This window comes from Eschscholzia californica, unplaced genomic scaffold, assembly GCF_041429995.1.
Source record: "Eschscholzia californica isolate CP2 unplaced genomic scaffold, dmEscCali1.0.p SCAF_5, whole genome shotgun sequence".
In the NCBI taxonomy this organism is placed as follows: domain Eukaryota; kingdom Viridiplantae; phylum Streptophyta; class Magnoliopsida; order Ranunculales; family Papaveraceae; genus Eschscholzia; species Eschscholzia californica.
This window is the reverse complement of record NW_028238472.1, coordinates 48594006-48697697: the sequence shown is the minus strand read 5'-3', so window position 1 is coordinate 48697697 and position 103692 is coordinate 48594006. Positions and strand designations below refer to the sequence as shown.

Here is a 103692-nt window from a genome sequence, read left to right as displayed (position 1 = left end):
TGTATTTCGGAGATTAACATTTAGGATTTAAGATTGGGTCTGTATTTTCTTTTTGTTTGCTGTTGTAAGAGGCAGTTTCCAAAACTCTTGAAGAGGCGGTTTATTGGGCACCATATAGGTGGTTTCTAAATTTTGGCACCAAAGTAATTTAGAAACCAAAGTTTCTTTTTATGGGGCTTGATATCCTATATAAATAGGGGTCTTGAGTCTTTGTAAAACATCAACACAAGCAAGAACAACTCTTCTTTAGAGAGAGCAAGTAAGAGAGTTTTTTGTTCATAGTTTTTGAGCGGTGTTTAATTTCTCGGTTGTCGAAGATCTAGTATAGAAGGTTAAATTCTATACGGTACCATCTTGGGACGAACTTGCGGGTTGTGTTAGTCGTCTTCATCTATCCTTCAATAAAGATTTCTTGTTCGCCCGGGGATGTAGGCTTTAAGCCAAACCTCGTTAAATTTTGTTCGCATATTTGATTTTGGCTTAGCTTTTCGATTAATCTTCATAATCGGATCAATTTCTAGGATAAGTTCGATAGCTTCCGCGACTTTTAGTTTTAACAATTGGTACCAGAGCCTTGTTGAGATTGAACGAAGAGAAGATGGGATCGAGAAGTGGTACGGTCAAAGCAGGGAAATATGAGATAGAGAAGTTCAATGGGAAAAACGATTTTTCTTATTGGCGGATGCAGATGAAGAATCTGTTAATCTCGCAGAAATTACACAAGACGTTGACGGGAAAGAAACCAGGAGATATGTCAGATGAGGATTGGGAAGAGTTAGATCTCGAAGCACGGGCTACCATTATGTTGTGTCTTGAGAGGGACGTGGCGTTCCTAGTAGACGAAGAAACAACGACGGCGGGTGTGCGGTTAAAACTAGAAAGCAGTTTCATGACGAAAACTTTAACGAATCGGGTCTACTTAAAATCCAAATTATTCACATGTAGAATGGAAGAGGGTTCTTCTATTCAGGAATATGTGAATAGGTTTGACAGGATTATCTCATATTTGAAGGATATTGATGTTAAGGTTGAAGATGAGGACCAAGCCCTCATATTGTTACTTTCATTGCCTAAATCCTATGAGAACCTTGTTCAAACTTTGATGCTTGTTGGTGATAGTCTAAGCATGGAAGAGACGAGAAATTCGCTATTAGCGGATGACCTTCGTAAGGTTGCTACTAGCAGTATGGCGTCGGGTGGAGTAGACAAAGAACAAGCACAAGGGTTGTTTGTAACGAGGGAGAGGAGTAATGAAAGGGGAAAGGGAAAGGGCGGGAAATTTAGATCCAAATCTAGAGGCTCTTTCAAGAAAACGTGTTTTAGTTGTGGTGAGCTTGGCCACTTTAAAGCGGCTTGTCCAAAGAGAAAGTTGAAGCAAAAGAACGAAGGATACAAGGAGAAACAAGAGATGCAAGAGGCGGGATATGTGTCAGAAGAGGCGGACGAATGTTTCTCGGTGACAGAGGTGTCTGAGAAGATCTTCGATAAGTGGATGCTTGATTCAGGGGCGTCACACCATATGTGTCCAAATAGGGAGTGGTTTACTACCTATAGGAGTATAGATGGTGGTACAGTTATACTGGGTGATGATAGTATATGTAAAACTGTGGGACTCGGAACAATACGGATCAAGATGCACGATGGAGTTGTGAGAACATTGACGGACGTAAGACACATACCCGATTTGCGGAAAAATCTAATTTCCCTTGGTGTGTTGGAGCGGAACGGCTGTAAGATAATTATAGAGAATGGCTCCATAAAAGTCGTTAAGGGTTCTTTGGTGGTAATGAGAGGTACTCGTTACGGTAATTTATACAAACTGTTGGGGACAACAATTACTGGAGATGTAGCAGTAGGAATCAGTGGAAGGGATCCAACGGCTAGTACGAGGCTTTGGCATATGCGCCTTGGGCATATGTCAGAAAAGGGTCTATCTCTGATGTGCGGGAAAGGCTTGTTGAAGGACATGAAGAAGCCTTGCATGGAGTTTTGTGAGCATTGTGTGTTCGGGAAGGCACACAGGGTGACGTTCTCTACAAGCAAACACAGGAGCAAAGAGGTATTAGACTACGTACATACCGATGTCTGGGGACCGACAAAGTTACCTTCCAAGGGTGGTTCCAGGTATTTTGTTACGTTCGTTGATGATCATTCGAGATTTGTCTGGCTTTATTTTCTGAAGCATAAGAATGAGGTATTCAACACGTTCCTGGTGTGGAAAGCAATGGTTGAGAACAAAACTGGTCGAAAGCTGAAGACGTTAAGGTCGGATAATGGGACCGAGTACACGGATGGGGCATTCAAGGAGTTTTGTAATCAAGAAGGCATTGTGAGGCACTGGACAGTAGTAAACACACCTCAGCAGAATGGAGTCGCAGAGAGATTGAACCGTACACTACTTGAGAAGGCTAGATGTATGCGCTCCAATTCGGGACTAGGCGTAGAATGGTGGGCAGAATCTGTTGCTACAACTTGTTATATTGTGAACAGGTCTCCACATTCTTCTTTAGATGGCGGCATACCTTACGAGGTGTGGTCAGGTGAACATGCAGATTACGGGAGACTTAAGGTTTTCGGTTGTATGGCCTATTACCATGTTAAAGGTAACAAACTTGACAATAGAGCAAAGAAGGCAATTTTCTTAGGATATGCTACAGGAGTCAAGGGTTATCGGCTATGGTGTACGGAAGACAAGAAGTTTGTAATCAGCAGAGATGTGGTGTTTGATGAGTCATCTATTGTAGCTATGGCGAAAGCTACGGTGCCTAGTTGTGGTGATGTTGGGTCTACTAAAGCTCAAGTAGTGGAAGTAGAAGCCGAAGACCAACGGGTTTCTAGGAATCATGATCAGGTGGAGCATCAGGATAATACTCAGGATGAGGAAATTGATGAACCCGATCATGAGGAGGTTCAAGGGGAAGGTACACAAGTTTTACAACAACAACAGCAGGATGTTTCGGTACACACTAGGCCGAAACGGTTATATAAGCCGGTACAGAGGTTAGGGTCAGACAAACCTCTTAGGCATTACGGGCAGGCAAATGTGGTTGAATATGCACTCTCGGTGGAAGACGACGAGCCGGTCACCTTCAAACAAGCTATTACCACAGAGGAAAGAGAGAGTTGGTTGGTTGCTATGCAAGAAGAGATGGAGTCTCTTCACAAGAACCAGACATGGGAGGTTGTCCCATTGCCCGAAAGTAAGTCTGTTATTGGTTGTAAATGAGTGTACAAGAAGAAAGAGGATTCTTCCGAGATCAAGGGTACAAGGTATAAGGCAAGACTAGTGGCCAAGGGTTATGCACAGAAAGAAGGGGTCGACTACAATGAGATTTTCTCACCGGTCGTGAAACATACTTCTATTCGGGTGCTATTGAGTATTGTTGCTCACAGTGATCTTGAGCTGGAACAACTCGATGTTAAAACCGCCTTCTTGCACGGGGATTTGGAAGAAGAAATTTATATGGCTCAACCTGAGGGATACAAGGTTGAAGGTAAAGAAAATCAAGTATGTCGTTTGAGGAAGTCTCTTTACGGATTGAAGCAATCCCCTCGCCAATGGTACAAACGATTTGATTTTTTCATGCTAAAGCATGGTTTTCGCAGAAGTGACTATGATTGTTGTGTATACATCAAGAAGCTTCGCGAAGGTGACTTTATTTATCTCCTTTTGTATGTGGATGACATGCTTATTGCATCTCGAAGCATGATGGAGATAGATAAGTTGAAATCTCAACTCAGTCAAGAGTTTGAGATGAAAGACATGGGCGCTGCAAAGAAGATACTGGGAATGGAGATTAAGAGAGAGCAGTCAAGTAAGAAACTGTACTTGAATCAGAAAGGTTACATCGAACGAGTAGTTTCTCGGTTCGGGATGCAGAATGCGAAGGCGGTGTCAACACCTTTGGCACCACACTTCAGGCTCTCGGGAAAACAATCTCCCACTACTACAGTGGAGAAGGATCATATGGATCGTGTACCGTATGCTAGTGCAGTTGGCAGTTTGATGTACGCTATGGTGTGTACTCGTCCGGATATTTCACAAGCGGTCAGTGTGGTTAGTAGGTTTATGGCAAACCCAGGGAAGACACATTGGGAAGCTGTGAAATGGGTCTTGAGGTACTTGAAGGGTACCGTTGATACGGGTTTGTGCTTTGGTGGAGACACATGTCAGGTAAGCGGTTATGTTGACTCGGATTATGCTGGCGATCTAGATAGAAGACGATCTACTACTGGTTATGTATTTAAGGTACATGGTGCTCCAGTTAGTTGGCGATCGATGTTACAATATACAGTTGCGTTATCTACTACGGAGGCCGAGTATATGGCTATGGCCGAGGGTGTGAAGGAAGCATTGTGGTTGTGGGGTCTTCTGAATGATCTAGGGATTAAGCAGGAGTGCGTGGATGTATGGTGTGATAGTCAAAGTGCAATCCACTTGGCGAAGAATCAGGTTCATCATGCTCGTACTAAGCATATCGATGTTAGGTATCACTTTGTGCGAGATGTCATAGAGGAAGGTGATGTTTCTCTCATGAAGGTACACACAGATGAGAATCCCGCGGACATGTTGACTAAAGTGGTGACATGTAGCAAGTTTCAGCATTGCCTGGAATTGCTACAAATCGGCTCGTGTTAAGTCGCCCGAAAGGGCGTAATGACGACAAGATAATCTTTATGTGAAGGGTTGGTAGAACTACGATAGGCTTGATCCTGTAAAAGGGTACGTAGGCAACCATGGTCATATGATGCAGTCGGATGAAGTTACAAGAAGCAGATATATCTTACAAGGAGTATCCCGGTGTTCGTCCAAAATTTGAAGTATATCAAATTGTGTACGAGGTGGAGAATTGTAAGAGGCAGTTTCCAAAACTCTTGAAGAGGCGGTTTATTGGGCACCATATAGGTGGTTTCTAAATTTTGGCACCAAAGTAATTTAGAAACCAAAGTTTCTTTTTATGGGGCTTGATATCCTATATAAATAGGGGTCTTGAGTCTTTGTAAAACATCAACACAAGCAAGAACAACTCTTCTTTAGAGAGAGCTAAAGAGAGAGAGCAAGTAAGAGAGTTTTTTGTTCATAGTTTTTGAGCGGTGTTTAATTTCTCGGTTGTCGAAGATCTAGTTAGAAGGTTAAATTCTATACGGTACCATCTTGGGACGAACTTGCGGGTTGTGTTAGTCGTCTTCATCTATCCTTCAATAAAGATTTCTTGTTCGCCCGAGGACGTAGGCTTTAAGCCGAACCTCGTTAAATTCTGTTCGCATATTTGATTTTGGCTTAGCTTTTCGATTAATCTTCATAATCGGATCAATTTCTAGGATAGGTTCGATAGCTTCCGCGACTTTTAGTTATAACAGCTGTGTTCATATCATAATGATCATTTTAATTTGATATCTTTAGCTATACAAATCTTATAAAGTATTATAGTTCTTAATGTGATAGACCTTTTGACATATAAAATTACATACAAAAGGATAGAGTTTTATTAGGGATCATTTTTGGAATAAAATCTACTTCAACTTTTTATTTGTAATAAAATCAATTAAAAGTTATTAAACTAATCAAATGTTATTTAGTGACTTTCTACACCTAATAACTTTGAGGTGGGTATTTGTTTTTTTTTTTTTGAGGTGGGTATTTGAAATCATTATTACGTTGTAAATTTGGAGGAGTACACAACTATTATGATACTCATTTTTCATATACAAAACCATTCCAATATTAGGTCAATAATGGTTCTTATTCTTCTGCACTCTTGCCCTTAAATAACCAATCACAAATGGACATTCTATCAAGAATTTAGTTTTAAGGATAGAGTGTATAACAAAAAAAAAGTTTGAAGGATAGAGCTATAGATGAATGATAGTTACACGACCAAGAAGTACAACAATATCAACATGCCACCATTGATTATTTTGGTCAATAAATTTGTGGTTGCTGAAATGATCAGATCAAAATGTATGATCTATCAATGTCTAGCAATTAATGGAACTATATCTCTTTGATGAGTCAAAATTGTGGGGCCTTGTCACTTTTTTTTGGTTGAAACTGGGGCCTTGTCACTTAAAACTTATGAATTGAACCACCTTAGAGACCACACATTTTTTTTGATGAGATTTAGAGATCACACATTAGAATCAAAATGGACCGGCTCAAATTTATGATAGACGGAGACTGCATCACTAAATTATTACGCTCGTTCCGCTAAAACAAGATAAATAGAGAAATCTGGTCGAACCGTTATACCTAACCCTATATTTCTTGAGGAAAAGAAATGGATGGGAGTGGAAAATTCTAGCCATTGACGATACTCTAATTTTGTATATAGTACATTTCGACATTAATATTTCTTGTAGGAAATATATATGTTGCCCCTCGGGTAAACTTTATATAACAATTTTTTATTATTTATGTATTTATAACATTAATAGATCTTTATTGTTTTAGTTGCTATATTAGTGTTAACTTTAGTTAAGTGAAGGCCAACATTAACTATTAATTATTAACTACAATCCATTTTGGGAAAATATTACCTTTCTTGGTTTATCTTGGTTTATTTGATTAGACTTACAAGGTACAAACTTAGGGGCGTGGGTTATATGTTATATATGACTTGGGCTTAGTAGTGGCGGAAAAAAAATCTGGAAGACCGCTACCCGAGCCATTCGGCCGAGACAAAAAGTGTATGCTCCTAATGATCAGTGTCCGACCGTCCCGAAAGAATTGGATGACGGTCACGATCAAAATTTTGCGGCGAAGGACCGTCCGCTAACCGCCCGATACGAGTGACCGAATAACCCATCCTTGTTTTTAGAGGTTATATGTGATGGACGTGGAGCTAACTTTGAATCAACAACATATTGTTCAAGGTTGTACTTTGTCTTGACCTTTATAGTATTAGATAATATATGTTATCGAAAATATGAGGGTAGATTCAATGAATAATGCATGTCTTAATTATATCTTGATAAGCAATGATCAATTTTTTTTTATAATTACTTTTGTTTTCTTAGTTAAACATTTTCATTTGTAATTTGTAATTTTGTTTGTGGTAATAAAAAAAAATTATAAGTTTATGTAAATTTTATTGGAAAGTCCACCCGAGACCGTCCGGTGTCTACTAGCTCGATAAAATAAACAGTCTTGGACGGTCAATAGACATACAAATTTTGAAAGTGACCGCCTGATTAAGTAGGTGGTCACCAACAGTTTATGTCCGAGTCGACCGATCCAATGAAGTTAGAGATCGGTATCGACCGACCCGGACCGATTCCTGACCCTAGGCCTTTGCTACATATTATATCTTTATCTGAGTATAGTTTGTCTAGTAATGTTGATATTGTAGGATAATTCCAATAAACATAAATTTTAGTTTATGTTGATGTAAATTTTAATCAGATAAAAATTTTGTTACTATATACAAAAATTTTTTTTTTTTGATCAACATGTCTCATGGTTCAAAGCAAAACTATTTAGCGAGCAGATGGGCCCAAAAAAATTAAGGGTAACGGAGTAAGGTCAAACTTAATTAAAAAATAAATAAATAACAAGCTCAAGTTTTTAAATCTCAGATTTTTCTTAATGCAAATTCAAAAATATATCAGTAATGTTTTTATTGTTTAGAGCAACGCTAAGGTGCGTGAACTGAAGCTTCCAAATATGAATTTGGGAGCCCCAACCCAATCGTATGGAGCTTCAACCAGGGAGCCTGGACTGGGGTGGGGGATTTTCCCAAACAAGAGTCGTTTTCCGACAATTTTTTTTTGCCTGAAAACATCTAGATAGTAAGAGAGGGAAAAGAAAGTGAGAAGGAAGAACATGAGAGAGGGAGGAGAGACAGAAAAAGAGAGAAAAACACTTCGCTCAAAACAGTTTCCTTCCAACAATTGAAAAAACTAAGTCAACTAAAAGTGACTAATTTTTGAGAAAATCTTTGTGCTAGATATTCAAAAAAAAGAAAATGTTTGTTACCTATTTTTGTTAACTTTAGACAATTGACTAATTTTAAGGGCCATTGATCTTAGACAAAAATTTGGTAAAACCCAATAAAAGGAATTTGTAGTCATAGAAAATTATAAACCAGTGTGCATCTTCTACAAAATGACTATTAGCCATTAATAGTACTCATACAGTCATACTCATACTTTCTATTGTTGAGGTGACTAAACATTGTCATTTCCATTGAAAATTAAAAATATTCTAACTACAAACAAATTAAGAGAAAGACAAAAATAAATTTCTAAGAAATATTAACCACTAATATTACTTGTATACATAAAAGAATAAAAATTAACAAATATTAAGATTCCTCAACTTATTTTATCATTATCTATAATTTAATAAGAATAATAATTATAACAAATATAAATACAACAACAAAAAAATATTCCCATCCTTGGGTATTCAGTTACTTCCTCTTCCTAACTGCTCTTTTTCAACATAACTGTCTTCCCCATATTTACATATCTACCCATGAAGAATTAAACAAATACCCAGGATGTCCTTGTTCTTTTTTTTTTTGGGTCACTCCACAACTACTGTGACTTTACTTGGTAACAAATCTCCATTACTTCTCCTCTCTGATGATCCCCTCACTGAATCAAGCTTCACAGTAACATTTTCATCGGAACAACCTAATTTCGATTTCAGTTGTTGAAAGCTTGGAACCAAAATTTTCTCTACCCAATCTTCGAAACTAGTCTGACCAAACCAAACACCACTTACAATTTGTTCTAAGGCTTCTTCGTCGACTTTTATCGACAAACCATCTCCTAAAGTTGATGAGAATCTTGAAGTAATGGTACTCGCAACTTTGGTTCGGATGGGTGTGAAATCTACAGGCTTGAATATGATCTCCTCGTCTACTGAATTGAATAGATCGACCGTTGATGTGGTTAATACTTGAATATGATTGTTTTTTACTAAGTTCTGTTCTTGTTCATGTTCAACTGTGACACCACTTGAGTTTCGGGATCCTTCTGCTAAATCATCTTCAGTTTCAGCAGCTTCATTAAGATCGAAAGATAATGCAGAACCCGCATCGGTTCTTGGTTTTGTTGTCCTATTTTCATCTGAAAACCAATTAAGACGCCGTTTACCTGTCTTTCCGCTTACTGATAGTTGTAGTACCCATTCATTTCGGGCGAGAGATGATAGCTTATGTTCATATAGCGAAATTGAATCGGATAAGTTCTTGACATTTTCTGGTACCCAATCTGCTGTCAAGATGAAAATGACATTACCCAAGCTAACTTCTCGTCCATGAGAGTCTGGTAAACGACCTCTGTCGATTGCTCGTTTAATGCTTCCATGAACTAGCATATCTGCTCGATCAATGTCTTCGAGAACAATAACAGAGAATGGGTTCCTTCTCACTGCTTCTGCTATTTGATCCAGTGTGGTTTTCCCACGAAATCTCATTCCCGATTCCTCGTCATCGTCCTCATTAGAACGTGAACCAAGGCGAATGGTAATCGGTCTTGCTCTGCCTACTAATTCGGACAACGCTGATGCCATTTTCTTCTTTCCCACCTTATCTGGACCTGCAAATAACATCCATGAATCTCCCATCGACCCAACTCCTCTTCGTTTACCATTTCCCGATTTACATGCTATTACAGATGAAGCTACTGCAGATACTGCATCCGGTTGCCACCATACTTTTTCTAACAGTCCTTTGAAGAGGCTCTTGAAGGAATCAGGATCAAATTTGCTCACGAGCTTCTGTCGGTTCACCTCAAAGGATTGCCCTTCTGAAGGTATATACCCTGCGAAGTCCTGGACACGCTCAATGTGGGCTTTCTCAAGGGTATTTTCGGGAATCTTTGGTCGGCCAAGAGCAAGTTCCGTTCTAACCGGGATTCCTGGTGGTGAGGTCCGACGTTCAAGTCGATTCAGTGAGAGACTCGGGTTCATTTCTAAGGTTCCTCCGAGGTTCTTACTTATTTGTATGTTGGGTTGGAGAAGTTTGTGATTAAGTGGATTTGATTTATACAAATTTGTCATCGGCGGCATATGAATGGGCCTGTTTCTTCCAGAGGTCGTATCGGAACGGAGGTAGCAAGGGTGTAAACGAGAGCACGTATCGCTCCATTTCTTCTGAATCTCTTTTCTTTTTTGTTCTAAGCCCGTATCTTGATCCTGCATCTATAAAACAAATATCAAGGGTCAATAATCAAGCCAAAATGAGTTCAGATTTCCACAAAACTATACAGAAAGTTGATTGAGTTCAAAATGCATACATGATCGGTAATCTTGAGATTATCCACTTTTGGCTTTGCATTCTGCAACCAAGGCGGCAGAATTTGACGAACAGATTCTTGTTTAGAATCAGAAGAAGATTTATCTGCTTCTGTTTTTTCCAATTTTGCGATTTCTTGTTCATATTTTTCTGTACATTGAGGACAACAACCCGTTTTTCGACTAAGATCCATATTCTCAAATGGACGTTGGGATAACGCAGGTCCGGCAATTGGGAAGGCTTTCAATGGACTGAGAGATTTCACTGAACTACTCAAGATCCCATTTCCCCCAAATCTGAAATTATCACCATAATAGAATAAGAGTTTGATCAATTATCGACTTATAGTTGAAATAAGACAAGAACCAAGACTCACTAGTTCCTCAAATATCAAAATTCATATCCGATTTTCATCTCGCCCATAAGCTATTCACCACCAATTCCGAATACTCCTACTTGATATTATCCTTATTCTATCTAGTTATCATAGTATTTATGCTTTCTCCTATTACTATGAGTCTATGACAAGTAATAGTGTGTTCTAAGTGTTCATATATTACTCAAAGAAATCCAACTTCGAACAAATATGAATTTCAACAAGTTGAAACAATGATTTTGATATTAAATTTCAAAACTTAAGTGATGAAAAGAAGGGAAAGAAAATGAACCTCGAAAACAACCCGGGAGGAGGATTTTTCGCAGCAATTGGGATAGCCTGCAAATCCCAATCATTCTCCATTGAAGGATGATAAACTTGACATCTCAAATAGGTCTCACAAGTTGCCGTTCCGACCAACCATAACTTTCCATTACTCTCTCCAAACCTTCCTAACAATTTTCCTATCTCTACCACCACCATTCTCCCCATTTCTGAAACCATTTGTTGTTGTTGGATAAGATTCGAACCCGAACCTCCAATTCCAATATTTTGCTCAACCAACCATTTCAAGTCACCCAAATTGAGAATCACTCCACCACCACCATTGTTTCGACTTTCGATTAAATCACCCAAATCCTTGACCTTCTCCGAGATCTTCGTTCTATCGCTTGTGAACTCCTTATCCAAGGGCACCACTTGAACATTTGAAAGTGAACTTTCACCCAATTCCTTCTTCTCAATCTTCTGCAAAAGCTCTTTGATAACTCGTTCGGGTTCCAAATCACCAACCAAAACTGGGTTTCTTTTCTTAGTCTTTAAAAGAACATCTAAAACCTTCTTAACTTCCTCTTTTCTTTGACACCCAGACTGATCATAATTCCCCTGATTCTGCAACTTAGGATTCATATACAAATTCCTATTAGCCATGGGTGCCGGCCGAAACCCTAATCCAGAACCAATACTAGAACTTTTAATAACAGAACTCGACGAATGTGAAGAGTTCAACGATTGTTCGATCGAAGCTTTAACAGCTGGACTCGAAAAACTAGCTTCTCTCATAACTCTACTAACACTTGGATCATCAAGAATTGATACTATTAGTTGTTCTAATTCAACTTTAACAGCTAACAATGGTTGTTGTTGTTGTTCAGGACAACCACGACGTTGATGAGCTTGAGCTCTTTTTAGGGCAGCCATTAAAGCATTAGAAATTGGTGGTTCAAAACCAGGTGATGATGAATTATTTTGAGTTTGAGAAGAAGGAAGACGATCAAGAGCAACACTAAAACAGAGTTCTAAAGCACGACATTGAAGTGGGTGAGAGGAATTTGGGTGAGATCGAATACAAGCTTGTCTGAGATAACCAGAAGGTGGTGAAAGAAGAGTAGCAGCGACGTGAAGAGGGGTTGTTTGGCCATGATTCCGGCGAGTTGCTTCAGCAATGGATTGGTTTAAAACTGTTGCTGCTTCTGGTGTTAGGGTTTGCTGGATAGTACTTAATCCAGCTCTCATGGTGGAATTCAAACAGATTCTATATCTTCTTCTTCAGTGATTCAAATCCAATTGGAACAAAAGGGTAGATAAAGAATTGAATTTCAAATCTTTCAAATCAAGTAAGAGCTTCAAAGACATCTCATATCATATCATTCATTCAATCAAAAGAAAACCCTAAAAATATCAACTTTATCCCTCAGAAGAACCAGGAAAAAATCAAAAGTCTGAAATTCTCTCTTATCAAAGAATAAAAAAGAAGAAATGGGTATTCTATAATTGAACTAGATCGAGAAGAAAATTTCTTAAAAGAAGAAGCTTTTCTTCAAGTGGACAAATTGACACTTTCAAGGAAAATTCATCCCCCCTTTTTTTGACAACAAAATCCTAAAATCCGACCGACAAACTTCAAAGATTACTTCTTTTACTTTCTCTCTCTAAAAAGAAAAACAGAGATGGGATTGAATAAGGAATGAAATTCAAACAGAAAAAATGAAAGAAGATAATCAATCAAGATCTTCTCATACTAATAAACTTCTTCTTTCTCTCAAAGTGTTTATTTATGACTCAAAATCAGAAGATAAAAGAAAAGCACCGTCCTTTCTTATTGAATGAAACAACACATCCCCGAAAAGAAACAAATTTCAATTTAATGCAAACAAGATCAGTAGAAACAACTTTTTGGATTTTTTTTTTACAGAGAGACAAAGATTAGAGAGAGAGAGAGAGAGAATGGAACAAACCCCACTTTACAGTTTTACTGAACAGATGAAATTTTGAATTCTTTCAATTTTAGTTTTTGATGTTGAGAAATTGATTTACCTACCCATGGGTGAAATTTGATTGAATTTAACAGAGAAGTTAGAGAGAGAAAGAGATAAAAGGTAGAGAGAGGAAGTAACATTTTATAAGTACTATTCAAGGCGCGCCCTATTTGGATTTAGTTGTTGCTTGTTTTTTATGATTTTTTTTTCTAATATTGAGTAAAATAGTCTTTACAAACACATTCATACATAGATATGATGTAATAAGAACAATAATTGCGGAATTACTGTTGATTAAAATCTATTGCGGAGTAGATACACTTACCAATTAGACTATCAGTTCTTGACATCAGTTACTTGTTCTTCATATGTTTTTTTATGCGATTTTAGAGGTAAAATGGAAATTAACGATTGGTTGTTATAAAGTTATATCAATCGAAATGATTATAACAGTAAAAACAATAAAGAATAATTTTATATGCACTCAACTTTGTGAATGGTTGTTTAATGATAAATATGGAGTATATGTGGAAAATAAATAGTACAATAGAGTAATTTTTATGACCATGATGGATAAACATTAAAACTACTAATCTATACCTGTCTTCCGACTTCTAATCTCATGTTTTTTCCCATGACATCACTGACGTTTGTTTGTCACTAAAATAATAGTTATATTTGTTTAAAGAAAAAATAGTACGATTGAGTAATAGTACGATTGAGTAATGTTTTATGACCATTATGGATAGTAGTTGGATCCTACCTTAATAGATTATCGAAAGGGGAAAAATATCATGTAATGGGAAAATTATCATGTAATGGGAAAATTAAGAAGAAACTATGTAACAAAAGGCCAAGATTTGGGCCCAAATACGAAAAAAAAAACTCATTCGAGAATAGTAATGTAAAAAAAAACCCAATTTTTAAACTGTTGACAACACTTTTAAAACTGTTGATAACACTTCTGAAACTGTGACAACATATATAATTATGTTCTTTTTTTTTTTTTTTTTGCATTATTATTCCAGATTGGACTTCATTTTATATTTTGACCCGAATTTTGGGCTTTATAATTTTCCTCTTAATAAGAAGTCAAAACAACAAAAACAATTACAGAAGAAAAATCTTCCAAAAAAAAAATAGTCAAATAAAGTAACAAAAATAATGTAAAATGTTATTGAGTTAGAACAATTTTTTTTGTTAAGATTGATTACAACAAATTGGGTGGGCTGGAAGGTCAAATTTCTTAAAGAAAAAGAAAGAAAATGTATCTAAACAGAATTAAACATATCTCGACTTTGTACACGTAGAAACTCTCCAAAAGATATAAAGAAAAACCGTCCGAACGAATTTCACCTTTCTATATTTCGACTATAGTGCCTTGTTTGTTTCTCTCTCCTACTTTAAACTCGTTTTTTTAGTCTTTCTCTTTTATTATTGCTCATGTTTAGAGAGTTAAGATCTTTTTAAAATAATGTAAAATGGGTTTGCTTTTTTGTACACACTTTTTGCACTACTTTTCAAGTAAAAAGTCTTTTGAGTAAAGAAGTCGATCATCATATTCTCTCTTCATTCCGCACGCTCTCTCCTACCTTTTACATCTCTCTCTCTCTCTCTCTCTCTCTCTCTCTCTAAAAGTGTGCTCAACATTCTAAGGACAAGTGAGGTCCATGTTTATAAAACATACTTGGTTTTATTAATCGAAGAATATAGGTTTATTTTCCAAATGCCCTCAACTTTGTGATCAGCTTTCTGCCTGGTCCCCTACTTTAGCAATAATTCTCGTATAACTTTTTTTTTCCGTTATCTTTAACTTTTCGTTACTCTCTCTCTCTCTCTTCCATCTCAGTTTCTTTCTCTGTCAAGTCACCTATCACGCCACATCATCATCTTCTCCAGCAGGAGTCGTCGGCCGGCCAAATTTTCAGCCGACGACCTTCAAATATTAAATTTTTTTTAAAAAAATTTTTCTCTCCTCTCTCTCTCTCTAGAATTTTATTTTTATTCCTCACCTCTCTCTCTAAAAACTCCGGTGAAGGAGTTTCCCTTCACCGGAACTAGGTCTGTTCGACGAACAGACTTTCAAAGTTGGGGGCCATTTAGGAAATAACCCAAGAATATAATATTTTTTGAGGTCTTAAAATTATTCATTATATAGAGGGTCACTTTTTTGTTATTAACTACTCTTACTAAGTCCTTAACAAAAAGGGTGAAGACAAATGCTAAACGAAGCTTCATAATTGCTTCGTAAAGCTATTTGCTAGACACAACCATTTATTTTTTTATTAAATTGCTAAACAACACCGAAGATCGATTTAATGGTTTTATCTAGCAAATAATTTTTTTAATCTTAGATTGCTAAATACAACTATGTTTTAACTTCCCAAAATTATTTACTAGAAACAATTTTTTCTTTTACTAAACAAAAATAAAATTGGTTGTATTAGTGTTATCTAATATTTAAAAAAAAAATACTTACACGTGTTATAGGTTTTAAAAAAATATACATTATTTTTATGTAGTATGATTTTACGAAATATACATTATTAAGGTTTAAACTAAGCTTAAAAATATGCATAGTGATTTTATGTAGTATGATTTTATGAATATCCCATGAGATTTTTTTTTTGTTCAAAATATATCCGTTGGATTTTTTTTTGTTGAACAATATCCGTTGGACTTGATAAACCAAAATTCTAATCTATAAATACCCGTTGGACTTGATAAACCAAAATTCTAATCCATAAACACGGTTTGATTTAATGAAATATACGCTATTGAGGTTTAAACTAAGCTTGACTAAGTCATAGTAGTAAAGGTTATTTGCGGGCATCATAACCATATGATACCGGAGTCATTGATAGGGCATTCTTACCCAGGTCGACTGAAAGATAATGAGAAAGAATTGGTATATCGAATAAATTTGATTAACTTTTTAGTTTAATGTTCGAATAAATTTTACTGTTAATATTTGGTTAACTTTTTAGTTTAATGTTCGAATAGATTTTATTTATGAATAATTAATTATGGTAATAGAAATTTGAATTTTGAGAAAAAATTTGTTCGATTATATTTGATTTATTTTTTTTTTCTTTTAGTGTTGGGTTGAGCAACTTAAGACAAAATTCAATTAATTCTATTTAGTTATTTTGTGTAATAATTTTCCTAGAGTTGTATATAGAATGGAGGAAAGATTCGGTTATACTTGATTTTTGGTGTTGGTGTTGGTTAGCAATTTAGGACACAACTTTTATTAGTTTTATTTAGTTATTTTTATCTAATAGTTGTCTTTAGCAAAACTGAAGTTGCATATAGTAGCATCCAAAAAGAAACTACTCTTACTAAGTATGATCTCTTCCAAAAATTATTATCATCATTTTTGTCTTAATATATTGAGTTAATTCCTATATGGCCCCCTACTTTGTGACCAGCTTCCTTTATGGCCCCCTTTTTTTCGTAAATTCAAATATGGCCCCCTTTTTTGAGGTAAATGTCCTGATTACCCTTCTTATTAATATTTTTTCAACATAAAAAAAAAAAATTTGAATTCCACCTCACTTCCTACTCCCCCACACATATCTCTCCATCTCACCTCTCTCTCTCTCTCCATCTCACCTCTCTCTCCAACTCACCTCTCTCTCTCTCTCTCCAACTCATTTCTCTCTCTAACTCACCTCTCTCTCTCTCTCTCTCCAAGTCACTCCTTCTTCTCCGACCAAGGTCGCCGGCCGGAAAATTTCCGGCCGGCGACCTTAAAAAAAAAAAAACTTTTTTTTACCTCTTCTCTCTCTCTCTCTCTCTAGAAACTCCGGCGAAGGGGTTTCCCCTTCGCCGGAGTTTCTAGAGAGAGAGAGATGAGGGTAAATTTTTTTTTTTTTTTTTAAGGTCGCCGGCCGGAAAATTTTCCGGCCGGCGACCTTCGTCGGAGAAGAAGGAGTGATTTGGAGAGAGAGAGAGAGGTGAGTTAGAGAGAGAGATGAGTTGGAGAGAGAGAGAGGTGAGTTAGAGAGAGAGATGAGTTGGAGAGAGAGAGAGGTGAGTTAGAGAGAGAGATGAGTTGGAGAGAGAGAGAGAGGTGAGTTAGAGAGAGAGATGAGTTGGAGAGAGAGAGAGAGGTGAGTTAGAGAGAGAGATGAGTTGGAGAGAGAGAGAGAGGTGAGTTGGAGAGAGAGGTGACGTGGAGAGAGATGAGTGGTGGAGAAGGAAGTGAGGTGGAATTTAGGTTTTGTTTTTTATTTTATTTTGAAAATACATTAATCAGAGGGGTAGTAATGACATTTGTCTGAAAATAGGAGGCCATATTTGAATTTACGAAAAAATGGGGCCATAAAGGAAGCTGGTCACAAAGTAGGGGGCCATATAGGAATTAACTCTAATATATTTGAGGGTATGGTTACAAACGGAACTACTAAAATTCTTATTATGTTTGAAATTTTTCGCAAGAGAATTAAAAGATGGACCACCTAGTAATCTCCATCAACATTTAAATCGGTGGTACATTAGAAACAACTTTTTCATAATTTTGTTTGACCTTATTTGACATTAGTTGTTTCGCTATTCACCATCAATGTAGCAATGTTTTTGGTCTTTGAATTCTAGAAGGAGTTAATGATGTTAGTATATTTTACATATTTTCTTATCTTTTATTTTCCAGAGGTTAAATATAATTTCTTTTTCATATTTTGATGTCAATGATTTTAATTTGGAGGAAGAGATAATAAGCCACATCACTGACTAAACTTAACATGTAATGGCATTTTTAACCAAAAAATGTGTCTTTGCAGCAAAAATAAAAAACCAAAAAATGTGTCAATCACAAGGTTTCTGATTTATACACTTCAACTTGAATCACTAAAGTCAACATTTGCCCAAGTGGTTAACGACGTTGACATAAACTCTAAAATCGTAGAGATCCCAGATTCAACTTCCAAACGAAGTAAAATTCATTGGGTTATTGAAATTGAGTTACTAAAGCTACAAATTAAAAAGTTTAGTTGTGTTTAGGCCGTAATCTAGTTGGGTTTCAGGCCCAATCTTTTTAAATAGTCAATTTCCAGAAGAAAAAATAACTTCAACCACTGAACATATATTGTTTGTTCTTGAAGTCTGAACAATGACAAATTTTCTTTGCATATAAATCATTTAACTAAATTATGATCACATTCTATACAATTAACTCTCAACATTCTAGTTTACAAATATCTTACCAAAAATTACCACAAGAACAAACTCCATCTTCAAAATGGTGAAATCGATTCGTGTCCCTAACAACGATCTTCCGACCAGTGATCTTCGAAATGAATTTCATTGCTGTATGACAATCACCGCATATCCGAAGGTTCTTAAAAATTCGAATTACAGAAGTTTTCGGCAAACTAATGAGTCCTAAACCCATTGCCAATCTCTCACTATGTTGAAGCAAGTATTCTTCTTCTTCATCATCATCTTTAATATTCTGAAGAACAAATTTAGAGTCTGGAATATATCCTAAACCTTTCATTCGCGATGATAAACCCCGTAGAGTTTCATAAATCTCCTTCGTTTTTGGATGAGATTGATCTCCAGCATGAAAAGTTTGAATCTCATTTTCGATCTCAATCCAACTAACTCCGGGCTCCTTTTTAACTCCTCTTGATCTCATCAAACTCCTTACTTCTTCAACTTCCTTCCATTTTCCTGCAACTGCATAGATATTCGAAAGTAAAACATAATGTCCAGGATTATGTGGGTCTATCTCGAATAGATTTTTGGCAGCGAGTTCTCCTAATTCGATATTTTGATGAAGTTTACAAGCTCCTAATAATGCTCCCCATGTCGAGACTTCTGGGTTAACTGGCATTTTCTCGATAACTTCCTTAGCTTCATGTAAAAACCCCAGACGACCAAGAAGATCAACCATACAATTATAATGTTCTGCTTTTGCTTCGATCCTGAAGTCCTCTAACATGGAAATAAAGATTTGAATTCCTTCTTCGATCTTCCCTGTATGACTACAAGCAGAAAGCACAGAGAGGAAAGTAACATCGTTTGGGTAGATCCCTTCCTTCTGCATTAATTTATAGAGATTAAGGACTTCGTTAGTATTCCCGTGTTTTGCGTAACCATTGATCATCGCATTCCATGAAATGACATTTCTATCCTTCATTTTATCGAAGATATTTCTTGCTCGTTCAATCGATCCGCTTTTTGAGTACATATCGACTAGAGTGCTGTCCATAATTACTGAATTTAAGAAAAATTCGTATTTTACTGCAAGAGTGTGAAGTTGTTCTCCCTGTGAAAGAGCTGGTAGGCTAGCACAGAAGTTGAATAGAGTTACTAATGTTAGGGAGTCGAATTCTACATTTTCTTCTAGCATTCTTCGAAAAAGTTCGAAGGTTTCATCTTTCAATTCATTTTTTACAAACCCCACAAGCATAGAATTCCAAGAGATTGTGTTTCTATCTTCCATTTGATTAAATATCTGTTTTGCCTCATCCAATCTACCACAGCTTATCGATGACGAGAGCATTACATTTTCGATGTTCACATCTTTCTCTTTGGTTTTGTTGTAAATCTTGTCCGCATAATCCATGAATCCACACTTAGCATACATATCGACTAGTACACATCGAAGAATTCCTTGTTCCTCAAGGTCATTCCTTACTACAAACCCATGAAGCTCCTTTCCCTTTTCGATGTTGGAAATCTTTCTGGATGCAGAAATTGAGCTAGTTAGAGAAAAACAATCAGGTTTTATTCCCTTATCTTGCATTTGCCGAAACACTTCTAACGCCTTTTCGGCTTGATCATGTTGTTCATACCCCTCGATCAGTGAGTTCCACGAGTAAGAATTCCTTTCTTCCATTCGATTAAATATTTCTTGAGAATATTTCAAGTTACCACATTTCGCGTACATGTGAACCAACTCAGTTTCTACAATTAGATTATCTGTACCAACTGTTCTTATAACATGGGCATGAATCTGCTTTCCTTGATCTAGACTCCCTTGAATAGCACAAAGATTTAAAAGGGTAGTAAATGTGAACCGATCTGGTTCAGCATTTTTCTTTAATTTCATTTCGTGGAAAAGTTCGAATGCTTCCTCCATTTTCCCTTCTTGAACAAACCCAGATATCAGAGAATTCCAAGACACTTCGTTTCTGTCTGATAACCTCTCAAAAGCTAGGAGAGCTTTCTCCATAACTCTGCATTTCGAGTACATATCTACTAAAGCACTTCCAAAAATAATGTCAGAATCGAAATTGTTTCTAACCAAGTATGCATGAATCTCTCTACCTGTTTTAAGATCTGGTAAACCAGCACAAGCACCAAGAATGCTTGTTAAGTTGAATCGATCGATCTTAAAACCCAATCTTTGCATTTCGGAAAACAGCTTTAGTGCCTCATAGAAGCTCCCAACCTGAACTTCCCCTGATATCATAGAGTTCCAAGTAACTTGATCTCTTTCATTCATCTGATCAAATACTTGAAAACAACTTTCCGAGTCCCTACATTTTGCATACATATCTATCAAAGAATTACACACAAAAATGTCACTTTCAAACCCGCATATAACCAATTTGGAATGAATTTGTTTTCCTCTATCCAAACACCTCAAAGAACCACATACCCTAATTGCCGTTGCAAAGCTGAAATCATCAGGACCCTCATCAAGAGCTACCATTCTATAGAAGATTTCCCATGCCTTTTCCCACCTCTTCACCCTTACATATCCACGAATTACCGCATTCCAACTAACAACATTTTTCTCCTCAATCTCATCAAATACAACAAATGCATCATCTAATGATCCAAAGCTAATATACCCATCAACAAGTGACCCACCCACGACCAAATTATGATCTAGTCCGCACTTAATAATCAAACCATGGATTAGTTTAAGACCTTCCCAATCTTCTAATCCCACATAGGCCTTAACTACACTAGGGAATGTGAACTTATCAGGCATAGTTCCTGTCTCTTGCATTCTGTAAAACAATTTTAAAACTTCCTTATGATCATCAATACGTGAATAACCAAGAATCATAGTATTCCAAGAAGTCGAGTTTCTTAACTGCATTTCGTTGAACATATCTCGTGCAATATACAGATCTGACAATTCACCACTCCTGGCATAAAGCATGAGGATTTTAGTCTGAAGAAAGGTGTCGGGCATAAACCCATTTTCCAAAATTTTAGCATGGATTGACTTACCGCGCTCGAAAGAATTCGATGAGATGCATTCCTGGATAAGAGAAGAATAATAAGATTGGGATTTATCATAAGGTACATGAGGTTCGTGTCCTTCATGAACGTTTTTGTGTCTAGTTAGGGTAAGATTAATATTTCTATTGTTGTTGTGGTTTGCAGCAAAAGCCTTGAGTTTTCGCTTTGGCAGGGGAGACAAGCAGTAATGGCTGTGCTGACTGATAATAAAGTTCAGAGGATGGTGTGAAGGCAGTGTTTGGGAAAGGAATAGGATGGATTGGGTCATTTCCGCCTTTTCCTTCACCCTTCAATTTACTCTTTCAAAAACATTAATTTCATCTTTGCTTTTGTAACCCCAAAATCTCGACTCTCAAGCGTAGCGCCTTAAAATCCAAGATTAGGAACCTTCCAACTCGAATTAACAACATCGCCTGTCACAAGGACATCGTTTTGAATTAGGTAGATCTCCTTCCTGCTGCACCACATCTTGAAAAAGAATAGCTAGGTTATAACCACATAACATTATATTTCCACAAGCCTACGACCCCAGCAAGCAAGTTCAATCTCATAACCAACAAGATAACAAAGACGTTACAAACTTTTTGTAATCACAGAGAGCAAAGAAAATAATGTCAAACAATTGAGAAGGGGACATTTTTTAACAAATGGGCTTTCCAGGTTTCAAGAACCCTTTCTACTCTCCTCGTGCATGGTACACATACTACAATACTCATTTGGTAGCAATGTGTAACTCCAACAGTTTCCTTTCCATTCTATAAGTACCATCTTTTCCATCAAGTTAACCTCTATTGGATATAATTACGACCCCTTGATTATCTAAGAGTACAATAGGAGGTTAAGCCAACCACAAAGCACACCGTTCCAGAACTCAACATGAATTTCATTTAAAAAAAATTCATTAAACAACAAGATTGGGACTCTACTTTCTGCAGTGGAGTGACACACGTATTACTACCGTTGCCTATGACATCAAAATTAACAAGCACGGCCCAATCAGCAAGTCGAACATTCTTAAATTTAATGTGCTGAATAGAAACTATCACCTAACACAAATCAAACTCCACTGGACTACAAAATCATGGCAACCTATCGGAAAAAGTTATTCGAAATCATCTATTAACATTCTCGATCATTAGCAATTCGTAGGTTCATGTATGGATGGTCCAACATTGATTTCTTTACTAGAATTTGTGCAGAATGGTTACAACAACAGACAAACACATCGGGCAAACTAACATCAATGCATTGAGAGATAGGTGTATATTTAACCAGCTTCTACTTAGTACTGCTACCAATTAGTATTGAATTCAATTCAATTGAGGTCACCAATTAGATAAACATCCAATACCCATTATGAATTTCTTAGAAACAAAAACCCCCAAGAAATAAATCACACCCAATACAATATATCAAGGCATTAATTGGGAAAGCCTAAAAAAGGTTAGAGAAGTAGAAATCTACCTGAAGGTTCAGTATTGAGTTACCCAAGTTGATAAATGTTTTTTCCTTCTCTTCTTATTATCAGCAATAGAAAGGCAGATTGTAGGAAGCCTTAATAGACCCTCTCTTCACTTGGAATAGTAACCCTTTTCTGTAAAACCCTTTGGCATTTGTAAGTTTATGTTCATCTCCTGTAGATTTATCTCTCCCACTCAAGAAGCTCTTCCACTCTCAGTCTCTCTCTCTCTCTCTCTCTCTCTCTCTCTCTCTAGCTTCTGGCCTCTTAGGTTACTGATAAGTTTTTGGATACACCCCCAACGTTAGATTTTAGACCTGAGAAACGTTTCGGGCTGGTCGGGCTGATTTTTAGCCGGATCGACTACGCCGGGCAAAATCTATCTTATAGTGAGCTGGTCTATCGGGGCCCGCTATTAGAGCATCTCTAATGCAAGACTCAATCTTAAAATCTTAAATGCCACCTAGGAGTTTAGAGATTTTTTGAGAAAAACCCTCTCCAATGCAAAACTCAATTGAGATCTTAAGATGATGTGGAAGCATTAAGTTTTAAGATGTCTCAACTAGAAACTCTATTTTTGAGATCTCTTTTGAGAGTCTCAAGTGTCCTAGTCATCAAATTTAATTTTTGGACCAATAGAAAGTCGTTCTTTCTCAACCACTTTTTTCTATTAAATGTATGTGTGACATGTGTATCTATTAGAGTTTTTTAGAGTGTTGCATTGGAGAAGGATTTGAATTAGACACACTCAAGTTAGCCACATAGGAAAAAGAATCTCAATTGAGACTCAACACATAAGCCAAATAGAATTTTTTTTAAGTTTTGCATTGGAGATGCTCTTACCCGTCAAATCATTCGGGTCGACTAGATCGCGGAAGGAATTAAGGGGGTAGTGGCTCATGACATTGGGGGACATGCAATGTCCGTGTTATTGGTTGGGGATATTTCAAATATTTCCAAATGTCCGTGTTAATAGTCGGGGACATTTTAAATGTCTCCAAATGTCTGTGCTATTGGTCGGGGATATTTCAAATATCTCAAAATGTCTGTGTTATTGGTCGGGGGCATTGAATGTCCAAATGTTCGTGTTATTCGTTTGTGACATTTCAAACGTCCCCCACTAGATTCAACTACACAGTATCTAGGTTATTTCATTTTGGCCCCATAAAGATGACCAACTCGCCAAAATGGCTCCTAAAGATGACCAGCTTCTATGACTGTTTTTCAATTTTCTGTTAGTCAACTTTAACTGATTTTTTTCCCTTTTGACTGTTGTTTTCAAGATTAATTTCCTTCATATCTCAATTCTCTTTCGAAGAATTAGCTACAACCGAACGACTGCAATGTCAACGACCATTCATCAGGAAAAAAAAGAGAGAATTTTTTATCTTCTTCTTTTCTTTTCCTTCCACGTACCATCACCATTACAGACCGGCCACAATCTCCTCTTTTCCTTTCTCTCTCATACTTCCTTCTCCAAATCTGATAAACCCTTATGTTCTTTTCTTCACTCGTTAATATCTGTGTTTCCCATCTTGTAAGTAAAGAACGTAATATTGCACTTCTTCATCTATAAAGAGATGGAACAAACGACCAACTTTTCTCATGTGTCTTTTGAATTTGAAAAGTTAAATCTATTCTTAGAGATCCATAAATGATTTTACTGTCACACACCAACCATAAAGCAAAAGAAGGGCATTGATCCAACACCATGCTACCACTCAAAACCCAAATTACCAAAATCAGACGCCAATCGTTGGCAACGCCTCCTCCACCGGTTACAGGTACTTTTACTGTACTCAATATTGGTTTAGTTTTCTTTGTTTATTACACAAATTATTGAAGATCTTAAAGAGTTCATTATTTTGCTAAGAATCAATCTCAAGACACCCCGTGTCAAAAGACTTAATTAATATCATATGTTAATCTAGTGTTTGTTTATTTGGTAATATACTTGAAGTTTTGAATGTTTGGAATCCCCTTCAACAAAAACTAAACTGTTACTTTCAACAAAAAAAAAAAAAACTAAACTGTTAAAGTTGTCTAATGCAAAATTAAAAAAAGGGGGTCATTGTTTTAGTGGGTAGTCTTTAGGGCGCCATTTGCGTAAATTAATCATCTTTAGGGGGCTAAAATGAGATTAATTCCAATTTTGTAGATATTTTGATAACAAATTAAAGAAGGGAGATTTTAAAAGGCCACCCCGTTTTTGTTAAAAGGCCTCCCCATGGTTTTGTTGACTTAGTAAAAAACCTTTGACTTAGCTTGGTTAAAGGGCCCCCTCTTTGAATGGGTGAAAAAAACCCCCTTAATAGGTGTATTTCACCCACATCATTTGACCACGCCACATCATCATCTTCTCCGGCAGGGTCGCCGGCCGGCCAAACTTCCGGCCGGCGACCTTCAAAATTTTTTTTTTTTTTTATTCTCTCTCTCTCTAAAAACAAACTTTTTTTTTTTTTTTCCTCTCTCTAGATCTGGTTCATATCTAGAGAGACCTTCTTGAAGGTCTTCAACAGACCTTCAAGAAGGTCCGAACAGACCTGCTTGAAGGTCAGCAGGTCCGAACAGACCTGCTTGAAGGTCCGAACAGACCTTCAAGCAGGTCCGAACAGACCTTCAAGCAGGTCCGAACAGACCTTCAAGCAGGTCCGAACAGACCTTCAAGCAGGTCCGAACAGACCTTCAAGCAGGTCCGAACAGACCTTCAAGCAGGTCCGAACAGACCTTCAAGCAGGTCCGAACAGACCTTCAAGCAGGTCCGAACAGACCTTCAAGCAGGTCCGAACAGACCCTCAAGCAGGTCGAACAGACCTGCTTGAAGGTCTTTTACAGACCCTCAAGCAGGTCTGTTCGGACCTTCTTGAAGGTCTGTTGACCTTCAAGAAGGTCTCTAGATCTGGTTCATATGAACCAGATCTAGAGAGAGAAATTTTTTTTTTTATTTATTTTTTAGAGAGAGAGAGGATAAAAAAAAAAAAAAAAAAATTTAAAGGTCGCCGGCCGGCCGGCCGGCGACCCTGCCGGAGAAGATGATGATGTGGCGTGGTCAACATCACCGGTCTTGGGTTAAGTTTGACCTAACGGCGTTAACTTTGCCGTTAGGTCAAATATTGATGAAGGAGGTGCTCTTTTGTAGAGGGGGCCCTATAACCAAATGGGTTATAATGAGGGGCGCTTTTAGCGGGGAGGCCTTTTAACAAAAACGGGGGGGCCTTTTAAAATTTCCCATTAAAGAATACCTAATGTTTTCATGTCAAAAGAAAATTTAATGTATTAATCTTTTTTTTTTTGTTGAAAGTCTCAAAATAATTGGCTAACTTGGAGAGATTTATTTTTATGAAACTAGACAGTGGTCTATCTTATTAACTTTGAATCTCTACGTTTAAGCGAGTTTTATCAATAGCTACTTGACTCATAATACATATAGGAGTTTCGATCAGTTTCTCATTAGATACTAAACTCAAATCAAAGACTGACTGCGCTAATAGGTACCCTACTTCATTCACTTCTCTAACACAATATGAAAAGGTACAATGGTGAAGTTTTGAGGCTTCAATCTTTACCTGCATTAGAATAACTCGAATCTTCCATGGTATTTATTCATTTCAATGGGCAGAGGTTGACAGGTCCAGCCAACCCATGAATATGAAAGCGCATACACATCCAAAGTTTGGACTTTCAAGACCCACTTGTCCTACCCTTAAAAGGTAAGGTAGGTTATTGCAACCAAAATAAGAACTACTTACAAAAGCCCCCTTTTTTCTTTTTCTTTTTCTTTTTAGCATAAGATGACTTGGGCAAGAAAAACATTAATCAAGCAAAGCATCACTAACACTTAATAACCCAAATACCATGTCTAGAATTTATTTACCAATATAGTTTTGGTTAGTTGGCTCATGAGCAAGTGGTGGTGGGTGATAAGTAAATGGTTGAATGTCATGTAATTTTGGGTTGGGGTCCCATTTTTTACATTCTTGTTTTAATACAAATCACAATTTGCGTCATTCTGCAAAGTTGGTTTTGAAAAATTAGTCAAACCAACTCTCACACGACCTCTCGACGATTCATTCATCTAACCATAGACTAGAGCTACTTTGGATGAAGTACAATAACATGTAACCATTTTTGTGTCAGCTAAGGAAACTTAGCAGCTATCCCATCTTCATATTTTTCTACGTGTAGTCTACAAATACATTTTTGCGGATGTATTTTAATCAATTCCTCTTCATCAAAAAAAAAAATCAATTCCATATAATGATATGTCAATGGAATTACGTAATGCTAATTTTTGTTCATATATAATTTATGAAACCGTGATTGTACATAATGATATAGTAAATAAATGGAATCTAGACCTTAATATATTGTATTAATAAAAAAAATTATTGGTGTAGATCAACAAAGATTTTATAATTTGTATAGAATCTGTACATTGTTGACTTATTATTGAGACAGTTAAGTCTTTAACAACTTGTAAAAGAAAAATAAAGCACTTCCATTTTTAAAAATTAAAGAACATGGGGTTTCCAAGTTGTACTTTTTTTTTCAAAAAAAGAAAAAGTATCTTGTGGACAAAATGTTTTGTGTGTAACAAGAGACAAACTTGTGTTTTTGTTTAATCCTCTCTCCAATATTGACTACATTGGTCGTTACAAAACTATTGATACATCGATACGAGGTGATAAACACGATAACTGTCGAATTATTGCTGATCTAAAGTCCGACGAATTTATGGTCTAAAACCTAAATAAACTATTTAGTTATATTCAATTTAGTATTCCTAGATTTGCACTTATATGGGATCGAACCTGGAAAGGTATCGTGCTTGTTTGCCAAATTTGCAGTCAATATGTTTACTCATTTTCTTTATCATTATATCATCTTCGAGAATTATTTCTGAAATTAGTGGTTAGAATCAACAATTGGAGGTTTCATACCAAAATGAAACTTATTTACGAAATTTATTTATTTTAACTAAAGCTAGGCAATAAAGAAATGATATTATTGTTATTATTATTATTATTACTATTATTATTATTATTATTATTATTATTATTATTATTATTATTATTATTATTGTTGTTATTGTGGGTTAGAGTTTGACTATCATCTTTCATAGTGGTCCAGAAGAAAAAAAAAAAAATTAAAAGCTTAACACCTAAATGAATAACATTAGATTATCGAACCTTTCTATTTATTAAAAGGTTTTATATGTTTAGTTATCATGTACACAAGTTGTTATATAACTTTTTTCAAGTGGTTACATACATGACAAGACTGCACTTTTCGAAAATGTGACTTTATACTTTTTATAAGTAGAATGATACATCACTTATTTATACTTCTTACAAAATATTTTTGGCTCACATCAAATTATTCCACGTTCTGCACGCAATTAAATAAGTCGAACATAACGCGACAAAAAATTCAATTTGTTCAAAGTTGCTTACGTTGTTTTATTAGAATATAGTTTGCTTTCTCGGTAAGGAAAATGTATTAAGAAAGGAAATGAGAAATTGGGAGTGGCAAAATTGTTTTCCCCTCCTTTTACATAGAAGAAAAGTCGTTACCTTCACCATATGGCATGGATATATAATGGGACTAATTGTATTATTCTTCCAGTAATTGAATTATTCTTCAACTAATCGAATTTACTCCTTTTAGTAGTAGGTAATAGAGTTTACCTCTTTGAATTAAGATTTTCTTTGTTAAAAATACAAAGGACATGTTTGGCATGTAATAGTAAAATTATAAATTAAATAATATGCGAACAAAATCAATCTTTACTAATTATATTTCTGATCAAATCAAATAATAAAGTGAAGTGAAATAACTACTAGAAATCTTATTGATAAATTATTGTTTCTGGTATTCACAATTATTTTACATACGCCAAACACAATCTTTGTGTTTTTGTCAAAAATAGTAAATTTAAAGGGGTAAACTCAATTGGGAAATGCTAAATGTACAAAGAATCTTTGACAAGATTCTTGACAAAATGCCATTTGAACGGTCCCGATCAAAGTCAAACTTTGAAAAGCATTGATCAATTTTTGTTTTTTAGTGAAAAAGAGTCATTAAGTCACAAATTTTGTCAAGAATCTTGTACATGTAGCACTCCCGAACTCAATTACCCATCATCGAGGGAGTAAACTCAATTACCACGAGATGGTAAGCTATAAAAACCCTATATAACTTGTGATTGAATCACTTATGGATAAAATATGATTTCGCTTGGTTTAAAAAAAAACCTATATAATATTATTAAAATAGTAAGTGCCACAAGCTACAACTGAGACTATCAAAGGCTTCTTGGTTCCTAGAAGTCATAAAAGGACCTTTAAGGCTAACATATGGAAACTGAAAGTCCATTCATCCAACAACCATGATACTATACTCAACCACTACTCCAACCAAATTTTAGTCACAGTTTGTGTTCGGACAAGATTTAGAGAAGGAAACTGTTTAACTTTATGTTTCTAAATACTGTCAAGTCACATACTGCAAAGTCGGAACTAGATTCGGTTGGAATGGTAGTCGAGAATTGAGTCATTTTCCCATCTTTATGTTATTTATACTTTTTAACAAAAAATCAAAAAATGGTGACTCTTCATCGAGTATCGAATTTGTAACCTCAGACCTTTTGGAGCAGACGCACAACTCGACAAACACTGGTTTGCAATTGTTTTCCCCATAAGGGGTTGGCCTTCCTTTACGTAGTTTGTGGAAAGCATATGGGTGATGTATATAATTAGATCGGTAGCTCTAACATCAAAGCTTGAAGCAAAGCAGACTCTGTACATATATAGAGCTAAGACATCTGATGGATGACACTCCACTAAAAATAGTTTTTTTAAAATGTACCTATCTTGTACAATGAAGTAACGATTCATATACTATCGTAATGTTTGCTTTTTCTAAGTCGGGCCTCTATTCTGTCAATATCTGAATCGACTCGAGTTAGTCTTCAGTTCTTCACATAGTTTGTTTTTATCTGGGTGCTCGTCTGCATGGCTGATTTGGGTTTATTTGAGTCAAAAGATTCAGATTGCAGACAATGAGTTCTGCTAACAATCATAAGTTTTACATAAAAGAGAAGAACTCTATGTTACTCTTAATTAACACAATCAAAACAAAACTGTACATCAACATCTCTGAACCACAAAAAATGACTAAAAAAAAATTCTCCATCAACAATGACAGTCAATCTGCAATTGTTCTTTTGGGGTGTTTCTAAAAATAGTCTAAATCTGTACATCAATTTAAACAGTAACAACGAAAGAATTGTACCTAGGAGAGACGGAATTGAGATTAGATTTCATGAGCTTCTTAAGCATGCTGTGTTCCAGTACTTCACTATCGCCTATCGGATTTGTAACGGGGATCTACACTGAGGGCAATTTGATCCCTTAGAGACTGAGTACCATTTAGAGAGGCAATCCAAGTGAAATGTTTGTTTACAAGTATGGCAAGTAACCGACGGTCGGCTGGTTTTGGAAGTGTGTATAATGCTTAAACAGATTAAGCATTCTTTGACATTTTCTACTTCTTTGTTCGAAATTTTCTTTGTGGGCTGGATTCCTCCATTTGAGTTTTCATTCTGCTATAAAACAATGAAAAATTGAATAAGTTAATATACAAGCCAAGATATAGAAACAATCAATTAGGCCTTAAGTTGGATAAATATGTAACGATTTATGATGTTTTATCCTCCATTCTTTATTCCCGAAAGAATAATATATACTTCTAATAAATGCTTTCATCCGTTAAAAGATACGGGCAACTTGTATTTTGAACTTACGATATTGTACGAATAAGCGCCTAGAGGACTCCTGAGCAAAGTAAGATACCGAAAAGGACCATAATGTGTTTACTTGGGAGTAAATTTAAAATGATGTGACGAATTCAACATCCATCTTTGAAGACTTGCACACATCACGTATACGGGTATGTAAAGAGTATTGTCAAAATGAAAATAGAAGGTAAAAGCATAAGAGAACGGAAGTTCCAAAGCTGAGGACGGGTTGGGACTAGACTAATTTCTCACATTCATGGTCTATGATTATGCAGTGTATATACGATCGTCTTTGTTCTTCCATTACCTTCTTTCTGTGACAGTAACAAGGTAATTAACCAAAATAAACAAATGGGTAGCAACGAAGTTCGAAAGATTCATAGATCTAGAGACTATAAGTTATATTGTCAACTGACACCAAGATAAGTTAGTCTAATAATTAAATGTGTTCAAAAGTGTCGAATAAAGTTCGTATGAGTTATCCATCTCCCTATTTGGCTTGACATGGACAAAATGAATTCAAAACCATGGTCTGACCTTGTTTGTGTGTTCATGTACTGTGTCTGGAGGTCTTCTTCCGCTACTAGAACTTGGCCAAACGCCGACTGACTTGAATTCGTTACATTCTATTCGATGACCTGATCTCCAGTGCTTTATTTGACAAGTTTCGGAGCTGAGAGTGAGGGATATAATAAAACAGTTAAAATCTGAAAAAAAGTAAATCAGAAAATGATGCAAGACACAATAATGTCTAACTCTTTTTAGCTCCTGGGGTGTGTTTAATATCCTTGAACTAGTCGAACTGTCCAAGTCCCATACGTAAAGTTAATGCATTTAACCCGAATGATCTCAAATTCGATATGGGTGATATTTCACCAAACTAAGCAACAATAATGGAGCTCAACCTCGATATAACAGGATGTTGCTCCTATGTACCTCAATTCATAATATCAAGGACATCAAAATCTGAAAGCACCTAACTACAAAGTTCATGCCGGAAATATCATAAATATTGTCATGGAAGGGAAGAAAAGACATGGAAGGAGTTGGATATGAAGTTGTATGTGGTTTTTCGCTGTGATATAACAACTATATCAGTAGGAGAGTAAGTTTCTTATCTTCTCTATAATGCTTGGGAATAGGGATTACCTTTTGTGATTCTTAGGCAATCGAAAATCCTTCATATCTAGGATCAACTTGTACTATACTAGATCGAAACTAATCACAACTTCTATTAAAGGGCCTAATTATCAATCAAAATAATGTACATAGATAATTCGTAATAGCTTAATTTGTTACCTGTAGTCCTATAGATATTTGTTCAAAAGAACAAAATAACAACATCGATGTATTTCAAACTTTCAGATATCAATTATGTTCATTTCAATTACCGAAAAAAAAATGCTACTTGACCCAAATTCAAGTATTTAATCATCCTTTCAACTTACATGTCCCATCTCAACTCTCAACCATCACATTCAAAACCAAAGTTTTTAATGTTTCCAATTCAAGATTCTCCTACATCATTTTTATCACATCAATTTTGTACTGCAAATTGGGGCTAAAAAAACATTCTTTTTTTCTTTTGACATGAAAGAAATAAGGGCAAATTTGTCAATATATCTTCAAACTAACCATCAAGTCAACTTGCTCAAAAAGAACCCCCAAAAAAACAGGTCTAAGTTGACAAAACAAACAAATCAGTTCTTGCCATTTCACAAAAAAAAAAACCCTAAAAAAACAGAACTAGAATTCAAATTGAACAATTGAGGTAGAATCAAAACCTCCATGGAATTCAAAATCACAGAGAAATTGAATTCAAATTGGAGGGGTGGAATCGAAATTTGATGAGAAAAGAGAATTACTAACAAAAATTCAATAAAATCCCCACAAAAGAAAAAGAAATTGTTACCAATATCGAACTTGTCTGCATCTTGAACAGCGATAATTGGAAAAATTGCAGCAAATTTGACAACAGAATCGACTTTTACTTGGTCGAGAACAAGAACCCACAATCCGGCAATCTCTGTTAATCCTCCTCCTCTGGTAATCCTTGGTATTTTCTTCATCAACATTATTATTATTATTATAGTTTGAACCAGTACGATTATCATAGTAATTAATGATAAAAACTAAACATGTAGATAAAAAGATATAAATGAATACAAATAGTAGTAACGAATTAAGATCAGTAGGAAGTCTTGGGACTATCATTAGAACTTTCAATCTCTCTCTTTAAATCCCTCTTTTCTTTGTCTTTCTCTCTCTAAAATTAGTTCTCTTTATAGTAGGATTTTTTTTTTCTCTCTCTCTCTAAAATTGAATTGGAATGTGAGTATGGATGAAGAAGTGTAATGTGATTGAGATGTGCGACATTAATAAATTGTATGGGGGAGTTTATTTAGTTTAGTCTTCTTTTCCACCTACAAAAGAAGACTAGGAGGCCAAATAGAATAGTAAACCTAAATTATTAGTATATTATTGTTATTTAAGATAAATGAGTATTTTTTTTTGAGATTACGATATACATTAGTGGTTACAGACATTGGTATATCATGAAGATTTGACAAACACAATAACCGCCTAAGTTAAATTAATAATGAAAGAGATCTAAAGCTCAATAACTTGAAAGAGGTCTAAATCACGACAAATTTATTATATTATTTAGGCCAGCGCTTTGGGGAAAGCTAAATAGTTTTCGGGGTGTAAAATTTTAAAGGGAATATGTTTAATTTTAGAGATTTTCCGGGGAAATAAATTTTAAGGGGAAATAAAAAAAAACACTCCACCTCACCTCAATCTATCTCCACCTCACCTCACTCTATCTCCACCTCACCTCACTCTCTCTCCACCTCACCTCTTTGTCTTCTCCGATTTGGTCGCCGGCCGGAAAATTTTCCGGCCGGCGACCATTAAAAAAAAAAAAAAAAAATTTCACTCTCTCTCTCTCTCTAAACTCCGGCGAAGGGGTTTCCCTTCGCCGGAGTCCCGGTCTGTTGAAGAACAGACCGGAACTGGTCTGTTCTTCAACAGACCGATCTGGCCTGTTGAAGAACAGACCAGATCTGGTCTGTTCTTCAACAGACCAGATCGGGTCTGTTGAAGAACAGACCAGATCGGTCTGTTCTTCAACAGACCGGAAGTGGTCTGTTGAAGAACAGACCAGTCCGGTCTGTTCTTCAACAGATCCGGCCTGTTGAAGACCGGATCTGTTGAAGAACAGACCGGACTGGTCTGTTCTTCAACAGACCACTTCCGGTCTGTTGAAGAACAGACCGATCTGGTCTGTTCTTCAACAGGCCAGATCTGGTCTGTTGAAGAACAGACCAGTTCCGGTCTGTTCTTCAACAGACCGGAACTCCGGCGAAGGGAAACCCCTTCGCCGGAGTTTCTAGAGAGAGAGAGAGTGAAATTTTTTTTTTTTTTTAATGGTCGCCGGCCGGAAAATTTTCCGGCCGGCGACCAAATCGGAGAAGATAGAGGTGAGGTGGAGAGAGAGAAGTGAGGTGGAGAGAGAGAGAGGTGAGGTGGAGAAGCTATTTTGCTTTCCCCTAAATAAAATTGTCAAACGAATTTGACTAATTTTTGACCAAGTCTTCACACCCCGGAAACTTTTTAGCTTTCCCCAAAGCGCTGGCCATTATTTATACCTTTAATAACTCAAATTAATAACCATGGATCTCACATTTTCTGGAAACCGAACCTTGGACCTCCAGGGTTTTGGAGTTTATGTCAACACCATCAATCACTTGGGCAACTAAATGTTGACTTAAGAGAAATGATATTGATATTTCACTACTCTGATCTAATGATATGAGACTTATAATTTAACTTTTGTAGATCTCGAGTTTAAACTCCGAATGTGGGATCGGGTCGTTGGAGATGTTACACCAATAAGAATTTAATTCTGTTAGTTAGAGAGACATGTATACGATAATAGTCAAATGACTTTTTTTTTTTTTTGGTTGGTCTTCAAAACTAAAAATTGAGTCATTTCTAGAACTCTTAAGCAACACTTCCTCTATAGTCTATCATCCCAAAAAATTGGTTGAAAGTGTAATCCTTTTTTTCAAGTTCATGGACTGACCTCCTGTTCCTTCTACAACAAATATCGCAACTCACAGTTTCAAAGGTCACATCGATAGATGATTTTCTTGGTCGGCTATGCCAAAATCTTCTAGAGTGGCTGAAATGACATATAGGAGTCTTTGTCTTCTCGTCTTCGAACAGGTCGGCCTCCAAACAATGATGGAACACGGACACGAAATTTGGGCCAACTGTGAACCAACCAATAAGGATTGGATGACCAAGATTTGGAAGGAAGAATAATCCATGAAAGGGAGAGATTAGCCAGAGTTGACTTTTCTGCCCATTTATAATTTTTGCTATTTGAAACTCCTGATTTGTGCAGCAATGAAATAAGATAACAAAAACTTACCTTGAAGTTTCTTAAGAAAATTCAATTCTCTCCAATATCACGTTACCCGGAGGAATGACTTGCTCAAAGGTCAGCCTTTCCATTCACAAATAAAATTTATTTATTTATCCATTTGCGTCAAGATTGTTATATATCATAGTTCGACAACGCGTAACAAATGACGCCTTCAATTCTTTAGGAATTTTCGTCGAAAATTCAATTTCTTGTTGGGTATGATTATAGCGAAGAACAAAATTAAAGTCTATTTACGTCTACGAGTGGACGTTACTTTTTTTTTTGAACAATTTGGTTTAATAAAAGAGAGGGGAAAAATGGATATACAACCAAAGAGGGCATGGAAGAACAACTCCGGAGGAAGAAAAGAGAAAGGAAAAGAAGCAACTAAATTAAAAAACTACTAGGAGATTACATAGATAGGATGAAAGTATCCCAATTCTCGACTATATCAGCAAAAGATTTATACATGGACGAATGAACGTTACTAAGGTCACATCATTTGAGTATTAGTACTAGTTTAGACTAAAATTTAAATATTTCCAAAAATACTTAACGGTTTAGAGTGAAGTTGGTATGTAGATACAGGATGGTCAAAGGTTCAAAACTTTGATGAAACACTATTAAGTATTTTATCTTAAACTTTGAATTTTTGGTCTAATATGCGAAAAAATGGACCATATTAGCATCAAAAGTTTAATATTTACATAAATTTACAAAAAATTTAAAAACTTAACAAATATTGGGATCCGCCAAAAAATCATTTTTGCTTGATACTGTTATCTTGCATAAATCAAACGTAAATAACTCTACGCCTTTTCATGTTTAATTTCATGCAACTTAGTTTGGCACTGTGTAAGTACTCATTTAACTTCCGAGATCTTCATATATTCCGAAGGAGGGTTTCCTTCTCGGAATTTCCTCTTCATATCTATATATTTTTATTTTAATCTATAACAATCATTATTGGAAGTAAAGAGCAATTTTTTTTGAGTTATTCGGTTTTCATTATATCTTCTTCTTCTCTCTGTAATGAGAACCCATCTCTCCAAACTGCCTCTTTCAATTACCACCCATGCCTACAATAATGATCTAGGAAATTAGATAAACCAGACTTGAGAGAATAACTATAGAAAATTAGGTTAACGACAGTTTCAAGCAAAAGTGATTCTGGAAGATAAATAGGGAAAAGAATGGCGGAATCAATTAATAGTTTTGAGAGATTTTCAAGAAAAACAGACAAAGAAATGGGAATGGACACACATCAATGAAGGAATAGAAGAAAATAACACAATGAGAGATAATAAGAAGTTTCGATCAATGGAGGAAGGAAGATTATACATAAACAACAAGAAGATAAAGTTATGGAATCACCCAACCTTCATCTTTGAAATCAAATGTCAATGTCTCCGTTGACATCCGTAAATTCTTCTCCGAGAAACTTGGTGGTGTTCTTGATGAAACCGTAATTCGTCTCTACTTGGTTCATCCTTATGACATATAATTAAGTATAATACAGTTCACGACCTTTAGGGTCCTTTCATTTGTGATCTTTAGGATCTTTGGTATAGGCATATAGTAAAATACCAATAAAAGTGTATTTGGCAAAAAGAGTTACTTATAAGTCAAAAGATTATCAAGTTACTTTAGTAATACTTTTTTTAATTTCTATTTTGTTTTTCTCGTAAAGGTATTTGATTTTAATTGAATTGTCATTTGGTGATGATTGTAGATGTAGTGGTATTATAGTGGTGGGTTGTAGCGGACGCGATCCTGAGATTACAGTCAAGGTGATGATGGTGATAGTTTTTGTATTAGTGTTGGAGTTATAGTATTTTTTTTATGAACAATGTTGGAGTTATAGTAGTGGTTCGCGTGATATAAAAATGGTGATGGTGTTCAAAATATGGTGGCGGTCAAAGGGTGGTAATTGAGGTGTGATGGTGTCTCAGTAGTTAAAGGGTATGGTGGTGCTGGTTGTGATGAATTGGCGGTGGAGGTATGTTGGTGGTGGAGGTTTTGTGGTAGAAAAAAATTAAATCATCTAAAAATTCGGGTTTATACTTAACTAAGTAACTTATTTTTAAAGTCAAAAAGCAGAAAAAATGAACTTTAAAATAAAGTTAAATTTTTTACTTGATTTGAAATCTTGACTCGCCACTACATTGTCAATCGAATCGAACGAGCGACCTTCTTAGGCTTCAAGATTTAAATCTAATGTTGTACACAAATGTCAGATCGAACATCTCAACGTATCAAAACCATCCCAAAGTGCCTCTATAGAATTTTTCAGTCAAATGGGAGTCAATGACCCTAGCAGAGCCCTTATTCAGGAAAAGTGGTGGCCTATAGAGACACCCTTAGATGAGTAACGAGTTTTTTTTTTAGATTGGACTCCATGAGTCATTACATTTTAATGACATTGATATATCATAAATACGATATGCAATACATCACGAATTTAGATAAGCACTATAACTGTCAATTAAGATCTTAGGTCCTAAAGACCATATAAAGACCCCCAGGTCATTTTGGGGGCCTGAAAGCCCATCTACTCCTAAGTCCTACCTCTACTTTATTTGGATTTTGGTGTCTAAATTACTCCGCAACTGGTTGTGCCCTTAACAATTACCAGGTTTGAAACCGGTCCGCAAAATACAAACCGTGGGTCCATAAGTCCCTGTGGAGTCTAACCCTATCAATTGTTTCCATGTCTATAACTAGTGAAAGAGGAAAATCCAGAAACCAAATCAGAAAGAGAAAATCAAAAGAGAGAGAGAAAGTAGAGAGAGAGAGAGAAAGATGTCGACGGCAGCAGCGGCACCGTTCTGGAGAGCAGCAAACATGACATACATCACTTACTCAAACATCTGCGCTTCACTTGTTCGTAACTGTCTCAAGGAACCTTACAAGACCGAAGCCCTAGCTCGCGAGAAAGTTCATTTCTCCGTCGCCAAATGGGCTGATGGCAAACCCCAGAAACCTAGTAAATCCCCTTTTTCTCTCTCTTTCTCTCTTCGATTTGATCTAATTGATTCTAATCTAGGGTTTTTCTTTATCGATTCGTTTTTATTGTTTTAATGTTATTTAGATCTTTATTTATGAAACCCTAATTTCTTACTGATTCAAAGCATCGATCTTGACTTGTTGATTTTACCCCCTTATATCTATATTGCTTTCTTAGGGTTCTTAGTTGTAAGATCTCAGCTGTTGAAAAGAATTACTAATATTTGAGATGATCCATTATTTATGCATTCTTATTGATAATTTGGTGATTTTGTCTTAGTTCTATGTTTAGGTTAGGAAAAAAGTGATCTTTATCATACACAATCATGTACATTATATTTGGTCAAATAATTGATTTTAAGTGTTTATTTTGATATTCCTCTAACAATTTGAGCTAATGACTAGTATCAAAATGTTATAATCCATGATATTTTTTGATGAATTTAGGTTAGGGTTAAATTTTGTGGATCTTTAGAACTTGATTAGACAAAATCACAAAATGACATATACTTCTGTCAGTTTGTCTAATCTCTGCATTTACCCTCTGAAACAAGACTAATCCAATGAAATAACTGCTTCCCGCAGAAATTTAGACCTAATGCATTTTATTATTGAACAATCAAAAATTGAAGTACTTTAGAAATGTTCACAATAATAGTAACAATATCCGACTAAGCCTTAGAGAAATAGCTTCCACAAAATAATGAATGAAACTTAAGAAGTGATTATGTTCATCCGTTATAGTCCTTCCAAAAGTTGGAGAAAACTTGCTCAAAGGAGGAGTGGCGTTGACTTGTTCGACTCTAGGAAATGGTCCATGATCATTGTTAGACATAACCCACATATTAAGAATAACGAAAACGTTAGTTAACAAGTTTTCACCATGTTTCAAACAAGATCTCTGAATCAGAGGAACAACTTTCAAGAGCCATACATGGCACACATTTTATAGCTTTTTATCCATTTAGAGGGAAATGGAAGTAAATCAACATGTAATGAGTCATATAGATATAATCATGACTAAGTCACTAAGCATAATGTGTTGTAATGTGATTAAAGTACAAGTCTCTCTCTCTCTTTATATGTGTGTGTGTGTGTGTGTGTGTGTGTGTGTGTGTCTGTATGACTACGTGTTACATTTACGCTTTGCTCGAGTTTGTTCATAAAAAACGAGCACAGGCTTTATATTTCTTTTTCTTCTTCTGCAGTTCACGATATGTATTTCCCAAACATTTCTTACCTCATTTGGTTTCTACGTAGAACTTATTATGTTTCATTGTGCTGATATGTTTCTTTTCCTGATTTTTTTTTATTAGCCCTCCGAACTGATCAGGAAGTATGAGAAGAAGAAGCGGCTTGGGGCTCAAACGTCTAGGCTAGAATGTATTCCACCTTGATAGTAAGCTTCCTGTTTATCAGATTGTTAATTTGTCCTTTTTTTTGTCACAAACCGTATTTATGATTTGTGAACCAACAATAAGGTTGTTGATGTTAGATTGCACTATAAAACATGGTAATCTTCTTTTTGTTTCCTGGATAATGGAATGATTAAGAACGAAGTTGAATTCTTCTCATTAATTTGCAGTTTGTTTATAATTTCATAAATATGGGTATTTGTCCTTTATTTTGGTAAGCAATTTCAATATATCATGTAAATGAAGATGGCATATTTTTCGTATCAGAGTTGCCGATGTTTCAATATATATAAGCAAAGTCATGGCGTGCTCTTATGGCTAATGCGTTTGCGAACTGTTTCGCATTTCTGCTCTTCAGACACAAAAGCACTAAAAGATGAGGAAAAAAATTCATGTAGCAGTTGTTGGCTCATTTTATGTTTTCAGATTGGTCTCTAGGGAATCACTCAGAGATAGAACTCGGGTACCCTTGTGTAAGATTCTTACATACCATCGGTCGTGATGGGCTTGATTATATATCGACTAACCTGCTTATAAATTAGGTTGTTTCAATAAATTTAGGTGATACACGGTTATATTAATCAATTGATGTTTCTTTACGCTCGATGGGGTTGGTTGCTCTGAAATTGGGCTGGTTAGTCCATGTTGTTACACATAAGGTTCTTACTAGTCGGGCTGAGGTAGTGTTTGCTTTTCTCCAAGTCAGGTCTGAAATCTGACTCCAGGTCTAATTGATTTGAGTCAGATTTTCAGACTATTTGATTTTCTCTGACTCTTCGGCATGTCTGAATCAGGGTAAATTTCTGTCATTTGATTCAGACGATTCAGAGATCAACGAAAAAAACACTTCCTTAGGCCAACTCCATACTAACAGTAATTCCTAAGTTAGGTTAGGACTCGTCTCGGAGTTGACCACTGATGGACTTAATCGGCATGTTTGTTTTTGTTTCACTCTTCTTTACGGGATAATGACGCCCATGAAGTTAAGCCAATTATGGACTTCGTTATAGGAGGAGAATTGTGATGTTGGGAGGGTATGAAATCTTAATTTTGAAAGGTCGAAGGAGTCCATTCAAACTAAAATGAGCTTCTCTATGGCGAAACACAAAGCTGTGTTTTTGTTAGTAGAATCTGCAAAACTACACTGAAAAGCACCAACTCCAGACCTGAGCGCATTCCAGAAAATAAAAATAACTTCATTCTTATCACGAGCATTGCAAAGTCGGTAAAGGGTCAAGTTGCTTTATAAGGCGCCTGGGAAGGGCATTACCCCTTTGTTTAAGAGACATCTTCTGTGTGTACATAAGAGGAAAAGGGTAATGGAGAAAGAAGAAGAAATGAGCAGAGATAAAGTCTCATTAATTTTTGGATTCATAAGGGGAAATGCCATTTACGAATTGTCTGTTTAAGATCTTTTAATTTGTGTACAATCTGGCTCTCCCTTGTTTGAGTGTAGGCATCGTAAAATTTGCCTTGAGAGGTCTTATAACACTTCTGTGGAGACCTATCTATATGCAACACAAACTCTAATATTTAGACGATGTGGGATACTGGGATGATGTTAATACCTCTGCTCGATGTCACGACCACGGTCCCTCGGTAGTCAGTACTAGTGCCATGTAAGTCCAACTCTCCAAATTCGTGTTGTAATAATGATAAGATTGTTCACCAATTATCCATTTTACAAATTCTTATTCCCAAGTGATCTAGAATCATTCTAATATTCACCCTACCTCCACCTTATTCTTTGTTAGGGCAGAATCTCAAGCACTCCCAAGTTCCAATTCGAACTCACAATCGCCTACAAATCCACATCTATCCACTTGGGAATAACCCTAGCACTATTTTATCATGCCATTGGTTAAAAATGAAATTTGATACTATCAAAGTATATATTTGAACGCATAGCCACAATATTTGTAAAAGGCTCACACTTTATTCATATATACTTTCCAAGTGCCATTTTACACTGGAGGAACAAATTCTATTTTGGTTTCATATGATATTTGGTGTTTAAACTCATGAGATTCTGACATCATCAATTTAAATTCTATATGAGGATACTGCCTTCTGATTTTATAATCTTTAAGAAAAATATCATTTAAACCTGATTCGATCTCTCTTTCTTCTCCTTTACACGTAAAGAATTTGTCTTTCTTATGCAAAGATCGGCATGAGTTTTTAGACTAGTAGGTTTCGGGCACATAGAGACATGTAATTACTCATAAACTATAAGCTAGAATGAATTTTAAGATCTATACCTAAGATCCGAAGGCTCCTTTTTTTCTTGTAGAAATCGGAAGGCTCCTTGATAGACTAAAATAAATGCTTTTTGGAAGTTATATTCTCTTCCCCAAAGGAGAGTGAATTCGAACAATGGAACCTCCACATAAGAAAAACTAGAAATGTTTATAAATTAAAAATTAGTTATGTCAAATTAAGAGTAATTCGATTGACACAACAAATTTATAACATAATACAACACCTACTATGTTAGATTCAAGTTAACAAATAATGGAGAAGTTGCCATCAAATAAATAAAATTGTGACTATGTAGTTATTGTAAATTGGTGATGCTAATTCTACCTCTCATCCTAATTATCAAAAAGTTTAAGGAATAAATGTCATCATTTCATTTAAGTAGGGGAGCCAATAAGTGCCCTATCCATTTTTTTTTTTGTTGAAGTGCCCTATCCACTTTTTTTTTTTTTTTTTGTTGAAAGAGTGCCCTATCCACTTTGTTCTTCTTCCTATGTAGTTTTTGTGACACAGGATTCCAAACACTGTGTTATCTTGCCCACACATAATTGTGTCATCATCAGTTGGGAACTTTTATTTATCAATATTTTTTTAACTTTATCATTTTCATTTAATTTAGCTTTATTTTGTAAGTGAAAATTTTGATTCATGTATTTATTTGCTAAGTATTTTTGATTGTTTCTCGAAATCATGGTTCCTCAAAAGGAGTCACCCTCTATCCTTTCTATTTGGAAGGGTCATAGACAAAAGTCCTAGATAATAGTTGAATTGTAATTGCTAACGGTTTTTAATAAAACAAATTTTTTTTACTTCTATTCTTATTCCCCTCACAACACCACCACCACCAACAAAACCGCCACCATCGTCATGTCTCTTCTCTCTTTTGAAGCTTTGTCCTGAAGCTAGTAATGAAGCTTTAGCGATAGAGATTTATCATAATGATGATTATGGTTGCGGTGGTGGTGGGGAGAGGAAAAAAGAGAGACCAAATATTCTTAAAGGTCGTTGTCGATGACTATTTGGCAGTTGCAGAGTTGCAGGCAATTTTTTCCGACGTCCATAAAATTACGATGATGCTGAAAATAGTTGTGGTGGTGGCAGCAGTAGTAGTAGTGGGGAGAAAAAAATGGACTCAAATAAATTTGTAAAGATCGCAGACAATGGCAGTTTAGCTGTTGCAGACAATTTTTTCCGACTGACTCTAAAATTTTGGAGTGAGGAAAAAATGATGAGTAGAAGATAGTTGTGGTAGTCGTGGTGGTGGAGAGAGGGACAAAAAATGACTCAAATAAATTGTTAAAGATCACCGACAATGACTTGGATGTTGCACTTTCCGACGACTCTAAAGTTTTAGAGAAAAAAACAAACATGATGTGGAAGATAGTTATGGTACTGGTGGTGGTAGTGAAAAGAAGAAGATGAGAGACTTGAAAAAAATGACCTAGAGGCTGCTGCCAATGGCAGTCGACTGTTGCCGACAATCATTTCCAACTATCAAAGAGAGAAAGGGTATTTCAACAAAAAAAAAAAAAAAAAGAGAGAAAGGGTAATGAAATTTTTTGAAACCAAGACTAAAAAGGAGAATAATTATTGATTGTTAAATATGAGTAAAGAAATAGTAATAGTGGAAGTTAGATTTGAATGTGCACATATATGGGGTCCACATTTTCAATTAGTTACAATTAGGGGCTAAATTAGAATTAACTTAATTAAATATGCGCCAAACCTATGGTTCTTTTTTGGAAGGGGAGAGTTCCAATCCTCCCACAATATTTTTTTTGACACAATTTCAAGAGTAGTTTCATTCTATACATGGAAAATAAACTATTATTTTTTCAGTTGGTTGTGCATCTACTGAGGAAATCTAATAGTTACAAGTCCGATTTACAGAAGAAAACTAACGAACTAAAACGACTTGTTCTCTATCCAATTTCTTTTTTTTTTTTTTTGGGTGAAGGAATATCCAATTTCTTTTGCTTTGCTTTTCTTTTTTTGTTGAAAGTCTTGCTAGATCGTCAAAACACATGAAAAGCAAAATGTAGAATTTTAGTAATGAAAAAATCAATCAAACGTGGCCTAATTGTCTAAGTTAAATGTTAGAATGAATTGATAAAATTAGGGTTGTTATTCTGCCGAACTACTATATTTCTTTTATCATATTCAAAACATCGAATATTCTCTGCCATATAAAAAAAACTGAACTTCTAGATATTACACTTTAATTAGTTACAAAATGGCTAAATTATCTTTTAGGTAGAAAGTTAGAGTTAATCAATACATAATTAGGTTTAGATGCATGTCTAATAAATTATTAGAGCAAATATGACAAAGAATGGAAAAGAAACTCATCCCCCATCATAATTAATTCCTGTATTAAGTTAACTAATGAAATTATCTTAAATAATTAGTGATAAAGTTAATGAGAATTAAAATGTTAGCGTAAGATTTAGTATAAATCGAAGGTATCAATCAGCTAGCTACGTGTTATGGTTTTGATTAAAAGTAGTTTAGAGTTTATACGATAATCAAATAATTAAAAGAGAATTAATTTGTTAACTAAGATACTTTTCATCCATATCTTAGCTCTTAGGTATATAATAGAGCCAGTAAGCACTAACTAAAGTGAACTCCACCATATAAACATCATAATTAAAACGAAGATAAGGTTATGCTCGGTTTCTCATAAACATTGGTAATTCCAGTTTGGTCCCTTTAAGAAGATCAAATCACCAAAATAGCACTCTATGATGATGAAGTTCAAATTTGACCCCCGTTTAGAGTTTTTTTTTCCATCAACTTCGAAAGTTGAAATTCTCTTTCTTTTTTACCTTTGTTTTCAAAAATATTTCTTCTCGACGAAGAATGTAGAGAGAAAATATCAGAGAAAAATATCTCTGCATAATAGGGTAAAAGAAAATCGACTTTTAAGTTTAGACTAAAGGAAAACTTCAAAACAAGAGTGCTATAGGGGAAATAACCTTTTAAAATTTTACATACTTGTGTTGAGTTTTGGATTAGGAGTGGATCTTAGGTCCAATTAGGGTTGGGGCAGCAAGATGTACTTACTTGATTTGATTTTCCATGTTAATAAATAAAGAAGTTTATATAAACTACTACTAGCAACAAAATGAGTGGAATGCTTACTTGTGAATTATTGACTTAAGAAGTTTAAATTCCTAATTATATTGAGTAAGAAACAAGGAATTCCAACATACACAAAATTTTGTTAAGGATTAGGTGATCCGGATAGAGTTTCTTTTTCATTCTTCTTCATATTTGACTAAATAATTTATTAATTAAGACATGCATAGTATTGATTCTCTCTAATTTTTTTCCTTTAAGGTTAACTATTAACAACTTGGTAACCAATTAGAATCTAATATCTAGAAGTTCTAATTTTTTATGTGAAGAGAATATTCGAAATTTTAAAACATAAGAGAAATTAAAATGACAAAGATGAGATGTAGGTTATAGCAGGTCGAACCACTAAAAGTACAGATTTTAGTTTTTCATGATTTCAAAAACAGCAAGAAAGAAAATTAATTGTTATCCATGATAAATTCTCTCTATAATACGAGAAATTGCAAATGTTTATTTTTTATTACAATTTAATAATGTATAAAAGCTAAAACAAAAAATTATTTGTGAATTTGTTATTATTACAAAATATCAGATCTTTAATAGAAACATTAGGTTATTAATTAAAAACATTCTACTGACTGAGAAATAAAAATCGAATTAAAAAAAAAAAATAGATCAAATGTCCATGGTGTGGGATAAATCCACGATTTCACGTGGACAAAAGTATAATGTCAAATTTCTTTTTGGTGATTATTATTAATTAACCATAAATTTAACTAACCCAATAAGTTTAATCCTTTTATATAGTAGTACTACTTTTCATTAAATTATATGTGTCAGAAACTACAATTAAAGAAATATTAAGTTGAATTTTTTTTTCTGATTTTTGTATGTTGTCAATTTGGACATATTACAAAAAAATATACAATTAAAATTGCATTTGGAATGTATGTCGGATACCGTAACGCGACAGGCGATTTTATGTAAATTTGTCGCTATGTGTTCGTACGATTATTTGTGTCGGGTGAGGGAGTGACGTTACCAATTTGAATGGTGGGTCTCACTCACTTTTTGAGGAAGTGAGGGATGACCATGCAGCCTTTTGTTTTTGGTGGGCCCTCTTACTCTTACCAAACAGTGTTCCTTCTCATCCAAATTTCCTTCAATATTTGTAACCATATTTTCCTTATTCAACAACACAAAATTTGCCAAGGGTTGTTTGGCCTTTTGGTTACGCACTTACTCTAAAAATTTAGAAGTGACAGGTTCGATTTACGGTGGAAGGAGAATCTATTTCTATTGACTTGTGTTAAAGAGTACACATAAAGTAATGGTAGGAATAGACTTTCACGCCCCTAAAATAATTTTAAAGCTCTTTATATGGCGTTTAAGACCTAATATGTCTATGATGATGGTTATCATAGTGCTTATTCAACTCATGCATCTGTACATTAATTGTAATGACTCCGAGAGTGCATAGCCAAAAAACATTACATGTATTAATTAAGCTTGATACAGAGTATTTAAATGAAAAAATTGGAAAGTTAATCTGATAACACATATTTTATGTTCTACATTTGTCAAAATTTAAATTTATTTTCAAACTAATTTTTTTTACTTATAACTTTGAAATTTATTAACTTAAGTTCAACCATGAAAGTGGACTTTAAGAGTCATTACACTCTCATTATGGTATATATAAATGCATGGTTGATATATAAATTGAGTAAATCCGATAACTTCGATCAACAAAGGCACCGTGAACTCTAAATTAAGACCATCCACGGGCATGAAGTATCATCATATTTTTACTTTATTTATGTTTAACACAAATCAATAAACAAGGGGTTAACTTCAACGGTAAAACCTTATAAATAACTAATTTTCTATTTTCAAAAGGCAAACAAAATTCAATAAGAACATGTTCTTTAAGGACCTAAAAGAATATCATTGTCTCACCATCGTACCATCACTATTGTATTACACTACGGCAACGATAAAACCTTCCACTGCCACCACTATATTCCGACCATGGCAATTTTAAAGAATTTTTTCAAAATCAAATTGAAGGACTTTTTTTTTACAAAACAGTAGATCTCGTACTCCTTCAAATAAATAGAATTTAGTGTCTTAAGAAAAAAAGAATTCTTATCGTTTATTGCGTAATACAAATTTCTTATCTATATGAGAAACGTACATCATAAACCGTATTGCAATTAATGAAGAAAGTTGAATTTTAACTTGTTAAAAATTTATGACGTACACAGTAATAAATTTGAGAGATGCTAGAATCACAAAAGATTTTGACAAAAAAAAGTTCCCAGCTGATGTGGCGGTTGTGATTTTCATCTCTCAACGGCCTAGATTTGGTCAAAGTTTGAAACCACACCCGTCACATCAGCTGGGAACCTTTTTTTTTTGTTAAAATCTTTTGTAACTTTATCATTTCTCAATAATTTTTATGTGATGTGAAGAGGCAGAGATTGTATTGATGTGTAGTACTACTACTAGCCTTCAACAACTTTTTCTCAAAGTGGCAGGCAAAGAAACTAGTGAACTTGCCCACACTCATCATATATCTGTCTCTACCTTTCTCTGTTTCCTCAACCACTTGACCATCATCACCTTGGCCTACTCATTTGGGTATATATGTTCAATAGTGACATCCCTTATAAGTTACCTAGACATATATAAGGTGGTGGTCACTTGCATTTGCTTAGTCCAAAGACTATGATCAATTTATAGAGTTTAAGAAACCGCATAAACCATTCTTAGGCAACTGTTAGTTGTTAGGCCGTTGGGGTATTGTTTTGTACTTTTGTTACTATAAAATATCCTTTTACGTGATCGTTTCAACCGTTGTAACAACATTTTTTGTTATCGTAGTTTATCTTATCATTCTCTGTTTTATTTCTAAAGTTTTTCTATAGCACATCATTATGACGAAGCGAATAACAATTCTTTCATGTTACATGCAAAAACGAGTACAACATGTGACATAATCTATGCAGAGATGTTCAACACCTTAAATTTGGTGGGATTGTTATAATCTTTAATACAACATTATATTATACACCTGAAGGTAAAAAGTGGTTACAAGATCGGATAAAAATAAAAAATTCATCGCAACTTTTAAGACAACTTCTTGCAAAAGAAAAGCATCCCAATTGGATAAAAGGACATGAAAATCATAATTCTTAAGCTCTTTGTATCTTCAAGACCACAAAAATATTACTTAATTAAAATCAGTACTTCATTATAGTGGCTTCTATAAATAGTTTTAGTCCCTAGAAATTCTTGGATTTCACTCTTCTCTCATCATATTAATATTTCATCATTCATCATGTGAATCAATTATACCTTCTGTGCCAAACTTATCACAAGTAGGTGTCCGTGTTAATTGGGATATATGGTACCACAATCAATGAGGAATGAGGATGGCATTATTCCACTCTAGATTGGCATAAATTCTTGGCACCACTTTTTGGTGGTAATGACGTAATGTTATTTCCCTTGCATATGCACACAAAAGGGTTGAGTTTGAATAAAAATAGTGACCGCTATTGTGGTTATCACATCTCTTATTGATGTATCAATGTCATTGTAATGACTATAATAGTCACTTCCTTAAAATAAACTTAAAACTCATAAACATTATCATGTGGATGATAGATTGGCTTATTGAAGACTTCCAAAATTAGCTAGACTGACCAAGGCAACCAAGCCTAAGAAGGCAAGTTCCAATGTGAAAAACTTACCATTAGGAGCTCACAACACGTGAAATCTTGAGTGTTGAAGTAAAATAATAGAGGTCGTCTAAAGACATGTTGTGAAGTGAAATTTTCAATTTTAGAACGTACTCCATCATCCCATGTTACTTGCAATTTCTTACTATAAGAAGTATGTAAAATGTGTATGGAGATCCCCCACAATTAAAGAACTAGACATATTTAGGCAGCTTTTAGAATTTAAGGTTAAATTAATTAAATTTAGGGTTGCTATTAAATAGACCCTAAGAGGATAATTTGGTAATAACCTTTGAAACCAAAATCACTAATTAAGCAAATGATCATATAAGAAGGTAGGGTTATGTTACTTTTTTCTTTTTTAGCTTTCCTAGAAAAAACACATAGTGCGGTTTCACTGTTTTCTTAGATATGAAAGAAAGAGAGGTACTAGGCCCCAACTTGAAGTTTGCAGGATAAGCTTTAGAAATCCAAAAAACACTCCATTAAAATATTTGAGAGAGAGAAAGAGAAAGAAGACATTGAAAGACTCCCACAAACACAAGTTGTCACCTTTCTTATTTTTCTAATTCCACAAGCAAAAGAAATACAAAAGCTTTCCCAATGTTTTATTTTTGCTGACAAATATTTACAACTTATACATCCAGATATTCTTTTTGATAGATACTCGCCACCTCTTAATACGTTTTAACATGTTTTTGAACAGACGAATTTCTACTCGGCATGATATCAAAATCTTAGTAATAATGTCTAGAACTAAATATTCACACTTTATCTGCTAAACTCATGTTGGTTGTATATGTATACTATTATGACAACAAACAACTAAGATATAATTAGGACATGAATATTTTGTAAATGTTTTCAGGTATTCATTAGTGTCAGATTTTGTGTCTGGATCTGAACTCCAGATCCAGGTGAAGCTCGTCTCGATCGGACTCTAGATGAAGGTATCCTCCCTTCGTCTGGTTTTCTAGACAAAGGTTCCGGCGACGGGACCATTCCCTTCAGCGGGATTTAGGGATAGAAAGGAGAGGAGAGAGAGAAACAAAAGAGTACAGAGACAGAAGAAAGAGAGAGAGAGGAGATGGAGAAAGGGGAGAGATAGAAGATGATGAAGTCACGGACTGTCGCGGGCAACATCCGGTCGACGAATTTCTGCCGACGACTTATAAAGTGTGTTTCGTTTGCGTTTTTTTATTTATTTTCCACCGTCTTTCTCCGAAAACTTTTCTGCTTTCCCCAAAACGGTGGCCTAAAGCTTAATATACTTGGTAAAAGACATTTGTATAAATTACTAGTAATTATTGTGACTACATCACTACAAGGACCATTACCAAAAATCAAAATATTTAACACTAAATCATTTCCCATCTCAGATCTCACTATAAATACTACTTAACCATTCCCTTTTTTTCATTCATTCTCACTCAAAACTATTCTCTCTCTCTATAAACTTTACTTTCATTAACCCTTTCTCCTTCTAAAATATCTCTGTTTTACAAAATGAGAACTGGGGGTACATTTGAAGCACCTTCAACTTCATCATCAATTTCACCAGCATCAGCAGTAACACACTCACCATGGCATTCTCCAATACCATATTTATTTGGAGGATTAGCAGCTATGTTGGGTCTTATAGCTTTTGCTCTGTTAATTCTTGCTTGTTCTTATTGGAAAATTTCAGGGTTTTTAGATAATAATAATAATAATGAAGAAGAAGAAACAGAAAGAGATCCTGAAAATGGTGATTCTGAGAAATCAAACAGTGAAGAATCCATTAAAGTACCTGCAATTTATGAACAGAAAATTGTTGTGATTATGGCTGGTGAGAAAAACCCAACTTTTCTTGCTACCCCTGTTTATCCTAAAACTATTTATTCTCAAGATTGTAAGAACAAGATAAAGAAAGAAGATCTAGATTCAGATGATAAAATTGATATACCCAAAGAAGAAAATGGTGAAAGGGTAGTAGTAGAATCAGAAAACAGAGGAAATCAAGAAACTTCTCAATCAGAAAACAGAGGAAATCAAGAACCTTCTCAAGCAGAAAACAGAGGAAATTGATGATAATTCTTTAATTCAGTTGGAGCTTGAGAATTGAGATTGGGTTGTTTTTCCTTTTTTGCTCTTGGTAATCAAGAGTTGTCCTGTTTATAGGTTTTTGTAGAGAGAGAAAGTGATGTTTCTTCTCTCAGATGGGGATGATAGAGAAAGTGAAAAACTTTCATTTTTAGTTTGTTTATAAGCGGAAATGTATAAAATTTCTGAGAGGAATTGATGAAAGTTTTGATTAATTAACTGTTTTTTTCCTTCTTCTTTAGAAACCCTAATCTGAAAATTAGTGTAATTATAAAACCAGACAGCAGAAAATGTGAAGAAGAAGAAGAAGAAGTTTGATTTTGGAATCTGATTAGGTCCAGGAGTTCTATGTTAAATTTACAAACTAGGTCCTTATTTTATGAACTAATTAATAAACCTCACTTAAACTTCCAAAATTTTGATTAACTCCATAACTTTACCAACTTGAGAAACTATTTTAAAAGAGTTATTTGTGATATAGAGACAAAATGTTCTAAATCTTTTATAGAGAACAAAACATTTCCTTCAACAAAAAAAAAAAAAAGAAAGAGAAGAAAACATTTCCAATGTATAAAGTAACATTAAATATTTATCACATTAGGTTTTTAATATCTAACAATTAAAATCATATTTTAGTAAAATGCTTGCTATTACAATATAAGAATATGTATTATTTAATTGTATTTTTTTATTACTAAATTATTTGCAATTTTTAAGTGCTTCTATAACTAGTCCGAACAAAATGTAAAGTTATTTTTCTGCAACATGGGTGGAGACAAATCTATGAACATACTATGGAATTTGTATTTTTTGTTGTCTACTTCAGTTTTCTTTTGAAACAACATGATTATCATTACCGTATACGATTATGTATCATGCATTATTCGCCTTTGATACATAATAACGATTGAATATGTTCAAAACTGTCTCTGAAAGACACTTATACATCCTAGAGGTCATCTAAACTACTGTAAAAGACATCATTCACCTTTAATAACAATAAATTAATCAATCGTGGATTTTTACTTCCACTGAGTATCGACTTGTGACTTCCAAATGTTCGAAGTAGATACACGGATACAAAATCCTAAGTGCCAATCCACCGGTCAAACAAACTTATAGCGTATATAAATTAGCCTCCTTATACATAATTTGGTAGTTTTACCCCTTACTAGTTGCCACATTTAACTTTGAATGAGTACTGTTATAGTCGGAAACAAACCGTTATCAAGGGGATGCTTTAAAGTTTCTATACTATAGGGGTTAAAGGATAAGAACATGATAAATGCAAGGACTATTTTGATATACAGGTGAAGTTGGAAAGTGAAACTGGTCAGTGGCAACCTGAGAAGGCATTAGTTTGTTTATAAAGACAAAAACTAATACCCTTGAGATTTGATCTAACGGTGGGAAACGTTTATAAGATGCTTAACTGGATTGCACGCTAAATTTGGAGGAAAGAAGTGGAAAACAATATCTGAAACTGAAAGTCTAAAAAAAGGGAAAAGAAAGCAACCGTTAAGAGTAGAGGTTTCTTGAAAACAAAGTTAGATAGATAAAGCAAATTTAGAGAAGGAGAGATACTGAAATTCAAGATAGAGGTAGATATATAGAGATATGTTCTTGGATTATTTTTTTTTTCCGGTGAAGACGACAAAAGTAGTTGAAGAGATAAAATACTCCCGTAAGAAACGATTCCCCAAACTACTACCAAACACACCCTCAATGAACTTGATTAAGTTAGAAGTATCTCACTTTAAACACTTAAAAAGTCAATTTATTTATTTTTTCGTCTCGTTCTCTTTTCTCTCTTTTGTTCACCTTGTTCATGTTAAGTTTGTGGTCATGCAACTTACAACTAATTGACAATGAGTAGAGACGACCTAGACATTATATGCTTGATTGCTAGATATTCCTTCTCCCGTATTCTCAAACTTCACCATCATCACTGATATTCTGCAGCCGACCACCATCAGTAGCCGACCACCATCGGCAACCACGTAATGCCAATTACCACCGGCACATACCAGTATACCACCTATCCTTCGCTCGCTCATGCTCTCTCTGACTTTCTCTCTCTCACTCTTAAGTTTCATGTGAAACTCTCATGGATGATGTTGCCTCACCCTCGAGGGAGAAGTGGAGAAAGAGAGAGAGAGAAGAGACGGTATTGACGGTGGTACAAGGGAGTCTCAAAATGAATGACCCTTTGGTCCCCTTACATATTGCCTCGATCGAAGAATTTCACGGTGTCCCTTTTAAACTTTCTTTCCACTAAAACATTTCCAATGTCTCTAAAGCAGCTGCCTTCTCGAATTTAAGCCATAAGAAATGATAAGGCAGATAACCAACTATTAAAAACAGCAAAATTAGTAGGGGTGTTCGTTGGTTCCGGTAATTTGGTATCATCCGTTACCAAACCGCCCATGGTTTGGTTAGTGATTTTTCAAACCATTACCAAACCGTTCATGGTTTGGTTCGGTTACTAACCAAACCATCATAAGCGGTTTGGATACTAGCTACTGGATACCAAACCATCCATAAAACAATTTGTTCTCCATGAAAATTGGCGAATCGAGTTACTTTCTTCATACACTGACGTATAAAATCAAGAAAACACTCTTTAAAAATCTGGAGAAACAATCAAACTAACATAATACGTCGAAAAACGTTTAAAACATTAAAGACATGTGCAGACCACCGACCGAAATATTATGTAGTAGCTAGTAATATTATCGATACATGTTTAATATAATACTAGCTAGTAACATTATATTGTAGTGGTGTTGTTGTATTTGTATGAAATTATGGAGATATGATATATATATTTTAGAAAAAATATGTAAACATACAATTATAAATATTAATTGAACTTAACTGGTTCGGTTTGGTTTTAATGGTTCCTAAAAATTACATCCATTTACCGAACCAAACCAGTTGGTTTTTGAAAATCTACAACCATACCAAACCACTCGTTGTTTGGTTTGGTTAGAAAACCGAGTGGACCGGTTTGGATCGGTTTGGTTTGATTGGTTCGGTCTATTTTCGCACACCCCTAAAAATTAGATAATTTTTTTTTTGTTGAGAGACCACTTATAAAGGTATAAGTTAAAAGTTGAAAGAATTTATGACTAGCTGGAAATAACCTTTGTGTAAATAGGTTTCTCATGCAACGACTTCTAAAACCTGGCAGAAATCCAATCCACACTGATCAGATATGGCGTTTTTCCCAACTTTCCCTTTGCAATGTATAGTAAGATGAAATTGCGTCATCGAGTGCTCTTCCAGCTAGTATTTATCTCCGTTGCAGACATAAAATATTTGATTGTGGGCATACTAACATGATAACGCCCATTTCATAAAAGCCTAGATGAACCTAGATTTAGGAAATTTAAAGTTTCATTTTGTTTCTGGTTTAAGATATCAAACCAAATTAGAAGTTTCAATTTAAGAAAACAGTTTGGTTAATTTAGGAATCCTTAATACTTATAAGTTTGGTTTAGTCTATTTTATAAAAAAAAAACACATTTACTTTTTGTACACTTTAGAATATGTATGAATTTAACTCTTGGTCGCTTGTTGCTCTTGTACGTGTGTAAGTTTAACATTCTTTATCATCTATTTTAGTCTCTTTTACTTCATAGCTTTAGTTTCTTCTTTGTTCCATTGTGGCCTATAAAGTTTTGAGTTTGCAAGCATGTTGCAAACATAAGTTTTCTTAAGATTTACGTTTTCACTAACCTCACTAGTTAAGAGTTTTCATTTTTAACCACAATTAAGATATCTTCTCACTCGGATGTTTCGGTCAATTTGCACTACTTTGATAGACACTGACGACATCTTTGCAACATACAATGACTTTCTCGTGTGAATAATTATCTTCACAAATCATTGGGCTAATACAATTGGTACAAAAGCATGTCTTATACGGAGACAGGCGTGATAGTATGCCTGATTAATATCCCGGCCGGAGTACTTAACCGAACGTACCATCATTTTTTATATGAAAAATACATGAATATAAATACTTCCATTTACAATAATGTATGTCAATTCTATCTGAAACCAACATTGAAGAAGTAACATTCTTATTGTACAACTTGACAAACTCTCTAACTAATTGATGTTTGTAGATGGCTTTTGGTATAGGAAGAGCACTATTTAGTAAAGGCAGTGCATTAGAAAGGTCAATTTATGTATTTGCTCTTCCTTTACTAAATCAGTTTAGGGAGGGCGTTATAAGGATCATTTAATAAATAGTGCCAAAATAGAAGGACTTAGATAAAAATTAATAATAAATCTAATATTTTATTCACTTGTAGTTTCTCTCACATAAACAATCAAAACCCTAATATCGTCACTACTATCAACATCACCATTAGTATTAAAAACTTGCAAAGTTTACCATCACTGTAGTCTTAGTTTCGAGCTTTTAATGATTCCTCAAGATCTCATGGATGAGGAACCACCGTTAATGAAGGAGGCAACTTACATCAAGAAAGAAGATTCTTTTCACTTAAACGTAGACATCGACTTAAACAAGGACATCGACTTATACGAAGTTACCGACTTAAACAAAGACATTTATAATGAAGATAATATGTCTCGGGTAAAGAAATATCATTTTCTTGTCTTCCTCTATGGTTGAACAAACGTTTTAGGGTTTTAGGTCGTTTTTTTCGTAAAGAATTTTCGGTTGGATCGTTTGAAAAAAGACAACAAATTTCGGTAGGATCGGCTGAAAAAGACAACAAATTTCGGTCTTAACGGTTGAAAAAGATGACAAATTTCGGTTGGGTCGATTGAAAAAGATGACAAATTTCGGTCGGTCCCGCTGAAAATAGTAATAAATTTCGGCTGAGATGGCTGAAATTAGTCTGTTTTTTCAACCGCCCTGACCGAATTTTTTTAAAATTTTTAGTTGGTATCCATGAATTTTATTTATGCTAAGCGAAATTTCTTTTATGTGAATGTCGCTTATATATTTTTTGAGTTACATCCTTGTTTGTATTCTTCATTGCGATATTGATACTTGAAATCTTCAAAAGTTACTTTAATCAGTGTTAAGACCCTAAAAATCTATGGAGAAATCAAGCAATAACAAGAATTACAAACTCTCTATGGAGATGAGTGTTGTGTTAGTCATCTAGGGTTTAGGTCGAACATGATTCTCTCTTCTCTCTCGAAGGCTTTTAGTCGAACAGGAGGATACTCTCTTCTCTCTCTTATGGTCCAAAATAGTTTGATGGGAGGGACCAAAGTATAAATTTGGAATATTAAAAAAAAAATGTTTATCCCTCCCTATTCTAAAAAGAGTGCTCTCCCTATCTAATGCACTGCATTTTCTAAAAAATGCTCTCCCTATACCAAAATCCTTGTAGATCCAACACTCGGATCATGAAATCTCTTTTTGGATCGGCATGGGGCCCAATTTGATATTCTTGTTTATACATAATAGATATTGGAGACATGACTAGACCTAGAATATTTGGTAAGAAAACATCATGGGTCCCAAAATTGTATAGTGTACCAGTGCCAACTGCTTATTGGACCTTTCCTTTTACACTTATATGATTGTATCTCATATACTAGATGATGTCAATATTGTCCGGACACTGATATTTGTACTAGGGTTTTCTCAGCTTTTTAACAGAAGAAAAATAATTTGATGGGAAGTTGTAAAGGCGTGCCAAGTTATTACCACAACCGCCTCATTTATATATGAAGTTTTCGATCCATATGGCCAGCGTTGCAGTAATATTATTATTGGGGGCGTTTAATTTATAGATATATTTTGGTAATTTTAATTGTTCTGGTGAGTGAGAACAAAACAAGAGAGTTGGTCAGATCCATCACAACCGAGACAATTGCTGAAGCGGATAATGTTTGTTCGGTTTAAAATCGATCAACCCAAACAGAGTTTGGTTTCAATTTGGGTTTTTGAAAAGGGACTTGTTATTATGTATGTATATATTTGTAGTAAAACCTAAATAGTTTTTCTATGGGAGATTTGCTGTTTGGACCCCCTTTCTTATAATTCACTTGCTGTTTGGACTCCCTTTTTCCAGAGTTGCATTTTGAACTCCCTTTTGACGGAATCTTCCAAAAATATTCCGTTTTTAAAGTTATACTTTAAAAATATCCCACTTTACCCTTACATAATCGATATTGCAGTTTAGACTCCCTAATTTATTTAATTCAAGTAGTTTTGACTCATCTTCTTCTTCTTCAATTTAATTCATCTTCTTCCTCCATCTAAGTAAAATCAAGATATGTTTGCATAGGACTCATTGGAGAAGAATGAATCCCTAAAATCATAGGTAACCAGCCGAAATCCCATCACATCCTTTTAACCTCAATTGAGGTAATGAAAGTAAACTAGGTTTGAACTTCCTTTCATTAATGCATTAATAGAACCTGAAAGTAACCCATGATTTAGGGCAGTAACTAGCCACTATAAATAAGATTTAAATTAGTATGATGATTAAAGCTTGCCACATTTTGGGCAGAAGCAACAGGACGTTGTTGATGGGCTGGAAGCTTCCAAAAAGACATGTTCTTTGTAATCATTAGTTTGCTGGTTAATTGAAGAAAATCACTATTTGATTCATGAGATAGAATTTTGATTTGGGGAGCCCAACTAGTGGACAACTGTTGTTAGATTGGGTGATGATTTTCATTCTCCCTCCAACTTTTGTTCCTCTTCTTACACCCTTTGTTCCTCTTCCTCCTAATCGGGTAACAAAATAATCCATGGATGAAGATGATGAAGTTGTAAAGAGAAAAACAGTAATAAGGTAAGTAGGTAACCCAAAATGAAGAGGACATGTTAAAGGATGCTAATAATGCCATGGGTAATTCTAGAGAGAGAAAAAGAGAGAAGGGTATAACAGTCTAAAATATTTTGGGATTGTTATATTTAACATTTTTTTAGAAAAGGGAGTCCAAAATGCAACTCTGGAAAAAGGGAGTCCAAACAGCAAGTGAATTATAAGAAAGGGGGTCCAAACAGCAAATCTCCCGTTTTTCCATTGTTCTTCTCTTTGACACGGTTGATTGAACTTGGTTGGATTCATCAACTGAAGTAATCAAACCAAACCGCATCAAACCAAATTGAGTCGGTTGATGGTTTGATTGGCTTAGTTTAAGTTGGTGATTTAGTCTACTCATTATTAATTTATTTGACTTCGGCTTAATTCAAATAGTCGACAACAGACTGTTGTCCACTAGTAGTTGTTCACATCGAGCAAGAGAGATCGATTCAAAATCACTTGGTCACGACTCATCAACAAGTGAAAATATTGAAACCAATCTTTTTCTTTTTGTATAGGAGATGATGAAACCAACACAAACCCTAGATGTATACATGTCAACAACACTTCATATCACTTTTTTTAATTGTGAAAACCATTCATAAAGAATGCTAATGGGATTTGTTGAGAATCGACTGAAGTATAAAAGGGTTTCAAGCTCCCCATGATGAAATATATCAATTATTTTCCCCAACTTTATAACCTTGGAAGATAGTGATGATAAGACATCATCATAAATTTGTTTGACAATGACCCAAGCTAGATAATTATCACTATATTGTCTATATCAAAACATGCTCCATTACTGGTTCATCTTAAATTATTAAAACATTCCCATTAGTGTTTCCACATAAGAAGAGGATTGAAAACAACCACTCATGAAATATTTACCACAAATAACAAACCCAAGATCTTACTTACATATTGTATTTAATTGGTAGATTTGCTTTTTTCTTGTCCAATATAGTTTATAAATAGTCTTGTGACCAATAAGAGAGTTTGAGTGTTGAACAATTGTATTGCACTTTGAGATAGTTGATTACAAATTAACAAGTTGGAAGTAATAATTCAATCTAGCTTGTTAACTTAATCAACATTTTATTTCTTTCAATGGAGCCAATTGCTAATAATCTTAGTGGGTAAAGGAATTTGTTTTCTAGGTGAGTCTAATCTTCTTCTTAGCTTTAAACTCACACCCAAACAACTACATGAATGGAAGTGTTAATATTAGTAGTCTCGTTAAGAAATAATCAAAAGCACAATTTTTATGGAGAAAATTATTTAGGACTTACTGCATATCAGTATTGTAGTGTCGTTGAATACCATTCCAATAGCTATAAAGTTTGTTAATGTCGGATATCATATTCCACGGACCTTATTTTCAAATTCTCAATCCACCGTGTCGAAAACAAAAACACATTGAGAAGTAGTGTAGTTAAACAATAATGATTTCATAGGATTGTAATTTAACTAGTAACAGTTTGAGAGAAATGAGCAAAAAATTCAAAAGTCGCCGTCTGTGGGAATCGAACCCACGACCACACGGTTAAAAGCCGTGCGCTCTACCAGCTGAGCTAAGACGGCTTTGCGAAAATATGATAACATTAACTCTTTTAAATTCTAAAGTTCTTATATTAAGTGCGACAAAATAGTGTTTTCCTGCTAGTTAAGTCATATAATTAGGATTTTAGGCCTCCTTCAAGTTGTCGGGCTTTAGGTCTATTTCATCATGGTTTAAATTAGACGGTTATCATGCTCATCACATATTCATGATGTATCAATGTCTTGTAACGACTAACGTAGATCGTAGTCGATTTCTAAAAAAAGAAGTCATATAATTAGACGATATTTTCTTCGACTTGAATCGTATAACATCTTCATTATAGTCAGACCACTCTATACACTCTTCTTCTCCCTCAGCGATTTGGGTGATTCGTGCTTGTCTTATTTATCACCTGCAAAAATCTAATAATTACCCTATGACATTCATGGGCTTACAAATTTTGTATTGTCATTTGATTTTTCTTATGATACTTATAGTGTTCAAGGTGGTACGGTGTGGGGTCGCCGTTGTCACGATCGTGGTTTGACTAGTGGTGCGCTGGCGGTGGTGGTGATTGTGTTTATGCCGCGGTGGTGGCGATTGTGTTTGTGGCGCGGTGCTGGTGTTGGTACTTGGTAGTGATACCATAAAACATAAGAACTCGAAATTTTCCATAACCCTTACCTTTTGAGAGCGGAAATACAGAAATCACAGAAATCACAGAAACCTGATTTCTGAAAATCGCATTTTGCACTTGACATAAGCGCAAATTCTAGATTGAACATAGAGAGGCATCTTTATTTTAGAGTAAGAATAGACACTATATTCAGATCATGAATCGGAAGAAGAGACAAGCACGTACACCTACATTCATATTATAGAGACCATTTGGTATCCGACTTAAACAAAAGCTGTAACGAAAATATGGTATATTTTCTTCTGCAATAATATGATGAGATATTTTTGAGTCTAGTCCTGACAAGTGTGCCGTCGAGTTTAAAACGTCTGAATTAGGTTTTGACCCACTTTAGTCAGACTTACTTCAAGTCTGAATTGCCAGATCAATATCTGACACAGCTGTAATTACTATTTTATTTATGCTGGAAATAGTTGATTAGTGAGACTCGTACAATACTTCAAGTCAGAAGGAAGTTCTCGGACTCCTTGCCATCTCTGGCTCATTCATATGACCTGGGACCAGGTAGGCAACTAACAACTAAATGTAGTATCTATCACCTTTGTATTTCTGTATATTGTAAAATGGACATGGACTGGCCACATGATCTTATTTCTCGTTGTCCGAGTCTGACTCGTTTGAACCGTCTGAATCTCAACTGTCTGACTTAGATCGACATAAAATCAGTCAAATCAGACGTTCATGGGAGTCAGACATCACAAGTCAGACTAATATAACAAACATTCTGAAATACGACGCAAGTCAATTTAGTCCTTGAGTTAGATTTTATATCTGATTATAAAAAGAAAATTATCATTACCTAAGTATGTTTAAAAGAATCAACATCTACTTACCCTCTTGTGCGAGAATAGTCTGAAATGAGAAAATGGTGATTTAGTAACTAACAACACCATGTCTATCAATTGAAATAAAAATACCATGTCTAGATCTTGTCACTCATTGTCAATTGATTTTGAGTTGGACAATTACGAACTAAGAGTATATAAGCTGAACAAAAATACAACACCGAGAGGAATGAAAACATAAATTAAGGTTTGGCAGAAAAAGTTGTGATATACATAAACAAATGACATTGTGTTTAAGCATTTTTATTTTGGAGTGAGAACCACCAAAATCCAAAAGCTAATAAGGAAAGAAATAAAATTCAATCAATTGTTCATCATCTATATATGCAGACCAATTTGGTATTGTTCTTGTCTAGTTAGACGCGACCTCTTGACTGGAGTTTATGGCATAACCTGCATTTATATATTAAACCACTTCATATCATCAAACTTAAAACAAAAAACTGCAGGATAGTATCATATTCGTCTTACATAAACATGATGAGTTTTTTCAGAGAGATTAACATATGCCAACCCTAAAAATTGAAGGAAATTAGTATAAACATGTAGAGAGACCACACTTTGTTGGGTCCTAAATTTTCTCAGACGAGTGCCTAGACACCGGATTCATAGGCAACTCAAGTAACTCGGAATGTTATGTGGTTCGACTTTCGAGTGGACTTTTGAGAACTTAACCATGGGGTTCAGCCGTTCAAGAATAAAGCCCTGGCTTGGCCATTTGGTGGTACCTAATCAGGAAAAATATAAAAAAAAATCATTTTCGTAGTATATATCTTTCTATTGGGGAGACCAAAGTTCGAACCTAACTATATACGGAAAAACAATGAGATCATTTCCTCCAACTTTCTTAAATATTAGTGTTTTCGTACTCGGGGGATGTCTCGATACAAGAAATTTTGTAGCACTGGATGATTTTCTTTTTCAAGTTTAACAACAAAAGTTAGCTGAGCTTACCAATCTAAACCTTCAAAGATGCCTTCACCTTTTATAGCACAGGTCTTAAAAATTGCCCATTCAGCATTTTTAAGCTTGTGCAACTGTAAGGTCTCTGTCAACTCAGTATCATCAAGTGCACCAGGGAGATCCTAAGTAAACCATGAGAAAATTGAGAATCAAATTAAAAGAAAAATATAGAAAATCGTCATGAGAAATTTGAGAACTTGAGTATGAAATGGGAATCTTGAGATAGTCATTTGAAAAGTTTGAATCGATAAGTTTGTGGATATGGGACTCAAAATAATCGATAATGATTGAGAGACCCAAGATATTATTTACTTAGTCACGAGACCTTTTTTTTTCTTAACTTGATATTATTCTCACATGTTTTCTCACATATAGCATCTTCTGGTTCATCACGTGTGACTACTGGGCTTATCACGTTTCGACCTAGCTTTGAAATCACATTTTGAGAGATACGAGAGATATACCTGTTTGTTAGCAAACACAAGGAGTAATACATCTTTTAACCCGGAATCCTGTTAAAAGGTTCAATTAAGAGTATTTGTTCATTAGAACTTAAAATTATAAGGTTTAGCCTTAAAAGAACGAAATGATGAAAAAATATAATGATGAAAAAAATAACAGAAAGGAAGAAGAGACATACATCAATGATCGCATGAATATCATTTTTCGCATCTGACAACCTTTTGGTATCATTTGAATCAATTACAAAGATTATAACTGGAGCATCAGAACAATAGTGTCTCAACAACGGTCTGTATGAGACGAAATTAGAGAAATGAAAAATTGAATAGCTCATTTGTAAATCTGCAATTGGGAAATATAAAAAAAGGACCTACGAAAGACTAACCTGATACTGATTTGACCACCTGTTTCAACAAATCATAATAACATATTTCAGACTATTTGTTTTTCGACAAATTTATCTAAGTAGTTTTTTCATCTTAATAAAGAAGATTAATGATCTGAATTAGTAGGGGGTATACTTGTCTAGAATTGTTAAAAGAGGGGACTAAATTTAAAATACCATTTAGTCTTCATATAAAACCTAGTAATTAATTGCAAATAAGATCCCACATTATACCTTGCTCCCCAAATTCAAAATTGATGTTGTTATACTTCACTTGTACATAATTTAATCCAACTGCTGCAGTTCCACAATTTTGACATACAATTAGTTAGTTCATCAACAAGTACAGAGAGAGAGAGAGAGGTCATACTTGCAATTGTATCGACGACTTCTCCTTTTTGAAATCGATCTGAAATACAATTAAGTGTTAAACATTTCATAACAAAATGGAAAACAGAACAACAACTGAGAGATAGAGAGAGAGGGATATTTACCAAGAACAATAGTTTTTCCAGCATAGCCAAGACCAAGAACAAGGACCTGAACCGGGGTTTTACCGAAAAGAGAAGGCAACATTTGAGCAAACATGTTTCCCATTCTAACTGTATATATGTAGAGAGACTAAGAGACATATATAAATTTGATGAATAGCTTGAATTTAAGAAGAAAAGAGTTGAAAATGGATGGGGAATCTTTCTCTTCTTCTTCCCTCCTTCCTTTGTTTGAGGTAAAAGGTTTGACTATACTGAGTTTCAGAATAAAATATTTTCGAAAAAAAAACGAGTTTTAAAATAATTAGTGATATACTGCCTGACAACTCAGGCCTACGAATCACGAATGCGACGGAGATGATACATTTTATTTCTAGAAATTAAAAACTCAAGATGTAAAATTTTTCTTTAACATTATCACCACCAGCTTCTATCATGTCTGTTAAGTTTGTAGTGTTCCAACTAAAAATCAATTGACAATAAGTGGAGAGGACATAGACATTATATTCTTGATTGCTAGATAGTCTTTTTCCCACGTGGGATTATTTTCACAATGTCGCTCCATTTCACTTTTTTAGAAGTTAGATAAAATATACATTTGAAATTCTTCGATTTTTCTTACCATCTAAGATTAGACTTTTCTTTCATGTTTGAAAGAGATTGACCAGGTAACAAGTACTTTCAATATATGATAGTAAGATTTTGCTAATAATGGCACGAGTAAATGACACTAACAAAAATTACTTACCACTAAACAAAACTTGGTTAGGAGTAGGAACACACATTAGAAATTTAGAAGGTATGCAAATTCTTAATTTCATCAGAGTAGAAATCAACAAGGTTATACCCTAGCTATATTCACAACAAGCCTCTTCATTTACCCACCTCTAAAGTAATTACAATTAGATTGAAAGCAACACAAAGACAAAAAAAAAACATATAGTAATTGTCAAATGAAGAAGATCCAAGTCAAAATTAGCTTAATTTGTTCATATCCAGCCATTCATCATCACTTTGCTCTCTTTCTTCAATCATCTTCATTCCCACATACCTTCATGCCCACATTCAAAAAAAAAAAAAAAACATCAAAGTTAGCACATTTTGTTATCAATGTTTTCTCTTCAAATCAACTACATCTTTGAAGATATAGATTATCTTATGAATCGTCTAAAACTCGGGTTGAGTTCAAAATATTAGCTTTTTGTCCGACTCAAGCATCGGACTCGTCTAAATGACTAATTCAGACTAATTTTGGTTTAAATGGAGTCAAACATAGAATAAATATGACAAACGTAAGTCAAACTCAAACGATTCAAATTCAAACGAGTCGGATTGAGAACTAACCTGCCCATCATCATCAAGGTAGCTTGAGGATTGGTCCCAGGAGAAATAGAAAAGGTAGACCCGTCGACAACCCTAAGCCCATCAACACCAATCACACGATGCTCACTATCCACCACTTTCCCAACCACACAACCTCCATGATAATGCCATATAGTACTAACAGTACTCCTACAAAAATCCTCCATTAATCTATCATCTGACTGGTTCACCGGTAATCCCGGTCCGACATACCTAAACTCCCTCCTCCCAAAACCCTCCCTAGTTTTAAACTCCTCCATTGACCTTCCTCTCAAAACTTCACCAATTTTCCTCATCCCTTCAACACACCTACCCAAATCAACCGGGTTCGAAAAATAATTGAACCGGACCACCGGCTGAACCCGTACGTCAGTAGAAGCTAACCTCAACGAACCGACCGAAAGCGGACCAGCTATTTTCTCCATTAAGGTTGCTACCGTTAAATATAACGGAGAAGATGAACTGTGAAAGAAAGCTGAACGAGGTGGGGACACAAATGGAATTATATTTGATGCTGCTTCTATATAGGACCCACTTTCTGTTATTCCAACTACTTGTATAAGGGACTGATCGAGTGGAACTGGGGGTATGAAAGAAATACCATTCCGTGGGTTATCATACATGAAGTGGCCCACGAAAGGGAGATGGTGGGCCACTGGGATACCCCACGATGAGAGATATGGTCGTGATCCGATGCCATTTAAGAGGAGGAGTTGTGGAGTTCCTATAGCCCCAGCGCATATTATCACTTCTCCTTTGCCACGTAACATTGCGTGGTGATGCCGTCCGATTTGATCACGATAAACGACCCCGATTGCTGCTTGTTTTGATCTTCCGGCTATTGGTTCTGTTATATTCCAACCGTCATAACAGAAAAAACGGATTGGTTAGTTAATTTAGCGGTTAATTCTTACTTTGACGTGGGTGAACATAACCCATGTTTCTATAAATCGAAGATATTTAAGTCCTAGAAAAAGTAGACAGTAATGGTATGTGACTTTCACCCACATTAAGACGTGGGTCAACAGACTAGGTGAGAGTTCAATTCTGAACACGAATTTGAACTGAACTATAACTGTGTGTCAGATTGGCGGGCAAAAATTTCGCCGGTGGGTCAGATTCCGGCAACAGTCAAAATTAAGAACTGGAAAAAAAAAAAAACAAGTAAATCGACGAACTCAAATGCAATTGAGAGTTCAATTCTGAACTCGAATTTGAACTGAATTATGACTGTGCGTCAGATTGGGGGTAAAATCTGGCCGGTGGATCAGATTCCGGCAACTATCAAATTAAAGAATTGAAGAAAGAAGACGTACCAGAAGAGAAGATATTGAAAAGAATACGTTCAACACTAGCGTGAAGAGAAACCCTAATATTAGAAAATTTTGCTCGAGTAAGCAAATCAGCAGCACTATGTCTTCTACCAGATCCATCAAAAAGAGTTCCCCCAATTTTAGTTCCATAAACATGATCAAGATTAAACCCATTATAAGGAGTAACATTAGCTTCTAATAATCCATCACGAATCGCCGACTGCCAATTTCTTAATTCAGGTCTAAAAACGATAGATTTTTCAACCCATTCATAAGATTGATTAACTAAATCTAAATCCCAATTAAACCCAGAAATTTGATAAAAATCAGGATCAGCTCTGCTATAAAATCCAGCATTAATGGCACTACTTCCACCAAGAACTCTTCCTCTTGCATTTGGAACACCATCTTCAGATGTAAAAGCTTCAGCAGGAGAATTAAATGAATCAACTTGGGTAATTGTTGATAAGAATCCTTCTTGATTCATCAAATTAGGGTATTCATCGTTATGACCACCCCTTTCAAGAAGTAAAACTTTGTAATTTTGGGATAATGTTGCTGCTAATGGACAACCAGATGTTCCTCCTCCAACAATTATATAATCATAATCATCTTCAGATGGAAATTCTGTTGAATTGAAGATGAATTGTATGTATGGTGAACCTGAAATTAGGGTTTCAATAAACAAAAAATCAAGATCAAGAAAAAAAAAACATATTTTGAAGTTAGGGTTTTCAAAGAAGTTAGAATTAATTACCTTGTTCTTGAGCGGAAGGGATATCGAATGAAAGAGAGAGAGTGAGAATGAATAATAAGGATAGCCATGAAAGAAGAAATGAAATTAAGAGTTTCGCCATTGTTACAAGGGGAATTTTAGAGCGAGAAAGTGATAATAGCTCTGGCGAAAGAAAAGAGAAAGAAAATCTAGAGAGAGAAAGTGCTGATGGCTAAAACTCGGAAGAGAAAGGACTTTGAAAGATCTTCTGTTATGATGTGAAAAGAATTTGATTCAGTACTTCTCGAACTAGAAAGAACATAATCAATAAGGTTTTATCTCTGGACACGTAGAGAGTCGGTAATGGATCTTACAATAATCCTCGCTGGTGGTTTTCAGGCGCCAAAGCCGTTCCGGGTAGTAGTAGCATGACGAGAGACTCGAAGGTGTATAATTTTGGAATGTAGAGAGGAGTGAGTCTCATTGTCTCAACAAGCCAAAAAAAAAGTAATTAGGAAGAAGGATAGGTATCATGGAACGCCAACGAGCAATCGTTCTAAATGACTCGAAAATAGAAACAATCGCAGGTCGAAAGGTAAAGTGGCAAGTCCCAATTGATCATACCGTTTTTTTCTCTCCATAGGGTCTGATCTACTGGGACTAGCCACGTCACTTTTCGACTCGTGGTTGACAGTTTCCAATGGTGCTCAACAATTTTTTGCCATAGAATATATAAGATTGTGGTGCAATTACTTTGCTTTTTCCAAGGAAGATATTACTTAGTTCGACAAAAAAAAAGAAAAGGAAGATATTACTTCACTAAAGAGTCTCACTCACTAATAAGACTGGTTACAACTTACAAGGTGATCCGAAATACATCGAGTATCCCAAAAACATATAAGAAATCGTTTAACAGCTTATGTAGCCAACAAAAGGGGTGCAATATTACATTCAAGATAGCAATGACTAAACAATATCAACTTTAAATAATTGCCTTTCTATTTAATAAGGTTGCTAACTTGACTTATGTCCGATGCAGGGCCAATGACAGAGCGTACATTGTTGTTTGCGTTTTTTTTTTCTTTCTACGATGACCTCTTGTAATCAATATCTGATGGCCAGAACCTTGCCTAATAAGAAAGTTTGGCTTGCGCCCATTTCACTCGAAATTTCGTTTTTTAGATGTAATGACCATGTTCCGTCATTATTTTTGACGATCCATTTGCAATAAGATATGTAGATAACTTGTCATCTCCATTACTTACATTAAATTACTCGATGAGATTATCCAACTGCAATGCGAATGTTGAATGATATTTAATGTTGGTTGAATGGTTGCGGATGGCAGGGCCGTGCCTGACAATTTAGGGGCCCGATGCCAAATTTGAAACGGGCCCCTTTATATGAAAAACACGAGAATTGAAATTTTATTTTACCTCAATTTTTTGTTTTGACGAGTCCAAACTCAATGTATGATGTTAATATATGATTGACGCAACACTCCTCGTGTAAAACTTCTCTATTTTAACGAGTCTTTTTTTATTTTTTTTTTCATAAAACATTATTTTTAAGTTTACGACATAAACATTAAACTACGAGAATAAGGAATTAACACTTAAGCTTGTTTGTTTTTCCCATGATAACAAAATACATCTTTTTGAGATAATCAAATGTTAGTGTTTGATAAGATACGAGAAATATTGAACTATCATCTTCTCAATGTATGATTGTCCATTATATTTTGACCTAGAATAAACTTGAAAGAGCGGAGAGGTCTATGACCAAGAGAAAGAAAAATTCTGGAGAGACATACTGATGTAGATTGTTGCGGAAGCGTAAAAGTAATGGAATCCACCATTGTTAATAAACTAAACTAATGAAATAAAACTGATTTTAAATAACGATAAACTATAAACTTGATTAATAATAAACTTGGTTGATAATATTCTCTGATCTGCTTAACAAAGACAGACTAGACTTCTCTTATATAGAGATTGTACTTTCCTAGATAGACTCAAATAAGGAAATAAGATAACTACTAATAATACTTTCCTTGATTGCTAAGACTCATAATTATGGAAACCCTAAATACTTAATTATAGAAACTACGCTAATGTAGCTTCTTGACCGTGAGGCCCACTATCACCATGGCCGTGAGGCCCAATAGGAAGATGGTCTCCATCATACTCCCCCGCTGCGGAACAACTTGCCCCCAAGTTGGTGTTGTCATAAAGCGGATCGTCCAAGTAATGAGGATATATATCAGCGATGTTGAAGGTAACTTCGGCGACGAGTTTGAAGGCAATCCTCAGTTCCCACTTTTCACGAAAATTGCCGAAAATCCGAAGAAGAAAAATATTGACAATATCACCAATTATAATGTGAAACATATATTGCCAAGATACTCGCAAAAGCAATACCAACGTAGATACGTCTAGTAAATTGCGACATCGCCCGTCGTCTTTTAGTTTGACGAAAGAGGTCACATATACAACCTGTCTTGTTCTTGGAAAAACAATGGATGGCCATGAAGATTGGTTTGTATGATTCTTTGAAGTTGAAAGCCATGAAGAAATCAATGGAGGAGAAAGTATTTTATGATTCGACACAACTAATTCGTCTCCCGGAATCATATATGGATCAAACAACTTATTCGAGCTTGTGTTAGTCAGTTGAATTTCTTCTTCTTGATCTGGCTCATCGAAATTTTCTTCCTCCATTATTGAAAAACTAGGATTTTTTTTATCAAAAACCTCTCCTTCAATAATATTGACCATGGTAGTCGAAGGAATTTCGGATAATAATTTGTTCGATTGGATTTGAGATTCTATAAAAGATAAGTATTCATGTAAAGGGAGAAAAGCATATCGAAAAATACTTTTCACTTTATTCCAATCATCTACGAACGATTTTCCTTCATTAACGAGTCTCCATTGCATCTCGTTGTATTTTTCATACACTCTTGTAGACAAGTGTTGTTCAAGAATAAAAGCCTTATCTTCATCACGAACCTCTTGGTTTATAAACCAATCTTCCATTTGTTGAATCCAAAAATCTATATGATATTGATAATCAAACATAGGAATTTTGGAATCGACATTAATTTTGTTTTGATCTTTTCGATCAACATAGAGTTGTTGTGCATCTCTTAAAGGATCCCAACCTAAACGCGGAAGATTATTCCAACATTCAAGATGAGAAGTATTTAAAAAAAAATTATCTGTTCCCAGATTCTTAAAGCTCTGAATACCAGCTGATGTAGATTGTTGCGGAAGCGTAAAAGTAATGGAATCCACCATTGTTAATAAACTAAACTAATGAAATAAAACTGATTTTAAATAACGATAAACTATAAACTTGATTAATAATAAACTTGGTTGATAATATTCTCTGATCTGCTTAACAAAGACAGACTAGACTTCTCTTATATAGAGATTGTACTTTCCTAGATAGACATAAATAAGGAAATAAGATAACTACTAATAATACTTTCCTTGATTGCTAAGACTCATAATTATGGAAACCCTAAATACTTAATTATAGAAACTACGCTAATGTAGCTTCTTGACCGTGAGGCCCACTATCACCATGGCCGTGAGGCCCAATAGGAAGATGGTCTCCATCATACTCCCCCGCTGCGGAACAACTTGCCCCCAAGTTGGTGTTGTCATAAAGCGGATCGTCCAAGTAATGAGGATATATATCAGCGATGTTGAAGGTAACTTCGGCGACGAGTTTGAAGGCAATCCTCAGTTCCCACTTTTCACGAAAATTGCCGAAAATCCGAAGAAGAAAAATATTGACAATATCACCAATTATAATGTGAAACATATATTGCCAAGATACTCGCAAAAGCAATACCAACGTAGATACGTCTAGTAAATTGCGACATCGCCCGTCGTCTTTTAGTTTGACGAAAGAGGTCACATATACAACCTGTCTTGTTCTTGGAAAAACAATGGATGGCCATGAAGATTGGTTTGTATGATTCTTTGAAGTTGAAAGCCATGAAGAAATCAATGGAGGAGAAAGTATTTTATGATTCGACACAACTAATTCGTCTCCCGGAATCATATATGGATCAAACAACTTATTCGAGCTTGTGTTAGTCAGTTGAATTTCTTCTTCTTGATCTGGCTCATCGAAATTTTCTTCCTCCATTATTGAAAAACTAGGATTTTTTTTATCAAAAACCTCTCCTTCAATAATATTGACCATGGTAGTCGAAGGAATTTCGGATAATAATTTGTTCGATTGGATTTGAGATTCTATAAAAGATAAGTATTTATGTAAAGGGAGAAAAGCATATCGAAAAATACTTTTCACTTTATTCCAATCATCTACGAACGATTTTCCTTCATTAACGAGTCTCCATTGCATCTCGTTGTATTTTTCATACACTCTTGTAGACAAGTGTTGTTCAAGAATAAAAGCCTTATCTTCATCACGAACCTCTTGGTTTATAAACCAATCTTCCATTTGTTGAATCCAAAAATCTATATGATATTGATAATCAAACATAGGAATTTTGGAATCGACATTAATTTTGTTTTGATCTTTTCGATCAACATAGAGTTGTTGTGCATCTCTTAAAGGATCCCAACCTAAACGCGGAAGATTATTCCAACATTCAAGATGAGAAGTATTTAAAAAAAAATTATCTGTTCCCAGATTCTTAAAGCTCTGAATACCAGCTGATGTAGATTGTTGCGGAAGCGTAAAAGTAATGGAATCCACCATTGTTAATAAACTAAACTAATGAAATAAAACTGATTTTAAATAACGATAAACTATAAACTTGATTAATAATAAACTTGGTTGATAATATTCTCTGATCTGCTTAACAAAGACAGACTAGACTTCTCTTATATAGAGATTGTACTTTCCTAGATAGACTCAAATAAGGAAATAAGATAACTACTAATAATACTTTCCTTGATTGCTAAGACTCATAACTATGGAAACCCTAAATACTTAATTATAGAAACTACGCTAATGTAGCTTCTTGACCGTGAGGCCCACTATCACCATGGCCGTGAGGCCCAATAGGAAGATGGTCTCCATCACATACGCTAAAGAGTGATGGAGAGTGATTTATTTGCAGTCTTTAATACTTATTTGATGTGCAAAAACTTACGAACTAAAAAGGTATTAAAATCAAACTGAAATTGAGTACGGCGCAATCAACTAACAACCACACAAGCATCGTGCTCTCAAAAAAGAAACAGAAAAAAAGACACAAGTGTTGTGCTCGTATAGAAAAAGAGCAAAGCACATAAACATTCTGTTATTAAAAAGAATCCAAATTTTCGGCAATGGCTTCGAACTCAAGACCTCTTGAGGTAGTTGATATGCAAGTATTATACCAACAGAGCTGCTACAGTTTAGATGTTAGAATTTTTAACTCGCTGTTACTTAACCGTAAACTGCTATACCTTTTAAAAAGCAACAAATGGGGGGCCGTGTGGTGTGGAGCCTTGTGCAGGTGCACGGCCCGCACCCCCACCACACGGTCCTGGCGGATGGATAGATTACTCATTACTCCACGTTGATTAATATTTCCCAAGAATAATTATAGCATCCATGATGTCGATGGATTGCCATTTATAGTACTCTCTCGTCCAACTTCCAAATAAGTGCACCAATATCCATAAGTTATGGGTATAATGTTAAATACATCGTCTCCGCCTATGCTTCAGTTTGTTGTTTCAAAGTTTTCAACAATACTATTACGAAACCCCATAATATATTGTCTCGAGTGATTACGTGGCACGTTCAAGACATGCCATGTCATCCTCCTGCTATATCTCGGGCACCAAAATAATCAGGTCAAGTGGCATTTTACTATTTTTCTTGGAAGGTCCCGTTTTTTTCTTGTTAAGTTATAACCGTCTTTTCAACTAAAAAAAAAGTTATAACTGTCCTCATATGTCACCAACATTTCTATACTCCAATCCTCTTTCTCTCTCTACATTTCACAATTTCTTCCTCTTTCTCTCACTAACCTTCGCTACTTTTCTCTGTACTTCTTCCCTCTTCATTCATGGCTTTCGAAACTCCTCCTCCAGCAATGTCAGAAGAAGAAGAAGAAATGCTGGAATTGAAAAGTAATCCTCTTTTGCAAGATTTTGTTTTCCCGCCTTATGATGTCATTGAACCTAAACATATACGTCCAGGAATCAGAGCATTACTGAAGCAACTCGTAAGTTTGGAATTCTAGGGTTCCTTTTTTCCTTCATATAGAATTATTGATTCATTATTATCTTATCTGTATTGTTTCTTTTGATTGATTCTTAATGTTTTAATGGGCATTTATAAGTTCTAATGTTTCAAATTTTAATACCAAAAAGTTGTTGATTGTGTTCTTAGGGTTTATAGTTTGGGGTTTATAAGTTCTAAATTGATGATTTGGTTGAAATTTGCAGGAGAATGATTTGATTGAATTGGAAAAAAACAGTAAAACCTATATGGCCGGACCTGGTAGATCCATTGGAGAAGATTATTGACCGCGAACTAATAGTTTGGAGAATGGTTTGTCACCTTAAATCCGTTAAGGATTCTCCTGAACTTCGAATAGCATTTGAAGAAGTTCAGGTACTCATCATTTTCTCACTTTAAAAGATTTTCGTTCTGTGGATGATGAACAGACAGAATGGCTTGATTAAAAGCACATTGTGTTTGTGATCTGTTCTTGATTTTTTATCGCGTTTGAAGAAATTTAGGGAGAACTTTTTAACAAAAATTGTTTGTATCTGTTTTTTGTGCTGATCTTTATGTTCTATTATTGTAGCCATTGATGGTTAAGTTTAATCTTAGAGTGGCACAAAGCAAACCTATTTATAATGCGTTCAAATCAATTCGAGAATCTTCAGATTGGCAGACATTGAGTGATGCTCGTAAACGTGTAGTCGAAGGTAATTTTTATGTCAATAAGAGTTTCATTCGTTTAAGTCACGCCATTAGGTCAAGGTTGGCTGGAGCATTTGGGATGCTCAAAGCAGAGTAAATTGAGGCCATGGTGTTATAAGGAGATTTAATTTGAGTTCGAACATGTCTTATTCAGAGACAAATCTAAAGTTAGAATTAACTCCAGAACCAAAATTAGAACTTAGAAGTACTTTACGAATCACTGACGTAAGATATATGTGATTGCAATAGTAGCTAACATGTCTTATTCTTATAATTTCATTTTTTCAGCCCACATAAAGGACGCTAATCTTAACGGTGTTTCTCTTGAAGATGAGAAAAGAGAGCAATTTAACAGATTAAATCAGGTGCTTTTTGTGCATTTAAATTGGTATTTAGTTTACTCCAAAACATTCATTAAGTAGATGATAATTCTCATTTTGACGAGTATTGTAATTCTCGACCAAATGCTCTCTTTGTTTGTTGCATTTGGTCATATCCCGATTTACTGCTGCCATGTCATGTTTCTAGGAGCTGGGAAAATTATCTGAAAAGTTTGAGGAGAACGTTTTGGATGCCACAAAAAAGTTTGAAAGGTTAATTACAGACAAATCGGAGATTGAAGGACTGCCTGCTTCAGCACTTGGTCTAGCAGCACAAACAGCAGCATCCAAGGTTTCTAACTTGTTCATGTTCAAATTCTACGATTTTCTTGAATTTCTAATGTATTTACCTTCTCGTAATTGTTACACCTATATTTCTTCTATATTAGGGTCATGAAAATGCTACTGCGAAAGATGGCCCATGGGTAATTACATTGGACGATCCAAGTTTTTTCGTTGTGATGCAATGTGCAGCTAATCGATCCTTGCGTGAGGAAGTCTTCCGAGCTTATGAAACCCGTGCCTCTGATGAAGATCTGGACAACACACCAATTATTAACCAAATTTTGAAGCTTAGGTTGGAGCAAGCTAAACTTCTTGGTTATAACAACTATGCTGAGGTATGGTTTATCATTTATTTGTTTTTCTCCATTTTTAGAAACTTAAATAGCAAACCTTTCTCTTTTCTGTTAACCATGACAATGAAAATGGCCACTGTTGATAAAGCAGAAGAACTTCTTGAAAAGCTTCGCTCTGCTGCTTGGAAAGCTGGAGTTCAAGGTAACATGGTCTTCCCTTTTAGTCCCTAATTTGAGGTTGAGGATGAGTCACATGCGCCTTCAGCCTACGAGCTTGGAAGGTTTTATGTTCTTTTATCTAATTTTTCTTTTCAACAGTTATGCATTTACCTATTTAGACTTTCAATATCACTTTTTTCTTTTGAAAGTTTGAATAATCATATTGCAAGAATAAATGTCAAAAGCCGTAGATTACATTAGGTTATAAGTCTATTAGTAATTTGTAGCTTTTGATGGAACTCAAAATCACTAATTCTACAATTGTAACTTTAATATGCATGCTGTTACGTTAATAAAGGTTACATATGCAACAATTGTTTTTCGCCTTTCAGATATGGAGGACCTTCGGAATTTCTCTCGGGATCAGAGTGCTGAAGAAGCTAGTGATTTGAGCGGTTGGGATATTATTTTCTGGAGCAGAAGACTTTTTAAGTCTAAGAATGACGCAATCAAGGCAAGACTCGTGTCTTTATCCAGTTTCTGATGACTGTCTTTATCCTTTTATGATCGATGTGTCATCAGTCATTCCTTACGATAGAACATATATTGTAGTAAAAAGAGTTCCCTCTATACGTCTTTTCAAATCAAACCATTTAGGAAAACACATTCAAAATGCCCTAAAATACCAGCACAGTACGTATTTTCTGTGTCCGACAAGGAAAAACTAAAACATAATATTCATGTTACATCTTTTTTTTTTGTTACCATTTACCTACTCCCAGTATATTCTGAACTTTTGTGGGATAAGATACTGTGTTCTTTTCCTCTCATGAATTTTACAGAAAAACGGGAGTCGTTTCTTTTCATTGCCGAAAGTCATGGATGGCCTTTTCAACCTTGCAAAGAAGCTATTCGAAATTGATATTGATCCAGCTGATGGCCTAGCTCCAGTAACATTACAAATTTCTTTTTTTTTTTTGCTACTATGGTAAATAACTAAACATAATATATTACGTTGTTCAGATTCGATTGATGTAAGTTATACTTTTTAACAGGTGTGGAACAAATATGTCAAATTTTATCGCGTAAAAGATTCTGCAGGTAAACCAATTGCATATTTCTATTTTGATCCATATTCTCGTCCTTCTGAAAAACGAGGAGGGGCATGGACGGATGAGGTTGTTAGTCGTAGGCGTGCTCTTGCACGTGATGGTGATCCCAGTAGGTTGCCTGTTGCTCATATAGCTTGCGATCAAACACCGCCAGTTGGGGACAAGCCAAGCCTAATGACCTTCGATGAGGTAATTGTCACTTCAAAGAAAACACTTTCAGGACTTTTTTAATACACTTAATTCATTCTTTTATGTATATGTTAAGGATAAAACATATGAGATTTGATTTGACCAAAGATGATGTTTTACAACTCACTGTGGGGGTTATTTGAGCTTGCCAGCTTTAGCGTGGGAGTTCGGCAGCCTTAGACATAGAGTATATCTGCACTCCTTTACACCTTGCCATCTTATCTGAAAATCAGGGGCTGAATCAAACCTTAAATTCAAATTTCCCATTACACATTAATCAGCCTATGCTTCTTTGTTGGCTCCATATGGCTTCTGCTGCATCTGAAGCTTGTTGTTTGTCATGACCTTGTTTCACTATGAAGAAATCAGACCAGCCTGTGATATTTTTGGCTTGCCAGTTACTACCCTTGTTGGAATGGTATTTTTGGAGTCATTTGTATTTCGTCTAGCAATATTCTAGTCATCAATATGTGATGGTCTTATATTTTTCTCTGTTCTTTATCTGAATTGAATATGGACTGTTCCCACTCCTACTCCCCATATTTCTCATGTAAATTGTCGAAATATATGTAGGTTAAGACGGTTTTTCATGAGTTTGGTCACGCCCTTCAACATATGCTAACTAAGGAAGATGAAGCTCTTGTTTCTGGTGTTCGACAGATAGAGAGGGATGCTATTGAATTGCCTTCGCAGTTCATGGAGAATTGGTGTTACCATAGGTACTTCTGCCACATACCAATGTCTTTCTCAATATATATATATATATATATATATATATATATATATATATATATATAATGTGAACTGATTCTACAGGGGTACTTTAATGAGCATTGCGAACCACTATGAAACTGGAGAGACTCTTTCCAAAGAAGATTATAAGAGCATCCTTGCATCAAGAACATTCTGTGCAGGCATATATATCCTTCGTCAGGTTAGATGGTCTCCCATGAAGTTTTATATGAAAAGTGGTTGCCAAGACTCGAGATTTCGTTGCACGCCCGAGAAAGGCATTGCTAATAACATCCCTTTGGTGTTAATGGTTTGAATGGTGAATTTGCAAAGACCTGTTTTTTTTTTTCTTTGCAAATCTTCACTGTCTATTTGTGGTGAATGATATCTTTTTACTATAACCCTATAAATTATGTAACACCGATGGGGAGAAAGTTATCGGTGCATAAAAGTGCCTACCGAATGTTATATTATCTTATGAAGTGAATATGATACTCATTTTCTTCAATTATATTTTGACTCTTGCAGATACGAGATGCAATTATTGACTTGGAGTTACACATGAAATATGTTCCTGGTGGGACAGAATCTATCCATGATATTGATCGAAGAGTGTGTGAAAGAACCCAAGTTATCCCACTGCTTCCCGAAAGCAAGCATCTTTGTAGTTTCCGCCACAGTTTTTCTGGTACTATACTGTGTTAGTTTGAGTTCATTCATTAAGTGATAGATTTCGTCGGGTCTTCTAATTCAGTTTAGTGTGTACCAGGTGGATATGGAGCCGGTTACTACAGTTACAAGGTAACTGAGTTAGATCTTAATTTGGAAAGAAAGACTTCTCTTAAGATCTGATTTCATAAAAGAGATAAATGTATGCATCAACTCTCTTATGTGTATTTTGCTCAAATCTCATTCTTCTTTTATTTTACATATTTAACATTTTTGCCGGTCTGGACACTTTGATACTTGGACACTCACGAGGGGAGGGTATCATAAATTTTTCATCACTCTTTTACGAGGTTTTGGCTTGTGAATGTTTATTCCCTCATGCATTCTCACTTAAACTTGCTCTTAACTTTTGCAGTGGGCAGAAGTATTATCAGCTGATGCTTTCTCAGCATTCGAAGAAGCTGGATTGGACAACGATAAGGTAAAGGCTTACTCCTGAGTCCTTCACCATTATTATTCTTAATTTTACAACATCTGATAAAAATATTTCAAACGGTTAATGAATCACTTATCTTACATTCTCTATTATTTCCCACGGTAGGCTGTGAAAGAACTAGGTCATAAATTCCGAGACACTATTCTTGCTCGTGGAGGTGGGAAACCACCACTTGAGGTGAGACTTCAGTAAAATCATGTAATCTTTCATTTCACCTTATCATCTATCATCTTCTAGAGATTCTTGTGTCAATCTCGAGAATTTTTCGGAAACTTCAAAGTTAAGGACAAACAGTTAAGAAGTACTCGAGGTAGAAGTTGATCTAGCTTTATTGTTATTGTTATTATTTTCAGGTGTTTATGGAGTTCCGAGGGCGTGAACCCTCTCCAGAGGCGCTACTCAGACACAGTGGCTTACCAACAACTGCTTGAATATCCCTCCCTATCTGCCATATTTTGTATCTGAGCTCGACCGTTGTCCAAAATTTGAACTTTCAGCGGCTTTCGTTTGAAGCAGCTTTACCCACAACTTGACTTTTGTTATATAATGATTCTGCAAAGATTTTTTTTGCATATATAAAAGGTTAGGGAAATTTGAACCTAAAGATACTCAAAGTTAGCTTATGAGCAGAGGTGGGAGTAGTGAAACATAAATCTAGCTCCATGAGTTTGCAAACACTATTACATGAATGGGTTATTTTCCAATTGGCCTTCTATCGTGTGACAACCTTCCCGTGTGGCCCCTATGTCAGGAGAAATATCAAGATGATCCCTTTTGTGTCTCTTTATGCATTAACTAAAATAATATTGTGAGTGGTTAATGAATCAATTCCCTTATGACTCTACTTCTTCCCACGACAAGCTGTGAAAGAAACGGGTCATAAGTTCTGCGAAACTATTCTTGCTTGGGTTTTAGGTCAATCACTCCAATCCAAAAAGCAAAATAAATAACCTACAAAAATTACTTTTCTTTTTCTATTTTTTTGGGTTTTAGGTCGCTTTTTTGTTCCACGGCGTAAAGGATTGGGTAGAATGAAAAAGACAACAAATTTTGGTCATGATGAAAATGATTTATTTTCTCAACCATTCTTTACAGGTGAAATATGTCATACTTCGCATGTTGTGAACGAAGTTTTTTTTTTTTCGGTAGCTCTAGTTGACAATTTTCATTCATGATTTTTTTTTGTGCTAAACTGAAACTTCTTTCATGTAGATTCCGCTTATGAACCCTTCCATGGAGGTGTCGCTAATGGACTTATGTATCAAGGGATGTGACCAATGATAGCGTGTACGACATTACTTGCGTCTTCTTCTATGATGACCTCTTAAAAATTGGTATCTGATGTCTGATCAATGCCTAATATGAAAGCCTCGCTTACGCCCTTTCACTTAAAATGTCATTGAGTATTTTAGTTGTAATGGTCATGATAGTTCCTACATTATTTCTGGCGCCTCTAGTGCAAAAAGATCCTTGTGTGGAGAATCCGACATCTACATTATTTACTTTTATTTGACTACTGGACGAAGGTATTCAAATGCAACTATGACGCTGAATGATATTCAATGTTGGTTGAACCGTGTTCGATGAATGGATGGCTCCATGTTGGTTAAGATTTGCTCGGAATAATTGTTGTACCTATGAGATCCGTATGTGTCAATTGTTAAAGACAATGTTGTTCCTATATTTCCAAAAATTCCAAAATAAGTAAATCAACTTTCGGCGAAATTGGTGGAATGATCTTGTACTAAGATCCCCTCTAGAAACAATTGAGTTTGTTGAATTCTGAAGGACATGATCGATTGGGATATTATTGGCGTAAACGAACTTTGATAGATGGGACATTGAAATAGGAAGTGGGTGATCGTTTTGCCATGGCGGGCTTGGCAACAAAGGCACAAACGATCGAGAGATGATACAAGCGGACCTGTGTTAGATAGTAAAGTGAGGTCATTTTAGAGGGCTGCCAAATATATGTTTTGACCTTGGGGGGTAGAAATAGAAGTTGCCTGGACCTTTTCCTTTCAAAAACTGTCATTTGGAAGGGTTATCCAAGATGCAAGTAAGAGACTCTTAGTTATCCACAATGCAAGTAAGAGACTCTTGTTGTAAGATGTTGTCCAGAAATGGCCATTTCTAGTCCTCTTCCAAACAAGTGTCTCCACCTATGTTGCAGTTTATTATTTCAAGTTTTCAATGAGAATGGGCTTGCGCGATGACATGGCATACCCATTTTCTTGTCCCGACCCCTTCAAGTTAACCGTTTTCCAAATTGAAGGCCAAAATGGAATTAACCTAATGTTAAATATACATCCCTAATTATATTTAAGTTCACAATTCTACACGCCTAAATCGTTTTTCTAAGATTTGGGTGAGTGGTAGCGTGCTCATATTATCAAGTGTGTGGTCATCCAATTCAAAACCAAATTAGCAATGACTAGAGAGGACCTAGATATCCCATGTCTCCCACGTGAGACAATTCTCTCATATCATTTTTTTTTTCTTATTATTATTTCACACTAGTTGAGACTTGAGAGCCTGAGACCAGTTAGAAGTTATAACCGTCTTTTCAACAACTAACAATAAAAGAAGTTATAACCGTCTTTCATCTACCACTCACGTTTCACAATTTCTCTTTCTCTCTCTACATTCCCACGATTTCTCTTTCTCTCACTAACCTTCGCTACTCCGCTCTCTGTGCTTATTCTTCTTCATTCATGGCTTCCGAAGCTCCTCCTCCAGCAACAACACCAAAACAAGAAGATGATGAAGAAGAAATGCTGGAATTGAAAAATAATCCTCTTTTGCAAGATTTTGTTTTCCCGCCTTATGATGTCATCGAACCTAAACATATACGTCCAGGAATCAGAGCATTATTGAAGGAACTCGTAAGTTTCGAATTCTAGGGCTCATTTTTTCGTTCATATTGATTCATTAGTATATACTATCTGTGTTGTTTCTTTGATTGATTCTTACTGTTTTAATCGGCATTTATAACTTCCAGTGTTTCAAATTTTAATACCAAAAAGTTGACGTTTGTGTTCTTAGGGTTTATAATTTGGGGTTTATAAGTTCTAAATTGATGATTTGGTTGAAATTTGCAGGAGAATGATTTGATTGAATTGGAAAAAGCAGTAAAACCTACATGGCCGGACCTGGTAGATCCATTGGAGAAGATTATTGACCGAGAACTAATAGTTTGGAGAATGGTTTGTCACCTTAAACGCGTTAAGGATTCTCCTGAACTTCGAATAGCATTTGATGAAGTTCAGGTACTCATATTCTTACTTTAAAAGATTTTCGTTCTGTTTCGATGATGAATAGAACTTCGAATGGTTTGAAAAAGTTTAGGGAGAACTTTTTGTGCTGATCTTTATATTCTATTATTGTAGCCATTGATGATTAAGTTTGATCTTAGAGTGGCACAAAGCAAACCTATTTATAATGCGTTCAAGTCAATTCGAGAATCTTCAGATTGGCAGATATTGAGTGGCATAATCAATTAAGGTTTTAGTTTTGTTGAGACGAAGAACCCCTAAATAGGGGATGAAGAAGCCCTAGATGACACATGAGTCAACTTTGAATTTTGTGAAAAACCCTCAGCCATGTCCCTCGTCAGTCCGAGACCCAAAGCATGGCCTCGGACTAGGCCAATCTGAGACTATTCTGACCCATTTCTCTAGTCTCGATGTGCCACAACGTCCTCCGACTAGATCTCACGCACCAAAATCGGATCAAAGTAGTCATTTTTTTTTCTTATTATTTCCCACTACCTGAGTTGAGACCACTTAGAAGTTACAACCGTCACTTCAACAACTAACAATAAAAGAAGTTATAACGGTCTTTTCAACAACAACAACAATAAAAGAAGTTATATATAACAGTTTCAACAAAAAAAAAAAGTTATATATAACAGTCTTCATTTATTATCACTAACAAACATTTCTATACTCCACTCTTTCTCTCTCTTCTACATCCACAATTTCTTTCCTCTTTCTCTCTCTACATTCACAATTTCTTCACTCTTAACCTTTTTTCCAAGATCTAAATTCTTTACCACTAAGCTACGCTTTAAATTATGTTTAAAATTGGGTTAAAGTATAATTAATTTTTCGAAAGTTACCTACGAAATAGGAAACATAAGACCCTTGATTATTTGGGCCCCAAAGCGACTGCTTTGGTGGCTTTGGTCACGGGCCACCCCTGCTCTTCTACATTCAGAATTTCTTTCCTCTTTCTCTCTCTAACCTTCTCTGTGCTTATTCTTCTTCATTCATGGCTGTCGAAGGTCTTCCTCTTCCAGCAACGTCAGAAGAAGAAGAAATGCTCGAATTGAAGAATGAAGAATAATCCTCTTTTGCAAGATTTTGTTTTCCCGCCTTACGATCTCATCCAACCTAAACATATTCGTCCCGCAATCAAAGCATTATTGAAGGAACTCGTAAGTTTCGAATTCTAGGGTTCTTGTTTCGTTCATACTGATTCATTAGTATCTTATCTGTGTTTCTTTTTTTTTTGATTGATTCTTACTGTTTTAATCGGCATTTGTAAGTTCTAATGTTTCAAATTTTAATACCAAGAAGTTGTTGTTTGTATTTCAACAACAAAAAAAAAAAAAAAGTTGTTGTTTGTGTTCTTAGGGTTTATAGTTTGGGTTTATGTAGTGATTGATGATTTGGTTGAAATTTGCAGGAGAATGATTTGATTGAATTGGAGAAGACAGTAAAACCAACATGGCCGGACCTGGTAGATCCATTGGAGAAGATTGATGATCGATTGAAAGTAGTTTGGCAGGCGATTAATCTCCTTAAATCCGTTAAGGATTCTCCTGAATTTGGAATCGCATTTAAAGGAATTCAGTCGATGATGAACGGTTCTCAATTCTTCATCTGCACGTTGTGTTCGTGATAAATTCTTGTTTTTTTATCGCGTTTGAATAAGTTTGTATGATTAAGTTTATTTTCAGCTCTAAGACATCTTTTTAATTTATTTATGTTTTTAGACCTTGAGGATCTATGGAAAGTGTTACAGTTTATTTTCTCTCTGGACTCAATCCATCCCTCTCACCCCACGAATGTTACGGAACAAATCAATGTACGATTAAGGGAATGGATAATTTCTTTAAACGATAGTAATTTTCCTTTTTATTAAATGTTACAGAATAATTTTTTTATTAATTTTTCTTTGAACAAAATTTTCTTTAAACACATTTTTATTTAAACAAATTTTATATTTAATTTTATATTAAATGTTATGGAACAAATCAATGTACGATTAAGATAAATTGATGATCTATTTTAACGATTAAATTTTTTATTAAATGTTACGAAACAAATCAGAGAATTTTTTTATTAAATTTTCTTTAAAAATGTTTATTAATTTTTTTTATTAAATGTTACGAAACAATTTAATGTTTTCTTAAGAGAAATTTTTATTAAATTTTGTTTAAACAAATTTTTTTTATTAATAACGAGCTAGATAGTAGAGGATGATTATAGAGAACACCTCTCTCTCAAAGAGATAATAGTAAAAAAAAAATTTATCATTTCAAGTAGAGAGCAGTTTGTTCTCGTCGACCACGTCAACTTCCTTACTTATAAAGGAAAATATGAGTGAGAGTGGATTTTTTATAAGATTATGAACTTTAGGTTGATTCATGGCACTCATCTAGTATATTGATTAGGCTTTCAAAAAAAGAAAAAATAGTATATTGATTAGGCTTTCATAATCATTATTGCTATTTAAATTAAATATTTATTTTTAATCTATTTATGTTTTTAGAAATTGAGGCTCTTTGGAAACCGTTTAAGTTTATTTTCTCTCAATACTCAACCCAACTCCTTGACTCAGCAAAATGTGTGATTATGATGATTTCTTTGAACCAAGGTAATTTTCTTTTTTATTAAATGTTACGGAATAAATTTTTTATTAATTTTTTTTTAAACACATTTTTCTTTAAACAAATTTTTTATTAAATATTACGGAACAAATCAATTTGCGATTAAGAGAATTTGATGATTCGATTGAACGATTATTTTTTTATTAAAGTATCTTTTTTATTAAATGTTACGGAACAAATCAATGTGGGACTAAGATAAATTTTTTATTACATTTTCTTTGAACAAAGTTTTTTATTGTCAGTGTGCTCTTAAGAGAAATTTTTTATTAAAATTTCTTTAAACAATCTTTTTATTAATTTTTTCTTAGAGAAATTGGATTACTATGGAGCTTCTTCTCCGATAGAGGAAGAAATGGTATTAACCATCTCTCTTACTAATTACTTTATTTTGTTGTTGTAACTATATTATTGTTGCTGAAAAGTTAGAAATACAACTAGCTACACCAATATAAATGATAATGTTTGATCGGCGTGTCCCATTCAACATTCAATCTGATAAAAACACACCCAAATGGTGAAATCTTGAGTTTAGGATTTTGAGATTGAAATTTAATAAATCAAGGACATGGATAGATAAATCTAGTACTCAGGAAGTTTGGGTCCTTTCAAGTACACTATACACCTCAAAATGCCCATTTTAGTTGAGTTAGTGGTTCCCCAACATGAATGATTAACCCCAAACTAGTGTCGTTTTTCGACGATTTTTTCACCGGAAAACGGCTAAATAAAGAAAGAGAGAGGAAAGAGAGAGGAGAGAAAAAAGAGAGAAAAACAATGGTGGTAGAGTTGTAGAGAATAGAAAAGGAAGTAACAAAAATACTTCACTCAAAATGGTTTCCCTCTAACAATTGAAAAGAAAATCAGTCAATTAAAGTTAACCAATTTTTGGGTAAGTCTTTGCACTCCGGATACTTTTCTTATTTTTCCAGATCGCCACCTTTTTTTAATTATTCTAGGAGAAATGACTCTTTTAACGATGTAATTGGATTTGACTTAGTAGATGATTCCAAATTTAATTATCTGTTTTATGTGTTGTTTTATGTGTTGATCTTTATGTTTTATTATTGTAGCCATTGATGATTAAGTTTGCTCTTAGACTGACACAAAGCAAACCTATTTATAATGCGTTCAAATCAATTCGAGAATCTTCAGATTGGCAGACATTGAGTGATGCTCGTAAACGCGTAGTCGAAGGTAATTTTTATGTCATTATCTCTTTCTTGTTTTTCATTCTTATCCCTGAAACTTTTATGTAATTTTTATGGCATTATCTCTTTCGTAAACGTGTAGGCCAATGTTGGTTGAAGCATTTGGGCTAAAATAGTAGCTAAAATGTTTAATTCTTATCCCTGAAACTTTGGTGTTTATATTTTTGCAAACCAAATAAAGGAAGCTAATCTTAACGGTGTTTCTCTTGAAGATGAGAAAAGAGAGCAATTTAACAGAATAACGCAGGTGCTTTTTGTGCGTATAAATTTTTTTTTTTTTTTTGAGATTTGTGCGTATAAACTGGTACTTGATTTACTCCAAACCATTTTTTTCATATGGAAATAATAACTCGGGCATAGGTAATTCTCCTCCAAAACATTCATTATGATCCATTTGTAATAATCTAGATTAGACATATTCAATAAGTAGATGGTAATTCTCATTTTGTGGAGTACAATAGTTCTCGACCAAATGCTCTCTTTGGTTGTTTGGTCATTTCCCGAGTAGAATAGGTGTCAAAAAAGTCACGTCCTTCTTTTTTTTGTCTGAACCCTTTGGCTACTAACCTAGCTTTGTATTTTTCTACTGTGCCATCTGGTTTTCGTTTCCTCTTAAAGATCCATTTACTTCCTATGGTTTTAGAACCTGGAGGTAAATCAACGAGTTTCCAAGTGTTGTTTTGTATTATGGAGTCCATCTCACTTACTACCGCTTCTTTCCAGAATGGTGCATCTGGAGAAGTCATTGCCTGACTGTATGTTTGGGGTTCATCTTCAGTCAGGTAAGTGAGGAAGTCAGGACCGAAACTGTGTTCTGTCCTAGCTCTCTTACTCCTTCTAGGTTCATCATCTGAGAGTTGAGTATTTGAGCTAGTGGAAGGTCGACTAGACTCAGGATCTTTCCTTTTAAGAGTCTCACTCTTTCTAGGGAAAGTGTTTTCAAAAAACTCAGCATCTCTAGATTCTAGAATCGTGTTTGAGTTTATGCTGTCGACGGAAGAATTTATCACTAGAAAGCGATAGGCACTACTGTTCTGTGCATACCCTATGAATACACAATCTATAGTTTTAGGTCCTATCTTAGATCTTTTAGGTAAAGGTATTGCAACCTTAGCCAGACACCCCCACACTTTTAAGTGTTTAAAGGTAGGCTTTCTACCCTTCCATAGTTCATATGGAGTTTTATCTTGTGTTTTTGAGGGTACTCTGTTAAGCACATAACAAGCAGACAGAATAGCCTCTCCCCACAAGTTAAAAGGTAACTCTGAGCTTACTAGCATAGAGTTCATCATTTCTTTTAGTGTTCTGTTTTCCCTTTCTGCTACCCCATTGGATTGAGGTGAGTAAGGAGCAGTTGTTTGATGTATTATGCCGTGATTCCTACAGAATTGAGTGAAGAGATCTCCTACGTATTCTCTCCCTCTATCTGATCTAAGGATTTTTATCTTTTTATTTAGTTGATTTTCTACTTCTAGTTTGTAGGTTCTAAAACTTTCTAAGGCTTCATCTTTGCTATTTAGAAGGTAGATGTTACAAAATCTAGAGTGATCGTCAATAAATGTTATGTAGAAGCGTTTACCTCCTCTCGAAGGAGTAGCTTTTAGGTCTCCTAGATCAGAGTGAATTAATTCTAGCGGTTCATTAGTTGTTCTTTCTACGGTTTTAAATGGTTTCTTTTTAAGTTTTGTCTCTACACAAATTTCACATTTGTCTTCTTTTTGTTGTTTAGTTGTAGGAATGTATCCTTGTTTCATAAGTCGTTATAAAGTGGAGACACTAAGGTGTCCTAGCCTACCATGCCAAATATCTGAATTATTATTAGGATTATGCACAATCGAGTAAGTAGAAGAAAATACTTTATTTAATTCAGAATCAGAAACAACATTTAACTTAAATAGGCTCTCAATACAATACCCTTTCCCCACATAGACCCCCCCTTTGGACAGAATGACCTCGTCACTTTCAATCACAATCTTAAACTCTTTCTTGTTTAGTACCGAAACAGAGATTAAGTTTTTCCTAATTTCAGGAACGTGAAGCACATCATTCAGAGTCATGGTTTTTCCAAAAGTCATATTTAGTACAATCTTCCCTTTTCCTACAATTGTGGACGAAGAGTTGTTACCCATTTACAGTTATTCTCCTGTTTTTACTGGGTTATATGAAGAAAATTGTGACCTTTCTGAACAGATGTGTTTGGTGGCTCCTGTATCGAACCAACAATCTTTAGTGTTCGTCACTAAGTTGGTTTCAGTTACCATTGCACAAAAGTTCTCTGTTTCGACTACGTGAGCAAGATTGGGTCTTGGATGTTTGGTCGGGGGGTTAGGGTTTGCTTTCCTGTGTCTGCAGTCCTTGGCTAGGTGACCAGACTTACCACATACATAACAAGGTTTAGAATTACCATGGTTAGGCTTAGAACCAGCCCTTTTGAATTTAGAATTACCTTTCTTCCGCTGGTTAGAAGGTTTGTAATTGGTAAGCTTTTTTTTCTTTACCTCTTCCACGATGTGAGCTTTAGATACAAGTGAAGCAGCCACCTCATTTTTCTCCTGTTTCAGATGTTCTTCTTCAACCCTGATTTGAAGAATCAAGTATTGCATGTCAATGTCCTTCCTTTTGTGTCTGAGTTTCTTCTTGTACTCATTCCAGCTGGGTGGTAGCTTTTCGATAACTGCAGCAACTACAGATTTTTCATCTTCCATTTTGTAATCCAGAAATCGCCTTACTACGAACTTCTTAATACCTGCATCTTCAGATATATATTTCTCTTGTAGAGAGTCCCATAATTCTTTGGCAGTCTTAGTATGGCAGTAAATATCATATAAGATGTTATCTAAGCAGTTCAGAATATAGTTTCTGCATAGATAGTCAGCCTTATTCCAGGCCTCTACTGCTCCAGATCTACCAGGTTCATTTTCCCCCACAACAGTGGTAGCTGGTTCGGTTAAAACATAGTTTATATTCAAAGTGGTTAGAAAAAATAACATTTTTTGTTGCCATCTTTTGAAATTTTGACCATCGAATTTCTCTGGTTTTTCATTGCTCATCTTAAATTCCATTTTCAGTAAAACAGTAAATTGTTTTGGTCGATTTTGAAAAGGGAATGTTTTAAAGTCTTCAGATTGTTAAAAAAATAGTATTAAAAATCGAATTGTAAAAAGAAAATTTCAATGAGCAATAAACAGTAAATCAAATAAATAAGTGACTTATCTTTTTGCAGTGCTGAAATCAAGTATTAATCGAACCAACCAGAAAGAATGAACCTGCAATAAACCGTAGTAATATAAAGGTGGAACAGAGGCACAAGTTGGACTCGCTTTCCTGAAGACTTTAAACGCCCCTGCTACCGTAGAATTAGGTATTGCTTTGCAATCTGTGAACGTTGTCCCCTAGGATTCAACTATTCCTTATCAAAATCGAAGAAGCAAACTTCAATTTTGATCTACTGATCTTGACAGAATTCGAAACAGAGAGAAGTAAACAGAGAACTGAGAGGGAGAGATAGAAGACGAAATAAGTTTTTCTGTGTGTTTCACTTCTGGGAGTTTATCCCTATTTATAGAGTACGAAATCAGATCATAAGACCTTGGGTAGTTTTGATCCAACGGTGGAGAAAAAGTAGCCAGTAGAGGAAGAATAGGCCCGAGAAAATTAAGGAGGTGGACTCTTTCCACTAACCAGTAGTTGAAGAAAAAGTCTGAGAACTAGCCAGTAGTGGAGGAAAAGGTCAGAGAAAAATTAGGGCATTTCTCTGGTAGACCAAGACGTAGACGTAGACCAAGACCGAGACCGAGTCCGGGGCGGTATAAATATAAGTGTGCCTAAGGTAAGGGTGCCTCTAAAAAGTGATGGGTCTCTCCTCCGGAGAGCACTATTGTAACCCCAAGGGTCACACCCCTTTACACCCAACTTTATCCTTATAAACACAAGCTTGGTTTTCTCTTTGAGAGATGTGGGACTAAAGTAATATTGTGTTGTGAAAGTCTCTTTAGTACTTAATAGATTTTATTCAAAACCTATTACTAACAGTTTGGTCATTTCCCGATTTGCTGATGGCCATGTTTCTAGGAGCTGGAAACATTATCTCAAAAGTTTGAGGAGAACGTTATCTATGCCACAAGAAAGTTTGAAAGGTTAATTACAGACAAATCGGAAATTAAAGGACTGCCTGCTGCAGCACTTGGTCTAGCAGCACAAACAGCAGCATCCAAGGTTTCTAACCTGTTCATGTTAAAATTCTACTATTTTCAGTTTTTCTTTGAATTTTTTTTTTATGTATTTACCTTCTCGTAATTGTTACACACTTACACCTATATATCTTCTATATTAGGGTCATGAAAATGCTACTGCGGAAGATGGCCCATGGGTAATTACATTGGACAAACAAATTTTTTCCATTGTGATGTCATTAGCAGCTAATCGATCCTTGTGTGAGGAAGTCTATCGATTATTAACCAAATTTTGAAGCTTAGGTTGGAGCAATCTAAAGTTTTTGGTTATAACAACTATGCTGAGGTATGGTGATGTAGTCGCAGCAGAATTAAAATAAGAACAATAAAATAAACGAAGAACTGTAAAGAAAACAATAAATAAACTAAAACTTGATTAACTTCAATGGTTTTTCTCTTCAATGTAAATATCAAAATAGACTAGACCTCCTTTTATAGGATAATAGACTTTCCTAGATAGACTCAAACTAGGATTCCTAAATATTAAAGATACTTAAAACATAGAAACTTCTAAATAATAGAAATACCAAAATAAGATAATTTCCTAATCCTAAACTAACTAGGACCACTAATGTAGCCGACCGGGTCGTGGGCACGAGTGAACGTGGGCCCACGCGTTATGCGCCTGCATCATATGGGTTATCATTTATTTGTTTTTCTCCATTTTTAGAAACTTAAATAGCAAACCTTTCTCTTTTCAGTTACTCATGACAGCGAAAATGGCCACTGTTGATAAAGCAGAAGAACTACTTGAAAAGATTCACGCTGCTGCTTCGATAGCTTCAGTTCAAGGTAACATGCGCCTTCAGCCTACGAGTTTGGAAGGTTTTATGTTCTTTTTATCTAATTTGTCGTTTTAAAAGTTATGCATTTATCTATTTAGACTTTCAATCTCACTCTTCGTCTATTTAGACTTTTCAACAGTTATGCATTTATCTAGTTACAAGTCTATATATTGCGACATGATGTACTCCCAATTAAAAACAAACACATGGAAATCATAGATTCATCTAAAATGCTTCTATTAGTAATTTGTACTAGGATGATAGATTCATCTAAAAAAATGCATGCAACTCATAATCACTAATTCTACAATTGTAACCTGCATATGCATGTGGTTACGTTGACAAAGGTTACATAAGCAACAAATATTTTTCGCCTTTCAGAGATTGAGGACCTTCGGAATTTCTGTCGGGATCAGGGTGCTGAAGAAGCTAATGATTTCAGCATTTGGGAGATGAGATTCTGGAGCCACAGATTTTCTAATTTTAAGAATGGCAGCATCAATGTAAGATCATGTCTTTATCCAGTTTGTGATGACTGTCTGAATTCTGTCGCCTGCTACTCTACTTCTTATTTGCCTTCTATATTCTTTGACTTTTAGTTCTCTAATACAGCTGAAATCAGGAGTTAGGAATATGATTCATGTGTCATTCGTTACGATAGTTCCCTGTATACCTCTTCTCAGAATGGCCCAACATACTACAACAGTCCGCTGAAAGTATTTTCTGTGTTCGACGAGGAAAACCTAAAACATAATATTGATATTGCACTTTCTTTGTTACCATTAACCTACTCCCAGTATATTCTCAACTTTTGTCAGATATGCTAATGTGTTCTTTTCCTTTCATGAATTTTACAGAATCCTTTTCCCTTGCCGGAAGTCATGGAAGGCCTTTTTAACCTTGCAAAGAAGCTATTCGAAATTGATATTGATCCAGCTGATGGCCTAGCTCCAGTAACATTACAAATTTCTTTGTTTGCTGCTGTTGTAAATAACTAAATATAATATATTACATTGTTCAGATTCGACTAATATAAGTTATGTTTGTGAACAGGTGCAGGGGTGGCCCTGGGCCAAAGCAAACAAAGCGTCGCTTCGGGCCACCGGCTTTTAGGGGCCACCGAGACATTAATTTCTGTAAGAAATATATAAGAAGTCCAACTCTTTAAGAAAATTATAAGGGCCCCATTTAAAAAATGTTAAGTAAAAAGGGCCACCAAATTTGATGATCTTTAAATGAATGGTAAGCCCAACCGTTTGTTTGATTTCTGGGAAAGTAAAGTAGAAAGTGTTGCTTCAAAAACTGGTGGAGACAAGTGATGATTACGATAAGCTTAAGCCATTTAAAAAATGTTAAGTAAAAAGGGCCACCAAGACATTAGGTTTCAAGCTCCACAATTACGAGAAGATTTAGAAGAATTGGTGGAGACAAGTGATGATTCAAAAACAGTTTATGATGCCGAAAATATATTAAAACAAAACTTTGAAAATTTTGAAATCCTTTTGAGCATGGTTATTTGGCATAATATATTGTTTGCGTTAATATAGATATTGATATTGATGTTGCATTGAGAAATTGAATGGACTCATTCGTTATCTTGAAGATTATAGAGAAGTAAGATTGAAGAAGGCATGGTTGAAGCTAAAGAGATTGCCATTAAAATGAGAGTTGAAACAACATCACAGAAAAAAAAAATTATTCGAAGAAAGAAACAGTTTAACGAGAATGCGTGTGAAGATCCATCAATGTCACCTGAAGAAGCATTTAGAGTTAATTATTACATATACATATTAGATCAGACTTTTTCTTCATTTAAGAGCAGATTTGAGCAAACTAGAAATACAAAGAAATATTTAGTCTTCTGTTTGAGTTAAAAAAGTTAAACTCCCAAGATGATGGTGATTTGAGATATTCATGTGTTCGCCTTGAAACCTTTTTCAAGCATAATGAGTCATATGACATCGACAGACTGGACTTATTTTCTGAACTGAAAGTGTTGAAGCGTCTTTTACCAAATGAGATCAAAAGACCAACTGAAGTGCTCGATTTTTTGAAAGATATGAAAGGTTGTTAACCGAACACATGAGTTTCTTATAGAATTATGTTAACAATACCAGTTATTGTTGCCTCTTCATAAAGAAGTTTTTCTAAGTTGAAGTTGATTAAGTCTTATATTCGATCTACTATGTCAGAAGAGAGGTTAAACGGGTTAGCTACATTTTCTATTGAGAAGAATATGACTGACAGTCTTGATTATTCGATGATTAGTAGTGACTTTGCATCGAAAAGTTTAAGAAGAACAAAATTTTCAGTGTTGTAATTATCAAAAAAAAATTATTTTGTTATATAAATATGATGAAAATATTTTGCGGTACTTATTGTTTTCATGTAAATACATTTATACGTTTTACAATTTGATAGAAAGGGCCACATTTTCAGACCTCGCTTCGGGCCACCAAAATGTCAGGGCCGCCCCTGAACAGGTGTGGAACAAAGATGTCAAATTTTATAGTGTAAAAGATTCTGCTGGTAAACCAATTGCATATTTCTATTTTGATCCATATTCTCGTCCTTCTGAAAAACACGAAGGGGCATGGATGGATGAGGTTGTTAGTCGTAGGCGTGCTCTTGCACTTGATGGTGATCCCAGTAGGTTGCCTGTTGCTCATATGGTGTGCAATCAAACACCGCCTGTTGGGGATAAGCCAAGCCTAATGAGGTTCCATGAGGTAATTGTCACTTCATAGAAAACACTTTCAGGACTCGTTTAATACACTTTATTCATTTGAGCTAGCCAGCTTTAGCATGGGAGTTGGCGGCTTCAGAGATAGAGTATATCCCCGTATTGTAGTCTTCTGTGCTAGCAATGAACAGTAGGACATGTTGAAAGGTAATTAGTAATTTCTAGAAAAATAATTATCTATGTTTTAAGTATGTTTTTAATTACATAAGAGTTATGTTACTCAAGAGTCAAGAGTTATGTCAATCAAGACTTGAGAGTTTAGAAAATCAAAAGTTGGGAGTTTGTAAGTCTAAGAGTCTAGGAGTTATTGTAATAGTTATGTCTATCATCTATGATCTATATAAATAGATGTCTTTGTAATGAGAAGATATCAAGCAAAAACAAAAACAACATTCAACAATATAGCATCTATTTCAATACAATTTAAGTTTAGCAATTATCTTCTTGTTAATCTTCTTGTAAGAACAAGGAAAGCACCCAACAAATTTGGTATCTAGAGCCATCTATCTCATTTTAAACCAATGGCGACAAACAATTCATGTTTCAACCTCTCATCAATTTCAGTTCCTGTTTTTGATGGTGAGCACTATGACTATTGGAGCATTCAAATGAAGACAATTTTCATCTCACAAGATTTGTGGGAGTTCATTGAAGATGGATATGATGAAGAAGCACTAGATGCAACACAACTAAAACAAACAAAGAAAAGAGATGCAAAAGCATTGCAATACATCCAACAAGGGGTAAGTAAAACAATCTTCCCTAGACTTATGGGTGCAGTAAAATCAAAAGAAGCCTGGGAAAGTTTGAAAAATGAGTTTCAAGGGTCTGAAAAAATTATTACAGTTAAACTTCAATCCTTGTGGAAGGACTTTGATAGTTTAGCTATGAAAGAGAGTGAGAATATTCAGCAATTTTCCTCTCATGTGACTACAATTGTTAATCAAATTCGAAGTTGTGGAGATATACTTAAGGACAAGAAAATTGTTCAAAAAATCCTTCGTAGTCTTCCTCAAAAATTTGATCATGTAGTTGCAACTATTGAAGAATCAAAAGATCTATCTACATATACCATGAATCAACTTATGAGTTCTCTTCAAGCACATGAACAAAGAATCAATAGATCGACAAATCAACCTTTGGAGCAAGCTTTCCAATCAAGATATAATTTCTCAAACAAGAAATTTTCTAAATCCGAGCAAGGTAGAAAAGGAGGTGGTAAAGAAAGCAAGGAAAATTGGCAATCAAAATCCGGTAATTCAAACCCCTCTTGCCGAATTTGCAAAAAATCTAATCATGAAACTAAAGATTGCAGGTTCAAATGCAAAAGATGCAAAAATGCAAACCATTCCTATACAAATTGTTGGTTTAAAGATAAGGAAGAAGCAAACTTTATCAAAGATGAGGAGGAACATCAACTCTTCTCTTGTATGAATACCCAAAATGTAATTAACAACATTTGGTACTTGGATAGTGGTTGTAGCAATCATATGACGGGAAATCAAGATATCTTTGTGAAGCTTGATCAAAGTCACAAGTCAAAAGTGAAGCTTGGAGATGGCAATCTTCAAAATGTAATTGGTAAGGGAGTCATTGCAGTGGATACAAAAGGAGGTACACAAAAATTAATCCATGATGTTTTATATGTTCCTAACTTGACCCAAAACCTCTTAAGTGTTGGACAGTTGCTGCAAAAAGGTTATTCACTATATTTTGAAGATGGAAAATGCAGAATTTTCAGCAAACAAAATAACAAAACCTTGGCTGAAATTGACATGAACCAAAACAAGGTATTTCCTTTCTTCATGTCACAAGTTGACACATTTGCCTTCAAAAGTGAAAATGATGATAAAACATTATTATGGCATTTGAGATATGGTCATTTAAATAATAATGGATTGCATTTGCTTAAACAAAAGAATATGGTGATTGGACTCCCGTCTATTGAAAAGACAAATCAAGTTTGTGAAGGATGCATATATGGGAAAATACATAGACTCCCATTTCCTAAAACATCTTATAGAGCCAAAGACCCTCTTGAATTGATACATTCAGATATTTGTGGGCCTACAAGGACTCCGTCACTTGGAGATAAGAGATACTTTATCTTATTTGTCGATGATTTTACTAGAATGATGTGGATTTTCTTTCTTAACCAAAAATCTGAAGCTTTTTCAGCATTTCTTCAATTTAAAGTGTATGTTGAAAAGCAAAGTGGGTATGAAATTAAGTCTCTCCGAACGGATCGAGGAGGTGAATATCTTTACAGTCCATTCATGAACTATTGCAAAGAAAATGGCATACAAAGGCAACTCACCGTTCGAAGAAGCCCACAACAAAATGGAGTGGCGGAAAGAAAGAACAGAACAATCGTTGAGATGGCTCGAAGCATGTTAAAAGGTAAAGATCTTCCTAACAAATTCTGGGCTGAAGCAGTCAACACATCAATTTACATTCTTAACCGTTCACCAACAAAGGTTGTTCGAAACAAGACACCATTTGAAGCTTGGCACAAAAAGAAACCGGTAATTGATCATTTAAAAGTTTTTGGATGCATAGCATATTCACTGGTTCCTTCTCAAGAAAGAGAAAAATTTGACAAGAAAGGTGAAAAACTTATTTTTGCTGGTTACAGTGATGAATCTAAAGGCTATCGACTTTTTAATCCTAACACTAACAAGTTGATTGTTTCAAGAGATGTAGTATTTGATGAAATGACAGCTTGGAGTTGGGGAAGTTCTTCTGAAGCACCAAATTCATTTGAAATTTTGGAGCCTTCAGTAACTGAGGGAGAAGAACCACAAGTTGGTGAAACTCCACCATCTAGTCCAAACAGAAAGTCACAATCAAGCTCATCAAGTGCCACAAGGCCAAGCAGTCCAGATTCACCACCAAGAAAGACACGGGCATTACATGATATATATGAGTCGTGTGATGTAGCTTTTTTCTCTAGTGAGCCACAAACTTTTCATGAAGCAGCAAATGAACAAGTTTGGAGAAGCGCCATGGATGACGAAATTGCTACAATAGAAAAGAACAAAACTTGGGAACTTGTAGACCTACCAAAAGGCAAGGAAGTTGTTGGCCTTAAGTGGGTTTATAAGACAAAATTTAATGAAGATGGTTCCATCCAAAAACATAAGGCAAGGTTAGTAGCAAAGGATTACTCACAACAACCCGGAATTGATTTCAATGAAACATTTGCACCGGTTGCAAGAATGGAAACCATAAGAACAGTTCTAGCCTTGGCAGCACAATTTGATCTAGATGTTTATCAACTAGATGTAAAATCAGCATTTCTTAATGGAGAACTTGAAGAAGAGGTCTATGTGGAACAACCACAAGGCTATGAATTGCAAGAACATGAAGACAAAGTCTATCGTCTTCAAAAAGCGCTTTATGGGCTTAAACAAGCACCAAGAGCTTGGAATAGCAAAATTGATGATTATTTTCAGAAGAATGGTTTTCAAAGAAGTCCAAGTGAACCATCACTCTATGTGAAGAAGGAAGGCCAAAATGATTTTCTTATTGTATGCATATATGTTGATGATTTAATTTACATGGGCTCAAGCATGGATATGGTGAAGGATTTCAAAAACAAAATGATGAAAGAATATGAGATGTCTGACTTGGGTCTTATGAAATATTTTCTTGGGATCCAAGTGAAGCAATCAAAAGGTGAGATATTTATTTCTCAAGAAAAGTATACTGATGATTTATTGAAAAAATTTCAGATGGACAAGTGCAAGCCGTTGTCTACTCCTATGGCATTGAACGAAAAATTACAAGTCAACGATGGAGCAAAACAAATTGAATCAAAATTATTTCGAAGTCTTGTTGGATCCTTGATTTACCTCACAAATACAAGGCCAGACATAATGCACTCGGTTAGTCTTATATCGAGGTTTATGAATGAGCCAAGTATACTTCATTATGCAGCAGCAAAAAGGGTTCTACGGTATCTTCAAGGTACAAGAAAACAAGGCATCTTGTATAAGAAAGAAGAAGATAACAATTTAGTTGGCTATACTGATAGCGATTGGGCTGGATCTTTAGAGGATCGAAAGAGTACATCAGGTTACATATTTTGTCTCGGAACAAATATTGTTTCATGGAGTTCAAAGAAACAAAAGACCGTGGCATTATCTTCCGCTGAAGCTGAATATCTTGCTGCTACTGAGGCAGCATGTGAAGGAGTTTGGTTGAGAAGAATTCTCGTTGATTTACTTCAGACTCAAGAACAACCTACTCTAATTCATTGTGATAACATGTCAGCAATTGCTATGACAAAAAATCCAGTGTTTCATGCAAGAACGAAACACATTGAATTGCGTCACCATTTCATTAGAGATTTGGTAAACAAAGAGGAGATAAAATTAAAGTTCATTGGAACGAATGATCAACCAGCTGATTTTCTCACGAAGTCCATCAATAGTGAGAAATTTGAGAAGTTTAAGAAGTTCTTAAAAATTACAAATTATGAAGGGGTGTTGAAAGGTAATTAGTAATTTCTAGAAAAATAATTATCTATGTTTTAAGTATGTTTTTAATTACATAAGAGTTATGTTACTCAAGAGTCAAGAGTTATGTCAATCAAGACTTGAGAGTTTAGAAAATCAAAAGTTGGGAGTTTGTAAGTCTAAGAGTCTAGGAGTTATTGTAATAGTTATGTCTATCATCTATGATCTATATAAATAGATGTCTTTGTAATGAGAAGATATCAAGCAAAAACAAAAACAACATTCAACAATATAGCATCTATTTCAATACAATTTAAGTTTAGCAATTATCTTCTTGTTAATCTTCTTGTAAGAACAAGGAAAGCACCCAACAAACCCCTCTAGCAGTGTATATCTGCACTCCCTTACACCTTGTCATCTTATCATAAAATCAGGGGCTGAATCAAACCTTAAATTCGGATTTCCAATTACACATTAATCAGCCTATATATGCTTCTTTGTTGGCTCTGTTATGGCTTTTGCTGCATGTGAAGCTTGTTGTTTGTCATGACCTTGTTTCACAATGAAGAAATCAGACCAGCCTGTGATCTTCTTTCTAATGGTTTCCTAAGGACTAGAATTTTGGCTTGCCAGTTACTACCGTTGTTCGAATTGTGTATATTTGGAGTCATGTGTATTTCGTGTAGCAATATTTTATGCAATGGCCTTATACTTTTCTCTGCTCATATATTGTCAAAACATATGTAGGTTAAGAGTGTTTTTCATGAGTTTGGTCACGCCCTTCAACATATGCTAACTAAGGAAGATGAAGGTCTTGTTTCTGGTTGTCGAGGGATAGAGAGGGATGCACTTAAAGTGCCTTCGCAGTTCATGCGGAATTGGTGTTTCCACAGGTACTTCTACTACATACCAATATATTTCTTATTAGGTAAATAGTGAACTGGCATCATCATTACATCTAAATTACTGATTCTACAGGGGTACTTTAATGAGCACTGTGAAACACTACAAAACTAGAGAGACTCTTCGCGAAGAAGATTATAACAGACTCCTTGCAGGGAAAACATTCAATGCAGGCACATATATGCTTCGTGAGGTTAGATGGCCTCCCATTAAGTTTTACATGAAAAATGGTTGTCAAGACTCGAGATTTCACTACAAGCCGAGAAACGCATTGCTAATAACATCCCTTTGGTGTTAATGGTTTGAATAGTGAATTTGCAAAGACCTGTTTTTTTCTGCCAATCTTCAATGTCTATATGTGGTGAATAATATCTTTTTACTATAACCTATAAATTATTAACACCGACGGGGAGAAAGTTATCGGTGCATAAAAGTGCCTACCAAATATTATATTATCTTATGAAGTGAATATGATACTCATTTTCTTCAGACTTCAATTATATATCGACTTTTGCAGATAGGAGATGCAACTATTGATTTCGAGTGGTAAGAGATAAGTCTTCCAACTTAAAGGTCAAGGGTTCGAGGCACACGCTTACCAATTCAAAAAAAACTATTGATTTCGAGTTACACATGAAATATGTTCCTGGAGGGGGAGAATCTATCCATGATATGTATCGAAGAGTGTGTGAAAGAACTCGAGTTATCCCACTGCTACCCGAAAGCAAGTTCCTTTGTAGTTTCAGGGACATTTTTTCCGGTAGTATACTGTGTTCATTTGAGTCCATTCATTAAGTGATAGATTTCGTCGGGTCTTCTAATTCAGTTTAGTGTGTATCAGGTGGATATGGAGCTGGTTACTATAGTAACAAGGTAACTAAAATAGATCTTAAATCAAGTCTCAATCTCAAGTACAAAAGTTTGTAGTTATATAAAGTCTAAATTTAAAAGAAAGACTTCTCTTAAGATCTGATTTTGTAAAAGATATCTGATTTCAAAATACACCATCTTATTGTGTATTTTGCTCAAATCTCATTCTTCTTTTATTACATATTTAACATGATTACTTTTTTAAAATATTTTTGCCGTTTTGGACACTTTGATACTTGGACACTTCAAGAGAGGATATCATAACCTCTTCATGACTCGGTTTTGGCTCATGTATGATCGTTTTCTTTGGATTACTATGCAATTTCTAGTTTGCTTATGAATATTTATTTCCTCGTGCATTTGTCACTTAAACTTGCTGTTAACTTCCGCAGTGGGCAGAAGTATTATCAGCTGATGCTTACTCGGCATTCGAAGAAGCTGGATTAGACAACGATAAGGTAAGCGGCTTACTCCCGAATCCTTCACCTTTATAACAAAGCATTTCTTCGAAATTTTAGTTGACATTATTATTCTTAATTCTATTACATCTGATAAAAAAACTTCAAACTGTTATTGAATGACTCATCTTACGTTTCTATTATTTCCTACGGTAGGCTGTGAAAGAACTAGGTCATAAATTCCGAGACACTATTCTTGCTCGTGGAGGTGGGAAACCACCACTCGAGGTGAGATTTTTTGTAAAATCATGTAATCTTCAATTTCACCTTATCATCTTCTAGAGATTCTTGTGGAGAAATTTTCAGAAACTTCAAATTTAAGGAAAAACAGTTAAGATTTAGAAGTAGAAATTGATCTAGCTTTAAACCTATTTCTTTTCTAGTAATAATTTTTTATGTCTTGTATTTTTATTGTGATTGGCCTCAGGTGTTTGTGGATTTCCGAGGGCGTGAACCTTCTCCAGAGGCGCTACTCAGATACTATGGCTTAGTGACTGTAAGGGAGAAGACAGAGAAGGGACAGTCCAAGACTGAAGATAGAAGAGGGCTTAAAAGAAAAATGGACATTTGAAGAATGGACTAAAGAGAAAATGTTCGGTTTTCTAAAGGGCACACACATCACACGTTTGATTCACTCGTGTCTTTCTACTTAACTGTTAGATTAGCTGTTATAAGAGTTAGCTATAACTCTTAACTTCTTTCTCTCTCTCTCTAGAACCCGATTCTTAATTCTGTTAATCTCTCTCTCTCTCTAGAACCCGATTCTTAATTCTGTTAATCTCTCTCTCTCTCTAAAACTCATTATAAGATAAGCTTGTAATCTTTTTGATTGATTGATGAAGTAATAATTACCAAAGATTCTCTTTTCAGGGTATTGGAGCCCTAGCTAATTTTTTTGTTCGAATCGATAAGTTCAGGAAAAAAAAGGTTAAAAACTCATCTTCCTCCTCACATTCTCATTTTCTCTCTCCCTCTCTCTCTAGATATGAGTGTGTTAGAAAAATCTAGAGGGGAGTAAATGAGTTGTGGTGGTCTTCAAGATAGATGGGTCTAGAGAAGTTTGACTAGAGATAAGTTTAGACTAGAGATAAGCTTAGACTATGACTTGTAAGTTCCAATGTGGAAGTCTCTAGGCTTTGCTAGATGTGCTAAATCCTATACTATAAATAGAGTGTTTTGTAATGTTGTTGATCAAGCAAAAAACAAGTTAGAAAAATCAGAAAAAAAATTAAGTTATCTAGCAATCAAATATCTTTCTCAAGTTATATAAATCCATAATCTTCCTTAGCACCCAACAAATTTGATATCTAGAGCCAATTATCCCCTTTATCTATTTCAATCTCATAAAGAAATGTCAACACCATCTTCAAATTCCACCTTCAATCTTTCACCTAATTCCATACCAATTTTTGATGGAGAACACTATGATTATTGGAGCATTCAAATGAGGACAATTTATGTATCACAAGATTTATGGGAATTAGTTGATGAAGGTTATGAAGAAGAAGGCAAAACAATAGCTCAATTGAAAGAGCTAATTAAAAAGGATGCAAAAGCATTGCAATACATCCAACAAGGGGTTAGTAAATCGATCTTTCATAGAATTATGGGTGCAACTAAAGCTAAAATTGCATGGGATATTTTGAAAAAGAAATTTCAAGGTTCCGAAAAAGTTATTGTTATTAAGCTTCAATCATTGTGGAAAGAGTTTGATAATTTGGGAATGAAGGAGAGTGAAAATATTCAACTTTTTTCATCTCGTGTTACTGAGCTTATTAACAAAATTAGAAGTCTTGGAGATACTGTTGAAGACAAAAAAATCGTGCAAAAAATTCTTTGAAGTTTGCCGCAAAAATTCGATCATGTTGTAGCCGCAATTGAAGAATCTAAAGATTATCTTCTCTCTCTTTTTATGAACTAATTAGTTCTCTTGAAGCTCATGAAAGTAGAATCAATAGATATCAAAGTAGTCCGGTGGAGCAAGCATTTCAATCAAAGATTAATATTTCAAAACAACAAAAAAAAGGAAGTAAGTTTTTCCAAAAAAGAAATTATTTTGAAAAGCATCAAGAAGGACAAGGTTCTTTCCAATCTCAAGGAAAAGAACACAATCGAGGGAAGTTCGTCAACACAAAAAAATTTCAAAGAAATTCTGCTCCTTATTGTTTATGTTGCAAAAAAGTTGGTCATGAATCTAAGGAATGAAGGTTTAAATGCACCAAATGCAAAATTCCCAATCATTCTCAAAGAGATTGTTGGTTTCAAAAAGGAAAAAGTGAAGCTAATTTTACAGAAGAAAAACAAGAAGCACAGTTATTTTCTTGCATGAATGTTGAAACACCCCCATCGGATATTTGGTATTTGGACAGCGGATGCAGCCATCATATGACTGGAAATAGAGAATTATTTGTAGAACTTGAAAAAAATGTTTCTACTCAAGTAAAACTTGGTGATGGAAAATTAAAACCTGCCGGAGGAAAAGGTGTGATTGCAGTAGCTACAAATAAAGGTGATAAATTTATTCATGATGTTCTTTATGTTCCCGGTATAACACAAAATCTCTTAAGTGTGGGGCAACTCATGAGGAAAAACTACTCTCTCCATTTTGACAAAGGAGAATGTGAGATTGTTGATAAAAGAACAAATCTTATTGTGGCCACTGTCCAAATGACCTCAAATAATGTTTTCTATCTTATTATGCCAAAATGTGAGAATGTTTCATTCAAAAGTGAAGTTGATATGGCTCATATTTGGCATTTGAGATATGGTCATTTGAATTATAGAGGGTTGAAATTATTAAAAGAGAAAAATATGGTGGTTGGTCTTCCTTACATCTCAAAAAATGATGAAATTTGTGAAGGGTGTATTTACGGAAAAATGCATAGGCTTCCTTTTCCAAAAGTCTCTTCAAGAGCCCTTGCACCACTTGAATTGGTACATGCCGATATTTTTGGACCGACTAAAACACCTTCACTTAGTAATAAGAGATATTTTCTCTTATTTGTTGATGATTATACAAGAAAGATGTGGATTTATTTTCTTGAGCAAAAATCAGAAGCATTTGGTTTTTTTTCTATAATTTTTGGCTATTGTAGAAAGACAAAGTGGCCAAAAATTGAAGACTCTCAGAACTGACCGAGGTGGAGATTTCATTTATAAACCCTTCATGGATTATTGCAAAGAAAAAGGAATTAAAAGAGAGCTCACAGTTCGTTATAGTCCACAACAAAATGGTGTGGCTGAAAGGAAGAATCGGACAATTGCAGAAATGGCTCGAAGCATGTTGAAGGGAAAAGGGCTTCCAACTAATCTATGGGCTGAGGCAGTAAATACATCGGTATTATTATTAAATCGGTCTCCGACAAAAGCAGTTCAAAATATTACTCCATATGAAGTTTGGCATGGAAAAAAACCTCAAGTAGATTTTTTCAAAATTTTTGGTTGTCTGGCATATTCTCACATTCCTTTGAGAAAAGAAAAATTTGATGAGAAGGGTGAGAAATTCATCTTCATTGGTTATAGTAATGAATCCAAAGGTTATCGTCTTCTTGATCCCATCTCTAATAAATTGGTAATTTCTCGAGATGTTATTTTTGATGAGATGAAATCTTGGGAATGGGGAGAAAGTTCTTCTCAAATTGAAAATAAATCTGATTTTTTCCAAATTAATGATTGTCAAGAAGATCAAAGTTCTCCTTCATCAAATTTATCTGAGATGCCACAAATTTCTGAAAATGGAGGAGTTAGAAAATTCTCCAAATTTTGATGAGGATTCTTCGGATTCTGAATCACCTCCAAGAAAGACACGTTCTCTAAATGATATCTACGAATCATGTGGGTTTTCTTTCTTCACTTATGAACCACAAAATTTCAAAGAAGCAGAAAAAGAAGAAGTATGGAGAAATGCCATGAATGAAGAATTGACAACTATAGAAAAAAATCAAACTTGAGAACTTGTAGATCCTCTAAAAGAAAAATATGTTGTTGGATTAAAATGGATCCACAAGACCAAATTTGATGAAGATGGATCAATTAAAAAACATAAGGCTCGCCTAGTTGCAAAGGGTTATTCTCAACAACCCGGTATTGACTTTAATGAAACATTTGCTCCGGTAGTAAGAATGGAGACAATCAGAATTGTTCTTGCATTAGCCGATCAAATGAAATTACAAGTTTTTCAACTTGATGTTAAATCAGCATTTTTAAATGGAGAATTGGAAGAAGAAGTTTATGTTGAACAGCCGGAAGGATACAAAATAAAAGGAGAAGAAAATAAAGTATACAGACTAAAGAAAGCCTTATATGGCTTAAAACAAGCCCCCCGAGCATGGAATAGTAAAATTGACGGATATTTTCAGCAAAATAATTTTCACAAAAGCAAAAGTGAACCATCTTTATATGTGAAGAAAGAAGGAAATAATTTTCTAATTGTCTGTTTATATGTAGATGATCTAATTTTTACAGGCACAAATCTAAGGATGGTTGAAGAATTCAAGAAATCCATGATGAAGGAATATGAGATGACAGATTTGAGTCTCATGAAATACTTTCTCGGAATTCAAGTTCGTCAATCAAAAGGAGAAATCCTTATTTCCCAAGAGAAATATGTTGAAGACCTATTAAAAAGATTTCAAATGTCAAATTGCAAGCCTGTTGCTTCACCTATTGGTGTAAATGAAAAATTGCAATTAAATGACGGAGCACCTAAGGTCGATCCTAAAATTTATCGAAGTCTGGTTGGGTCTCTTATTTATCTAACAAATACAAGGCCAGATATTGTTTATCCCGTCAGTCTCATCTCTAGATTCATGAGTGAGCCGAGTAAAATTCACTTTGCCGCTGCCAAGCGTATTTTACGCTACATTCAAGGAACAAAAAACCATGGAATAAAATATGTGACTGAAGATGAAAACAAATTAGTGGGTTTTACTGACAGTGATTGGGCTGGTTCTCTTGATGAT

The 103692-nt window shown here is 35.0% G+C and overlaps 5 protein-coding genes, 2 long non-coding RNA genes, 1 other non-coding gene and 2 pseudogenes across 17 annotated transcripts; 3 read left to right on the top strand and 7 right to left on the bottom strand.

Annotated features, from left to right (window-relative positions):
• Nucleotides 1-8240: 8240 nt before the first annotated feature.
• Nucleotides 8241-12943, bottom strand: LOC147540035 (protein SUPPRESSOR OF MAX2 1-like). The gene is made up of 3 exons (XM_086641213.1): nt 10913-12943; nt 10246-10540; nt 8241-10150 (listed from the first exon to the last, which is right to left on the bottom strand). Exons 1-3 carry the CDS (start codon nt 12133-12135, stop codon nt 8528-8530), a joined length of 3141 nt encoding a protein of 1046 aa, XP_086497339.1. The 5' UTR covers nt 12136-12943; the 3' UTR covers nt 8241-8527.
• Nucleotides 12944-17992: 5049 nt separating this feature from the next.
• On the bottom strand, nt 17993-22924 carry LOC147540034 (pentatricopeptide repeat-containing protein At3g12770-like). Of its 8 annotated transcripts, XM_086640355.1 has the most exons (4): nt 22551-22825; nt 21075-21554; nt 20936-20989; nt 17993-20848 (listed from the first exon to the last, which is right to left on the bottom strand). In XM_086640355.1, the coding sequence occupies exons 2-4, from the start codon at nt 21101-21103 to the stop codon at nt 18082-18084; spliced, it is 2850 nt and encodes a 949-aa protein (XP_086496481.1). In that variant the 5' UTR covers nt 21104-21554; nt 22551-22825; the 3' UTR covers nt 17993-18081. The 8 variants fall into 8 exon arrangements, with proteins under 8 accessions (XP_086496481.1, XP_086496478.1, XP_086496480.1 ...); XM_086640352.1 differs by having other exon boundaries at nt 17993-20989; nt 22551-22924; XM_086640354.1 differs by having other exon boundaries at nt 17993-20989; nt 21075-21543; nt 22574-22825.
• A 6689-nt stretch (nt 22925-29613) lies between these two features.
• LOC147540033 (uncharacterized) lies at nt 29614-32789 on the bottom strand. Its single transcript, XR_015225642.1, has 3 exons — nt 32256-32789; nt 30881-31016; nt 29614-30148 (listed from the first exon to the last, which is right to left on the bottom strand). It is a non-coding gene; the product is annotated as an uncharacterized LOC147540033 (long non-coding RNA).
• Nucleotides 32790-49605: 16816 nt separating this feature from the next.
• LOC147540032 (protein GLUTAMINE DUMPER 5-like) lies at nt 49606-50579 on the top strand. The gene has a single exon (XM_086644334.1). The coding sequence runs from the start codon at nt 49789-49791 to the stop codon at nt 50347-50349; it is 561 nt and encodes a 186-aa protein (XP_086500460.1). The 5' UTR covers nt 49606-49788; the 3' UTR covers nt 50350-50579.
• An 891-nt stretch (nt 50580-51470) lies between these two features.
• Nucleotides 51471-53684, bottom strand: LOC147540031 (uncharacterized). Its single transcript, XR_015226228.1, has 2 exons — nt 53511-53684; nt 51471-52715 (listed from the first exon to the last, which is right to left on the bottom strand). It is a non-coding gene; the product is annotated as an uncharacterized LOC147540031 (long non-coding RNA).
• Nucleotides 53685-58687: 5003 nt separating this feature from the next.
• TRNAK-UUU (transfer RNA lysine (anticodon UUU)) lies at nt 58688-58760 on the bottom strand. The gene has a single exon. It is a non-coding gene; the product is annotated as a tRNA-Lys (tRNA).
• Nucleotides 58761-61211: 2451 nt separating this feature from the next.
• On the bottom strand, nt 61212-62668 carry LOC147540029 (ADP-ribosylation factor 1-like). Its single transcript, XM_086643191.1, has 7 exons — nt 62566-62668; nt 62442-62480; nt 62306-62368; nt 62072-62090; nt 61865-61976; nt 61689-61736; nt 61212-61346 (listed from the first exon to the last, which is right to left on the bottom strand). Exons 1-7 carry the CDS (start codon nt 62666-62668, stop codon nt 61212-61214), a joined length of 519 nt encoding a protein of 172 aa, XP_086499317.1.
• Nucleotides 62669-63353: 685 nt separating this feature from the next.
• LOC147540028 (Glucose-methanol-choline (GMC) oxidoreductase family protein) lies at nt 63354-66367 on the bottom strand. The gene is made up of 4 exons (XM_086641990.1): nt 65995-66367; nt 65241-65900; nt 63907-64771; nt 63354-63613 (listed from the first exon to the last, which is right to left on the bottom strand). The coding sequence occupies exons 1-4, from the start codon at nt 66092-66094 to the stop codon at nt 63538-63540; spliced, it is 1701 nt and encodes a 566-aa protein (XP_086498116.1). The 5' UTR covers nt 66095-66367; the 3' UTR covers nt 63354-63537.
• A 5586-nt stretch (nt 66368-71953) lies between these two features.
• On the top strand, nt 71954-77810 carry LOC147540027 (organellar oligopeptidase A, chloroplastic/mitochondrial-like; annotated as a pseudogene). The gene is made up of 17 exons (XR_015225682.1): nt 71954-72154; nt 72378-72546; nt 72743-72866; nt 73150-73226; nt 73390-73533; nt 73631-73865; nt 73935-74021; nt 74371-74503; nt 74832-74928; nt 75034-75279; nt 75853-75998; nt 76096-76213; nt 76540-76699; nt 76781-76812; nt 77096-77161; nt 77282-77353; nt 77530-77810. The product of XR_015225682.1 is annotated as an organellar oligopeptidase A, chloroplastic/mitochondrial-like (transcript).
• Nucleotides 77811-79950: 2140 nt separating this feature from the next.
• On the top strand, nt 79951-99600 carry LOC147540026 (putative cytosolic oligopeptidase A; annotated as a pseudogene). Its single transcript, XR_015225681.1, has 17 exons — nt 79951-80061; nt 80278-80445; nt 84143-84277; nt 84462-84527; nt 88352-88495; nt 88614-88798; nt 89214-89304; nt 89679-89800; nt 90155-90250; nt 91781-92026; nt 97248-97393; nt 97479-97596; nt 97977-98163; nt 98245-98276; nt 98666-98731; nt 98888-98959; nt 99159-99600. The product of XR_015225681.1 is annotated as a putative cytosolic oligopeptidase A (transcript).
• The last annotated feature ends 4092 nt before the right edge of the window (nt 99601-103692 follow it).

What these genes read in the sequence shown, in the direction of transcription:
- LOC147540035 (XM_086641213.1), bottom strand. Translation starts at nt 12,135, where the DNA reads ATGAGAGCTGGATTAAGTACTATCCAGCAAACCCTAACACCAGAAGCA. An exon ending in CCTCCCGGGTTGTTTTCGAG is followed by an intron (nt 10,541 to 10,912) that starts GTTCATTTTCTT and finishes TGATAATTTCAG; the next exon opens with ATTTGGGGGAAATGGGATCT. An exon ending in ATCTCAAGATTACCGATCAT is followed by an intron (nt 10,151 to 10,245) that starts GTATGCATTTTG and finishes TTTGTTTTATAG; the next exon opens with ATGCAGGATCAAGATACGGG.
- LOC147540034 (XM_086640347.1), bottom strand. Translation starts at nt 21,354, where the DNA reads ATGACCCAATCCATCCTATTCCTTTCCCAAACACTGCCTTCACACCAT.
- LOC147540032 (XM_086644334.1), top strand. Translation starts at nt 49,789, where the DNA reads ATGAGAACTGGGGGTACATTTGAAGCACCTTCAACTTCATCATCAATT.
- LOC147540029 (XM_086643191.1), bottom strand. Translation starts at nt 62,668, where the DNA reads ATGGGAAACATGTTTGCTCAAATGTTGCCTTCTCTTTTCGGTAAAACC. An exon ending in TGGAAAAACTATTGTTCTTG is followed by an intron (nt 62,481 to 62,565) that starts GTAAATATCCCT and finishes ATTGTATTTCAG; the next exon opens with ATCGATTTCAAAAAGGAGAA. An exon ending in AGTCGTCGATACAATTGCAA is followed by an intron (nt 62,369 to 62,441) that starts GTATGACCTCTC and finishes GTGGAACTGCAG; the next exon opens with CAGTTGGATTAAATTATGTA.
- LOC147540028 (XM_086641990.1), bottom strand. Translation starts at nt 66,094, where the DNA reads ATGGCGAAACTCTTAATTTCATTTCTTCTTTCATGGCTATCCTTATTA. An exon ending in TTTCAATATCTTCTCTTCTG is followed by an intron (nt 64,772 to 65,240) that starts GTACGTCTTCTT and finishes GGAATATAACAG; the next exon opens with AACCAATAGCCGGAAGATCA. An exon ending in ACCTTGATGATGATGGGCAG is followed by an intron (nt 63,614 to 63,906) that starts GTTAGTTCTCAA and finishes GTGGGCATGAAG; the next exon opens with GTATGTGGGAATGAAGATGA.